The 114,696-nt window shown below is 39.1% G+C and overlaps 1 protein-coding gene and 4 long non-coding RNA genes across 5 annotated transcripts; 2 read left to right on the top strand and 3 right to left on the bottom strand.

The window, feature by feature from the left end:
• Positions 1-41,071: 41,071 nt before the first annotated feature.
• On the bottom strand, positions 41,072-56,127 carry LOC121188485. Its single transcript, XR_005894706.1, has 4 exons — positions 54,406-56,127; positions 50,926-50,963; positions 50,535-50,640; positions 41,072-41,221 (listed from the first exon to the last, which is right to left on the bottom strand). It is a non-coding gene; the product is annotated as an uncharacterized LOC121188485 (long non-coding RNA).
• An 11-nt stretch (positions 56,128-56,138) lies between these two features.
• LOC121188486 lies at positions 56,139-85,858 on the bottom strand. The gene is made up of 3 exons (XR_005894707.1): positions 85,648-85,858; positions 84,145-84,237; positions 56,139-56,894 (listed from the first exon to the last, which is right to left on the bottom strand). It is a non-coding gene; the product is annotated as an uncharacterized LOC121188486 (long non-coding RNA).
• A 2,048-nt stretch (positions 85,859-87,906) lies between these two features.
• Positions 87,907-90,951, bottom strand: LOC121188488. The gene is made up of 2 exons (XR_005894709.1): positions 90,869-90,951; positions 87,907-88,707 (listed from the first exon to the last, which is right to left on the bottom strand). It is a non-coding gene; the product is annotated as an uncharacterized LOC121188488 (long non-coding RNA).
• Positions 90,952-98,067: 7,116 nt separating this feature from the next.
• On the top strand, positions 98,068-102,059 carry LOC121188487. The gene is made up of 3 exons (XR_005894708.1): positions 98,068-98,301; positions 100,799-100,926; positions 101,637-102,059. It is a non-coding gene; the product is annotated as an uncharacterized LOC121188487 (long non-coding RNA).
• Positions 102,060-103,956: 1,897 nt separating this feature from the next.
• Positions 103,957-108,146, top strand: egr1 (early growth response 1). The gene is made up of 2 exons (XM_041048277.1): positions 103,957-104,679; positions 105,547-108,146. Exons 1-2 carry the CDS (start codon positions 104,469-104,471, stop codon positions 106,872-106,874), a joined length of 1,539 nt encoding a protein of 512 aa, XP_040904211.1. The 5' UTR covers positions 103,957-104,468; the 3' UTR covers positions 106,875-108,146.
• The last annotated feature ends 6,550 nt before the right edge of the window (positions 108,147-114,696 follow it).

The following is a 114,696-nucleotide window of genomic DNA, read 5'->3' as shown; positions in this document are numbered from 1 at the left end:
TTTTGAGGTCAAAAATTTTTTTGACTTTTTTTGTCCGAAAAAAACGCCATACTATACTATGACGTTTTTTATGACATTTTGAGGTCAAAAAAAATTTTGACTTTTTTTGTCCAATTTTGACGCCATACCATACTATGACTTTTTTATGACATTTTGAGGTCAAAAAATTTTTTGACTTTTTTTGTCCAATTTTGACGCCTTACTATACTATGACGTTTTTTATGACATTTTGAGGTCAAAAAAATTTTTGACTTTTTTTGTCCGATTTTGACGCCTTACTATACTATGACGTTTTTTATGACATTTTGAGGTCAAAAATTTTTTTGACTTTTTTGTCCGAAAAAAAACGCCATACTATACTATGACGTTTTTTATGACATTTTGAGGTAAAAAAAAATGTTGACTTTTTTTGGCCGAAAAAAACGCCACACTATACTATGACGTTTTTTATGACATTTTGAGGTCAAAAAAAATTTTGACTTTTTTTGTCCGATTTTGACGCCTTACTATACTATGACGTTTTTTATGACATTTTGAGGTCAAAAAAAATTTTGACTTTTTTTGTCCGAAAAAAACGCCATACTATGCTATGACGTTTTTTATGACATTTTGAGGTCAAAAAATTTTTTGACTTTTTTTGTCCAATTTTGACGCCTTACTATACTATGACGTTTTTTATGACATTTTGAGGTCAAAAAAAATGTTGACTTTTTTTGTCCGAAAAAAACGCCATACTATACTATGACGTTTTTATGACTTTTTGAGGTCAAAAAAATTTTTGACTTTTTTTGTCCGAAAAAAACGCCATACTATACTATGACGTTTTTTATGACATTTTGAGGTCAAAAAAATTTTTGACTTTTTTTGTCCGAAAAAAACGCCATACTATACTATGACGTTTTTTATGACATTTTGAGGTCAAAAAAATTTTTGACTTTTTTTGTCCGATTTTGATGCCTTACTATACTATGACGTTTTTTATGACATTTTGAGGTCAAAAAAAATTTTGACTTTTTTTGTCCAAAAAAACCGCCATACTATACTATGACGTTTTTTATGACATTTTGAGGTCAAAAAAATTTTTGACTTTTTTGTCCGAAAAAAACGCCATACTATACTATGACGTTTTTTATGACATTTTGAGGTCAAAAAAAATGTTGACTTTTTTTGGCCGAAAAAAACGCCATACTATACTATGACGTTTTTTATGACATTTTGAGGTCAAAAAAATTTTTGGCTTTTTTTGTCCGAAAAAAACGCCATACTATACTATGACGTTTTTTATGACATTTTGAGGTCAAAAAAAATGTTGACTTTTTTTGGCCGAAAAAAACGCCATACTATACTATGAAGTTTTTTATGACATTTTGAGGTCAAAAAATTTTTTGACTTTTTTTGTCCGAAAAAAACGCCATACTATACTATGACGTTTTTTATGACATTTTGAGGTCAAAAAAATTTTTGACTTTTTTTGTCCGAAAAAAACGCCATACTATACTATGACGTTTTTTATGACATTTTGAGGTCAAAAAAATGTTTGACTTTTTTTGTCCGAAAAAAACGCCATACTATACTATGACGTTTTTTATGACATTTTGAGGTCAAAAAAATGTTTGACTTTTTTTGTCCGATTTTGACGCCATACTATACTATGACTTTTTTATGACATTTTGAGTTCAAAAAAATTTTTGACTTTTTTTTTCCAATTTTGACGCCTTACTATACTATGACGTTTTTTATGACATTTTGAGGTCAAAAAAAATTTTGACTTTTTTTGGCCGAAAAAAACGCCATACTATACTATGACGTTTTTATGATTTTTTGAGGTCAAAAAATTTTTTGACTTTTTTTGTCCGAAAAAAACGCCATACTATACTATGACGTTTTTTATGACATTTTGAGGTCAAAAAAAATTTTGACTTTTTTTGTCCAATTTTGACGCCATACTATACTATGACTTTTTTATGACATTTTGAGGTCAAAAAAATTTTTGACTTTTTTTGTCCGAAAAAAACGCCATACTATACTATGACGTTTTTTATGACATTTTGAGGTCAAAAAAATTTTTGACTTTTTTTGGCCGAAAAAAAACGCCATACTATACTATGACTTTTTTATGACATTTTGAGGTCAAAAAAAATTTTGACTTTTTTTGTCCAATTTTGACGCCTTACTATACTATGACGTTTTTTATGACATTTTGAGATCAAAAAAATTTTTGACTTTTTTGGCCGAAAAAAACGCCATACTATACTATGACGTTTTTTATGACATTTTGAGGTCAAAAAAAATGTTGACTTTTTTTGTCCGAAAAAAACGCCATACTATACTATGACGTTTTTTATGACATTTTGAGGTCAAAAAAAATTTTGACTTTTTTTGTCCGATTTTGACGCCATACTATACTATGACGTTTTTTATGACATTTTGAGGTCAAAAAATTTTTTGACTTTTTTTGGCCGAAAAAAACGCCATACTATACTATGACGTTTTTTATGACATTTTGAGGTCAAAAAAATTTTTGACTTTTTTTGTCCGAAAAAAACGCCATACTATACTATGACGTTTTTTATGACATTTTGAGGTCAAAAAAATTTTTGACTTTTTTTGGCCGAAAAAAAAACGCCATACTATACTATGACTTTTTTATGACATTTTGAGGTCAAAAAAAATTTTGACTTTTTTTGTCCAATTTTGACGCCTTACTATACTATGACGTTTTTTATGACATTTTGAGATCAAAAAAATTTTTGACTTTTTTGGCCGAAAAAAACGCCATACTATACTATGACGTTTTTTATGACATTTTGAGGTCAAAAAAATTTTTGACTTTTTTTGTCCGAAAAAAACGCCATACTATACTATGACGTTTTTTATGACATTTTGAGGTCAAAAAAATTTTTGACTTTTTTTGTCCGAAAAAAACGCCATACTATACTATGACGTTTTTTATGACATTTTGAGGTCAAAAAAATGTTTGACTTTTTTTGTCCGATTTTGACGCCATACTATACTATGACGTTTTTTATGACATTTTGAGGTCAAAAAATTTTTTGACTTTTTTTGTCCAATTTTGACGCCTTACTATACTATGACGTTTTTTATGACATTTTGAGGTCAAAAAAATTTTTGACTTTTTTTGTCCAATTTTGACGCCTTACTATACTATGACGTTTTTTATGACATTTTGAGGTCAAAAATTTTTTTGACTTTTTTTGTCCAATTTTGACGCCTTACTATACTATGACGTTTTTTATGACATTTTGAGGTCAAAAAAAATTTTGACTTTTTTTGTCCAATTTTGACGCCATACTATACTATGACGTTTTTTATGACATTTTGAGGTCAAAAAAAATTTTGACTTTTTTTGTCCGATTTTGACGCCATACTATACTATGACGTTTTTTATGACATTTTGAGGTAAAAAAAAATGTTGACTTTTTTTGGCCGAAAAAAACGCCATACTATACTATGACGTTTTTTATGACATTTTGAGGTCAAAAAAATTTTTGACTTTTTTTGTCCGAAAAAAACGCCATACTATACTATGACGTTTTTTATGACATTTTGAGGTCAAAAAAAACTTTTGACTTACTTTGTCCAATTTTGACGCCATACTATACTATGACGTTTTTTATGACATTTTGAGGTCAAAAAAAATTCTGACTTTTTTGGCCGAAAAAAACGCCATATGACGTTTTTTATGACATTTTGAGGTCAAAAAAAATTTTGACTTTTTTTGTCCAAAAAAAAACGCCATACTATACTATGACGTTTTTTATGACATTTTGAGGTCAAAAATTTTTTTGACTTTTTTTGGCCGAAAAAAACGCCATACTATACTATGACGTTTTTTATGACATTTTGAGGTCAAAAAAATTTTTGACTTTTTTTGTCCGAAAAAAACGCCATACTATACTATGACGTTTTTTATGACATTTTGAGGTCAAAAAAAATTGTGACTTTTTTTGGCCGAAAAAAACGCCATACTATACTATGACTTTTTTATGACATTTTGAGATCAAAAAAAATTTTGACTTTTTTTGTCCAATTTTGACGCCTTACTATACTATGACGTTTTTTATGACATTTTGAGATCAAAAAAATTTTTGACTTTTTTGGCCGAAAAAAACGCCATACTATACTATGACGTTTTTTATGACATTTTGATGTCAAAAAAAATGTTGACTTTTTTTGTCCGAAAAAAACGCCATACTATACTATGACGTTTTTTATGACATTTTGAGGTCAAAAAAAATTTTGACTTTTTTTGTCCGATTTTGACGCCATACTATACTATGATGTTTTTTATGACATTTTGAGGTCAAAAAATTTTTTGACTTTTTTTGTCCAATTTTGACGCCTTACTATACTATGACGTTTTTTATGACATTTTGAGGTCAAAAAAATTTTTGACTTTTTTTGTCCAATTTTGACGCCTTACTATACTATGACGTTTTTTATGACATTTTGAGGTCAAAAATTTTTTTGACTTTTTTTGTCCGAAAAAAACGCCATACTATACTATGACGTTTTTTATGACATTTTGAGGTAAAAAAAAATTGTGACTTTTTTTGTCCAATTTTGACGCCATACCATACTATGACTTTTTTATGACATTTTGAGGTCAAAAAATTTTTTGACTTTTTTTGTCCAATTTTGACGCCTTACTATACTATGACGTTTTTTATGACATTTTGAGGTCAAAAAAATTTTTGACTTTTTTTGTCCGATTTTGACGCCTTACTATACTATGACGTTTTTTATGACATTTTGAGGTCAAAAATTTTTTTGACTTTTTTGTCCGAAAAAAAACGCCATACTATACTATGACGTTTTTTATGACATTTTGAGGTAAAAAAAAATGTTGACTTTTTTTGGCCGAAAAAAACGCCACACTATACTATGACGTTTTTTATGACATTTTGAGGTCAAAAAAAATTTTGACTTTTTTTGTCCGATTTTGACGCCTTACTATACTATGACGTTTTTTATGACATTTTGAGGTCAAAAAAAATTTTGACTTTTTTTGTCCGAAAAAAACGCCATACTATGCTATGACGTTTTTTATGACATTTTGAGGTCAAAAAATTTTTTGACTTTTTTTGTCCAATTTTGACGCCTTACTATACTATGACGTTTTTTATGACATTTTGAGGTCAAAAAAAATGTTGACTTTTTTTGTCCGAAAAAAACGCCATACTATACTATGACGTTTTTATGACTTTTTGAGGTCAAAAAAATTTTTGACTTTTTTTGTCCGAAAAAAACGCCATACTATACTATGACGTTTTTTATGACATTTTGAGGTCAAAAAAATTTTTGACTTTTTTTGTCCGAAAAAAACGCCATACTATACTATGACGTTTTTTATGACATTTTGAGGTCAAAAAAATTTTTGACTTTTTTTGTCCGATTTTGATGCCTTACTATACTATGACGTTTTTTATGACATTTTGAGGTCAAAAAAAATTTTGACTTTTTTTGTCCAAAAAAACCGCCATACTATACTATGACGTTTTTTATGACATTTTGAGGTCAAAAAAATTTTTGACTTTTTTGTCCGAAAAAAACGCCATACTATACTATGACGTTTTTTATGACATTTTGAGGTCAAAAAAAATGTTGACTTTTTTTGGCCGAAAAAAACGCCATACTATACTATGACGTTTTTTATGACATTTTGAGGTCAAAAAAATTTTTGACTTTTTTTGTCCGAAAAAAACGCCATACTATACTATGACGTTTTTTATGACATTTTGAGGTCAAAAAAAATGTTGACTTTTTTTGGCCGAAAAAAACGCCATACTATACTATGAAGTTTTTTATGACATTTTGAGGTCAAAAAATTTTTTGACTTTTTTTGTCCGAAAAAAACGCCATACTATACTATGACGTTTTTTATGACATTTTGAGGTCAAAAAAAATGTTGACTTTTTTTGTCCAATTTTGACGCCTTACTATACTATGACGTTTTTTATGACATTTTGAGGTCAAAAAAATTTTTGACTTTTTTTGTCCAATTTTGACGCCTTACTATACTATGACGTTTTTTATGACATTTTGAGGTCAAAAAATTTTTTGACTTTTTTTGTCCAATTTTGACGCCTTACTATACTATGACGTTTTTTATGACATTTTGAGGTCAAAAAAAATTTTGACTTTTTTTGTCCAATTTTGACGCCATACTATACTATGACGTTTTTTATGACATTTTGAGGTCAAAAAAAATTTTGACTTTTTTTGTCCGATTTTGACGCCATACTATACTATGACGTTTTTTATGACATTTTGAGGTAAAAAAAAATGTTGACTTTTTTTGGCCGAAAAAAACGCCATACTATACTATGACGTTTTTTATGACATTTTGAGGTCAAAAAAATTTTTGACTTTTTTTGTCCGAAAAAAACGCCATACTATACTATGACGTTTTTTATGACATTTTGAGGTCAAAAAAAACTTTTGACTTACTTTGTCCAATTTTGACGCCATACTATACTATGACGTTTTTTATGACATTTTGAGGTCAAAAAAAATTCTGACTTTTTTGGCCGAAAAAAACGCCATATGACGTTTTTTATGACATTTTGAGGTCAAAAAAAATTTTGACTTTTTTTGTCCAAAAAAAAACGCCATACTATACTATGACGTTTTTTATGACATTTTGAGGTCAAAAATTTTTTTGACTTTTTTTGGCCGAAAAAAACGCCATACTATACTATGACGTTTTTTATGACATTTTGAGGTCAAAAAAATTTTTGACTTTTTTTGTCCGAAAAAAACGCCATACTATACTATGACGTTTTTTATGACATTTTGAGGTCAAAAAAAATTGTGACTTTTTTTGGCCGAAAAAAACGCCATACTATACTATGACTTTTTTATGACATTTTGAGATCAAAAAAAATTTTGACTTTTTTTGTCCAATTTTGACGCCTTACTATACTATGACGTTTTTTATGACATTTTGAGATCAAAAAAATTTTTGACTTTTTTGGCCGAAAAAAACGCCATACTATACTATGACGTTTTTTATGACATTTTGATGTCAAAAAAAATGTTGACTTTTTTTGTCCGAAAAAAACGCCATACTATACTATGACGTTTTTTATGACATTTTGAGGTCAAAAAAATTTTTGACTTTTTTTGTCCGATTTTGACGCCATACTATACTATGATGTTTTTTATGACATTTTGAGGTCAAAAAATTTTTTGACTTTTTTTGTCCAATTTTGACGCCTTACTATACTATGACTTTTTTTATGACATTTTGAGGTCAAAAAAATTTTTGACTTTTTTTGTCCAATTTTGACGCCTTACTATACTATGACGTTTTTTATGACATTTTGAGGTCAAAAATTTTTTTGACTTTTTTTGTCCGAAAAAAACGCCATACTATACTATGACGTTTTTTATGACATTTTGAGGTCAAAAAAAATTTTGACTTTTTTTGTCCAATTTTGACGCCATACCATACTATGACTTTTTTATGACATTTTGAGGTCAAAAAATTTTTTGACTTTTTTTGTCCAATTTTGACGCCTTACTATACTATGACGTTTTTTATGACATTTTGAGGTCAAAAAAATTTTTGACTTTTTTTGTCCGATTTTGACGCCTTACTATACTATGACGTTTTTTATGACATTTTGAGGTCAAAAATTTTTTTGACTTTTTTGTCCGAAAAAAAACGCCATACTATACTATGACGTTTTTTATGACATTTTGAGGTAAAAAAAAATGTTTACTTTTTTTGGTCGAAAAAAACGCCACACTATACTATGACGTTTTTTATGAAATTTTAGGTCAAAAAAAATTTTGACTTTTTTTGTCCGATTTTGACGCCTTACTATACTATGACGTTTTTTATGACATTTTGAGGTCAAAAAAAATTTTGACTTTTTTTGTCCGAAAAAAACGCCATACTATGCTATGACGTTTTTTATGACATTTTGAGGTCAAAAAATTTTTTGACTTTTTTTGTCCAATTTTGACGCCTTACTATACTATGACGTTTTTTATGACATTTTGAGGTCAAAAAAAATGTTGACTTTTTTTGTCCGAAAAAAACGCCATACTATACTATGACGTTTTTATGACTTTTTGAGGTCAAAAAAATTTTTGACTTTTTTTGTCCGAAAAAAACGCCATACTATACTATGACGTTTTTTATGACATTTTGAGGTCAAAAAAATTTTTGACTTTTTTTGTCCGAAAAAAACGCCATACTATACTATGACGTTTTTTATGACATTTTGAGGTCAAAAAAATTTTTGACTTTTTTTGTCCGATTTTGATGCCTTACTATACTATGACGTTTTTTATGACATTTTGAGGTCAAAAAAAATTTTGACTTTTTTTGTCCAAAAAAAACCGCCATACTATACTATGACGTTTTTTATGACATTTTGAGGTCAAAAAAATTTTTGACTTTTTTGTCCGAAAAAAACGCCATACTATACTATGACGTTTTTTATGACATTTTGAGGTCAAAAAAAATGTTGACTTTTTTTGGCCGAAAAAAACGCCATACTATACTATGACGTTTTTTATGACATTTTGAGGTCAAAAAAATTTTTGACTTTTTTTGTCCGAAAAAAACGCCATACTATACTATGACGTTTTTTATGACATTTTGAGGTCAAAAAAAATGTTGACTTTTTTTGGCCGAAAAAAACGCCATACTATACTATGAAGTTTTTTATGACATTTTGAGGTCAAAAAATTTTTTGACTTTTTTTGTCCGAAAAAAACGCCATACTATACTATGACGTTTTTTATGACATTTTGAGGTCAAAAAAATTTTTGACTTTTTTTGTCCGAAAAAAACGCCATACTATACTATGACGTTTTTTATGACATTTTGAGGTCAAAAAAATGTTTGACTTTTTTTGTCCGATTTTGACGCCATACTATACTATGACGTTTTTTATGACATTTTGAGGTCAAAAAATTTTTTGACTTTTTTTGTCCAATTTTGACGCCTTACTATACTATGACGTTTTTTATGACATTTTGAGGTCAAAAAAATTTTTGACTTTTTTTGTCCAATTTTGACGCCTTACTATACGATGACGTTTTTTATGACATTTTGAGGTCAAAAAATTTTTTGACTTTTTTTGTCCAATTTTGACGCCTTACTATACTATGACGTTTTTTATGACATTTTGAGGTCAAAAAAAATTTTGACTTTTTTTGTCCAATTTTGACGCCATACTATACTATGACTTTTTTATGACATTTTGAGGTCAAAAATTTTTTTGACTTTTTTTGTCCAATTTTGACGCCTTACTATACTATGACGTTTTTTATGACATTTTGAGGTCAAAAAAAATTTTGACTTTTTTTGTCCAAAAAAAACGCCATACTATACTATGACGTTTTTTATGACACTTTGAGGTCAAAAATTTTTTTGACTTTTTTTGTCCGAAAAAAACGCCATACTATACTATGACGTTTTTTATGACATTTTGAGGTCAAAAAAATTTTTGACTTTTTTTGTCCGAAAAAAACGCCATACTATACTATGACGTTTTTTATGACATTTTGAGGTCAAAAAAAATTTTGACTTTTTTTGGCCGAAAAAAACGCCATACTATACTATGACTTTTTTATGACATTTTGAGGTCAAAAAAATTTTGACTTTTTTTGTCCAATTTTGACGCCTTACTATACTATGACGTTTTTTATGACATTTTGAGATCAAAAAAATTTTTGACTTTTTTGGCCGAAAAAAACGCCATACTATACTATGACGTTTTTTATGACATTTTGAGGTCAAAAAAAATGTTGACTTTTTTTGGCCGAAAAAAACGCCATACTATACTATGACGTTTTTTATGACATTTTGAGGTCAAAAAAAATTTTGACTTTTTTTGTCCGAAAAAAACGCCATACTATACTATGACGTTTTTTATGACATTTTGAGGTCAAAAAATTTTTTGACTTTTTTTGTCCAATTTTGACGCCTTACTATACTATGACGTTTTTTATGACATTTTGAGGTCAAAAAAAATTTTGACTTTTTTTGGCCGAAAAAAACGCCATACTATACTATGACTTTTTTATGACTTTTTGAGGTCAAAAAAATTTTTGACTTTTTTTGTCCGAAAAAAACGCCATACTATACTATGACGTTTTTTATGACATTTTGAGGTCAAAAAAATTTTTGACTTTTTTTGTCCGAAAAAAACGCCATACTATACTATGACGTTTTTTATGACATTTTGAGGTCAAAAAAAATTTTGACTTTTTTTGGCCGATTTTGACGCCTTACTATACTATGACGTTTTTTATGACATTTTGAGGTCAAAAATTTTTTTGACTTTTTTTGGCCGAAAAAAACGCCATACTATACTATGACGTTTTTTATGACATTTTGAGGTCAAAAAAATTTTTGACTTTTTTTGTCCGATTTTGACGCCTTACTATACTATGACGTTTTTTATGACATTTTGAGGTCAAAAAAATTTTTTGACTTTTTTGGCCGAAAAAAACGCCATACTATACTATGACGTTTTTTATGACATTTTGAGGTCAAAAAAAATTTTGACTTTCTTTGTCCAATTTTGACGCCATACTATACTATGACGTTTTTTATGACATTTTGAGGTCAAAAAAAATTTTGACTTTTTTTGGCCAATTTTGACGCCTTTCTATACTATGACGTTTTTTATGACATTTTGAGGTCAAAAAAAATTTTGACTTTTTTTGGCCGAAAAAAACGCCACACTATACTATGACGTTTTTATGACTTTTTGAGGTCAAAAAATTTTTTGACTTTTTTTGTCCGAAAAAAACGCCATACTATACTATGACGTTTTTTATGACATTTTGAGGTCAAAAAAATTTTTGACTTTTTTTGTCCAATTTTGACGCCATACTATACTATGACGTTTTTTATGACATTTTGAGGTCAAAGAAATTTTTGACTTTTTTTGTCCGAAAAAAACGCCATACTATACTATGACGTTTTTTATGACATTTTGAGGTCAAAAAAATTTTTGACTTTTTTTGTCCGAAAAAAACGGCATACTATACTATGACGTTTTTTATGACATTTTGAGGTCAAAAAAATTTTTGACTTTTTTTGGCCAATTTTGACGCCTTTCTATACTATGACGTTTTTTATGACATTTTGAGGTCAAAAAAAAGTTTGACTTTTTTTGTCCAATTTTGACGCCTTACTATACTATGACTTTTTTATGACATTTTGAGGTCAAAAAAATTTTTTGACTTTTTTGGCCGAAAAAAACGCCATACTATACTATGACGTTTTTTATGACATTTTGAGGTCAAAAAAATGTTGACTTTTTTTGTCCAATTTTGACGCCTTACTATACTATGACGTTTTTTATGACATTTTGAGGTCAAAAAAAATTTTGACTTTTTTTGTCCGATTTTGACGCCATACTATACTATGACGTTTTTTATGACATTTTGAGGTCAAAAAAAATTTTGACTTTTTTTGTCCGAAAAAAACGCCATACTATACTATGACGTTTTTTATGACATTTTGAGGTCAAAAAATTTTTTGACTTTTTTTGTCCAATTTTGACGCCTTACTATACTATGACGTTTTTTATGACATTTTGAGGTCAAAAAATTTTTTGACTTTTTTGGCCGAAAAAACGCCATACTATACTATGACGTTTTTTATGACATTTTGAGGTCAAAAAAAATTTTTGACTTTCTTTGTCCGATTTTGACGCCTTACTATACTATGACGTTTTTTATGACATTTTGAGGTCAAAAAAATTTTTGACTTTCTTTGTCCGATTTTGACGCCATACTATAGTATGACGTTTTTTATGACATTTTGAGGTCAAAAAAAATTTTGACTTTTTTTGTCCGATTTTGAGGTCTTACTATACTATGACGTTTTTTATGACATTTTGAGGTCAAAAAAAATTGTGACTTTTTTTGGCCGAAAAAAACGCCATACTATACTATGACGTTTTTTATGACATTTTGAGGTCAAAAAAAATTGTGACTTTTTTTGGCCGAAAAAAACGCCATACTATACTATGACGTTTTTTATGACATTTTGAGGTCAAAAAAAATTTTGACTTTTTTTGTCCGAAAAAAACGCCATACTATACTATGACGTTTTTTATGACATTTTGAGGTCAAAAATTTTTTTGACTTTTTTTGTCCGAAAAAAACGCCATACTATACTATGACGTTTTTTATGACATTTTGAGGTCAAAAAAAATTTTGACTTTTTTTGTCCGATTTTGAGGCCTTACTATACTATGACGTTTTTTATGACATTTTGAGGTCAAAAAAATTTTTGACTTTTTTTGGCCAATTTTGACGCCTTTCTATACTATGACGTTTTTTATGACATTTTGAGGTCAAAAAAAAGTTTGACTTTTTTTGTCCAATTTTGACGCCTTACTATACTATGACGTTTTTTATGACATTTTGAGGTCAAAAAAATTTTTTGACTTTTTTGGCCGAAAAAAACGCCATACTATACTATGACGTTTTTTATGACATTTTGAGGTCAAAAAAATGTTGACTTTTTTTGTCCAATTTTGACGCCTTACTATACTATGACGTTTTTTATGACATTTTGAGGTCAAAAAAAATTTTGACTTTTTTTGTCCGATTTTGACGCCATACTATACTATGACGTTTTTTATGACATTTTGAGGTCAAAAAAATTTTTGACTTTTTTTGTCCGAAAAAAACGCCATACTATACTATGACGTTTTTTATGACATTTTGAGGTCAAAAAATTTTTTGACTTTTTTTGTCCAATTTTGACGCCTTACTATACTATGACGTTTTTTATGACATTTTGAGGTCAAAAAAATTTTTGACTTTTTTTGTCCGAAAAAAACGCCATACTATACTATGACGTTTTTTATGACATTTTGAGGTCAAAAAAAATTTTGACTTTTTTTGTCCAATTTTGACGCCTTACTATACTATGACGTTTTTTATGACATTTTGAGGTCAAAAATTTTTTTGACTTTTTTGGCCGAAAAAACGCCATACTATACTATGACGTTTTTTATGACATTTTGAGGTCAAAAAAAATTTTGACTTTCTTTGTCCGATTTTGACGCCTTACTATACTATGACGTTTTTTATGACATTTTGAGGTCAAAAAAATTTTTGACTTTCTTTGTCCGATTTTGACGCCATACTATAGTATGACGTTTTTTATGACATTTTGAGGTCAAAAAAAATTTTGACTTTTTTTGTCCGATTTTGAGGTCTTACTATACTATGACGTTTTTTATGACATTTTGAGGTCAAAAAAAATTGTGACTTTTTTTGGCCGAAAAAAACGCCATACTATACTATGACGTTTTTTATGACATTTTGAGGTCAAAAAAAATTGTGACTTTTTTTGTCCGAAAAAAACGCCATACTATACTATGACGTTTTTTATGACATTTTGAGGTCAAAAATTTTTTTGACTTTTTTTGTCCGAAAAAAACGGCATACTATACTATGACGTTTTTTATGACATTTTGAGGTCAAAAAAAATTTTGACTTTTTTTGGCCGATTTTGACGCCTTACTATACTATGACGTTTTTTATGACATTTTGAGGTCAAAAAAATTTTTGACTTTTTTTGTCCAAAAAAAACGCCATACTATACTATGACGTTTTTTATGACATTTTGAGGTCCAAAAAAATTTTGACTTTTTTTGGCCGAAAAAAACGCCATACTATACTATGACTTTTTTATGACATTTTGAGGTCAAAAAAAATTTTGACTTTTTTTGTCCAATTTTGACGCCTTACTATACTATGACGTTTTTTATGACATTTTGAGGTCAAAAAAATTTTTGACTTTTTTGGCCGAAAAAAACGCCATACTATACTATGACGTTTTTTATGACATTTTGAGGTCAAAAAAATGTTGACTTTTTTTGTCCAATTTTGACGCCTTACTATACTATGACGTTTTTTATGACATTTTGAGGTCAAAAAAAATTTTGACTTTTTTTGTCCGATTTTGACGCCATACTATACTATGACGTTTTTTATGACATTTTGAGGTCAAAAAAAATTTTGACTTTTTTTGTCCAATTTTGACGCCTTACTATACTATGACGTTTTTTATGACATTTTGAGGTCAAAAAATTTTTTGACTTTTTTTGTCCGAAAAAAACACCATACTATACTATGACGTTTTTATGACTTTTTGAGGTCAAAAAAATTTTTGACTTTTTTTGTCCGAAAAAAACGCCATACTATACTATGACGTTTTTTATGACATTTTGAGGTCAAAAAAAATTTTGACTTTTTTTGTCCAATTTTGACGCCTTACTATACTATGACGTTTTTTATGACATTTTGAGGTCAAAAAATTTTTTGACTTTTTTTGGCCAATTTTGACGACTTTCTATACTATGACGTTTTTTATGACATTTTGAGGTCAAAAAAAAGTTTGACTTTTTTTGTCCAATTTTGACGCCTTACTATACTATGACGTTTTTTATGACATTTTGAGGTCAAAAAAATTTTTTGACTTTTTTGGCCGAAAAAAACGCCATACTATACTATGACGTTTTTTATGACATTTTGAGGTCAAAAAAATGTTGACTTTTTTTGTCCAATTTTGACGCCTTACTATACTATGACGTTTTTTATGACATTTTGAGGTCAAAAAAAATTTTGACTTTTTTTGTCCGATTTTGACGCCATACTATACTATGACGTTTTTTATGACATTTTGAGGTCAAAAAAAATTTTGACTTTTTTTGTCCGAAAAAAACGCCATACTATACTATGACGTTTTTTATGACATTTTGAGGTCAAAAAATTTTTTGACTTTTTTTGTCCAATTTTGACGCCTTACTATACTATGACGTTTTTTATGACATTTTGAGGTCAAAAAAATTTTTGACTTTTTTTGCCCAAAAAAACACCATACTATACTATGACGTTTTTATGACTTTTTGAGGTGAAAAAAATTTTTGACTTTTTTTGTCCGAAAAAAACGCCATACTATACTATGACGTTTTTTATGACATTTTGAGGTCAAAAAAAATTTTGACTTTTTTTGTCCAATTTTGACGCCTTACTATACTATGACGTTTTTTATGACATTTTGAGGTCAAAAAATTTTTTGACTTTTTTGGCCGAAAAAACGCCATACTATACTATGACGTTTTTTATGACATTTTGAGGTCAAAAAAAATTTTGACTTTCTTTGTCCGATTTTGACGCCTTACTATACTATGACGTTTTTTATGACATTTTGAGGTCAAAAAAATTTTTGACTTTCTTTGTCCGATTTTGACGCCATACTATAGTATGACGTTTTTTATGACATTTTGAGGTCAAAAAAAATTTTGACTTTTTTTGTCCGATTTTGACGCCATACTATACTATGACGTTTTTTATGACATTTTGAGGTCAAAAAAAATTTTGACTTTTTTTGTCCGAAAAAAACGCCATACTATACTATGACGTTTTTTATGACATTTTGAGGTCAAAAAATTTTTTGACTTTTTTTGTCCAATTTTGACGCCTTACTATACTATTACGTTTTTTATGACATTTTGAGGTCAAAAAATTTTTTGACTTTTTTGGCCGAAAAAACGCCATACTATACTATGACGTTTTTTATGACATTTTGAGGTCAAAAAAAATTTTTGACTTTCTTTGTCCGATTTTGACGCCTTACTATACTATGACGTTTTTTATGACATTTTGAGGTCAAAAAAATTTTTGACTTTCTTTGTCCGATTTTGACGCCATACTATAGTATGACGTTTTTTATGACATTTTGAGGTCAAAAAAAATTTTGACTTTTTTTGTCCGATTTTGAGGTCTTACTATACTATGACGTTTTTTATGACATTTTGAGGTCAAAAAAAATTGTGACTTTTTTTGGCCGAAAAAAACGCCATACTATACTATGACGTTTTTTATGACATTTTGAGGTCAAAAAAAATTGTGACTTTTTTTGGCCGAAAAAAACGCCATACTATACTATGACGTTTTTTATGACATTTTGAGGTCAAAAAAAATTTTGACTTTTTTTGTCCGAAAAAAACGCCATACTATACTATGACGTTTTTTATGACATTTTGAGGTCAAAAATTTTTTTGACTTTTTTTGTCCGAAAAAAACGCCATACTATACTATGACGTTTTTTATGACATTTTGAGGTCAAAAAAAATTTTGACTTTTTTTGTCCGATTTTGAGGCCTTACTATACTATGACGTTTTTTATGACATTTTGAGGTCAAAAAAATTTTTGACTTTTTTTGGCCAATTTTGACGCCTTTCTATACTATGACGTTTTTTATGACATTTTGAGGTCAAAAAAAAGTTTGACTTTTTTTGTCCAATTTTGACGCCATACTATACTATGACTTTTTTATGACATTTTGAGGTCAAAAAAATTTTTGACTTTTTTTTTCCAATTTTGACGCCTTACTATACTATGACGTTTTTTATGACATTTTGAGGTCAAAAAAAATTTTGACTTTTTTTGGCCGAAAAAAACGCCATACTATACTATGACGTTTTTATGATTTTTTGAGGTCAAAAAATTTTTTGACTTTTTTTGTCCGAAAAAAACGCCATACTATACTATGACGTTTTTTATGACATTTTGAGGTCAAAAAAAATTTTGACTTTTTTTGTCCAATTTTGACGCCATACTATACTATGACTTTTTTATGACATTTTGAGGTCAAAAAAATTTTTGACTTTTTTTGTCCGAAAAAAACGCCATACTATACTATGACGTTTTTTATGACATTTTGAGGTCAAAAAAATTTTTGACTTTTTTTGGCCGAAAAAAAACGCCATACTATACTATGACTTTTTTATGACATTTTGAGGTCAAAAAAAATTTTGACTTTTTTTGTCCGATTTTGACGCCATACTATACTATGACGTTTTTTATGACATTTTGAGGTCAAAAAATTTTTTGACTTTTTTTGGCCGAAAAAAACGCCATACTATACTATGACGTTTTTTATGACATTTTGAGGTCAAAAAAATTTTTGACTTTTTTTGTCCGAAAAAAACGCCATACTATACTATGACGTTTTTTATGACATTTTGAGGTCAAAAAAATTTTTGACTTTTTTTGTCCGAAAAAAACGCCATACTATACTATGACGTTTTTTATGACATTTTGAGGTCAAAAAAATGTTTGACTTTTTTTGTCCGATTTTGACGCCATACTATACTATGACGTTTTTTATGACATTTTGAGGTCAAAAAATTTTTTGACTTTTTTTGTCCAATTTTGACGCCTTACTATACTATGACGTTTTTTATGACATTTTGAGGTCAAAAAAATTTTTGACTTTTTTTGTCCAATTTTGACGCCTTACTATACTATGACGTTTTTTATGACATTTTGAGGTCAAAAAATTTTTTGACTTTTTTTGTCCAATTTTGACGCCTTACTATACTATGACGTTTTTTATGACATTTTGAGGTCAAAAAAAATTTTGACTTTTTTTGTCCAATTTTGACGCCATACTATACTATGACGTTTTTTATGACATTTTGAGGTCAAAAAAAATTTTGACTTTTTTTGTCCGATTTTGACGCCATACTATACTATGACGTTTTTTATGACATTTTGAGGTAAAAAAAAATGTTGACTTTTTTTGGCCGAAAAAAACGCCATACTATACTATGACGTTTTTTATGACATTTTGAGGTAAAAAAAAAATGTTGACTTTTTTTGGCCGAAAAAAACGCCATACTATACTATGACGTTTTTTATGACATTTTGAGGTCAAAAAAAATTTTGACTTTTTTTGTCCAAAAAAAACGCCATACTATACTATGACGTTTTTTATGACATTTTGAGGTCAAAAAAATTTTGACTTTTTTTGTCCAATTTTGACGCCTTACTATACTATGACGTTTTTTATGACATTTGAGGTCAAAAAAATGTTGACTTTTTTTGTCCAATTTTGACGCCTTACTATACTATGACGTTTTTTATGACATTTTGAGGTCAAAAAAAATTTTGACTTTTTTTGGCCGAAAAAAACGCCATACTATACTATGACGTTTTTTATGACATTTTGAGGTCAAAAAAAATTTTGACTTTCTTTGTCCAATTTTGACGCCATACTATACTATGACGTTTTTTATGACATTTTGAGGTCAAAAAAATTTTTGACTTTTTTTGGCCAATTTTGACGCCTTACTATACTATGACGTTTTTTATGACATTTTGAGGTAAAAAAAAATGTTGACTTTTTTTGTCCGAAAAAAAACGCCATACTATACTATGACGTTTTTTATGACATTTTGAGGTCAAAAAAATTTTTGACTTTTTTTGTCCGATTTTGAGGCCTTACTATACTATGACGTTTTTTATGACATTTTGAGGTCAAAAAAATTTTTGACTTTTTTTGTCCAAAAAAAACGCCATACTATACTATGACGTTTTTTATGACATTTTGAGGTCCAAAAAAATTTTGACTTTTTTTGGCCGAAAAAAACGCCATACTATACTATGACTTTTTTATGACATTTTGAGGTCAAAAAAAATTTTGACTTTTTTTGTCCAATTTTGACGCCTTACTATACTATGACGTTTTTTATGACATTTTGAGGTCAAAAAAATTTTTGACTTTTTTGGCCGAAAAAAACGCCATACTATACTATGACGTTTTTTATGACATTTTGAGGTCAAAAAAATGTTGACTTTTTTTGTCCAATTTTGACGCCTTACTATACTATGACGTTTTTTATGACATTTTGAGGTCAAAAAAAATTTTGACTTTTTTTGTCCGATTTTGACGCCATACTATACTATGACGTTTTTTATGACATTTTGAGGTCAAAAAAAATTTTGACTTTTTTTGTCCGAAAAAAACGCCATACTATACTATGACGTTTTTTATGACATTTTGAGGTCAAAAAATTTTTTGACTTTTTTTGTCCAATTTTGACGCCTTACTATACTATGACGTTTTTTATGACATTTTGAGGTCAAAAAATTTTTTGACTTTTTTTGTCCGAAAAAAACACCATACTATACTATGACGTTTTTATGACTTTTTGAGGTCAAAAAAATTTTTGACTTTTTTTGTCCGAAAAAAACGCCATACTATACTATGACGTTTTTTATGACATTTTGAGGTCAAAAAAAATTTTGACTTTTTTTGTCCAATTTTGACGCCTTACTATACTATGACGTTTTTTATGACATTTTGAGGTCAAAAAAAATTTTGACTTTCTTTGTCCGATTTTGACGCCTTACTATACTATGACGTTTTTTATGACATTTTGAGGTCAAAAAATTTTTTGACTTTCTTTGTCCGATTTTGACGCCATACTATAGTATGACGTTTTTTATGACATTTTGAGGTCAAAAAAAATTTTGACTTTTTTTGTCCGATTTTGAGGTCTTACTATACTATGACGTTTTTTATGACATTTTGAGGTCAAAAAAATGTTGACTTTTTTTGTCCAATTTTGACGCCTTACTATACTATGACGTTTTTTATGAAATTTTGAGGTCAAAAAAATTTTTGACTTTTTTTGTCCGAAAAAAAAACGCCATACTATACTATGACGTTTTTTATGACATTTTGTGGTCAAAAAAATTTTTGACTTTTTTTGGCCGAAAAAAACGCCATACTATACTATGACGTTTTTTATGAAATTTTGAGGTCAAAAAAATTTTTGACTTTTTTTGTCCGAAAAAAAAAACGCCATACTATACTATGACGTTTTTTATGACATTTTGAGGTCAAAAAAATTTTTGACTTTTTTTGGCCGAAAAAAACGCCATACTATACTATGACTTTTTTATGACATTTTGAGGTCAAAAAAAATTTTGACTTTTTTTGTCCAATTTTAACGCCTTACTATACTATGACGTTTTTTATGACATTTTGAGGTCAAAAAAAATTTTGACTTTTTTTGTCCAATTTTGACGCCATACTATACTATGACTTTTTTATGACATTTTGAGGTCAAAAATTTTTTTGACTTTTTTTGTCCAATTTTGACGCCTTACTATACTATGACGTTTTTTATGACATTTTGAGGTCAAAAAAAATTTTGACTTTTTTTGTCCAAAAAAAACGCCATACTATACTATGACGTTTTTTATGACACTTTGAGGTCAAAAATTTTTTTGACTTTTTTTGTCCGAAAAAAACGCCATACTATACTATGACGTTTTTTATGACATTTTGAGGTCAAAATTTTTTTTGACTTTTTTTGTCCGAAAAAAACGCCATACTATACTATGACGTTTTTTATGACATTTTGAGGTCAAAATTTTTTTTGACTTTTTTTGTCCGAAAAAAACGCCATACTATACTATGACGTTTTTTATGACATTTTGAGGTCAAAAAAAATTTTGACTTTTTTTGTCCGATTTTGAGGCCTTACTATACTATGACGTTTTTTATGACATTTTGAGGTCAAAAAAATTTTTGACTTTTTTTGTCCGAAAAAAAACGCCATACTATACTATGACGTTTTTTATGACATTTTGAGGTCAAAAAAAAGTTTGACTTTTTTGGCCGAAAAAAACGCCATACTATACTATGACGTTTTTTATGACATTTTGAGGTCAAAAAAAATTGTGACTTTTTTTGGCCGAAAAAAACGCCATACTATACTATGACGTTTTTTATGACATTTTGAGGTCAAAAAATTTTTTGACTTTTTTTGTCTGAAAAAAACGCCATACTATACTATGACGTTTTTTATGACATTTTGAGGTCAAAAAAAATTTTGACTTTTTTTGTCCGATTTTGAGGCCTTACTATACTATGACGTTTTTTATGACATTTTGAGGTCAAAAAAATTTTTGACATTTTTTGGCCGAAAAAAACGCCATACTATACTATGACGTTTTTTATGACATTTTGAGGTCAAAAAAAAGTTTGACTTTTTTGGCCGAAAAAAAACGCCATACTATACTATGACGTTTTTTATGACATTTTGAGGTCAAAAAAAATTTTGACTTTCTTTGTCCAATTTTGACGCCATACTATACTATGACGTTTTTTATGACATTTTGAGGTCAAAAAAAATTTTGACTTTTTTGGCCGAAAAAAAACGCCATACTATACTATGACGTTTTATATGACATTTTGAGGTCAAAAATTTTTTTGACTTTTTTGCCGAAAAAAACGCCATACTATACTATGACGTTTTTTATGATATTTTGAGGTCAAAAAAAATTTTGACTTTTTTTGTCCGAAAAAAACGCCATACTATACTATGACGTTTTTTATGACATTTTTGGGTCAAAAATTTTTTTGACTTTTTTTGGCCGAAAAAAACGCCATACTATACTATGACGTTTTTTATGACATTTTGAGGTCAAAAAAATTTTTGACTTTCTTTGTCCGAAAAAAACGCCATACTATACTATGATGTTTTTTATGACATTTTGAGGTCAAAAATTTTTTTGACTTTTTTTGTCCAATTTTGACGCCTTACTATACTATGACGTTTTTTATGACATTTTGAGGTCAAAAAAAATTTAGACTTTTTTTGGCCGAAAAAAAACGCCATACTATACTATGATGTTTTTTATGACATTTTGAGGTCAAAAAATTTTTTGACTTTTTTTGTCCGAAAAAAACGCCATACTATACTATGACGTTTTTTATGACATTTTGAGGTCAAAAAATTTTTTGACTTTTTTTGTCCAATTTTAACGCCTTACTATACTATGACGTTTTTTATGACATTTTGAGGTCAAAAAATTTTTTGACTTTTTTTGTCCGATTTTGACGCCTTACTATACTATGACGTTTTTTATGACATTTTGAGGTCAAAAAATTTTTTGACTTTTTTTGTCCGAAAAAAACGCCATACTATACTATGACGTTTTTTATGACATTTTGAGGTCAAAAAAATGTTGACTTTTTTTGTCCAATTTTGACGCCTTACTATACTATGACGTTTTTTATGACATTTTGAGGTCAAAAAAAATTTTGACTTTTTTTGTCCGATTTTGACGCCATACTATACTATGACGTTTTTTATGACATTTTGAGGTCAAAAAAAATTTTGACTTTTTTTGTCCAATTTTGACGCCTTACTATACTATGACGTTTTTTATGACATTTTGAGGTCAAAAAATTTTTTGACTTTTTTTGTCCGAAAAAAACACCATACTATACTATGACGTTTTTATGACTTTTTGAGGTCAAAAAATTTTTTGACTTTTTTTGTCCGAAAAAAACGCCATACTATACTATGACGTTTTTTATGACATTTTGAGGTCAAAAAAAATTTTGACTTTTTTTGTCCAATTTTGACGCCTTACTATACTATGACGTTTTTTATGACATTTTGAGGTCAAAAAATTTTTTGACTTTTTTTGGCCAATTTTGACGACTTTCTATACTATGACGTTTTTTATGACATTTTGAGGTCAAAAAAAAGTTTGACTTTTTTTGTCCAATTTTGACGCCTTACTATACTATGACGTTTTTTATGACATTTTGAGGTCAAAAAAATTTTTTGACTTTTTTGGCCGAAAAAAACGCCATACTATACTATGACGTTTTTTATGACATTTTGAGGTCAAAAAAATGTTGACTTTTTTTGTCCAATTTTGACGCCTTACTATACTATGACGTTTTTTATGACATTTTGAGGTCAAAAAAAATTTTGACTTTTTTTGTCCGATTTTGACGCCATACTATACTATGACGTTTTTTATGACATTTTGAGGTCAAAAAAAATTTTGACTTTTTTTGTCCGAAAAAAACGCCATACTATACTATGACGTTTTTTATGACATTTTGAGGTCAAAAAATTTTTTGACTTTTTTTGTCCAATTTTGACGCCTTACTATACTATGACGTTTTTTATGACATTTTGAGGTCAAAAAAATTTTTGACTTTTTTTGCCCAAAAAAACACCATACTATACTATGACGTTTTTATGACTTTTTGAGGTGAAAAAAATTTTTGACTTTTTTTGTCCGAAAAAAACGCCATACTATACTATGACGTTTTTTATGACATTTTGAGGTCAAAAAAAATTTTGACTTTTTTTGTCCAATTTTGACGCCTTACTATACTATGACGTTTTTTATGACATTTTGAGGTCAAAAAATTTTTTGACTTTTTTGGCCGAAAAAACGCCATACTATACTATGACGTTTTTTATGACATTTTGAGGTCAAAAAAAATTTTGACTTTCTTTGTCCGATTTTGACGCCTTACTATACTATGACGTTTTTTATGACATTTTGAGGTCAAAAAAATTTTTGACTTTCTTTGTCCGATTTTGACGCCATACTATAGTATGACGTTTTTTATGACATTTTGAGGTCAAAAAAAATTTTGACTTTTTTTGTCCGATTTTGAGGTCTTACTATACTATGACGTTTTTTATGACATTTTGAGGTCAAAAAAAATTGTGACTTTTTTTGGCCGAAAAAAACGCCATACTATACTATGACGTTTTTTATGACATTTTGAGGTAAAAAAAAATTGTGACTTTTTTTGTCCGAAAAAAACGCCATACTATACTATGACGTTTTTTATGACATTTTGAGGTCAAAAAAATTTTTGACTTTTTTTGTCCAAAAAAAACGCCATACTATACTATGACGTTTTTTATGACATTTTGAGGTCCAAAAAATTTTTGACTTTTTTTGTCCGAAAAAAACGCCATACTATACTATGACGTTTTTTATGACATTTTGAGGTCAAAAAAATTTTTGACTTTTTTTGGCCAATTTTGACGCCTTTCTATACTATGACGTTTTTTATGACATTTTGAGGTCAAAAAAAAGTTTGACTTTTTTTGTCCAATTTTGACGCCTTACTATACTATGACTTTTTTATGACATTTTGAGGTCAAAAAATTTTTTTGACTTTTTTGGCCGAAAAAAACGCCATACTATACTATGACGTTTTTTATGACATTTTGAGGTCAAAAAAATGTTGACTTTTTTTGTCCAATTTTGACGCCTTACTATACTATGACGTTTTTTATGACATTTTGAGGTCAAAAAAAATTTTGACTTTTTTTGTCCGATTTTGACGCCATACTATACTATGACGTTTTTTATGACATTTTGAGGTCAAAAAAAATTTTGACTTTTTTTGTCCGAAAAAAACGCCATACTATACTATGACGTTTTTTATGACATTTTGAGGTCAAAAATTTTTTTGACTTTTTTTGTCCGAAAAAAACGCCATACTATACTATGACGTTTTTTATGACATTTTGAGGTCAAAAAAAATTTTGACTTTTTTTGTCCGATTTTGAGGCCTTACTATACTATGACGTTTTTTATGACATTTTGAGGTCAAAAAAATTTTTGACTTTTTTTGGCCAATTTTGACGCCTTTCTATACTATGACGTTTTTTATGACTTTTTGAGGTCAAAAAAAAGTTTGACTTTTTTTGTCCAATTTTGACGCCATACTATACTATGACTTTTTTATGACATTTTGAGGTCAAAAAAATTTTTGACTTTTTTTTTCCAATTTTGACGCCTTACTATACTATGACGTTTTTTATGACATTTTGAGGTCAAAAAAAATTTTGACTTTTTTTGGCCGAAAAAAACGCCATACTATACTATGACGTTTTTATGATTTTTTGAGGTCAAAAAATTTTTTGACTTTTTTTGTCCGAAAAAAACGCCATACTATACTATGACGTTTTTTATGACATTTTGAGGTCAAAAAAAATTTTGACTTTTTTTGTCCAATTTTGACGCCATACTATACTATGACTTTTTTATGACATTTTGAGGTCAAAAAAATTTTGACTTTCTTTGTCCGATTTTGACGCCTTACTATACTATGACGTTTTTTATGACATTTTGAGGTCAAAAAAATTTTTGACTTTTTTTGTCCAAAAAAAACGCCATACTATACTATGACGTTTTTTATGACATTTTGAGGTCCAAAAAAATTTTGACTTTTTTTGGCCGAAAAAAACGCCATACTATACTATGACTTTTTTATGACATTTTGAGGTCAAAAAAAATTTTGACTTTTTTTGTCCAATTTTGACGCCTTACTATACTATGACGTTTTTTATGACATTTTGAGGTCAAAAAAATTTTTGACTTTTTTGGCCGAAAAAAACGCCATACTATACTATGACGTTTTTTATGACATTTTGAGGTCAAAAAAATGTTGACTTTTTTTGTCCAATTTTGACGCCTTACTATACTATGACGTTTTTTATGACATTTTGAGGTCAAAAAAATTTTGACTTTCTTTGTCCGATTTTGACGCCTTACTATACTATGACGTTTTTTATGACATTTTGAGGTCAAAAAAATTTTTGACTTTTTTTGTCCAAAAAAAACGCCATACTATACTATGACGTTTTTTATGACATTTTGAGGTCCAAAAAAATTTTGACTTTTTTTGGCCGAAAAAAACGCCATACTATACTATGACTTTTTTATGACATTTTGAGGTCAAAAAAAATTTTGACTTTTTTTGTCCAATTTTGACGCCTTACTATACTATGACGTTTTTTATGACATTTTGAGGTCAAAAAAATTTTTGACTTTTTTGGCCGAAAAAAACGCCATACTATACTATGACGTTTTTTATGACATTTTGAGGTCAAAAAAATGTTGACTTTTTTTGTCCAATTTTGACGCCTTACTATACTATGACGTTTTTTATGACATTTTGAGGTCAAAAAAAATTTTGACTTTTTTTGTCCGATTTTGACGCCATACTATACTATGACGTTTTTTATGACATTTTGAGGTCAAAAAAAATTTTGACTTTTTTTGTCCGAAAAAAACGCCATACTATACTATGACGTTTTTTATGACATTTTGAGGTCAAAAAATTTTTTGACTTTTTTTGTCCAATTTTGACGCCTTACTATACTATGACGTTTTTTATGACATTTTGAGGTCAAAAAATTTTTTGACTTTTTTTGTCCGAAAAAAACACCATACTATACTATGACGTTTTTATGACTTTTTGAGGTCAAAAAAATTTTTGACTTTTTTTGTCCGAAAAAAACGCCATACTATACTATGACGTTTTTTATGACATTTTGAGGTCAAAAAAAATTTTGACTTTTTTTGTCCAATTTTGACGCCTTACTATACTATGACGTTTTTTATGACATTTTGAGGTCAAAAAAAATTTTGACTTTCTTTGTCCGATTTTGACGCCTTACTATACTATGACGTTTTTTATGACATTTTGAGGTCAAAAAAATTTTTGACTTTCTTTGTCCGATTTTGACGCCATACTATAGTATGACGTTTTTTATGACATTTTGAGGTCAAAAAAATTTTTGACTTTTTTTGTCCGATTTTGAGGTCTTACTATACTATGACGTTTTTTATGACATTTTGAGGTCAAAAAAATGTTGACTTTTTTTGTCCAATTTTGACGCCTTACTATACTATGACGTTTTTTATGAAATTTTGAGGTCAAAAAAATTTTTGACTTTTTTTGTCCGAAAAAAAAACGCCATACTATACTATGACGTTTTTTATGACATTTTGTGGTCAAAAAAATTTTTGACTTTTTTTGGCCGAAAAAAACGCCATACTATACTATGACGTTTTTTATGAAATTTTGAGGTCAAAAAAATTTTTGACTTTTTTTGTCCGAAAAAAAAAACGCCATACTATACTATGACGTTTTTTATGACATTTTGAGGTCAAAAAAATTTTTGACTTTTTTTGGCCGAAAAAAACGCCATACTATACTATGACTTTTTTATGACATTTTGAGGTCAAAAAAAATTTTGACTTTTTTTGTCCAATTTTAACGCCTTACTATACTATGACGTTTTTTATGACATTTTGAGGTCAAAAAAAATTTTGACTTTTTTTGTCCAATTTTGACGCCATACTATACTATGACTTTTTTATGACATTTTGAGGTCAAAAATTTTTTTGACTTTTTTTGTCCAATTTTGACGCCTTACTATACTATGACGTTTTTTATGACATTTTGAGGTCAAAAAAAATTTTGACTTTTTTTGTCCAAAAAAAACGCCATACTATACTATGACGTTTTTTATGACACTTTGAGGTCAAAAATTTTTTTGACTTTTTTTGTCCGAAAAAAAACGCCATACTATACTATGACGTTTTTTATGACATTTTGAGGTCAAAAAAAATTTTGACTTTTTTTGTCCGAAAAAAACGCCATACTATACTATGACGTTTTTTATGACATTTTGAGGTCAAAATTTTTTTTGACTTTTTTTGTCCGAAAAAAACGCCATACTATACTATGACGTTTTTTATGACATTTTGAGGTCAAAAAAAATTTTGACTTTTTTTGTCCGATTTTGAGGCCTTACTATACTATGACGTTTTTTATGACATTTTGAGGTCAAAAAAATTTTTGACTTTTTTTGTCCGAAAAAAACGCCATACTATACTATGACGTTTTTTATGACATTTTGAGGTCAAAAAAAAGTTTGACTTTTTTGGCCGAAAAAAAACGCCATACTATACTATGACGTTTTTTATGACATTTTGAGGTCAAAAAAAATTGTGACTTTTTTTGGCTGAAAAAAACGCCATACTATACTATGACGTTTTTTATGACATTTTGAGGTCAAAAATTTTTTTGACTTTTTTTGTCTGAAAAAAACGCCATACTATACTATGACGTTTTTTATGACATTTTGAGGTCAAAAAAAATTTTGACTTTTTTTGTCCGATTTTGAGGCCTTACTATACTATGACGTTTTTTATGACATTTTGAGGTCAAAAAAATTTTTGACATTTTTTGGCCGAAAAAAACGCCATACTATACTATGACGTTTTTTATGACATTTTGAGGTCAAAAAAAAGTTTGACTTTTTTGGCCGAAAAAAACGCCATACTATACTATGACGTTTTTTATGACATTTTGAGGTCAAAAAAAATTTTGACTTTTTTTGTCCAATTTTGACGCCTTACTATACTATGACGTTTTTTATGACATTTTGAGGTCAAAAAAAATTTTGACTTTCTTTGTCCAATTTTGACGCCATACTATACTATGACGTTTTTTATGACATTTTGAGGTCAAAAAAAATTTTGACTTTTTTGGCCGAAAAAAACGCCATACTATACTATGATGTTTTTTATGACATTTTGAGGTCAAAAAAATTTTTGACTTTTTCTGGCCGATTTTGACGCCTTAATATACTATGACGTTTTTTATGACATTTTGAGGTCAAAAAAAATTTTGACTTTTTTTGGCCGAAAAAAACGCCATACTATACTATGACGTTTTTTTATGACATTTTGAGGTAAAAAAAAATGTTGACTTTTTTTGGCCGAAAAAAACGCCATACTATACTATGACTTTTTTTATGACATTTTGAGGTCAAAAAAAATGTTGACTTTTTTTGGCCGAAAAAAACGCCATACTATACTATGACGTTTTTTATGACATTTTGAGGTCAAAAAATTTTTTGACTTTTTTTGTCCAATTTTGACGCCTTACTATACTATGACGTTTTTTATGACATTTTGAGGTCAAAAAAAATTTTGACTTTTTTTGTTCAAAAAAAACGCCATACTATACTATGACGTTTTTTATGACATTTTGAGGTCAAAAATTTTTTTGACTTTTTTTGGCCGAAAAAAACGCCATACTATACTATGACGTTTTTTATGACATTTTGAGGTCAAAAAAAATTGTGACTTTTTTTGGCCGAAAAAAACGCCATACTATACTATGACGTTTTTTATGACATTTTGAGGTCAAAAAAAATTTTGACTTTTTTTGTCCGAAAAAAAACGCCATACTATACTATGACGTTTTTTATGACATTTTGAGGTCAAAATTTTTTTTGACTTTTTTTGTCCGAAAAAAACGCCATACTATACTATGACGTTTTTTATGACATTTTGAGGTCAAAAAAAATTTTGACTTTTTTTGTCCGAAAAAAACGCCATACTATACTATGACGTTTTTTATGACATTTTGAGGTCAAAATTTTTTTTGACTTTTTTTGTCCGAAAAAAACGCCATACTATACTATGACGTTTTTTATGACATTTTGAGGTCAAAAAAAATTTTGACTTTTTTTGTCCGATTTTGAGGCCTTACTATACTATGACGTTTTTTATGACATTTTGAGGTCAAAAAAATTTTTGACTTTTTTTGTCCGAAAAAAACGCCATACTATACTATGAAGTTTTTTATGACATTTTGAGGTCAAAAAAAAGTTTGACTTTTTTGGCCGAAAAAAACGCCATACTATACTATGACGTTTTTTATGACATTTTGAGGTCAAAAAAAATTGTGACTTTTTTTGGCCGAAAAAAACGCCATACTATACTATGACGTTTTTTATGACATTTTGAGGTCAAAAAATTTTTTGACTTTTTTTGTCTGAAAAAAACGCCATACTATACTATGACGTTTTTTATGACATTTTGAGGTCAAAAAAAATTTTGACTTTTTTTGTCCGATTTTGAGGCCTTACTATACTATGACGTTTTTTATGACATTTTGAGGTCAAACATTTTTTTGAATTTTTTTGGCCGATTTTGACGCCTTACTATACTATGACGTTTTTTATGACATTTTGAGGTCAAAAATTTTTTTGACTTTTTTTGGCCGAAAAAAACGCCATACTATACTATGACGTTTTTTATGACATTTTGAGGTCAAAAAAAATTTTGACTTTTTTTGGCCGAAAAAAACGCCATACTATACTATGACGTTTTTTATGACATTTTGAGGTGAAAAAAATTTTTGACTCTTTTTCGCCGATTTTGACGCCTTACTATACTATGACGTTTTTTATGACATTTTGAGGTCAAAAAAATTTTGACTTTTTTTGTCCAAAAAAAAACGCCATACTATACTATGACGTTTTTTATGACATTTTGAGGTAAAAAAAAATTGTGACTTTTTTTGGCCGAAAAAAACGGCATACTATACTATGACGTTTTTTATGACATTTAGAGGTGAAAAAAAATTTTGACTTTTTTTGTCCAAAAAAAAAAACGCCATACTATACTATGACGTTTTTTATGACATTTTGAGGTCAAAAATTTTTTTGACTTTTTTTGGCCGAAAAAAAACGCCATACTATACTATGACGTTTTTTATGACATTTTGAGGTCAAAAAAATTTTTGACTTTTTTTGTCCGAAAAAAAAGCCATACTATACTATGACGTTTTTTATGACATTTTGAGGTCAAAAAAAATTTTGACTTTTTTGGCCGAAAAAAACGCCATACTATACTATGACGTTTTATATGACATTTTGAGGTCAAAAATTTTTTTGACTTTTTTGCCGAAAAAAACGCCATACTATACTATGACGTTTTTTATGATATTTTGAGGTCAAAAAAAATTTTGACTTTTTTTGTCCGAAAAAAACGCCATACTATACTATGACGTTTTTTATGACATTTTTGGGTCAAAAATTTTTTTGACTTTTTTTGGCCGAAAAAAACGCCATACTATACTATGACGTTTTTTATGACATTTTGAGGTCAAAAAAATTTTTGACTTTCTTTGTCCGAAAAAAACGCCATACTATACTATGATGTTTTTTATGACATTTTGAGGTCAAAAATTTTTTTGACTTTTTTTGTCCAATTTTGACGCCTTACTATACTATGACGTTTTTTATGACATTTTGAGGTCAAAAAAAATTTAGACTTTTTTTGGCCGAAAAAAAAACGCCATACTATACTATGATGTTTTTTATGACATTTTGAGGTCAAAAAATTTTTTGACTTTTTTTGTCCGAAAAAAACGCCATACTATACTATGACGTTTTTTATGACATTTTGAGGTCAAAAAATTTTTTGACTTTTTTTGTCCAATTTTAACGCCTTACTATACTATGACGTTTTTTATGACATTTTGAGGTCAAAAAATTTTTTGACTTTTTTTGTCCGATTTTGACGCCTTACTATACTATGACGTTTTTTATGACATTTTGAGGTCAAAAAATTTTTTGACTTTTTTTGTCCGAAAAAAACGCCATACTATACTATGACGTTTTTTATGACATTTTGAGGTCAAAAAAATTTTTGACTTTTTCTGGCCGATTTTGACGCCTTAATATACTATGACGTTTTTTATGACATTTTGAGGTCAAAAAAAATTGTGACTTTTTTTGTCCGAAAAAAACGCCATACTATACTATGACGTTTTTTATGACATTTTGAGGTCAAAAAAAATTTTGACTTTTTTTGGCCGAAAAAAACGCCATACTATACTATGACGTTTTTTATGACATTTTGAGGTCAAAAATTTTTTTGACTTTTTTTTGTCCGATTTTGACGCCTTACTATACTATGACGTTTTTTATGACATTTTGAAGTCAAAAAAATTTTTGACTTTTTTTGTCCGAAAAAAACGCCATACTATACTATGACGTTTTTTATGACATTTTGAGGTCAAAAAAATTTTTGACTTTTTTGGCCGAAAAAAAACGCCATACTATACTATGACGTTTTTTATGACATTTTGAGGTAAAAAAAAATTGTGACTTTTTTTGGCCGAAAAAAACGCCATACTATACTATGACGTTTTTTATGACATTTTGAGGTCAAAAAAAATTTTGACTTTTTTTGGCCGATTTTGACGCCTTACTATACTATGACGTTTTTTATGACATTTTGAGGTCAAAAAAAATTGTGACTTTTTTTGTCCGAAAAAAACGCCATACTATACTATGACGTTTTTTATGACATTTTGAGGTCAAAAAAAATTTTGACTTTTTTTGGCCGAAAAAAAACGCCATACTATACTATGACGTTTTTCATGACATTTTGAGGTCAAAAAAAATTTTGACTTTTTTTGTCCGATTTTGACGCCTTACTATACTATGACGTTTTTTATGACATTTTGAGGTCAAGAAAAATTTTGACTTTTTTTTTCCGATTTTGATGCCTTACTATACTATGATGTTTTTTATGACATTTTGAGGTCAAAAAAAATTGTGACTTTTTTTGGCCGAAAAAAAACGCCATACTATACTATGACGTTTTTTATGACATTTTGAGGTCAAAAAAATTTTTGACTTTTTTTGGCCGAAAAAAACGCCTTACTATACTATGACGTTTTTTATGACATTTTGAGGTCAAGAAAAATTTTGACTTTTTTTTTCCGATTTTAATGCCTTACTATACTATGACGTTTTTTATGACATTTTGAGGTCAAAAATTTTTTTGACTTTTTTTGGCCGAAAAAAAAACGGCATACTATACTATGACGTTTTTTATGACATTTTGAGGTCAAAAAAATTTTTGACTTTTTTTGTCCGATTTTGACGCCTTACTATACTATGACGTTTTTTATGACATTTTGAGGTCAAAAAAAATTTTGACTTTTTTTGGCCGAAAAAAACGCCTTACTATAGTATGACATTTTTTATGACATTTTGAGGTCAAAAAAAAAACTTTGACTTTTTTTGTCAAAAAAAACGGCATACTATACTATGACGTTTTTTATGACATTTTGAGGTCAAAAAAATTTTTGACTTTTTTTGTCCGAAAAAAACGCCATACTATACTATGACGTTTTTTATGACATTTTGAGGTCAAAAAAAATTTTGACTTTTTTTGGCCGAAAAAAACGCCATACTATACTATGACGTTTTTTATGACATTTTGAGGTCAAAAATTTTTTTGACTTTTTTTGTCCGATTTTGACGCCTTACTATACTATGACGTTTTTTATGACATTTTGAAGTCAAAAAAATTTTTGACTTTTTTTGTCCGAAAAAAACGCCATACTATACTATGACGTTTTTTATGACATTTTGAGGTCAAAAAAATTTTTGACTTTTTTGGCCGAAAAAAAACGCCATACTATACTATGACGTTTTTTATGACATTTTGAGGTAAAAAAAAATTGTGACTTTTTTTGGCCAAAAAAAACGCCATACTATACTATGACGTTTTTTATGACATTTTGAGGTCAAAAAAAATTTTGACTTTTTTTGGCCGATTTTGACGCCTTACTATACTATGACGTTTTTTATGACATTTTGAGGTCAAAAAAAATTGTGACTTTTTTTGTCCGAAAAAAACGCCATACTATACTATGACGTTTTTTATGACATTTTGAGGTCAAAAAAAATTTTGACTTTTTTTGGCCGAAAAAAACGCCATACTATACTATGACGTTTTTCATGACATTTTGAGGTCAAAAAAAATTTTGACTTTTTTTGTCCGATTTTGACGCCTTACTATACTATGACGTTTTTTATGACATTTTGAGGTCAAGAAAAATTTTGACTTTTTTTTTCCGATTTTGATGCCTTACTATACTATGATGTTTTTTATGACATTTTGAGGTCAAAAAAAATTGTGACTTTTTTTGGCCGAAAAAAAACGCCATACTATACTATGACGTTTTTTATGACATTTTGAGGTCAAAAAAATTTTTGACTTTTTTTGGCCGAAAAAAACGCCTTACTATACTATGACGTTTTTTATGACATTTTGAGGTCAAGAAAAATTTTGACTTTTTTTTCCGATTTTAATGCCTTACTATACTATGACGTTTTTTATGACATTTTGAGGTCAAAAATTTTTTTGACTTTTTTTGGCCGAAAAAAAAAACGGCATACTATACTATCACGTTTTTTATGACATTTTGAGGTCAAAAAAATTTTTGACTTTTTTTGTCCGATTTTGACGCCTTACTATACTATGACGTTTTTTATGACATTTTGAGGTCAAAAAAAATTTTGACTTTTTTTGGCCGAAAAAAAACGCCTTACTATAGTATGACATTTTTTATGACATTTTGAGGTAAAAAAAAAAACTTTGACTTTTTTTGTCAAAAAAAACGCCATACTATACTATGACGTTTTTTATGACATTTTGAAGTTTTTTCAAACCTTCTAATTTTTAAAAAATTAAAAATTTCCAATAGAATCATAGCAATTAAAACCATAATTTTATATTATAATTTGATGATGCAATTTCAAATATAGACTATACCAGTGCTATGTTTATCATACAGAACAGATGTAATACAAGCACTAAACACTTGGTGGAGCTGTCTGCCCAACAAAGAAACAGCGGAGAGGATGGCGAGTTATAGTCTGAGTGTAGTGACACAAAATCCAGAGATGTCTTTCAGCTGAAGGTGGCAGCCATACTCCGTGGAGCACAGTGGATTTAAAACTATACCTGTTTTGATAGAAAAAGAAATAATTAGAGGTTTGCAGGAAATTGACATATTACTTGCACTAAGTAACCATTCATTAGTGAGTCCACATTTATTTGTACTTACAACCTTTTTCAGAGTTGGTTTGATGACACTTTATCTTCCTCCCAGGTATCACAAGTGAGGTGATTGCTTTTAACCCAAACATGGCCCCATAAACTGGCCTTTCAGAGGCTCCTTGACCACATCTCTTCTGAGGTGTAAGGAAGTTACTGTTCCTACTACACTCTACCTTTGAAAAATATATTTTTTGACAGCTTATGTAACATGTCAGCTAAACAGGGGAGACATTTCTGTGTGTGTGTATGTGTACACCTTGTGTTTCAGGACGTACAATATCAGTGTTTTAGAGGGCTGAAGGTGTTGGCAGGGGCAGGGAGTTGGGTCAGAGTGTCAGGACCTATCTGTCAAATCTTTGTGAGTGTGAGCTGGTCTCTGTGGTGTTACACATGCATGTGTATGTGTCTGTGTGTGTAATTATATGTGCACAAATGTGCTGTATTATGTGTATGCAGGTGTGTGTGTGGCTGCTTGGCAATGTAGCAAGGGTCAGTATGTCAGATTCTACAGAGGGGTTGCCCTTAGAAACGAGCACACAGGTTGCTGGTGCGGACCTCCACAGGTGAGAAATGTCACTAATAAGCTACCTGATAGGTCAAATAGTAGATAATTACAAGGCAATAATGACCATGTGATGTTGTGACATTCTTTATTTTCTAGTATCAGGACACATCATGGTGAATTATTGCTTGTTTATGTTCTCTGCTGCCTCTGAGAAGAGATCTGCACTTTATAGTCAAGTTTTTAATGCTAATGTGTGTGCGTGGTGACTGATTTGTAGTTTTTCTTTTCAACTGTCATTCCTAGACAGCAGAGTTTGTTGTTGAAGTGTGTCTCCAACAATATGGCCGACACACAGAGCCAACCACCCTCTCTGAACTAAACACTGTTCCTACTTCCTTTGCCTTTGGAGAGCTTTTGTTTGCTTTCTCCCTGTTTCTTATTTCTGCTCTTGTTATTTCCTCTCATCTCTTTTATCTATTTCTATCTTCTTTGACTCTGTTTTTCCAGCACAGTGATAGAAAGGATAGCAGGTATCCATAGCAACATGTTTGCGCATGTGTTGTGAGAGAGAGAGAGAGAGAGAGAGTGTGTGTGTGTGTGTGTGTGTGTGTGTGTAGCCTCTTGTCCGAGACACAATGTGGTAATTACCGGAGCTTACCGCGGCACTAATTAACCGTCGCCGTGGTAATTGGAAGGGTCAAGTGAGCAGGACAATTGGCTCACCTTCCTGCATCATCCACCACCCTCTCCTCTACCATCCTTCGTTCCTTTTCTCCTCCACTGACAACTTTGCTCCTCCACCTTCACCCCTGAATCTCACCCTCCTTCCCTCCTGTCCCCGACTCCCTCCTCTCTTTTGCCCTGTCAATTTTTCATTCCTTCCTCCCCTCACACTCACTTTATTAAAAAAAATAATTTCTCTCATCTCTCTGTGACTTTTTTTGGTGGTGTTGTTTTGGATGGGAGCATTATCACAAGATCCTTGGCTGCCATCCCTTAGAAGCCCCCCTTTACTCCCTCACCCGCTCCACCCGATTGGGCAGACTGACAGCTGGCTGCAAACCAGAGGTGGAGCTTTTGACCTTCACAGCCTCCAGGAGTCCACAGCAGCATCTGATTAACTTACCTGGAAATGTTCACAGACAGCGAGAAGGTTTAGATGGCAGTGATAAACAGGTGTGTTTGTACTCTCTTTGTAAGCAAAGCCTGTGCTTTATTTTTACTGTCAGATCTAAACACATATATATTATGGTTTTACAAGATCATTTAAAAAACTGGATTGTTCACATTTATAAATTTTTTACTGACTGTCAAGCTTTGTGGAGCTTTACTCTCTCACTGTCATATCTGAGTGTCTTTCTCACTCTCTGGCTTACTCTCAGCGTGGAGCATTTAGCAGCTAAACAGCTAATATTCAACTTAGGTTTGCCCAGTGGTCAAAAACTTGCTTGCTATGCCCCCAAGTAACCAAAAAAATAAAAATTAATGGTAGGTTAAGAAATGTCTTACTTAACGACAGACTTTAGTGATAGGTAAATGGGTTGCTAGGAAACATAAGCAGTTGACCAAGAAGTGCTTGTTATCATCAAAACCTGTAAAATAACTGCTGAAAATAACAATATACATAACTTAACTGCTAATATAGGTATTAATTTGTTTTATGTACATGGAGAAATATGTGTTCCAGAGTTGTATTCATGCAGTTTCAACTAATTAGCAAACCTAGTTGTGCTAATCTAACCGATGCTATTTAAAGTCAGCCTGAGACTATTAGCATGACATTTTTAATTTAAAGAGAAGGCCTCTTGTGTTGCTTTTGCGAAATGTAATTTAAAATCTTCACAGGCTACCTCACTATTAAACAGCATTTTGATCAAGCGTCAGATTAGATATGTTGAACATATTTCATGTTAGCTCTTTTAATCTTTTAATCGGTCTATGCTGGTCATATTTTAGCAAGCTAACACTAGCTCTGTCACTTAGTTACACAACAGGAACACCTGGCAGCCAGTTGATGTAAAAAAGTGGTCACAAAAAATTAGTTTAGGTGGTGCAACCTATTTTATGAAAGTTAGTCGTGTAAATTTCCACTTAATAAACAGTTACATTACAAATGGTCATAAATTTGAATTTATGACGATTTATGAAGATCAGCACTTTGTAAATTTGAGATGATGTGATTCGAAGACACTTCAGGTGACTTCGGGACAAATTTAATCAAGTGTCCACAGATAGTAGGCCTGGAATGACTCCCTCACCTTTGGCATGACATCTGCCACCGACGGCCTGGGATTTAATCCCGTCAGAGCTTTCGGTCCCCTGTCTGTCCTCCTCGACTTGCATTTCTTCCCATTTTCCTCATGTTTAAAAAGTAAAAAACACAAATGAGGATATTCTCATTTGAAAGACAATAATTTCACCGTAAAGAGAAAAAGGGAATATCAACAAGTTATGTTCCCAGTAAGAGCTTTTTGTGTTTTGACATTCATTGTATGTATATTCAAAAACTACTGTATATATATTCCACACTGAGTGCCCATGTCTGCCCTCCTTTCTGGCAAAGAGCTGGAGGTTGCCAAAGTGTCTTCTACTTTCTAACCCTAACCCTCTATTTCTATCCTATCCCCTCAATCACTCTTTAGGGTTTCAAATTCTCCCCATCTTTCTTGTTCACCAGGCTCATGAAAAGAAATCCATCTGCCCTTTCGGCGAAAGAATAAAAAATAGTCCTGCAGCTTAAATCAGACAGAAGAATGGATAGAGGGGCTTTTAAAAATAGAAAAAAGGTGGATAGTGGAAACTAAAGTGTTCACTGGACAGAGTACTGAGGTGATGGAGCATTGAAATGTTTGGTGATAGAAAAAGAGTGAGCCGTTGACTTTACATATGGATTGAGAGTGCAAAGGAAGGAAGGCAAGCAGGAGTGATGGAGGGGAGGACTGAAAGTCAAAAGTGTGGTGAAAGAAAGGTCAGGAGAGAGTGTTAGATGCAGATAGAGTAGAGGACAGAGTGAAAAAGGAGCTGGAGAGGAAAATAAAAAACAGATTGATGAGGAAGAGGATGGACGGGGTGAGCGATGAGAGAGCTGGAAGAGGGGAGATAAGGTGAGACGTGGGTTTGACATCATTACCGTCAGCAGGGCTTGTGTTTACCGCTCGGCTCCTGTTTACTGAGGAGCTCATACTGAGAGGACACCTGGTGAGCTGTCAACACACAGACACACACACACGCGCGCACACATGCACACACACCACTCAAACACAGAGCAGCCGTCACAGTTGCGCTCTCCATGGTGCTGAACCCAACATGAAGGAGTCCAAAACGGAGCAGAACGGGGCAGGTCTCCTCCTTTGCTCTCCATATGGAGAGGCTCCCATCAGAGAGGGAGAACCAAAGGGGAGGGAGCCGTGGAGGGAGGGAGGACCTATTTATAACCACACTCCTCATTGTTTATTAATGAACGGGTGTTTAGTCAGACCTGGGGTGCTGTTTAATGTATGATGACAACGTTGCTCTCTGGGGACCTTTACCATACTCCTCGCCCTGCGTTTTACATAACTGACACAGATTTAAGAAGAGGGGGGTTTGGGTTGGGCAGGTTGGCCATTGGTGGCTAGGGGACTGTGTGTGTGGGTGTGTGTGTGTGTGCATGCGTGTGTGTGTGTGTGTGTGTGTGTGTGTGTGCAGACTAGAGGATATCCTCTCCCTTGCTGCTGAGTGGTGTACACATGGGGAGGTATAACAAGGGGCCACGCTGAAGATCCTATTTCTTCTATGCTGGGAGCAATCTAGAAATACAGCTGAGGAGCAGCTCTCTTCCTTTGATATAATATGATTCCACACATTTAACAACAAAACCAAGTACTGTGTACAGTTTTGGCACATGCCAGTGTATCTTCTGGCACATTTCAAATAGACACTGCAAGAATCTTCAGGTGTTTCCATTTTGCTCGGAAACTTGTTTTGAACAAGCTTGTTCAGCTAGTTCAAAATTCAGCTGCCTGGATCATGACTGGAACTAGTTCACAGATCTTTGCATTCCCACACTTGGCTCATCAATGCCTTTAGAATAGATAATTTGAACTTTTAAGACTAGAATAGGCCTTATGCCTAATTATATCATGATGCAATTAATATGCAGTGTTCTCACTTGCCACTACAGTTTTGCAAATGCTTTGGTTATTCAAAGGTGGAGCTTTGATGATCAAGCCTTTGTGGCCAGTACTCCTGAAATGACCTGCATGCAGATATTTGAGCAGCAAAAACATTTTCTTCTTTTCAGTCTTTTAAAAACCCCACTTCTTTGCCACAAACTCAAGTGAGGACCCAAAAGTAGAAACCCCAAGATTAACAGGTAGGTGAACTAATGTCTTTTATTTTAAACTCAGAATCACTGGTATAAGTCCAGGACCAAAACTAAAACAACTAAAAATCATCCCAGATGGAGAAAAACTCTGAAACACAACTCTTGTCCCAAAAACTAAAAAGTCTTTACTTGAAGTAAACAAGGAGACAGAGGTAATCCAAAAGGGGAACCGAAGACAAAGCCAGGAGGGGGGAACACAGGCAGGAACACGGGCAAGACTACTAACAAACACAAACTCCAGATACAGGAAGAGAGATGCAGGCTCGGGAACAGATCCTGACAGGGACACCTTTGAACATTTAGGAACATTAATTACATTTGACATTTTGCAATTAGAAAAGTGAAAAGGTTTTCCAGTAGATTATACTAATATGAAATACAGGCACAGGGCTTTGTTATGTATTGTACCCAAAACAATATTTACATGAAAGATGAAAGGTTCTCCAAGGTGTTAATACAACTAATAAAAATGAAAGTACAAGATTTGTGCTCAGTGGTCACTTTATTGGAGATACATGTATAATCTACTGCCAGTAAATACAATAGCCCTGCTGTATATTCTAACTTGTGAAATTTAAAATGTTCCTGTTTTGGATGTCCTTGTCAGAGCTGTAAATTCAGACCTGTTGATAACTGAGGTGAAGGTGTTCTACTGGACTATATTATATTGAACCGCATCTAATATTCTGCCTCACTTATGAGTGTAAATGGAAAGAGCAAATCAGAAATCATCACTAACTCACATAATAAAATGGCCACTGAGTGTATTTTGCATTACACAAAGAGTTCAACCAAAAAATACATTCAGTCACAAATATATAAACACCACCATTTGGTAGTTCAGTGCAGTTATCCTCAACTAATTTGAAAAGGTAAAACCAAATAAGAAAACACAAACAAACTTAGAAATTTTCTTAGAAATTATTCAAGCTAAAAAAGTGAACATAAGTCATAATTCCAAGGGCAGTGTTTTTAGCCTCATCAGGAAAGAGGCCCAAGCAAGCCCTGCTAGTTGGCACAAATGCTTAAATTTTACAGTTACAATGGTTTGGAAAGCAAAATATGAAATAACAAAATGTGAAATAACAGTAGTGATGACCTAATGGATGTATGACGCAATCATCTGGATAACATTGGAAATTAACAAACATCATCACAAAACAACATCTTGACATGCAGGATACACAGACAGGAATTCTTTTGAGGGCATCAAATAGTCCTTGATGGCATTACATTTGTCCACTGTAAACATACGTCACAGCTTCCAGACTGACTTTTGCTGAATTGTCACTTAATAACAGTTCATAGCTCAAGTTGAGTGTGTAGATCAATCCAAAAAGCATGACACATCCAAAGGAAACACTTACCAGCTTGCATAGCAATTCCAGACCCTCAATCACCACTCCAACATCCTCTGACTTTTCCTCATCATCAGCACCATCTTTTCGGATCATGAAAAGCCCCATGGTGGTCTGCATGATCTCTCTTTCAGCTTCCTCACTGTTGATGTTCTAATAGTGAAAACCAATTTGACAATTTTGAAATAAATTGATAAAACATTGCAAGTTCAAAACTGAAAGGTCACAGTAAAATGCAATTACCGATCAAGTACTCCTTGATGAGAGTATTCCTGTCCTCATTGAGACAAACAAACAGACTTCAAGGTGCACAATCCCTCTTGACCACAATGTCTTCACTCTGCAAAAGAATGTATATTAAAACAATCAAATTTTCAAGACCAAACCAAACATAGAAAGATGAAAGACAAAAGGTTAAGGTCAGGTGAAGAAGGGCTAAGTATAGTTGAAGACACCAAAAAATGAGAAAGGGGTCCTACATCAGTCATCCATGAAGGAAAGAAAGGATGGAGGGAAAAGAAGAAAAAATTAAGGAATCAGACAGAGGGTGGATGGAGGAAAACAAAAGACAAATAAGGAAAAAATGAAACAGTAGAAGGTAGATGTGAAAAGGATATTTTACATGGAAAAAAACATATTTGGCTAAACAATGCACAATTTAATGCACTTGCCTTAGCTGTTGGAGCCATGAGGAATCTGATCTTCCTTCCAGCAGCTCCTCCTCTACTGCTGAAGACCTTCATCAAATTAGCTGTGTATTTGTCAAGTTCCGCCAAGAACTTGGCTTGAAGTGGCATCGTTGTTATACGCATGAATTCTGCTTTTATCTATAAAAGAGACAGTGATGGAAAAGAAGTATAAATGGGAGAAGTTATAACTTTCGTGCTTAAAAAAGCAGGAGCTGAATAAGGACAGACAATTTGGACTATAAAAGGAGACTTGGCACTTGGACACAATCTTTTAGATGCCCTTGGGCAGATGAATCATATCGCAATCTTCATGAATGATGAGTGGTCTGTACTCAACATTCTAATGTGAATCATCATTTGCTTTATATATTTCAGGACTATGTCAAGCTGTAAACAACACAGAATCTTAAAAGTACCCGCCCCAGCTTATGTCAAGCTCATTGTCAATCTACAGGGAGCAGTTGTGCAAGCAAGACTGGAGTGATTTTCAATGTAAAACAAGGAGCTACTGAATCATACTTAGAAACCAAAATTAGTACAAAATAAAAACTCAAAACAGGAAACTAGTAAACTAAGTTCAAGAAACCAAAAGTCCAAAGAAGTAGTTTAACAGAAGTCCAAAAGAGTTCACACAGCCCCCTTAAGGGCTGACCACAACACTACTGGAATCCTTGCTCCCAGCACATTTAAAAAATGCATCATGGTGACAACTGTTGCAAGGGCACTGTGTTGCACGCCTCCTGCATGGCCTTGTGGCAACACAGTAACATGGAGGGTTGATGGGACATGGAGGGGGGGGGGGGGGGGGGGGGGGGGGGGGGACTGACCAACTTCTCTGCTGCTGATTGCTCCCCGTGACATTCTCTTAACCCCCCCTGGGGGGCAGTACTGCCCCTTTTGAGAAATGTTATTAAAAGTTAATAACAAGTTGATGAACTATATAAGTAACTAACCAACTATCAAACTGTTTTGTAAAGTACTTTGTAACTTTCTTTTGAAAAGGGTTAAATAAAGCTAATATTCCTGATATTAAAGATTATGACTGCAAAATGAGGCTGTTATGTTAGAGGAGTAAATTATGCTCTACCTACCACAGAAGTATTTTCCTATGGCTCTTGTTTTTTATGCATGTTCCATGGCTCCACTCCCTCACATACTGACATACCCAGACAAAAACAGACATACAGTGCACAGAGGCACACCAACGCTCTAGACGTACTTGTAGTAGTCTGAACACACAAACAGAGAATGAGAAAATCCTGCTGAGGCGTGCATGAGTGACACAAGCACGTCCTGACAGTAGCCTAGAAGACCTCTGTGGGTGTGGAGCAGAGGAGTGAAAACAAACCAATTTGTTCCCCCATGCCAGGCAAATAAGCATACATGCGCGCACACACACACACACGCACACATGCACACACACACACACACACACAAACGCAGGCACACAGGAGGGGTGAGTCACGAGAACTTGGGGCATCCGCTGAGCTTTAATGTGCTGAACAGACAGGAATGAGAGAAAGGAGAAGAGAGAGGGAAGAAGGGCTGGATGTGGCAGAGAAAAACAGTGAAGGTTAAGCAAAGGAGGGAAATGAGGGAATGATGATAGTCAGGTGACTACGGAGGGGTACAAAGAGAGATATACTTTAGCTTGATTGTGGCATAAATACATAATAATGTAACATAAAGCAGAATTTAATTAACATTCAAATAATCTGCACTTTAATAAGGCTGTTATTACTATGGGGACATTTAATTTGCATAGAAAACACACACACACACACGCACGCACACGCACACACACACTAAGCTTGATTTACAGTGCACCACAAACTAAGAAAGTACTGCAGCATTCATCAATAATGAAGAAGAGAGAATTTCGAAGACAACATTACAAATGAATCATACTGGTCCAGAGAACAGAGCAGACAAATGGTAGCATTAACACCTGCGTGTATGTGTGTGTGTGTATGTGTGTGTGCATTCATACAAAGCGGAAAAAATGACAAAACCATATAACAAATGGATATCAAAAACCAAGAAAATAGCAAGGCCAACCTCACCTTCAGAACAGCTTCAGCACTTCAAAGAGATGGAGAAGCACACAGAACAACAAGTTGAGTTCATTTTATGTTTTAAGTTATTTTTCAAGCTGGCACGTGGAGTGCTGGAGCTCGGGAAGAAGATTCAAAGTCGGAAACACAGCTCTACACTAAAATTTAGACAAGGTGTCAGTTAAATGTCAGTATCCCTGAGTCAGTTATCTTTACAAAATTTGCTTTGTTTAACCTGAAAAGACAATATCCCCTCATGTTATCAACTGAGGACAGACTGGACGCTACAGTGACGCATCATCGCCTCTTGAGGTACAAAGTGATATTACAAGATGGGATGGCCGGGCTAGCTGGTTAACAGATACCTCTTCAACACAGTACACACACATCTTTGACATAAGGTCGAATATGTCATTTCTTCATATTTGAAATATAATGCAATTTCCAAACAATTTACTTTGATTTAAACTTGATCATTATGTTACTCATACAAACATGGCACTAAACATATTTTTTTTCTTCCCAGATTTAGATTTTATTTCATTCATCACCTGTGAAATTCATGAAGTAAAAAAAAAACAAACAAACCTTCAAAGTGGCTAAGATCGATATTTTCCTAACAAGGTAACAAATGACAATGTGACAACATGAAAGGAGTTGCCTGTGATGATGAACCTACCTACCTCTGTGTTGTGATTAAAGGCCCTGTGAAGCTCCAGACATGCAGCTTTTGTTGACACTGTATCACAGAGGTGTTAATTAAATTCTGTTGTAACTTTTAACGGTTGTAGTGATGATCTTTCAGTCTTCCTTTGTAGATAAGATTCAAGTTATGACCACTGATATTTAACTTTTTTTTTCTTTTCTTACTCATCAAATAATTTTCATGGTTTTTGTTGCTGATACACTTGCAGTTTGAACAACAATTTTTTTGGCCTATTTGTATTTCTGTTAGTTGCCCATGTCATTTGTTAATTCTGTATCTTTAGTTTGATAAAGACAATTTAATGGCTGAATACAATGAATCATTTATGACTAACTTGCAGGTGTACCGGCTCTTTTATCTTGCGGTTTTAACATACTGTACATCTTGTATAGTGCATGTGTGTGTGTGCGTGTGTATGGTTCTGTGTTTGCACGGTATGTCCTTTGTTTGCTCACATTCATTGACGTGTGTGTGATCGCTCCAAGTATTCAAGTCTGCATTATTTAAGGCAGAGTATTTCATTATTTGTCTTTATGTAACAGCTGCCCAGAGCAGCTGACATGCATCCCTCATGTGTGTGTATTTTTGTGTGTGTGTGTAGGTGTGTGCTGTACAGTAACGATCCTTCGAGTCCATGTTTACATAAGAGTCGCAGGCGTTTCACTGTTCCATGGCATCGGGAAAGCCCTTTTCCACCCACATCCGCTGCTGCAGTCTGTTAGTGAGAGCCGAGTCCACACACACACACACACACACACACACACACACACACACACACACACACACACACACACACACACACACACACACACACACACACACACACACACACACACACACACACACACACACACACACACACAGAGTACAACTGCCGCTTTGAATAATGAAACAAGACCCTCTTGATATGGCTTCATAAATATTACATCAATAATCTGACATTAATGGGTTTTCCTTCCATGTAATCCTGCCTTCTTATTTGTTCGAAGCAGCCACACAAACAACAGAAACTCCTGAAAAGTCAGAACCTTGCACTTCATGTTGTAAGGCCTATAGACAACAATGTAACACACTATTTACGTAATGTATTTGTTTATAGGACAAATGTGTAGTTCATACATTTAAAACACATTGTATTTGGAGCATTAGGGGCAGTGGATAAGACATGTTCTATGTTTTACCCAGTCCCTGTCACCTATAGGTGTTGTTGGTTGCTCTGCTATCTCACTGTGATCACAGGCCTCACAGCTGTTACAGCATGGGGGAAGCCCTTTGTACATCTGTGCATACTTCTGTGTGTGTGTGTGTGTGTGTGTGTGTGTGTTTGCTTTTGTAATGAGGCTGCTGGTTTCTGGGGAAAGCCCAAGGGCTAACCTCCACCCACTCACTTTTTCTGGATACCTCTTTGTGCATCACAGTGTCTCCCTCCCTCTCTCTCTATCTGTGTGTGTGTGTGTGTGTGTGTGTGTGTGTGTGTGTGTACGAGCGTGCTTTCAGGAGTTCTTTTTCACCATCAGCGTCTGGATTTCTCACTCACTCCCAAACTCTCTCTTTTTCTTGTTCTCTTTCTTCCTCATTCTCTTCCTCTGCCCTTTCTCAAAGTCTATATCAGTTTTTATGTTTTCACTGTCTTGCTTCCTCTCACAACTGCTCTCTGTTCTCCAACCCAGGGGCACAAACCAGGCTCTAGTTCTGTCATCTTCCTGTGGATCTTAAGTATTATGGGAGAAAGCTGGTGTGCATGTGTATGCGTGTGATCACGTCTTTCTATTGTTGTGTTGACAAACTGTGGTTTAGAACCATCATTGTGTGGATGTTTAAGTGTTGTCAGGACATTTTGCCTGGTCCTCACAACTTCAAACGGCTGTTCAAGGAATGAGACGTGGTTTTAGGGTTCAGGCTAAAATTAGATTTGGTTAGGGTTGTTGTAAGAGTTAGGGTTGGGTATATAGTTGTGATGGTTAAGGTTAGGGTAAGGGGCTAGGGAATGTATTATGTCAAAGCTTGTCCTCACAACTATGTAAGGCAAGGTGTGTGTGAACATGGAACTTCTAGTGTCTTCTAGCATCACTGAAACCATATGAGAGATTCTCATAAATAAACCACTTCCCTGTAATTCTACTGTGTGTAAACTATTAATAATAATAATAATAATAATAATACATCAAATTTGTATAGCGCTTTTCCGGGTGCTCAAAGACGCTGGACAATGGAAAAAAGCAGTAAACAACAAATGAAAATGTTAAAACCTCACTCAGGCCTTAGCTACTTAAATTTGTAAACCGTGAGTGTTTAAGCCCAAGTGAAGGTTTTTACCCTCTCAGTAAAATCATAATCCATTTGCTTCCTGTCCTTTTTTAATTAATTCAAGCTCATTTGAAACAGAGAGTGTATGAAATACTTTGCTGGTAGGGACTGTGAGGACATTGACACACAGCCACGGCCATTCTCAATACACATTTGAACAGTTTTAACTGTGTAGTTGCTTTTGGTTTGATATGTCAGGCAGTTTTTCATATTCCAAACTTGTTTGATTTGTTTTCCTACCTACAATTAATTATTTATTTATGTATCTATTATTACTGCCAACTGACATTGCCATCTTTAAAGCTAGTATTTGGTCCAGACTGAAGAATCTCAACGACTATTCATTGGATTGCCATAAAATTTTCTGCAGACATTTGTGATCCCCACAAGAAAAACAAAACAAAACACTGACTTTGGTGATCCCCTGACTTCTAGCACTACCATGAAGTTGACCATTTTGGTTTTGAATGAAATATCCCATTGGCATCTGGATGGTTTGTTATCACATTTGCTTCAGGCATTAGTTTTAAAATACTGATTTGGGGATAAGGCTCTTTAGATGTGCCATTTCATTTCTGAGGATTTAGGCCATAGAGGCCTTGTGCTCTTGAGAAAAACTGAACCTACTCTTTGTTTTTTCTTGTATTGCAGTGTATGGTCAGGTGCAAACAAATTTTCTCACTAATCCATATCTAGATTATGATCTCCTGTAAACTTGTTTTCACTGTGTTAACCAGCCTGTGAGTCTGTTCCGCTGTGGAGCTGAAACTAACAGATCTGCATCGTCATCCTACCTGCATCTGCAATCACAAAAACATGAAACAAGAACCAGCATGTCAACGTGACACCCACTCTGGAAAATGCCAGAGGAAACCCCATGGAGGTGCAGTACACCTCCATGTCATATGACAGCGTTCACACCATTTGTTTCTGAATTTATTCCCACCATTATTGACTAATCAGCCGTCTGCCTGTGTGTGGAGTGATACAGAGTGTGATGTGTGTGTGTGGGTGAGGTAATAAGTAGAGGCTGTAAGTAGCAGTGTGGTGGGAGGAAAGGCACTGGCTGTTATTGGATGTAGAGTGGGAGGCAGGCAGGCAGAAGCAGGGCTCCCCTGGTTACTGTTGCTCTGTGGGTGGCGACCAGCAGCCAGGCTCTCCTCTCTCCTCATGACACTGTCACTGGGCTGAGGGGGCGATGGACGGGACTACCTCTCTCCCAATCTCTGTCTCTTCAGCTCATACTCCACGCCCCCTTCCTGTGCCTGTTGTCCTTTCCTCTCTTTTTTTTCCCTTCTCTCCCACCTACACAATCTTTCACTTTCTTCCGACATCTGTCCCCGCATCTTGCGGTCCCTTCACTCTGTTTCTTTTATGGGTTTTCCTCAGTCTCTCTCCCACGCCAGCCCCCCATCCTCTGGTCTTGAATGGAGGTTTCCAAACACCACAGTGGTCTGAGGAAAGACCTTTTCTCCAAACGCCCCAGCCTCTCCACCCACCTGCCTGAACCCCCTGCTCTCCTTTACCTGTCGCTTTCTTCTCTATTCACTTTCTACTTCCTGCCAGCTTTTTTTTTTCATATCGAACCCACCACACACAAACAGCCACTCTTCACATGTACTTTGGTATAAACTGTAATATCACTGTCTTCTTTTATCACTGATTCTCATTTTTATCTCTCTTTGCTTTGCTTCCTTTAGCCATCATTTTGTGCGTCATTGATTTATGCCTGTTTTCTGAGTTTTGTGTTGCTATCTTTGTTGCTGAATCCGAGTGTGTGTGTGTGCATGTGTGTGTGTGGTCAGCTGTTCTTAGTGCTACGCAGCTGATGTCAGATTGGATAGTCTCAAAGCAATAAGGCAGTAATCTCTTAAAGGCCCAGAGGCTTTTAAGTCCACACGTCCTCTCATCCTGCTTCACCTCCCTCCCTCTTTCTCACCTTTAGAAAGAAAGACCATATTACTACTAAATGGATCTTTTGCTGCGGCAATGCCCTCCTAGCTCTCAGACACACACACCGATACATACATGCATTCTTACACACTCACAGGCAGTGCAGGTGCACACACTCTCGCGCCTCTGGAAGTTACTCTGCACCCACTATCTTTATGAAGCTGAGATTTATCCCACCATAGGTAATCATAACTTGCTATACCTGGGACTCATACAAATACACCTTGGCCCCTTTTCTCTTATGATGTGTATACAATGATCTAATATGGAGGCTACAGGCCAGGGCTTGATAGTCCTGAAACTAGTGGGAATCAGTCTCTTGACTATGTCACATTTTTGCGGTAGACATGAGCCGCGCAGAACGAACAGTGCAACTGAAGCATATTTTCCTCATGTTTCTGCGTGTTTACTCTAAGGGACTGCTTCAGAGCACAGAAGCATTAAAACCATGTCTTCACAGCACCGTGCACAGAAATAGAAGCACGCTATGTCGTTTGATACAAAATGTGCGCTTAGGGTGAGCATGAAAGCAGAGCGGGCAGACAGACAGGAGAGAGAGCTGCCCCCGAGCTAACACTTATATAACAATACGTCTAGGATATATAGCACACAGAGGATCCATACTGTTGTTGGTCAACAGTAGAGTCATATAATACAGGCCTGTAGGAGCCTGATGTGCTGATGTGCATATGCATCCCACAATATTTTCCACTGCCTTAAAGTTTTCAAGAAACTTCTGCTGATAGCACTTCTACAAAAGTTTATATTTGGTGCTCAAGTGCCAGAACTGCACCAGCTAGGAACAGGCCTGAGTTGCATGCTTAGACTTTCTTTGGATCCTGAGCTGTCTCTATAGCAACCACTGTAGGCAGTTGCTGTGGTAATCACTCGCTGTTCCTGCCCCTGGCATCCTTAAGTGTTTGAAGTTGTCCCAGAGGTGCTCCGCTGAAAGGGTTAACTCCACCGCTCCCCTGATAGGCGTGTTCGTCGGCACGCTTATTTGTCTCTTTGATGTTTCCCAGTGAAGGGGTTATCTGGCATCCGGCTCTATCTGGAGGTGTTTGGAGTGAAGAAGCAGCGGGCCGCAGTCTGACATTGATGCTAAAGCCAAAAGAATAGGTCAATGTGTCTGCTGGTTTGTAGATGCACTACACAAACGAGATGCCCGGCACCTCAGCGCAGCGTGGCGCCCTGGGGTGCAGGGGTGTCACAAGCCGTTACCCAAAGAGAAGCAACGAGCGCTGACACCAGTCAGAATGGCAGATGTCCACACGACTAGGCAGGGTGGCACATGAGGTCACGGGACAGGCCAGGACTGGCTTGTAGAGGCTGTCCCCCCTGGACATGGCAGGAAGCAGACAGAGGCGTTTCTAACATAGGCAGCAGGCTGTACCCACCATGTCTCGACCTCTCATAAACTCAGAGCCACATTAAAGGCTGACAAGATTGATTATGAGCTGATACGGGCGGTGACCTGATGGAGCCATGTGGACACACACTTCACGTTTTTTTTTTATACTTCTGACTTCGTGAGAACCTGCTAAGTGAGATCATCCTTCACTTATTCAAGACAGCATTTAGGTTTGGTGTGAAGGAAAGAATAGGATGGTTTTGGTTGGGTTACCGCTGCTGTCAGTGTGCCGTCAGTGACAGGGTCTTCATAAGGACAGACTTACGAAGGAATGTGTAGGTTTGTATGTGAGTGACAGAGAAAGAGAGAGTGTGTGTAAGAGTCTGTTCAATTCTGCTGAGGCCCGTCAAGTCTGACGGCACAAGCAAATTGTCTTCATCGAATAAGTTGGACAGTATAGATATTGAACACACCCGCTGTCAATCCCAGCTGCAGACCAGCGCTCTCTAGTGGCCACAGCTGTTACCCAGGGAAGTCATCTTCAGAAGTCACTGCACTGTTTCCTCTATGTGCAGCTAATGTTTAAGATCATTGTAAAGATTATTGTCAGTATCAGTGCACTCATTCACTGGGAGCAGCACTTATATAATAATTTGTTATTGTCTTATATGTATTTTGAATAAATCAATAGATTGATTATGGTCTGAGCACCGGTTTACAGATTCATTACCGTCTGTGGCTGACTGCACTCCCATCAGTCTGGAATCAGCTGATTAGTCTTGTGTGGATTTTTCTTAACTTTTTTTTATTCACTTTTGGTTGCAAAAACAGGTAAATACCAGTAAAGGTGGAAGGGCCAGGATGCAAAAGATACAGTTTTGCACATCAGGTCTTTTGTGTGCCTGTAACACTGGTGAATGATCAGGGTGACAGTTGTTTGCAGGAGATACTCATATGCCTATGAGAACAGCTTTGCATTTAATTAGGCACAAAAACCCTGCACCAAATGGAAGCCCGCGGTTGTTGGTGGCCCAAGAGTGTGAGAGAGAGGTGAATCCCAGGAGTTTTAGATACACTTACGTAAGCTCTGATCTGATGTGCTGGCAGACCCTCTCTGCCTGCTCCTCCACACTCCTCATCTCCTCTCCTTTCCTCTCTTCTCCTCCCAGAGATTACCTCGATTACTCTGGCAAGACATCAGAAGGAAATCAGAAAACAGGGAGAAAGAAAGCAAAGAATTACTGTTGCATGAGTGAAATTGTGGCTTTATCATAGCTCGCGGGCAACTGCCATCTTATAGAGTGGAATATACTTTGGTCAAATTAAAGATTCTGTTCATCGTTCTTTTTTTCTGGAACACAGCAGATGGATGTGAATGCTAAGGATTGACAGGACTGACAGCTATATGTGTGCAAATGGCAGTTTAGTCGTGCAGTTCATGAATAAAGTATCCGTTTAAGATCAAACGTACCGCAAACTTCAGTTCAGCTGACAGTCTCTTCAAAGGCCCTGTAGATGAAGCAGACATTATTGTAAAGCTACATTATAACAGATGACAACATTTCTCATTCCATATTGTTTTACGTCCTTAATTGTAAATATATAAGTGAACCATCCCCCCTTTTTCGCCCCGCTGTGTTCCTGCGTTTGCACATACCAGCATATCATCCGGAGTGATTGGCTCACAAAACATGTCTAATCTGCTAATACTGAATGAAGAAAGCCCATCATCTCGCCAAGACTTAAGACAAGACTTCCTCCCCCCCACACACACCCCCACCCCCCGCTTTTGTTTTCATCTCTGATGGAAATAGCAACACATGGGCCACTGTGCTTGTCTTTAAGATGGCACATAGCTAATCCTGTGTGAAGCTGGAGGGATCTCTTCAGCTACTCTTGTCAGCGTTGATTTGTCAACAACAATCTTTTCATTTCCTCTGTAAGCTGACACCATCATGTCTGCGCGATAATGTGATAGAGGCGAAGCTGGATTGAATCTGAGTGGGGCGCGTTCAAAAACCAGACTGCTACTCTGCCATCGTACAAGTGGAGCCTTTGGTTTCTGGACTGTGGCTTTAGAAATAAAAGCTTGACAGTTTAACAAACAAGTCAACCAACAAAAAATTGTTGACTTAACTGTGGTGTTTTTGAGGACACCGGAGGAAAAAAGCATGTACATACTGCAGAGCAGCCATTTAATCATGCAATTGTTTGAAATAAGGGGACAAGTATTGAAGGTAATTAAAGATTCCAACCATGGCCGCCTGGCTGGTGAATATGGAGCTATGAGCAAAAGAAGCAAACAACAATTAAAAAACCTCAATAGGAACACCCAGCTTAAAGGGAGCAATCATGTCCGAGATGTTGGGCCTAAATGAGGATGTTGTTTTCTCTTTTCTGTTCTGTCAATCTCCGCCAGAAAGTGATTTCCTCCTGAAGAGTGGCGGCCAGGGCTAAAAGCATGTTTTAATAAGCGCACTGACACATCCATCTTTGTTTCTGAGAGATAAGTCACAACGAGCGCAGAGCAAAGCATCCGGGGCTAGCTGGAAGGATGCCCATTGCTGCGTATCAGTCGAATGTGCTTAGGCACACAAAAACACACACTTACGTTCAAGCACACATGCACACACATACATACAGAAGAGCTGTCACCCTAACTTAAATCCTATTTATCACCAAACCAATGGGATTTTTCCTTGGAGCCGAAGGTGGTTGGCATGTTCACTTTATGCCTACTCGGAGATTAGTGAATTCAGCCCTGCTCTGTTCCCACTGTGTCTCCTTTTAAGTCTTCCCTCTTATACTCCCCCTTCCTCTTCTTCTTCACATCATTGCGCTGCATTAAATGTGCTTTTATTTGTTTGTTTATTTATTTATTTGTTGTTTTTCATCTGGGGGAAAAAGGAGTGAAGTCTCAGATACCTGGGACTTATAGCTAGCTGGGGCTGGCAGCTGTGCGTGTGATTGAGGAGCGTGACAGAAATGTCCTCATTAGGTCTTCACAAATGCTGTGAAGAGAGGCATGCTGCACGGGGGGGAGAGAGAGAGAGGAGAAGAGGGGAGGGGAGGGGAGAGAAGAGGAGGGGAGAGGAGAGGTGAGGAGGGGAGAGGAGAGGTAGAAGGCAAGGAGAGAGGAGAGAAAAGTTTGTGAGCTTTTGACATTCGACACCTTTTATCTGTGCAGCGTCTCAGGGTTTAAAGTTATGCGTGCTCTAAAAGATATTCATGCACTAGTACATACGCAGAGGCATACACTCACTCACACACACACACACACACACACACACACACACACACACACACACACACACACACACACAGGTTTGAGCAGCTATCCTTGTTAGGACATTACATTGACTTACATTTGTTGTGAACAGCCTAACCCTGACCCTAACCTTAACCACAACCAATCCGTGCCTAACCCAAACCTTAAAGGTGCCATATGTACATTTTGTTATGTCTACACAGCCAAGATTATCATCCACAGCTGTTTACATTACCAGTCTAGAGCAAAGTTCAAGATCAAACTTCATTCCTGTACTCGCCAAGAACTCCCTCCAGCGGTGGAAATAAAAGCAAATCTTACCTCTTGTTTTGCTTCTATTTCTATCATTTGACTAAAGTAAGCATGCTAATCAGCCACCCCTGGCTTTTCCTGTCTCGTAATAACACTTTGCAATAGTGAGTCACTGTAGCATCCAGTCTGCCCTCAGTCCGACATGACAGGATGAAGACGTAACGCTGCCCAGAGGACGTGTTCTAACTTCTTGGCTTGTAAACGCAACAATGGATGAAGCTCTTGGCAAGCGACTGTTATCACCACCACCACTTCTGGCTCCTGGCAAGAAACCATGTTTGGCAGCGGAGAAAACTTACATGTAACACCTTTAACTTAACCTTAATTCACACATTACCCCTAACCTTAACAGAACCTCAGAAAGTTTGCCACACGACGGCCAGGCTTTGGTCCCCATGGGGACTACTGGTCCTGACAAGGTTGGTGTTTATTCCAAAAAAGGTCCTAAAGAGGTAATAAAATGTGTATATATACACACACACACACACACTGGCACACACTCACATACACACACAAAGAGTCACAAAGTGCATTGGAGTAACTCTGTGTCATTATTATATACTATTAATTAAAGAGAAATAATAGAAGCCAGATGAACTTCTGTTCAGCCTAATTATCATGTCTTTGATACTAAATTGTGCAGAAAAAAGTGTGAGAGAGAGAGAGAGAGAGAGAGAGAGAGAGAGAGAGAGAGAGAGAGAGAGCAAGTGAGCAATAGAGGAAAAAAGAGAGAGAAAGGAGTATATGGGGAGGTTCAGATTGGGACTTGGGACTTGGGACTTGGGGAGTGGAACTCGGTGAGAGGAGGATCTTACGCTGCATCCCAATATGGCACCCATAACCCTTCCTTGAAATCAAAGCTCAATTTCATAATTACAGAATGAAATGTGACACACATACACAGAGAGAGAGAGCAAGGGGGGGAGAGAGATATAAAGACAAAGACGGACTATAGGGAGGAAAAAGGGTGTAAGGAAATTAAGGGATGGAAGAACGGGGTAACAGTAGGGGGTAAAGGGGTAGAGGGAACTTTTGCTCAAGGGAAAAACGGCAACAACAAACAAACAACAATCATCTGTTTTATCTTGCTGCCTTTCCTCCACATCTCGTCCTCTGCGTGCATCTAGTGATCTCTGAACTCCCTGCTTCCACGCCAACTCCCCTGTTGCCTTGTTTACATGTTGTTGCTGCTGCTATGTTCGCAGTACGTTGATCATTAACATCATTATATGTCTCTGATACTGCATGTCGAGTCACAAATCAACTTTCCTGCCATCCTTTCTGCTGGTCTAATGAACAGAGTAACTTTGCAACCTCTTTTTGTTGAAATGTCTCTTCGCTCATTGTCATTAAAGTGCTGTAAAAACACACCTGTTTGTTGTCAACGTCGCGGATGTGACAAACCGCTCTCACCGTGTGATGCTGCCGGCAGCTCTGCCGTCTGGATGAGAGATGAGATTCACTGGAACGGCAGTGAGAGGCAGACAACGGCAATGCTGGACGCTACAGGAGTGACAACAGAGTGATCAGCAGTGGCTTTCAGGAAAGGTATTCAGCAATAAATGCAATGTGAATAAGTCAAACAGGGGGAAGACAGGGGAGAGATGGAGATGTGGAGAGAGAGGGAGGAAAAGTCGAAGAGACAGGGGAGAGGCAGAGAGGAAGAGGGAAGGAGAAAGTGGTGGCACAGTTGAGGTTGACACTAATGAGGAGCCTTTGTGATGGGACCTGACAGAGGAGAAGAAAGCAGAATCCCCCGACACCGATGCTCCACAACACTCCTCCGCTTAATTGGGAGAGCCAGAGCCCACAACGAGGGTGTGTGTCAAAAAGAGTGTGTATCTGTTTTAGGAGGAGTAAGTGAATGTAAGACAAAGTAGACTTATATATATATACTCACTTAATCAAGCCTACATATTGTATGTCAGTACATAAATGTATGTAATGGCGCTAATGTAGGTATTCACAGCTCACTCCGTGTTCTTGGTAGATTTTCACACTTTTTGGTCCAGAATTTCACGCTTTTAGTTGATGTTGGCAAGATACGCAGCTTAGAGCATTACATGCACGCTGATGGCTTTGAGGTTCGCACATCGGATATCTGCCATCTTCTCACATTCTTTACAAGTGTCAGAAATCCAATGGAATGAGCCCACCCTTCCGTCTTGCAGAACCCACAAATGTACAGGCATACTGTACTCGTGCATTCACTTCAGCGACAGCACTTACACGCTTGCGTGAACTGGGGATTGCACTCGATGTTACAGTGCGGCACTCGTGCACATGCATGCACTTAAAAACACGCACTTGTGTGCGGACACAAGTGGGGACACTTGCTCGCTGCCTGCGGTGCAGTTTCCATCTTTGACTCTGAATCAATCATTTTTAATTTATCAGAGGGGATTTGTGTCATGAAGGCTGATGCCAACTCCAATAAGAGGAAAAAAACAACACAACAGCAGTGAAAAAGCCAGAGCAAATCCCTGCTCTGATGCGATTATAACACACAACCAAATCAGGGCTGACTTGAATAGACACAGAACACAAAATCATATTAAGGGAAATTCGATGTGCATGGCATTACGCTGCTCTCAATCTCCCCTCTTTTCTCTTTCTGCTCTTCTCTGCCTCATTCTCTCTTTGACTTTCTTACTCCATTTCTTCCTGTCCTTCTTTCTATCTGTCATCATCACCACCGCCTCCCAATTTCTTCAATGCTAGTGACCTGAAAAATTTGCTGCCAATGACTTATACAGTCTCTTCCTCTTCCCTGAGCTGATCCTCTGTTTTCTGCCGCCGGTTAGTGATTCTGCCATCCACCCTCTCCCCGGGGACAAACTCTGTTAGCTCCTCCTGTCACAGGTAGCACCCAGGCTTAACAGCAACAGATTGAAGCTGGATACCATATAATTTTCAACAATACTGCAGATATACAGCAACAGATGAAAGGCAATCTCTTAAACACTGTTGAAATGTGGCCATAGAAAAAGCGCAACAGCTCTTGTACAATAATGTTTTATTTCAATCACAAAATAGCCATGCTACAAGCAGGTATCTTGTGAAAAAAAAAAAACACAGCTTTGCGATCAGCAACAGAGGTGAGTAGGGAGAGAAACTGTGAGGTATAGAGAAGGGAGGGCAGGCAAAATACAGTATAGAGAGTGAGCGAGCGAGAAGAAGCTGAAGAGATAGATAGAGTAGGGTTGTTATGTCAGAGGCAGTCGAGCTGCTCTCATCTTGCCATTATCTCAAGCACCCTCACATTACCATAATAATGGCTTTTAACCAAATGTAGCACTCTCCAAAGCAGCACAGGCAGAATCTGTTTTAACCAAATGTAAAACACTCATCGGCTGGCAGAATCAGAGGGGCTTAACGTTAACATCACCGTAGACTGACGAGTGCTGTGTGGAAGGCATGTGTGGGTTTGAGTGGGAGTTTCAGGCTGGATATAGTCTACTGATGTAGTCTTGATTATACACATAATGTACAAAGATCATTTTATGTGTCACATACGCACCTTTCAAATATACATCCCTGTTTGACTGCGTGTGTGCATGTGCGTACGCATCAGCGTTTGCCTAACCATGTGTCTGTTCCTGACCGCGCTACATGTGCTGTACGTGTATATACATGTGTCGGAGTATAAGTGCGTGTGAGTGCGTGATTGTGTGAGTCAGTGTCGAGCTCCAGGTCTGGCCAGGTACTCTGCGTGTGTTTCCCCCGTCCAGATGGCCTCTCGGCAGGCCTGGGCCGGGGCGCAGGGTGTCCTCCTGCCCTCCCACCCAGTCACCGCAGAAGGTCGACTCGACCGCGCCGCCCGCCTGCCCTGCGATGCCGCCTTCCAGACCAGCAGCTCCCTGCCAGAGGAAGAAAAAGAGCCAGAAAATTGAAAGCCAGTTTGTGCCATCTATGTCATTAGACAGGTCATATACAGTTATAATGATCTTCTGTTAAACGGACCAGAGGAATACACATGAAATTCACATTTTTTAACACCCTCTTTCTCTCTCTCTCTCACATGCTCATATTTCTGTCTTCCCTCTTATGTTGCTCTGTCTTCTTCCCCATTGTCCCTCTTTCATTTGAAGTGTCTCTTTGTATAAAGAATAATGTTACAGTTATAGTGCAAGTGCATGTGTGCAGTGTGCGGTGCCAGGAGGGTGTGGAGACCCACAGATGGTCGGGGTGGTTCCCACTCTGTGAGATCTGGGTCAGAGCCCGCTCTCAGATTAGTGGGCCTCACTCGTGAAGCACCACCCACAGGTTTGTGGGCAGACCTGGATCTGACACAGAGGTTTTGTTTTGTTACAGAGCGACACTCATCAGCGATATCATATTGTTTCCGCCAGCTCTTGAAAATAGGGATGTCACCTTTGTGTGCACCTGACTGTTGTATTATTACATATTGTTAGGGCTTTAAAATTGACTGTGAGTACTCCTGCATAGGAGATTTAGCTGTATGCCTAAAATGTTAATGTAAGTGAAATTTAAATTATTGTACAGTACAGTGTTAAAACCCTTTTGCATGTAGTCCCTATCTCATTCTGGGGGTCCGTCCAGGCCTGCAGAGCTCAAAAACAAGGCAGTCCCTTGATAATTCCTTTCAATGTCTCCTTTGGCAGAAAAACTACAACGCAACAGCAAAACAAAGGCAATTTTCGAGCTGCTATGATGAAAACAACAAACAACAAATCTGTGGATGCACATAAACGCCAAGAGGTTCCTGAACTATAAACACAATGTAGATAATAGCTGTAAGAACTGAATAAAAAGTTTCAATAAATGGTATGCGCTAATTCACAACTTAAGTGTGTGCACATGGTCAGTTTGGAGCAGAGGTGTAGCTGGTGGGTGGCCCTCTGAATATCATAGTATTTAGTGTCTTACTGATCAGCAAGATGAATGCTTTTGTTGCTACAGTTGCTTGACTCTGTTCAGGAACTTAAGGTTGTGCATTCAAGTGGTATTGGTCTAGCACAGCTGTGGCTCAGCGGACAGAGGGGGTTGTCCACTTGTCGTTTCGATCCCCAGCTCCTTTTGTCAATACGTCGAAAGGTCCTCGAGCAAGATACTCAACCCTACTTTGCTCCCGTCAGCAGGCCACCACCTTGCATGTTTGCTCACTCTGTTTGTGGTGCTATTGGCGTGTGTGTGTATATGGGTAAATGTAAAGCACTTTGGATAAGTAGATAGATTTACCATCTTTCATTTGACTGCAGCCTTGGCTCAGCTGTGGTGCTGGACTGGACCTGTCAGATCATATTTCATGTCTTCCCGGTACCTGAAGCGACGCAACCACACCAGCGCAGTGGCAGGGTTCGGTTTCAACTGAATCCCTGCTAACAGCACAATAAATCACAGGAAATATACAAAAAAGGGGTAAAAAGGGAATTATGTGAGATTTCTTTTTTTAAAAAAAAACGGACTGAGTGTGCAACCAAAGCCCCACTAACCCACCTAAATGCTCTTTTGGGTAAGAGGCTATAGAGCTGGCTAGTCAGTAATCCAACGCACATAAGTGGGCATGACAGAATGTACAGAGTGGAAATGGTGTCACAGTGTGTGCAGCAGCATCCAAGTGGTTTAAGCCACAGCATGCCATCGCAGATTCTGTCAGCCTTCGTTCTTTACAATGATGCTCATGCTCTTCACACGCGCACACGCACACGCACACACACACACACACACACACACACACACACACACACACACACACACACACACACACACACACACACACACACACACACACACATATACACACACACACACACACACGAGTTCATGCACACACATGGATACACATCAGCCTGGCGTCGTCAGACCAATTCATGAGCTCGCTGATTGGTCTGGTTTCCAGGCTAGATATACATTGGTACATGCATTGCCATGTGCACAGACCCACACACGCTTACAAACACACATTCCAAACCAGCCTAATGAATTAATTACAATCACATCCAGTGTGTTTGTGTGTATGGGGTGCTAATAGGAAGTGACAGGGGCTGCGGCGATGTACTCATCACTCCAGGCTTCCTGTCTTTCCCCACTGCCTCTCCTGACACCCCCACCCACCCAATTCAGCCCACCCCTCCACCCCCCAATCACCCAGTTCAGCTTGACATTTCTATCTTTGTAGTGTGGTCACCTGTCATTCTTTGAGCTGCCTGTTAGCTCATCACTTGTACTGACATAACTGCATGTGCGTGAACACACACAAATCCATGTAGGCAGCACACATACACATCCTCTGCATGTCTGCTCTCACCTAGTAATTACACATACATACAATGAGCAAGGACAACAAAGACGCAACACAGCTTTAACAACCATGACATATGTGTGTGTGTGTGTGTGTTATGTATTCATCACGTTGTGGAAAGAAAAATCTGTTCACTTTGTCACATGTCTATCTAGTCTCCACAAGATTGGCCGTTTAGGGGTTTTAGCTGGTTTTAAGGTTGAGGTTAGAATGATGAGTAAGTTAAGGTTATGGTGGACCTCTGTAGAACATAGTCTATGCAATGTCCCCGCAAGTATAGTAGGACAGTGTGCATGAAGTTTGTGTGCATGAAGGTGCTTGGTTCAGGGACTCCAACATACAGCTGAAGAAAATGATTAAAGCCTCCAAGGCAAATATGTGGCATCTCACCTCATTCATTATGTAATGGGAGTAACAGCCCTCCTCCCTCTCCTCTCCTCTTTCTCCTCTCCTCGCCTCCCTCTCTCCACCCCGTCCTCCCCTCAGCCTTCACCTTCTGTTCACCACCTGTACGGGAACAGATTCTCTCCTCTCTCTGCATGACACTTCAATCTGTTCTACAGCAGATAGAAGGATCAAGTGTTGATATTTTTATTTTTGTTTTTTATGTCTTATTACCCCCCCGTCTTGTCTCCAGCACGTGGCAGTCGGTGACTGACGTGCCTGGACGCCGCCTCAGGTCAAATTCAAAAGGTTAAAGGTCTGACATTTGAACATAGAGCCAGCAGGGTTGATGTTCACATACACGTGATGTCGTCCATCCACACACATGCAGGCAGCGGGCATTTCTGCATGTTGTGTGTGCAAGCATCCGTGTATGTATGTACGTCTGTGACCTTAAGAAAATGGCTCACCCTATTTCACATGTGAGGTTGACAAGCTTTGCAGCTTTAATCTACTGTCAATTTTTATATTCATTATTAGCTTTGTCAACAGTTTTGTATAAAGCCTGATGATCTAAAATAACAAGGAGAAGATGTGAATGACAAGATGATTGCAAGAAGAAAGTGTGAGGGAGGGATGGATGATACACATGGATACAGGAAGACAGAAGGAACAGCAGGTGAAAGGAGAAATCATTTACATAGTCGCTTTCAAACACACATGCAGGTTATGGAGAGGTGGCAACAGAGGGCTGATGGTTCCTGCTCAATGCTAAAGATACAACTGATGACACTTCCATTAATCCTGTCAGTCCTCTCCCTCCATCTCTCTCAATCCCCCTTCTTTTTCTCAGTCCTTTTATAGATGAAAGACTTCCACTTTTTCTGTCAATGGCCTGCAGTCATCTGAATTAAACATTGATTTTATCGGAAGTTTAGTCACTGCGTCCGTGACGATTCGCTGCCTCTTCAAAAACCATGTGCGAATGTCTCATCGCAGAGGAACGCAGAGCCGAGGAGAGAAGGATGAAGGAGATGAGAGACGGAGCAGAGAGAGTTAGAACAGAGGAGACGAGGAGCAGGGCGGGGGGGCGGGTGGTTGGGAGATTTCAAGAGGACGACATTAAAACGAGAGAAAGGAGACAGACGGGGACAGGGGGAGCCGTGGAGGGAGACAAGGAGAACACAGGGGGGATGAGAAGAAAGAACAAGGGATTCGGCGAGCAGCAATTAAGAGAGGAAGGAGGGAGAGGAAGAAAGACTCAGTGGTGGATGAGGCAGGGCTCACACAGAATAGAAAGGGGAAAGAGTTTTTTGAAGTGCGATGTTCAAATCTCTCTTTTGTTCCCATCATTGTCCAACACCTGCCACAACTCATCTCTGCAAAACTCCCTCTCTTTTCCTCCCATTCCCATCCTCCCTCACTCCCACCATCAACAAAGAGACATCACTGCTAATCAGCTGGGCTACTACCACACAGGCCCACGTTCTCCTTCTTCTGAAATATTAAGAAGTTCCAGCATCCTCGTCCAGGCAGTTGCTGCTGCTCACACCGAAAGGATCAAAAATAAAAATAAAAACAATTATAGCTTTGACGTGCCCATAGAGCCTCCTCTCTCTCACATCCATAACCTCTGGTAACAAGGTGGGGGGGGGGTGAGGTTTTGTTGACATCCGGTTCTCGAGCACGCCAGCCAAACCAAGATAAACAGAACAGGTTGACCTCTAGCTGTGAACGCTCAAGCTTTGCCGTCACCTAACCCCCGGCCAAAACTTCTTCTTCTGTATATTTCTTTCCCCTCTTCCTCCAACAGCGGTTTGTTGTTGGGCACCCTGAGGAGACGAGGGAGATGAAAGGGAGCTGGTCTCAGGGGAGCACCAGTGTTGAACGGGGAGGCCCTGTGCTCTCTCGGCACTCATCCCCGCAGCGGCATGCCATCTCTGGGATGAAGCATCTCCAGAGTGGGAAGGCAGGATTTGGGTCCTCCGGTTCATGTTCACCCCTCTGCATAAGTGCATTGTACACACAACGTTTACACACAGACAGATGCACACACCTTGGAGGATGTGGTCCCGAGTGAACATTACAGATAAAACTCAGATTCAGTCTCTGCAGTATTCATGTTGGTAGGGTGTGGTAGACTCCAGGGAAAGTAAAAAGCGAATTCAACATAGATAACAGCAAAAGTGCGTTAAGGAAGCAGAATAAAACTAATGGGCGAGTTTTCATAGAATTCATGAATATCTCTCTCCTCTCCTCTCCTCTCCTCTCCTCTCCTCTCCTCTCCGTTCCTCTTTTAAGGTCTTCTGGCAGCTCACGGCGGAGTTCCCTCACACCCATGGCCCCGGGGTGGCACAGCTTTGGCTCCCAGAGTGCACTACTGCACTAGGAATACCTTCCCATGTGGGTCAATCTGTCTCTCTCTCTCTCTCTCTCTCTCTCTCTCTCTCTTTCTATCTCTCTCCCAGTGTCTCTCTCCCCCTCGCTCACTCTCTTTTTGCTGCAGTAGGTATGAATAATTAAACCTGCGTTTCCTCTCCTCTCATGTCATGTCTCTGTCTGCCACCCCTCCTCCTGCCCTCTCCACTGTGTCTCTCACTCAGGCTGAAGTGTTATAACAGAAGTGAGTCATTTAGAAGAGGGAAAAGGCTGCGGATCAAGGAGAGTTGAGTTCAGTTTGGAACTTGGCATGTTACATAAGCTGTCACTGTGTGTTATTGACTGAGAGAGAGAGAGAGAAGGGGGGAAGGATGGAGGAGAGGGATAGAAAATGAAAGAGAGAGAGGGAAGGAGGAAAGGTGAGACTGCGATAATGGTGAAAGAGCGAGAGAGAAAGAAGGAGAGCGAAGGATCATAAGAGAGTTACTGGCGTGCGGAGTGGTGTAGCAACAGAGGTGATAAAGTTGCATTTTTGGTGCTGTGAGCTGCTTTTCATGGGCAAAACACATGTCACAATTTGTAAAAAGCCCTTCAGAACCTGAAGTATCTATTGTTGCAAGGGTGACAAATGTATAGCCCTTGCATGTGGAGATGAAAAGTTTCCTCTATTATGTTTCACTATCTTTTTCTTTTTTTTTTTAACTGGGAAAGTGACTCACTGAAACAAATCTGTCTTTGAAGGGAGTGTCCTGGTCAAGATAGCAGCAGAATATGGAACACAGAAGTTACAAAACACAACAGAGACTTATACAAGTGAAATCTGAAACTGTTCAGTGCCAACTCATGCTGAAGTGATTATATGTAAACGCAGAATATGTGAAGAATTTATGTTTAGGATTTATACTCTGACCTCTGAACTAGCTTTTGGCTTTGCTTCATAAAATTGATAAATAAAATCATAAAATAGATATGGTATCCTACAAAAAAAAGAGTTGAAAGATTTGTTTAGGGAACAGCATTATATGCTAAAACTGTGGTTGTAACTTTGCTGTACTCTAAAAAAAAAAAAAAAAAAATCGAATGATTTTATAAATGAAAGCTTCTTGCACAGTGTTACAAACCTACAAACCTGCCCATACCTTCACGCATCTGGTGCTTAAAAGGGCACATTTAAAATGTGGATGTTTGGTTGTTACATGGAAAAAAAATATAAAAATATCATAAAATATCCGGACGAGTAAAAGGCAGTGAAGAAGAGTGCGTGTAATATTACTGTAAAGAATCTGTGTCTAAGGGGAACTGACAGCTGACTGATAGCGATAAGCTGATAGTTACAAAGTGACTTGGCAAATACAGAAACAAATTGAAGCTGGAATTAAAACCAAGAATGGACTTGAGCACTGCAGCCCTGTACAAATCAAGGGGAACTGTTTTTGAAGTGGGCAAATAGATGGGAGTTATATGTCTAAACTAAACATGGTCCATTTAAAGGGACCAGCAAACACGACGGTTCTTATATCTTACGTGGATGAGACACTGTACAGAGCATAAACACTGGTTTCCCTGTTCAAATCCAGAAACCACTGTATCACTTTTAGTCTCTACCTGTAAAAAAACTTATTTCATCAGCCCACAGATCACATCAAAAGAATCACATAACCATGTCCCTGCACACCATTTTCACCAGGAAGTACCCGTTTACCCTTCTCTAACCCGTGCACACATCTACCTCTCCCTCTCTTCAATCTTCCTTCTTCCCTCCATCTCACTGGCAACTCCTTCCCTCTTTCCGTCTCTCTTCCCTCAGGTGCCGTATTACCATAATGGCTTCTTGTGACGGTGATGTACTAAGCAGCAGTATGGAAATGCAACATGCCACAGCGCACATTATCAGAGCTGAATGCATTAGGTGTCGTTTGTGTGAGTATACAGCTGTGCGGTCATTATGTGTTAAACTGAGGAGGGAGGGAGAGTGATGGTAAACTGTATTCCATTTACAGTGTAGTTAAGGTATTCTGCAGCCTGCGTGCAAAGAGGAGCGAGGATTAACAGGGAGATGAAAACAGGGAATGAAAATGGCCTCTTGTTATTCTTTTTTGAACTCATACGGTATTCACTGCTGAACAATTGTGGCATGTTTAGCCACTGAACTGAGGCAGGTCTGCGTGTGATGGCACGACCTTCATGTAAATCTGCTCATAATCATGACAGATGTAGATGGTTGCAGAAAGAAAATAGATGGCATGATATGATTGTGTGCTCTCTCCCTAAACTGTCTCCACTTAGAATTTTTACCCAGGCTCTACAGATAGCAGTGTCTGTTGGTCTGTCACCGCTTTGGTCCAGACTGAAATATCTCAACAACTATTGGATGAATTGTGATGAAATTTTGTCCACACATTCATGGCGCCCAATCCTGACAACGGTCTCACACTAGTCCGCTGATCGACAGCAAAGACAGTCAGCAAGAAGACTGATAGCAAGTTCGTAAATCAAAAACCAAAGTTCAGTGTATTCACTGCTAGTTTTAATGTATATGTACACACCCTAAAACTTAGTCAGGACAAAAAGGCTTTAAAACTGTATCTGGATATGAAAAACTTTGTATCTCTTACACGAGCCAAACCCTTGAGCACCAAAACTTTTTTACTCTCCACTCCTTTCTTTAATCTCTGCTTTTTGAAAATCTGCATTATTTTTCTATATTTTTGTTGTAAATTCTGCTTTATCAATAAAGTTAAAATAAGTAAACATAAATGTAAAATAAGGTAGCATTTAAAATACTTAAAAAAAAAAAAAAAGTTGCCAGGAAGGAAATACATCCAATGCATTTGTTAGAGTTCAAGAATGCACACGGCATGTTTTGGATAGTAGCTCTGAATGCATAACTTTCGTGTGTTTACAAGAATAATCCACAGGGCACTGTTAATAAAAAAAAAAAGGGATAGTTTCTCATCCTGCACCATCATTGTTTCAAAAATTTTTATGATCAAATATCTGCACAGCTAATGACATCCCCATCAGCTTCAGACATAATTTGTCAATTTGCACTAAATAGAAAACGTTAACATGTTAAAATGCAACAAACATCGGAGATGCTAAACATTTTTAGCATTGTCATCATTATCGTTAGCAACCATATACAGTACGGCCTCACAGAGCTGCCAGCATGGCTGAAGACTCTGCCTTTTTACTAAATGCATGAGCGTGACATGCATGAGCTGTGTGCATTACCAGTGGCACACTAACCCCAACTCATTTCCATTAGCTGATTGTTGTTCATTTCCCCTCTCCTCTGGTTGTGAGTTCACTGGAAAGGATTCAGACAGATTTAATGGTAAATCCTCCACTTTGTCCCGAATAAGGACACCAGGCTAATCACTGAGGTTTCAGCAATAATCAGTTTTTATTTTCCATCGCTGAAACATTTTACCTCTTTTGTGTTGCTTTCTGTATTGATGACTTTCCGCTTCCTCTTTCTAAGAACACTGACCTCGTCTCTCTCTTATTTCCTCCCGTGCGTGTTTGTATATGTGTGTTGCAGCAGGTGTGAGTGTGTGGTCTGAGGTTCGCCTCTTCCCTGCAGTGAGACCCTGGGATGAGTCACTGTGTTGCCGTGGGGACACTGCCATCCTCATAAATATAGCAAACCCTAAAGTGCAGAAAAATGTTCCTGTTTGAAACTGGGCAAAAAAAAACTGAAGGGAAAAATATGTATGTATATGAATATTTCAGTTTTTATATAAGCTCTGGGAGACTCTGACAGCCTGTTGTGGAAACATTGTAAGCCAATTAAAAATAAGGTTTATTTTAATGTACACTTTTGATAAGTGTAGATGCACAGGATGAATTTGTGCAGGTAAGAAAAGTTTTTTTTTAAGAAAAAGACAGAGCTCAAAGTTCATACGAGTCACGGAGATGGTGTGCTTTTTTGTTAAATAAAAGTAAAGAGGGTGGGGGGAAAAAAGGAGAGTGTATCCGTGGGCATTGCTTCAGGGCATCACACTCTGAGTGCCAGACAGGGAGAGATAGAGAGAAAGACAGAGGAGTAGAGGAGCATCCTGTCACCTATCAATCTCTCCTCTTCAGGTTTTATTTATTTTACTGTTTTTTTCATTCTCCTGTTTACACAAATTGTTTTTCCTTCAACCTCTCTGCTTTTCAAATTATGCACTTCTCACTGTGAATGCGTGCTATTGTTGTGGAAACTCGAGAGACGGGACAACGAGGGCCCCGAAACTGCAAATCTCTTGTTTTTGTATTCAGCCTGTCAAAGTTATCGCTGTCAGTTTTCATTTACTGTACAATAACAGTAGAGTTTATGCCTGTATTAGTGCAAGTGAAATGTGTGTTTACAACTGTATGCTCTCTCTTTCAAGTGTCTCTGTGCCTCTGCCACCATTTTTCCCTGCGCTTGAAATTATTTGTTGTATCCCGACAGAACAGATGATGGAAATCAGTTTTTGCAGCACTAACTCTCTGTGATTCACGCTAACCACAGCCTCAGAAACGCTTGCACAATCGCATTTCCGCCAAACTGGGTGAGAAAGTCAAGAATTCATTTATAGTCTCTACCCACTCAATCCTTTTCACAGTCCCCAGGGACTCTGAAAAGATCACCAGTCAGTCAGTCACAGGGCCATCACAGAAAGACAAACACTCTCTCACACTCATATTCACGTTCAGACAACATTTCTCATAGTGTGGGAGGGAAGCAGAGCATTACGAGGAAGCCCATACAAACACCACACAGCTGAGCAGCCATGACGCCTTTACGAGTGAATATAATTTTTTATTAAATCAGTTAATAACTATATGCCTGGTTTTCAGATCAGAACAGACCAGAAAAGCATCCTGCTCTCTGCTGTTATTTTCTTGCTGTTACCAGCAGGATATTTTTCATCCGGTGACACTTTAATAAAGCTTTTGATTTGCTGGCTGCATTGTGCTGCCCAGCACCTGCCTGACATCAGAGAAGGACTTGTTAAATGCATCAGCCTCATGGCACTGTTAAGACTTCAAGTTGTAGTTGCAGTTCATGGTCTGCACCTTAAAACCCAAGGCCACCAGGGCGCCTCAGTGTTAAAGGACTGGTTCAGCATTTTGGGAATTATACGTATTGGCTTTCTCTAAAATCATTATGACTTCTATTATTTATTTTTATAGAAGCAAAACAAAACAACAGGTGACTTAACATGGACAGATGTGACAGAACACACATACAGCGGGGAAAAGAATCGCATTTCAGAAACTCAAACAGAGGATAGGGCATAAGTGCAAGATGGATGTTGACATGGCGCATAAATTTGTGCGTGCGGGGTTGAAACAGATTTCCTTTCACTGAAATGAAAGCATGTATAATGTGACAAAAAAATTGATAAATAAAATTTGAAAAAGGAAAGAAAACAAAAAAGACAAAAGTGGATAAAGTGTTATAATAATAATAATAATAATACAGTTTAGAAATTTACTTCCTGGACTCTTCTTGTCACTGTGAGGCTGCCAGGCAACCAATGGAGATGCTGCCCAGCCAAGAAATAATCTGGCACACACTCTACCCCTTGAAAAATCACAACGTGATGTGTCAGTTTTACACTTCTTTGTATGGATTAAATAAGATATGAAATCTTAATTAGTCCATTACAGGTGCTGGTAAACAGATTTTGTTACCTTTGGACAGAGCCAGGCTAGCTGTTTCCCCCTGTTTCCAGTCTTTGTGCTAAGCTAAGCTAACAGTAGTTTCATATTTACCACACAGATATGAGAGTGGTATCAACAGCTAAATAAATAAATATAAAATGTGGAAAAAAAGAAAACTAAACAGATGTATTAGGTTGTTAATCAAAGGGATAGCTCTGGATCGATGCCTGCAGCATGTCTAAAATCCTGGCTAGAGCCTGTGTTTGTCATCCAGTGACACATGACTGTTGAATTGTTAGCTGCATTACAGTCCCGTGTCGCCCAACATCTGTCTGGCATCACAACGGGTCTTTTTAAAGGCATCTTACAAACATAAGTCAAAAATCAGGCCAATGACACTGGCAAGACTTAAGGTTTTAGTAGTAGTGCCGCAATAAATTAAAACATTTTGTGATACTGAGTTTCTTCTAAACTGGCAAGAGGAAAGAGGGACGTTATTTGCATTATTATTTGAACAATACTCTTTGTCAGGGCTATATTTTTACAAAACCATCATAAAGTTCACCCCTTTTTCCCTGGTTATTGAGGAGCTGCTGGTGTCTGCCTTCTCCAGCTTGTTGGACTGAGTGGGACAGATGGAGGAATCCCTTTCTCACTGCCCACTCCTGCTTCAGCTTTCATCCCCTGGGGGGACTCACATCTCCCTCAACACAGAGGTGTTTTCAAATTAAATACTATCTAATGAACTGGAAAACTTGCCCCCACCCCCCCATCCCGCTCTGTTCGTGTGTGTGTGTGTGTGTGTGTTGTGTGGCGTACATACTGGGGTGATGCTGGAAAGCAGGGACGGGAAAATGAAAGGAAAACTGTGTGAGATTAAAAGAGAGAGGTATTTGCATTGCAATCTAGTGATTGCACAGCCTGTGTGTGGCATCATGAAGCGTGTGTTCGTTAATTGTATATCTCTGCAGTTCTAATTGCTTTAATTCCCTGTAATTAATCAGTAATTGCAGTGAGGAGCCACGCACAGCTTCGCTCTGAAGGCAAAAGAACTTTTCAATATGGAGTACATAAATATAGATGAGAGAAAGGAACCGACGGAGATGGTGTGGAAACAGAGACGAAAGGAAAGAAAGAAAGAAAGAAAGAAAGAAAGAACGCAAAAAAGAAAGACAGAGAACCTACTATATTTAGTCTTCTTTTAAAGGCATGAGCATTGAAATATATGTCCGAGTCTCATTTCTCATTAATGTATTCTGGTGCAAATGAAAATGAGAGATTACGGGTAAAAGTGGAGCAGTCCCTACAGACTCACAGCAGTGCTGCAAATAAATCCCCACAACTCAGAGGAAAACTGCAGAGACACTTGACGGTTTGTCCACAAAGTAGCGACACTGTTGAGGCAACATTTTACTGCACCTCCTGTCTGAGATCTCAGGGGTTCATGTGTTCGTGTCTTTTTCTATTTTACTTGTTCAAAGGTCTCTGCATCTTTTTGTGTGTACAGATGGCAAGGGTGTGGCAGAGAGATTCCTGTCCCATCAGCCCACGAGAGAACAGGACTGAGAAGAGAATCCCTCCCATTCAATATACTGTTGCAAGGTAATCCCCTCCTCTGTCTCTCTCTCGCTGTGTCCCTCTCTTTTTCTTGCTCTCTCTACCTCCTCCAAGCCCTCACGTCCTACCTCACCCTGCCCCCTCATTAATTCCCAGTTAAGACAGCAGCCCACCCACCCACACACCTCCTTATTGCACATATTGCACATAAATGCTTTTTCTGGTAAGACTTTTAATTTACAGAGGTTTGAGCTGAGGCTAGCAGACTCACTGAACTGTGTTAATGTGTGTGTGCGTGTATGTATGTGTTTGTGTGTGTGTGTGTGTGTGTGCACGTGGGGGAGTATGCGTATGTTGTATAATGATCACTTCTCTGTTCCTTTCCCCAACCCTGGATGAAAGCAAACCTTTGTCATTGTCGATCGTTTTTTAAATGAGAATCGGTGGCTGGTCTTCGGTGACCTGCTGCGCCCCTCCGTCCTCCTCTGGCTTCTATCTGCCCCCTTACACCCCACCCCACCCACACCCACCTCATAAATGGCCCCGGCTTCCTCATAACAAGCTGGATTCTCATAGATCTCCATCAATTTGTGTCACACCAGGGATTCCCTGAACAAAGATGCCTTTGCCACATCACCCACAACATCTATGCATTATTAAGGCTAGAAAAACAGGCTGCAAAGTGATGGCCACAGTCCTAGTTACAGAGCTAAAAGATACAAAGCAGAGCGAGAAACAGGAAGATGAAGCAGACAGAAAGACAGAGGGAGAAAGAGAGAGACTAACGATAAAAGACTAACATTTTAAATGCCAAATGTGGCCATGCATTCCTCAGTATGTTAGTGATGTGACTGTTAAGCAGAAAGCTTCCTCCGCGGCTCTCTATACTGTGTTCGTTCATTAAAGAGATTTCCCAAGATGCAGCTCATCCACGAACAGCTCACATCAGCGTGTGCATGGCGAGGCTTGCGTTGATCTCTAAATGGTAGCACAATACTATTAAAATGCGGCATGTCAAAAGGCCCTATGCCGGATAAAGGACATTTAAGCTGCCGCATGCTCAGCTCCTTAGAGTCCTCAGAGCATGCTGCTCTGCACAGTTCACACTTACACCAGGTGCTATACATATTAACTGATCCATCGCGCGTCCAGACAGGACAATTAAAATAAAATAACATGACATGTAACCTGAAAATTCCCTTAGGCCAACAATTCACCTTTAAACTTAATTTATGATGTCACGATCTTTGACAAATCACACATGATTTATGAGCAGGAATCTCTCTCTGTGGCACAATTACAAACTGGACAATCAGGCTCTAATTTGGGATTTAATTAAAGGAGGTCAGTGTGAAGAAGCTCCACTGACAAAAAAATGAAGGATACGTTAACTCAGAGAATGCTTCACTGAGTATTTAGCCACTAATGAGTTTCATTTAACTGCGGCACTGAAAGGTCATGAACCTCAACGTGGGTCCACTTGACCATAAAATCACTGTACAGGCTCATTGTCAACCACTGTGGACATCCCGGATTAATAACAAAGCCACAGAGAGGAGTAGGCAACATTACACCATGAGATAAAAAAAAACATGTGACTCACAGTGAATGACAGTGAAGTTCCCCTAGTCTTAATGAAACCCAAACCGCTGTTTCCATAAACCTTAACTCAGTACCTATTTTAACTCAAATCATCGACTTTCCCTAAATCTAACCAAATGTCAAAAACAGAATTGTCACAGCATAAAGAGAGATTTACAGATTTATGGTTCAACAGTGATTTGAAATGGTTTTGGAGGCCACTGACAAATTACGCTTTCCTGCCAATAAGTGCATCGGATCAGTAAACACCTCTATGTGTTGTTCCAGGGGACCAGGACAAACAACATATTTTGTTTTTTAATTTGGAGGAGTTGTTAATGGGTTGTTATCATGATCATACACCCTGTTGGCTATTACCCTTGCTCCCCCTCCCTCCCCCACTGGTCTGGCCCTGCCGGCGCACACGCAAACACACAACTTCCCGAGATCACAGTGCACCTTTACCTTCTCAACAGTCGCAGTAATAAGATCAAACTTGCTCGGTGAAACCCAACCTTTGTTTTATCCGATGGAGGCATGAAATGAGATTCTATTAATACCCACAGCCCAATTGGGCTGGCTGGCTGACTCCCAACGGAGGCAGCACTGAAAAGGTTAGGTGCGGCAATTACGCAGGTGGAGTTGCAGAGGAGATGGGGGTGAGGAGGAGATGATTCTGCCTTGATCACTGGCTCTGAACAAGGTGTTATCAGCTGCAGCAGAGAGAGGGGGAGAGAGAGAGGGAAGATGGGATGGCTGCCAGAACGGCGTTAATGACTCGCCTTGTTTTTTGAAGCGAGGAGTTGCCTTTTCAAAGGCAAGGCAATTAGAGGGGGACTTGTTCTGTTGTGCTTGGGCTACTGCAGTGACTTAGTAAGGCTGTCACCTACTGGCCAATCAATGCCGGACAGGAGCGACTGGTGAAATACTAACACACACACAGTGACATGACGTAAGGGCTGTGCTACACAACTGCAACTATCCATAATCTATGCTACCTTTTCTTTAAACACGCATTCCCGCCTTCTCATCTCCTAACAAAGACGACACACGCACGTTAGTGTTTGAGTGAGCGAGCGCAGGGTGACATGCATGCAGTATAGTTATTATACATCTGAGTGCTTTACATGGCAGCCGCACACTGTACGTAAAGCTCAGGTGACACAGATAATTGGAACCCTTCAAATCTCATTATGCTGCCTTGCTCAAAAGAAAAGAGAAAACATGGAGAAATTTGCCCCCATTCTCGTTCCCCAACCTCTCTTTTTGTCTCTTTGGATTATCCGGTAGCGCAGCAACACACCCACCATTAGTTTGCTGCTGCTGCTGACCCCAGTCATTCATTTAATTGGCTGTTAATTGCTATTCTCTCTACAAGACACAATGTATATGTGGAGCTATATTTAGGCTCGCCCCTCGATGGCTCTTCATGCTAAATTACAACTTTCAGCCAGGCGCTGAAGGGCCCCATTGTGGCCTGTCGTTCTCCCCCTCTGTGACTGACTGACAGGCTAGGGAAGGGGGGAGACATCCCTCCCTCCTTCTATCCCTCCCTCCTTCTCTTCTTCGCTCCTTCCCTCTTTCTATTAGTTGCTGTACTGTAGAGTCTGACACCTGGATCAGGCTGCTTGTCACTCCCTCTGTCCTCATCTGTTTGACACAACAGCAGCAACTATTCATCTGTTGCCAGGGACGTCTGAGGACGTCACCCAGTCTACATCAGTTTCTCATCAACTTCTGTCTGCTGTGCTATTTGCCGAGGGAAAGACGATGTTTTCATTTGGCAGATTTTACAACGTGGCCTGTGAAAAGGCTAATTCCTCTGCATCCGTGTCACTCGTTCTCTTTTATTTCCGTAGAACATCTCCATGAACGATTTTCACAGAACATCAAAGTTAAATTCCTAAAACTAATTTACTTTTTGCATTTCTTCACCCTCCCTGCATGTCCATATTAGCAAAACAGAGCAGACCAGCTGCATCTGACTCATGTAGGACTGCAACCCACACACACACAAACACACACACAAACACACACAGACAGGAATGTTTGTGACACAGATGTGAGTTTGATGGATGACATGGGCCAACTGCTGTCGTCATCCGGTGGAAATCCCGGATTACTCAGTCCCCCACCCCTCTCCCCCCACCCCGACTCATCTCATTTGTCCCTCTCTCCCCTCTGTCCATATCTCCTCTGTCTCCCTTTCTTTCTGTGTCTTTTTCTCACCAGCAGGACAAGCAGAACCACCGTTTGTCCAGGTTAGGCAAAGACGGGAGGTTAGAATGAGGGAACCTGTAGAGAGGAGGAGGAGGAGGGGGCAGGGTCCTGATTTATGGCTCTGACTTTTCATTTGTAATACCCTGATTATCTCTGGGGAGCTGGGTGGGAGGGCAGTGGAGTAAAGGGGTGGAGGCCTGACGCTGGTGAGAGGCCTGAGCAGCTTAATAATGTGTACATGGCCACAGCAGCGGTGGGACATAAGGCAACAAAAATGTAGCCCTCTTAAAATGAGACGGGGAGACACCAGAGCAGTGCAAACCTCTTGTTTCAGCAGATTCAGTTGTGCGAGTCTTTGATTTCACCTGCTAGCCACTTTTGTTCCCTGTCATGTTTTTGCCATTATTAAGCATCTCGGCACCTTTTTTTTCTTTCTTTCTTTTTTTTTTTTTTTTTGATAGAGATTGTAGGTGATAAAGACTTCAAATGAATATGCACTTGATTTGAATTTCTCCCTTTTGCTTTGCAGGATGTGAATCCAGTGAGACAGACAGTGATGAGATAATTAGTGCAAAGTCTCTCCTAATGACAACTGCTAACATTAGTTACAAGTCCCACAGACGCAGGTGTGTCATCGCGCAAACAGAGATTTATGCAGTTTGCAAAGTGAGATAATCTTCTCACTAGTTTCTTTAACTAAATAATCCAACCATCAGGACAAACTGTATTATTGAAGTGATAATGCTACTTTTGCGTGAAATGTGACAGATGATGTCTCTTTCACACATAAAATGATTTTCAGTGGTTGTGATCCCTCTCTGTTACAATCATTTGCTCATTCTCTCTCTTTCATGCTGACACCAACACACACGCGCGTGCACGCAGCTGCCTGAACACACAAAGGTAAGCTCGGCCCTGGAAATAACACCCTCATCATTGCCGCAATCGTCCTAATAATCATCATCATAAGATACACTGTTGTTATCGTAATCAGATCTGCGGCAGTACACAGCTTTAACAAAAATGCAGCATGACCCCTGCTTATAATGATTTGTACGGTTGTGCATGCACGTTAGCCCGGGAGTGAAATATCCAGTTTTCACACGGTGCTATTATCCCAGCACATAATACCTTGCTGATTATCCATTCAACGAAGGCGTAGCTATCGTAACTGTTATGATAATAGCACGCGTGGCTGTGATAATCCACACACCGGTGCTCTCTCCCTCTCTCTCTCTCTCAGATGCTAATGATGATAGTGGGTGGTCATACACACAAACAGCATTAGCCGGTGGGAAGCTTCTCCTGGTTCAGTGGTGAGCCAACTGATCGGCACACTGCCGTCAAAATCCATTTGACCCCAGCCAGGGCTGAGGGGCGCCGGACACGGAAGCGAGAGGGCTGAGGTTGAGAGCTCACATGGCTCGTCGGCTCCTTCTTAGCCCTGCAGATCATATCACAAGTGCTGATTAGCTCATTTAGCTGGATTGATCAAGAAGACACCTGTTTACCCTACGGCTTGCTAATATGTTGCCATGACAACAGCCAAGGACCCAATGTCTCCAACTCTGTCTGTCCTATCTCTCATTTTCTCCTTCCTCAATCTCTACTCTTACGACTCTGCTGGTGAGGCTCTCACTCTGGCTCTTCTTCTCACAACACACACACACACACACAGATGTCTCTCCGCTCAGTCCCTCCATCTGAAGTTGCTGAGGTAAGACGATCAGGTTTTCCACTCAGTGGAGCGAGAGCGCTCTCACCTCTTCCCCACGGTCCACCCAGCAGCACCTGTGTGTGTGTATATGTCTGTGTCTGCGTGTGTGTGTTTGTGTGTGTGTCTGTGTCTCTGTGCGACATTTTGGGTCCAAAGTGGAGGAGGCTAAAGCGCACAGGTGCAGTTCACATGTCAATAAACCATCTGAGGATGTGGAAGGTATAAATCATCAGGTTTTTAAAGTTCTTGGCTGGTGGATCACCGGTCAGATTTTTCATCTAAACAGCTGCAAACAAAACTAGTGCTAAGCGGGGGTAATTAAATGCATGGTTTCAGGTGGGAAATATTCAATTTCAGTCTCAGCATGATACAAAAGTTTACAGAAGTGGACATGCTGGAGGAGGACCACTTAGCTGTCTTCCTTCTCATCAAAGTGTTTTGAATTTGTCTTCATCCTTTTTGCCTCCCTCCCCTCCCTCTCCTTTCTCCTCTTCACTCGGTTTCGCTCCTTTCTCACCCTCCTTCACTCTGCTTCTCTCTTTCACACCTTACATCCCATGGTGGTTGACATGTGTCTCAGTAATGTCTCTGACTCTGTCTCTCCCGTTCTGTCTCACAGCTCCATTTAGGTCAACTCTCTAACCTGAAACAATGTGGCGGTCCCTTTCCCCACACCCGTTTTTACATATCTTCCTGTCCTTCATTTCCTGTGCTGCTCCTGTCTTCTCTCCTTTGGTCCTACTTTTTTTTTTTGTTTTACACTAGTTGTCAGTCTGTAGTTGCACTTGGAGTATCTGTGTTTTGTTGATCTGTCACATTTCGTCTCCTCCTCTCCTCTCCCTCTCACTCCTCTCTCCTTGGCTGTTTGTTTCTCCCCTTGACTCTGGCAGACTCATTATCTTTATAGAACAGCAGTGTGCGTTCGTCAGCAGTGATTAGCAACGTTTCATTCTAACATGGTTAAGGAAAGACAGTTTGATATTTGACGAATGAAGATATGGCATTCTCTAATCTTCCGCAGCAAAACTGTGTCATGGCAGATAGAGGCTTCGGTTAAGTTTTCCATAACATTAAAGCTTGCATTGATCATAATCCAATTAATGAAAAAAAAAAGAGAGAGAGACGGACAAAGAGGACAGAGGGAAAAAAAAGAAAAAAAGAAATGCTTGCCTCATTAAATAGAAAGAAATCAACTGTAATCAAATTGCTGAGTTCTCAGAACTGATGAAGAGTACAAATTTAAAGATCTAATGAAAATTCTTGCAGTTAACATAATTAATTTACAGCCCTTTTGATAAGTGGTAATGACTTGGAGATTATTGGTTTAAATGAATAGTTTTGTTGTACAGCAGCCGGAGAAGAGAGGAGTTGATGAGGTGGGGTGGGAGACGGGGTGGGGGGAGGGGGACCGTACGGGGGGGAAACACTATTCTACTTTCAAAGTTCCCAAGGAGATGAAGCAATGTTTTTTAAAAACACAATAAGACAATTAGACTCCCCTATAAACTAATTACTGCTGCTTTAATTCCTTTTCAGATTAAACTGCAATTGTAATAAGACGACGTCTCAAAGGAGATGTTTGTAAGCAGGGAGGAAAGACACATTTGTAATTAAAGGTGGAATAATATTTTTCTCACCAAACAAATATTTGCACAGAAGATAAAAGTGCAGACATCCATTTTGAAGACACTTGTAGGTCTCTCTCTCTCTCTCTCTCTCTCTCTCTCTCTCTCTCTCTCTCTCTCTCTCTCTCTCCTTTCTCTCTTTCTGTGGCGGTGAATTAGAGGAGATGCTTCTTTGCATCGCCTCCAGAAACAGACTAGCAGCCTGCTAACAGGAGGTGAACCACTCAGACATCTTCTCTGACAAGATATTAAGACACAATCTGATGAGTTAGGATTGTTTTGCTCTGAGGCTAAAAAGTGGGACACTTAACTCACAAGAAAGGAACTTTTCTTTTATTCCTGCAATGTTATTATTGTGAGAAAGCGGTGGTAATGCTATTATTGCTCAGATCCACCGCAGGCTCTTTCCCATGCTGTCAGCTAATGTTGATGATGCCCTCCCCTCAGCCGTTGCTCCGCACACTAACAGCATCGCCTCTGATGGACTCAAAACAACTAGTTTCAGCACGACTGACTCTCTCTTATCATAATTTGATTATTTTAATGATCTTGTTACTAAACCTCAGACGCTGCACTTGCATACACCCGGCGGGCAGCCATGGCTGAACGCATTGTATGAATCTCACATGAGGCTCGGGAAATGTCCAAGGGTGACAGTATACAGTGGTGTGTTTACCCATGTGTGTGCGTGTATAAATGCGTGCATGCAAATGTGCTTGTGTGCTAGTGTGCTGTCACTTTTCGCAGACAAACACAACCCAGCAGCACCGGCCACAGCCACACCGCCTGACACAGACAACAAGAAGGTTATGGAAGACTGTTCGCATACAGCAGCCCATTGCATTATCAGTCAAACACCAGAGCCAGAGGGGGCTTGATTGTGGCGTTTCATCATCGCCTATTGAATTATCTGGATTAATTTAACGCATTTAGGCCCGTGTGTTTTCCCCAGCTCGCAACTCTCCCGTCTCTTCGTTAGCGATAATTACACTAAGTGGGTCATCTCCTTCTGAGCTCCCTTTCTTTTCTCTCTCTCTCTCTCTCCCTACATAGCATTAGCATTTTCAACTTCTTAAACAAAGTTTGGCAAAAATCTAATGATATAAATGTTGTGATTCACTCTGCGTTCTGTGGATGAAAGCCTTGAAAAGCAGGCGGTTGACTCAGAGAGTGGAGGAGTAGAGCGAGAGAATAGCAGGGTTGAACTAGAGGTTTTCAAACTCACCTTTAATTTTATTTTACTTTCTCACACATTTGAGCTCTGAGTCACACAAATGCAGAAAGTGTGTGCCCTGGCTGTTTTAACCCGTGTGGGCATTGCTGGTCAGTAGAACTAGCTACTAATGCTGAGTTATAACATAATATATCACAAGTCACACTGGAGCAAATTTAGAAAAGTAGACCAGATTATGTAACAAAAGAGAATATATTTATTCCAGTGGTAATAGAAAATGAGTACAACGTGTTTGTCAGCGTCTTCACAAGTTTATCCACTGACCAAAAAAAAAAATTTTTTTTAATGCTTTAACCGACTATGAAAGGAATCAAAAGGTTGCCAAGGTAACAGCAGCCTCACCTCAAGTCTAGCATGTGCTGGTGGCTTTAATGGTTATCTTGTCTACAGTTTCCGTCAGACTGATCTGATCTGGAAACAGCTCAATCCACTCTTTGTCAGCGAGCCAAGGCTAAGTTTGTGCACCTGACCGCACCCCAGAAAACACACAAAACAAGTGGGGAGACGACAAGAGAAGAAGACACACTGACAGCAAAACTGAGTCACAGTGCACACCCACTCCGTGACTCCTGTTACCCGATCTCGCCCACAAGGGAGGCAGCCTGAGCTATTGCTGAGAAACCTCACAGAGGAAATATGGCTGTTAAGTCATTAGGCAGCTCATTAGCACGTTGTTTAATTGGTGTCTAATTGATCATGGATGTTTTATAAAGCTGTGAACCTCAGGGGTGTGTGACAACACTGGCAGACTCTCAGGGGGGCCACAGAGTCGGCTAAAGTCTATGAATAGACTTGCAATGTCGATATTGTGCCTCACAGCTGTGTGAACCACTCAGCAAAACCTTAACTTGTCTTAGATTTCAGTTTCGGTTCAGTCAATAAAGTTGCAGTTTCTACACCAGAGTGATTCATAAAAGGCCAGTTTATTTCAATCTGATCAGAGGGTTTAGTCACCACGAGGCAGGAAGTTAAAGTGGGAAAATGTGACCAAAGAAATATCATGAGGTACAGCTAGAGGGAAGCGCAAAGGCAGAGGTGTCATCTATTTTTCCTTCCCTTTCTCCTTCCCTCTCTCAAAACACACACACAAACATACAATGCTTCAGCAGCAGGAAAAACTCCCCAGCGAACCAGCTCAGAATCTCAGGTGGTCTAATAGGCAAAGACGCTCCCTGACTCAGTGTTTTGACCTCTCTTTAGCAGCACCCACTTCCTCTTTATATTTCTTATCCTCTGCCAAATACAGACGATGAAAGGAGAAAACACAACATTGTACCACTTTCCTTTAATTCAGTTGAAAGTAACGTTCTCATGTACCAGATAAAAGAAACTCTCAATGTGCGATCCATATGCTGAAAGCCTCGACTGTACTCCGTCACAGGGTCGTAGCCTCACATACATAATCAATGGCCTCTGCATGAAAGTCTTTACAAGTTAATGGAAGGTATGAAGAAACGTATCACTGCTTCGCTTTCTCGACATGTGCCTTCTCCTATTTTTGTGCTTGTTTTTTCACTCGGAGCGCTCCGCTATCTCCCCCTGTCATTTTGTGACGAGAACTCACCTGTGAATAATTCATGAGGAGCAGCACATACGATTACACTGGTTAAAAAGTAATGAGGCGTTGCCATAATAAAAGGTTGTCTTGCATTGTTTTACCAAGTGTCTCTCACACAACGATGTCGTCGCTGGCCCGCGAGTTCACATGAAAGCACATCCTTGTCGCCCCTGACAGAGCGCAACGTTAAGAGAGAGAAAACAAGAAAACAAAACCACGGCCTGTGGAGCAGGTGGTTAGAAAACAGGCTCCACAGAAGCCCCCCTACCCCACCCCACCCCACCAGCACAGCGGCGTGATCTAGCCCAGGCTATGAGCTGTCACTGGGGGCTTTTCATGTCTGAGCTTGGGAAAGATCAGTAGACTCCCCGTCTGAGCTCGGAGCCCTTTGATAATCGATGGAGCTTACAGTGGTGCTTTGTAATGACAGCGACCATTCACGGCCCAATCAAACTGCACCGCTGTCCTCTCTTGTTTGTTCCCAGGATTGTGCAGGCTATTTCCTGTTTGACTTAAAATGAGGCCTTGTGTTTTATGAGCGCGTCAGTGTTGACAGCGAGGAGATACATCGGCATTACAAAGCTCCTCCTTTTTGGAGTTTGAGTACAATATCTGTTTTCAGCACAACACGGCATTGTTTTCTGTGTAGTTGGAACAGATGTACAAGGCTGACACAGTTTTTACATAACCTGTACTTACACTCGGTGACACACTTTTGACTGTGGGAGCACTGAATCAACTTCTTCATTGTGCAGAGTAGCATTAATGTGCCATTAGTCATTAGCAATCATCTGTCATCTGTCAGATAGTTGAAGATAAGTAGTAACGATTGACCTTAGAGTGACACCGTGCCCGAAATGCACGGCTCAATTAGTACATTTAATTAATTCAAAGTCAGTTTGAATTAATTAAGGCATCAAACACTGTCCCATTGCAGACCTGAAAGATGGTTGTAATCGCATTGTCGGGCATCAACAGCTGTTGTAAGTTCATATTTTCACTGTAAAAAACTTTAAAATGTCCTTATAAACTTCTCACACTACTTCTGCGCCACAGTCCACACTGTTTATCCACATACTCAGTATGCAATAAAATTTACTTTCACCAAATATGGCAAAATCCACAACTGAGTTATATTATTGTTGTCCCCCAACGCTCCAAAGCTCCATCATAAGTGCCTTATTTAGTCATTTTATGCAGAAAAATTAGGTATTCCAATGGGCTACAGAGCAATGGATTGTGCTGCAGGAGTGGTTTGAGAAGTTTCTATGTTTGTATTCATCCCACATTTCCACAGAGAAAATGGGAAACCATCACAATCCAGTGTAAAGCAACTGAATTCAAGTTGAACCAACAATGAGGAAAAACTAAACTACAAACTTTTTGACCATCATTGTTCAAGCCTACAGTGAGAGAGTGAGTGTTTGATAATAAATTTTGGGTGGAGTATCACTTTAATAACCTAAGAACCCTCGAGTTAATGAGACTGACTAATTGGCTTCCCACCAGATGAGCTGCGCAGTTAATGGGAATGAAAAACATGATGATTTTCAAGGATTTCCACGAAAAAAGTGTCAAAAATGGGCCCCATCGTAATCTCAGGTATTCCCCACCTCCAATCTATTTCTGTCCCACAAATACATTATTCAGTGGTTGTGAATCTAATTAAGTATTGAACATGCACAGATGGTGCTCTTGACCTCCTGTGAGTGCAGTGCGTTGTATGTATACGCTGCAACAGCTGACACACGTGTCCCTGTTTGCATGTGAACATACAGTACTTGGGTCTGTACAAGTTACTGTAAAGACTCAAAGAATGCCATTCAATCAGGATGGCAAGGACGTACTATTATATTAATGTTTTTCCCATATGTGTATGTGTGAATGTACATTTCTGTGTGTGTGTGTGTGTGTACGTATAGTGCGTAGGTGTGTGTGTGTTTCATGGCATGCAATTATAGTATGATTCGTACAGTGATAGATGAAGAGAACCTGTTCATTTGCTGTCCCCCTCAGTTAGATAGACCTAGTTAATAAGCCATCATGCCAGCGACATTGTGACATTTCCACTGCCTGCTCTGAGTGCATCACACACATGAATTGTGACTCTGTGTGTGTGTGTGTGCCTTCCCCACTGCTCTTTACAATACCCACTGCACAGGACACGCAGTACAATGACACAAATAACATGTGGGGAGAGGGAGGCCAGACTAATGGATGAAAGAGTAGAGAGCAGATTGATTGAACAGGAGAGATATAAAGAGCTCATGTAGTGGAGGCACACAGTGTTCACAGCAAGCTCAAGCTCCTCAAGGTTGTTTTGATATTTCCGAGTCACTTCCTTAAATCGTGTTGCATCCGTATAGTAACGCTATATGGATTTACACATTTGTGTGTGTGTGTGTGTGTTTATGTACAATACAAAGTTTGTGGGTTTCCCTTGTGTTTTCCAGTATATTCTTTGTCAAGTATTGTGCCCCCCTCTGTGTCCACGCATCTCTTCTTGTCTCTCTCTCGTTCTCCCCTTCATCCCTCAGTCATAGGTGGGTGTCACCGGCTGTGACTGAACTGGGTAAGACTGGAGACAGGCACAACTGGGAAAATTGGGAGCACAGACAACTGCATGAAAAGTGTCCTTGGTTAGATCCTTAAAGCCATTCTCTGTTTTTTTTTTTTGATACTTTAAAATGTTCGGGCTCGCTCACATTACACGCACTTGAAGATAAAATTTTCTGCCTGCCTGCAGCTCCCCTTCTTTTACTGCCATCCATCACTCTCTCCGTCTCCCTCCCTGTCAGCCTCTGCTCTTCTCATTTAATGTTGTGGGCTGGCCAGATCAATAGTCTAAGACAAACATGCACGGACATAAACACATACACACATGCACACCAACATCATGGCTGGGAAAGAACAAACACACATTAAAGGAAAATATCTGGGCCCTTCAACTATAATCACAGGGGTTTTTACTGCAGGGATGAAATTGTTTCTCACTGTTGTTTGATACAATTACAACACCTGATTGCTGAAGATGAACAAAAATAGACAAATAAAAGGGATAAAAGTGACTGGAATCGAGGTTGAAAGGCAAAAAGAAAAAAAAAAGGCAGCCTGATAGGTGAACTAAAAACCATCAGTTCAGCCAACCAGCTGCACAGACTGGCTACATTCACAGAGACGGCATCAGCCAGAGAGCGCAGGGCCCGATTACGATCCTGTGAATGTGCATGAGCATAGTGGAGCTGAGGTGAAATGACTTCTGTCACGTCTGTGGGACCACTAGTGGCTGACGGCCTCATAACACACAGCCGTAAGCATCCCGCATGCAAACGGCGCTCATAGGCTTGCGTAAAAAACCTGATTATGACTTTTTAGCTTTTCAGATTTTCGCTGGCCCTCACTCGGCAGCGGATGCGCCCAGTCACAGTTACTCAATCCCGGCCTCTGGACGATTAGGCACCATCTCACTCCAAGCATGACCAATTCTTCTGCTCCCCTCTCACACACTCGTCGCTCCCCAGCGAGGTCAGGGGACAGACAAACCGAGGACTTCATTCCTTACGCTTCTGTCGTTTAAATCAGGTCGGATGAGTGTCATCCTCCCCTCCCCTTTAAGAGCATGGTAATCTGATTCTTTCTACTCATGCCTCTATCTGCTCTCCTTTCCTCTGCCTCTAACTCTCTTGGTTTTTCCCTCCCAACTCTGTCTCTCTGTCTTCATCACGGTTGTGTTATGATTGAATTATACCCTCTGGAGTGGCTCTGTGAACCTCTGTGCGGCTGCTGTGCTGTCACCAACAGACCTACATCTCCCCTCCATGCTGCCCAGGCCACTCTCTCTGCCCTCGTACTATATGTTCATTGGCCATGTCCACCCCAGCGCTTTCCTGTCACCTTGGATCACAAGAGAAGGATGAAGGGAGGGACAAAAGAAGGAAAACAAACACTGACCTGATGGCAGCTTCTTTGCCTGCAACATTTATGTGTGTGTATCTAAATCCATGAGATCTGACCATTCTGACTGACAAGCATGGAGAAGTGGTCTGGCTGTCGTTATCAGTAAAGTAAAAAACGTACGCTTTCTTTCTCTGTCTCTTCCCTTCGATTGCTCTAAATTCCACCTAGCTTGACACTGACTCACATTTAAACAGTGCATCATGCAATAGTTGCTACATGTGCTCAAAACCATATACACTTTAATAAATCCATGTAATGCCGTTCACTCAGTTAGATGGTAGCGAATAGTATGTAGTAAATTATAATAGTAAATATAATCTATGTTGCCCTACAAGTTGCTTGCATCTTTACATGTATTTATTCTGGAATTCATACAAAGCACTGACACAGAGATTCATATGCACAAATGCACCGATACACATATGCAGCGGTAAATTCAGGCGTAGATAGTGTGTGGGGGGCAGGGAGACGCAGGCTATCCAAACAGGCTGGTTAGAAGCATGTTGTCTTAATTAGGCCTGACAGCCTCCTCAAAGAACATGAATAAAAAGCGTGGAGCCCCAGACCTGGACTCATGCATAATGGTTCAATGCAAGGAGTGTCGGGGAAAGAAAGAGTGTGGCTTGCATTTCAGACACATGTAATTAATGCACAGAACAGGGCGTTGAGGGTGCAGAGGGTGTGTGTAAAAATGTGCACAAAGAAAAAACACTAATAACTGAGAGCCAGCATGTTTTGCAATGTATTGCACTGAGTATGTTCCTACATGAGAAGGAGAAAAAAAATCCATTCTCTATTTTCTGTATTGATTCCTACAGTTTAAAAGACACACTCTAAAAGCAACACAATATTTGTTCCATTGTGTTCAACTCTTTTCAGTGCTTTCAGAAAAGTTACTTTTTTTCTCTCTTGAATCGCAGGCGCCACAGAGTCGTGGCCTTTGATTTTCATCACACTTTATCAGGTTGACCAGAGGGTCCTTGTGTGACTTACCTTTACTACACTGGCTTCCTCTCCCTCTCTCTCTCTCACCACCTTGGCTCTCAGAATAGTCGTATGCTCGTTTCCAAGGCAACCAGCCAGGACCTGTGTCCAGAGAGGGTTGACAGACATTGAATGGAAGAACATGAAACAGCGGCTGCTCTCACAAAACACTTGCACCGCTGTACATTAAGCAACATTACCTATTAGATTGTGTGATATAAAGAGACAGTTAGCAAAAGTGATATTCAGATGCAAAACTTTTTTTTTTTTTAAATTCAGGATTTTTATTGCCTGAAAAAAAATGGCCAGTATAATATTTTCCCTTGCCAGATGGATGAAGCAAACTAGATTTTTTTGGGATAAGCTGCAGCCCCCCTGGAGAAAGAAGAGACTTAATTTTCCTTTCCACTGGGTCAGTACACCAAGTATGCCCCATTAATGTAAAGAGAGAAATTAGAGGCTTACAAGAAGTGAAAAAGAAAAGCAAAACTCAGTGGGCCAGCACTAAGAGAGAACATTGCTATCAGTTGTCTAATTAATCTGCTAGCTCGGTGATGTCCAGGGAGCGGAGGGAGGGATGAGGAGCTGCAGCGACAACAAGAGATAAGAGGAACAATAGAAATCTCAGTCTCACACTTTGTCACTGGGGTGTTGGATAATCCTGTTATTTTGAGCAACAGAAAGGGACAATTAATAAGTGGTGCACTCAGTGTAAAACGCTTCAAGGGTCAGAGATTTTTGAATTGTCCATTCGCACAGGGGTGACAACACACTTGTGGCTTAAATAAAAACTGCCCCTCACTACTGCTGGGCTAGATGTGGGCCATTAAACATAGATGTGAGTATGAGGTCAAGGATCATTTTTTTGGGCTGCCCCTAAAAACAGTGCTGTTACTCTCCAATAGGGGGTGCTGTCTCCTGTCTTCTCCTGAGGGCGAACAGTATGAAGGGGGCCTCTCTATCATAGTGAACCTGACAACTCAAGCCAAGTGTCCCTCCCAAATTTATCACAGTATGCCTCCTGACACCAATCCCCCTGAAGTCAACATGAGTCATCCCTAAATTTCTGCTTCTCTTCCTCTTCTCCTCTAACTTTAAATTGGACATTATATTTGGAGAATAATGGTGTAAATGAGCTGCTATGGTGTCAGTGCAGGTGCAGGGTTTGGTATTCGTCTAATGAGCACACCTCTTTTTAGTTTTCCTAAAATGGCTGCAGACAAAAAAAAGGCAAAGTTCAGTGTTGATTTGCTGTGGTTGTGCTCAACTATTTAGACGTATAAAACAAACATAAAGCCAAAGCTCAGACTGGAATGTTCCACTCAAGCAGAAAGTACAAAATCAAGGAAAGCGTCAGAAACATGTAAATTTAAAGAAGGAGACTGTTGTGATAGTCGAGATTTGGTGCAGTGTTGCCACCTCAGTTAAAAAGTGAAGTCAAACCTGTTGCGGTTTAGCATGTGATTAATGAGAGAGCGAGGGAAAGGGAGAGAAAGAGAAAAAGGACGCTACCTGAAGCTCATTTGCTCTGCTGTTGTTGAACGACGGCTGATAGCTGATATCCAATCAGATTCAATTTGCAGGGGATGTTTTCATTACGCCTGGAACATCAGTCAATACGTCTGGCCTGGCTCCGGCTCAGGGAGATAAGACTTTTGGGGCAGACCCAGGTTCAGCTTTCACTCCTCCATATCCAGAACTTTTTAACCTACAGACAACACACAGAACTGACCAGGAGTCAGTGCAAACACTTGCTGGTTGAACAGTCTTAAGCAGGGATCCTGTTACAGATCTTGAACCTCTAAAGGAAATGGAATTATTTTCTGAATTATATTTTACAATAATAATTTAAAAAAAAAATCTTTTTCAACTAAGCCCTCGTTTCATGGTCTCACCAATTTGATTGCCAAGTTAAATTTATTTTTACTAGAACAAACGATACAGTGGAGCTACCATGGAGAGAGCTGGGTAAAATAATAGAAAATTCTTCTCTAATATTTCTTGCAAGTTTATTCCCTGTGAAAATTTTTCTTGAAGCACAAGAGTATGAAATGATCAAGGACAGACAGACCAAGCCTTTTTTTGACAGAATGGTCCCTGGTTTTCTTCTTTTCATCCAAATTAAAAAGCAAAAAGTACGATGCAGAATGATGCTGCACCTCTACCTGTCCATCAATAAATAAAAACCAAATACAAAAGATCAAAATAGTGAGAAAGGAACTGGTGTAAAAAGACACTGTGTTCTCAAATTCAGGTCTTGTACAGTAGATTAGGAAGTCAGAGTCCTTCAGTTTCCTTAGAATAACCCTGCGTTTTCCTGTGATGAAGTCTTAAAGATCTGAAGAGCATCAAGAGACATATCTAAGAGAAGTGCCTTCAGTTTTTATTCATGTTCCTTCCCTTTTCTTTTTCAAATGATCTGCAGCTTCAGAGAGAGGAAAGTGAGGGAGAGAGACAGAGAGAGAGAGAGAGCAGGAGGGAGAGGGAGAAAGAGAAGTGTTTTCCAATAGAAATGAGGCGAGTCGAAGTAGACTCTTCAGTCGGGCAGAGGCTGTCACTGCTCAGTTCAAAACATTCTGCCATGCAAAACAGCCAGAGTCCCCAAAACCTTTTACATGACTTCACTTTGAACATCACTGAAACTCATTCACAAGCAGGTCAGGCTCTTTCAAACTAAAAGACATTTTAAAATCAGTCCAAAAAAAAAAAAAAAAAGAGTTGAGGGTTTCTGGTGGCAAATCTATACAATTACTTTTATTTGTTGGTCCATTTTGTTTTTCTTTGTCAATGAAGAGCATTGTCCTGTTATTGGCAAGCACCTAGGAGTGAATTCGTCATAACCACAAGCATGCACTGCAAACACACACACACACACACACACAGTTCTCATATTCTGGAGGACAGCTGCAGGGGTGTGGAAGCCTTGGGAAAATGGATCATGGAATCAGGCCAATCAACTTCCTCTCTAACCAGCACCTGTTTGTCCGTATCTGCTGCTGACAATTTCACAACACAAAGTGATTATGAAAATATACACAAATTAATACACATATAAGTAAACACTATAGATTACTGTCATAAACATGCCTTTCTTCACTTTTTTTTTTGTTGTTGTTGTTGTTGAAGTCATGCAGTACAGTAAGCATGTATGATTTTCTGCTTGCATGTTTGTCACTGAGGTTTTATTCAACAGAGATTATGCAAATTTGAATCTATTACACATCCTGCCCTAATTCACTAAACCCTGTTATAATTAAGACACACATCCACCATGGAGAAAACACACACACAAACATAGACACAGACACACACACATCACAGTAATAAAGTGTTACCTTGAAATATTCCCTCGACCAAAAAGAGAGATGAAGAGATGCTGAGATGATGACAGTTAATACGCCTTGATGTTTTTGTCAGTCAGACAACAGGAAGGCTGTGTGTGTGTGTGTGTGTGTGCGTGCACGCATGTGTGTGCATGTGTGTCAGTGTGTGCCATGAGAGAGAGGATGTGCACGTGTGTACATGCGTGTACCAGCCGAGGGGTGGGGGCAGGGGGGGTAGACGATCTTCTCTGAAGCGGCCCAGGCAGGCATCAGCACTCAATCATCCCAGATCTGCCAGACGACACCAGCAGAGAAAACACATTACCCGTGTCGTGTCGCCTCGTCTTCTTCTGTTGTCTTCTCTTTATTATATTTAGGGCTGCCTTGCCTCAGGGTCAGGTGACAATCTGCATTCTCTTTCTACAAGTTTTCTCAAAACTGTCTGGAGTTTTTTTTTTTTTTTTTTTTTTGTATTTTTATTTTTCAATGTTTTTTTCTACCTCTCTGTTAAAGGGGAGCTGTTGATGGTTTTTAATCCCTACATGAGTCCCTTTGCAGATGACTCTGCTGGCATGGTGTCAGAAAGAAACTAACAGAGAGCAGCGCTACGCATTAGACAAAAGATGAATACCCTCAGAAGGGAGGGAGGGAATAGAGAGAAGAGGCAAAGAGCCCATTTGAAGTGCCTGTCTAAGTTTTAGTAAAAAATGAGTTCTTTATAACAGCATATAAATATATAAATGAAACACTTAAAGACATTATCAGGCACTTTCATTCCCCCTGCCTTTTTTGTGCTGGTTGAGGTGGGAAACAGAAGGGAAGTAAACACATCTGCATATCTGAGTCATTGGTTCCAAGAGAGCTGTTATGGGCTGTCTCTGCAAATCTTTTCTCTGTTTCTTACAGCCCACCAGCAACAAAATCACATCTCTAGACCGCTGATGCTGGGTCAGATATTTCAACAGTCTTTTAACTGATGTGGTTAGATTCGAGGGTGGCAAATCTGATTTCAAACCTTCGGATTTCAAATGGCTGTGCACCCTATTGGTTTGTCTTTTTCTCGGCTTTGAACACATGTGCCCACGGTCTACAGCAGAGGAAGGTGGCATATGTGTCGCTGCCGTTTAGTGTCCATTTGATGGTAAGTTGGCACAGTTGGTGTAACGGTGTGGGCCAAGACCGGTCAGGCCCTCTGTCTCCACGGTAGCCATCACCTGGACAACCAAGCGTGCCAGCCCTGTGGCCACATCTGAGGGATCAGAAAAATGGCATCAACTGGCAGCAAGTACGAGGCCGGGGACATTTTCTCTCTCCACCTGCTTCACAGCAGGCTTACATATACAGTACAAACCATGCACAAGAAGAGGCTAACCTAGTAATGCTTTAGGTTATGTCACGCAATGTACAGCATAAACCTGTTGGTAAGTACTCTATGGTAATTTTGAAATAGATCACAGCTAATTAACCCTGTAAAGTGCGACAGAAAACCCTATCTTCACCCAAACGTTGGGCTTTGTTTCTAAGTCATGGTCACGCTGTACCCCATGATATTTAAGTTCCTCCCAAATACCAGATTGTTGCTCAGGTAGAACCCCCATACTCCCTAAGTCCACATCTTGTTCGCTATACATGTATGTTTACATACGTACTATAAAGGTATGCTGTTGTAAAGAAATAACACAGTAAATAGGAAATAGGTAATAATTTCATTGTGCATTTGGGGTCATAACATACAGAGAGGTTTAATTTAACTGCTCTAAAAATATATATGCAGTTAAACGCAAAAATGCACAAAAAGCACCTTCTGATTGATTAGTTTCACCACTGAATAACAGGATGTCAGAGAAGGTCATGGATAAAAGAACTACTTTGTCCTCCTTTATGTGTGTGAGGCCTGGATTTCTTCTAACCTTGAGATCCTTACCCTTATCTGTTGTTCACTTTGTGTGAGTGTGTGTTTATACCTTCTGGTCAGTGAGAAGACTCTTTCACTATGGCTGTCACCCCCAGGAGCAGGCTCATACAACAGGAATAATAAGCAACTATTCTGCTCTGTCGCAGCGGACCAAACAGGTTTTACAAAGAAGGAGGACTCCGGGGGGTCAGGGCTGAGCGCTGGCTCCCTCTCCCCCTGTCTCCTATAAGCCACAGAGACAGACACACACACACACGCGCACACACACGCACATGCACGCACACACACACACGCACACACACATTCACAAACACTTCTTTATGACTTCCACTTTCCTTTGTATGTCCCCAGTGTGTAGGGGTCACCATAGTAACCTTATCTTCTGCAGCAAATGGCTGGGATGCTGTGATGGGGTCTTGACCATAGTTTATTGATCCACAAGATTTGGTGCTTGTTTCAAAGAAAAATCTTGGTCTGTGTTGTGGAGACTTGCGATCAATACGAAGAAATCCCTGGAAACAAACTTGATGACTTCATACTCTTGAGATATTCACAGTTTATGGGCTGTGATTCTGGCCAGTTGTTTGTGCCTGTAGATCATTCAGAGTGTATTTGGTTATGCCTTTGTGTACTGGGTGTGTATGCATATGTATGTGTGTGTATGCGTGTGTCTGTGTTCCATATGGGTACTTCCTGTGGTTATGTCTATGCAGCAGAGATGATTCATGACTTTCAGTACTGTTTCAGAAAGAGAAAATTCACACTATAAATTTGTCTTTCCAACTCTCTGTGTCACACTCATATATATATATATACACACACACACACACACACAAACACACACACAAACACACACGCACACACATACACTCTGGCTCTCTTATGTTACAGTGTTCCGACTCCCACACAAATAGACAAAAATGAGTGCATCTTCATTTATCCTTTTTGGGGTAACTGACACAAATGAACCAAAAATATCTTTCACATATGCTCATTTTGCATTTACTCTGACTGGCAGCTCATGATCGTGCTTATAAATATCGTAATCACATAACAATAGGCAACATTTACTCAGAGGTGTCTTATATAGTCATTCATACAAATAAGCAGTTTACATAACAGATTACTTTCAGAAATCGGACTCTTAATTCGACATTCTGCTTTGCTTTATCAGTAAACGCTGCAGCAGATTTGTGTCTATAGTACAAAGGATAAAGTCCTTTTTTTGTGGTCCTAGGAAGGCTGTGTGTTCTGCTGTGCACGCAGTGCTTAGCAGAGGTCACTGCAAACAATAGCCCACGGGAAGTGAGAGCAGCTACAAAGGCAAGAAAAGCTTGAGAACATAAAAGGAAAAAAAGGGATCTACATGAGTGTGTATTGTTGAAACTGACTTAAGATGTAGAACATTTTTCACAGCAAAGCATAGAAATAATTCCACAGTTACTCAAAGCAGCAGCAGTGATAATAGCAGCAGTACATTGAGTCTGTTGCTCACCTTATCATTGCTGCCATGTTATCATAAAGGGGAAAGTCCGCGCACAGGAAACTTTACAGTTCACTTACAGTATCCACTTATAGTTCAGTCAACAATTTTCCTTTTTCAAATGAAGCCACAACTTCCTCATTGCTGATTTTCCACGCCTCTCTGTTGCTCTCTTTCTCTTTTTTTTTCCGAGTGTTGCGTCACTGGGCTGTGGTTCTCACTACTCACAGTGCAGGAAGTGTATTGTGGCAAAACAGGTCCCTGTCACTGTTTCCACTCTTCAGTGAGGACCACAGAGCTAAATTTAACACCAATAACAAGATCACAGGTGCCCAAAATACTCACTTCCACATACATAGAAGTTTAATTTAACTACTCTGAGCTATTTATACTTAACCATGTTAATATACTTATGTCTGGGATGAGGTTAAGTTTACTGTGTGACGCAGTCTGCCACAAAGGAAACAGCCCAAGCCAATTAGTGAGCCTTGGGGTTAGAGAGGAGCTAGTCAAGTCAGGACAGTTAGCTGCCAAGACTTAGCTCCCCATGATGATCACATGAATGAAGTCTTGTCAGAAAAGAGCCTGACTGGCACCGGCATGTGTGTCAATCACACACCTGACTGAGAGCGACTTTTGACGCAGATGCGGCCGTCATTGGTCAGTTTATTGGATTAACCCTTTACTCCAGCTCAAAAAACATGGCCAAGACAGATGAACACATGACTACTGACATCTGTTTGTATCACAGAAAAGTCTTTTTTAGAAACGTACTGAGCTCAGGTCAGTCGTCTACAACAACAGGAACTGAAATTTCAGGAACTGAAATGTCTGCCGCCTCAAAACATTAGATTTGGCGTAACATGTTGTAGTAAAAATAGAACACGATGGCTATTCTAATTATTTGTATGGTTCATTTACCACAGAGAAAAAGGAACTTGGAAAAAAGATGTTTGCTGTTTGTACGTACGAGAGAAATACGGGCAGAGAATGGAAAATGCAAAAATGAAAGAGGAAGAATACAAAAAGAAATATGTGAAAGGTACAAAAACTATCCAACAAGCTACAGGGAGAAAAATAAAATGTGAAAGAGACCACAGATCAATCACACTGAAGGGAGACACGACTGAAGCAGTGAAACATTGTTGAATGTCTTCAGATCATGTCCGGGAATCTATCTGTAAAGGACCGGCAGTATCAATATCAGCCCCTTTATCTGGAGCAGCTCCTCTCTCCACTCTTTGTGTCGAGGGTATTGTGAGGCCTCAGCTGAACCCACCTCTGTGTATTGTCAGCATACGCTCAGTATCAGTGCAGTTGAGAAGGGAGGACAGTGGACTTGGACTGTAGCCAGAGCCAGAGTGGGTTTTACTCTGGTTAAAGTTATGCGCTGCTCACTGCGACTGGCTCCTGTAGCTCAGTCTGGCTAGGAGCAGAAGCCAGTAGTGGGACATTTACCCTGGGCACTGCCGAGTCACGTTAGCCAAAGTCTGGTCTGTCTCCATGTGGGTGTAAGTTCAGCCACACAAACACGTGTACTGTACACCCACAACAAACACGCTGATTGGTACAACTGTGAGAGTCTGATTTTCCCCAAAGTTCAGCCTGACAAACCTGAATGAAGTTCTGTGAATTTAAATAATGTATGGCTAAACAACACGTGTTTGTAATAGTTAAGCTTCATTCATTCAGAAAGTCTCCCTGAGATCTCTTCTGTGTGTGAGACCTGAGAGCTAAATATATAAACATATAACTTCACAACAAGACAATTTCAGTCACACAAAGCAGTCATCACACACACACACACACACACACTCACACTCACACTCACACACACACACACACACACACACACACACACTCACACACACACACACACACACACAGTCTATTTAAAACAATCACAAAGATTACTGAAACTTTAAAGGTCCTCACAGAACTGAGTGTCTCTAACTTCAGTGGGCCCAGCAGCATGTCACTGAGGTTTAAGTGGTTAAAGGAAAGATGAACACATATTCAGAGGTAGCATAGCTTCAGTCTCTTACTTTCAATTTCATTCTCTCCCTCCTGTTTCTCTGTTATTTCCTCCCTCCTACTCCTTCCCTCTCAATTATTCCCTGCCCCGTCTCTCCATCCCTAACTCATACCATCTCTCTGAGCCTTTGCCACTGTGGGTCTATAGATAGGCTGATGTAAGGTAGATGTGGTGGGGCTTTGGAGAAAGCGGATTAGCTCTTATTGTCACTAGCAGAAAATGAGCCAAAGGGCCTGCTATAAATAGGCAGATTTACTCCACCCCACTACTCAAAGCTCGGCAGGAGATCAGGCTCGGGAGCGCAACTTTAAGGCCAGGGTCAGTGTGTTACTATGGCGACACGGCCACGGCAATGTGAGTGTGTGTCAGGGGGTGAGGGTGTACGTGAATGTGTGAGTGTGTGTGTGTGTGTCACCCCCTCCCTGTTCTCTGGGTCCTGCGTCTCTCCAGCAGCAACAGCAACAGCAGTCACTCTCCCAGCCCCTGCGGAGAGAGAGCATGTTGGGTAACAGCAGTCTGGAGTTCCCCTGGACTCGCTCCAGACCTCCTCTCCCTTCCCTCCTGCCTCTCTCCCACAGTCCTCCCCTCCTTCTCCCCTCTCACCCACCCGCTTCCCCTTCTCCCTGCTGGCTCTTTCGCTTAGGATTGATATGGGTTTGTGTGTGCGTGGGTGTGTGTGTGCGTGCGTGCGTGTGCACACATGTGTGTGGACATGCTTGGCTATTCCCAACAGCCTCTACAGTACAACTGCTGGTTTATTTGTGCTGTTCACAGCGGGTCATCTCCCTTTGACGTTTTTGGTGTTTTCAACGCCACCCTTCCTCTAAATACTGCTCATGGACCATCTTTCCATTAAGCCCTGTGGATTCCAGCTCCCAGTTAAACCATTATGGAGAACTGATCTAGAGTCAGAGTCTGCTGTTTCTACATATCAACACATCTACTCTGACTCATTTTCTCTAGTTCCTCATTCTGAATATGAGAAATGAGTACAGCTTTCAAAACAATTTGTGCCTATTTGTGGCCCTGGACAAGCCCAGTCAGAGTACTGTAATCATCGACACCATCATCATCATCATCATAGCAGCAAATGCTGGTTAATGTATGATGAAACACTTCAGCTCAGAGTTTCTCTGTCCTGGGAGAATTGTTAAGGTGGGCAGACACTTTCTAAAATCCCTTCAAAGAGATTTACAGTAACTTACATGATTCAGGTACTAAGAAGGAAGTTACATATTTCTTGTTTGAGATGATTCAGAAAGTTCAAGTGTGAGTATTTAACATGGGCATTTATAGTCAGATCGAAATTTAGTTCTTTTTTTGCTGATATCTTAACTTAAAAACGCTGAGCAGAAGCATGAATCCACTAACCCCCACATCCCAAATACAGAGGAGACAGAGATGGAATGGCGACAGATATTGAGGAAAAAGTAGGTGTACAAACATGAAGGATGTCAACAAGGCAGCACAGTATCTTATAGGGCCTGTTTTAGCACGTTTACCTGCACCCACTCCATTCAGTGTTTAGCCTCCGTGCCAGAGGAACAAGCTGCCACATGCTTTTGCCACAAAAGCACACAACTGTAACTCACCCTGCTTTGCACCCAGCGCTGACAAAGCACAGCGTCACAGTTTCCGAAACCTCTCCTTCCACTTTTGCATCACCTTGCACGCAAAAAAACAGAAATGTCAGTATATTTGTGTGAACTGGCAAGTCATACACACACCGGATATACATACACAAGTAGATTAGGTTTGTAGGTTACATACTGTACGGTGTATTAAAGGACAGAAAATATGGTTTCACAAACAAACATTTCCTCCCTGATTTATTTCTCAACCTTTCAACAACTGTAGTGTTGAGATGAAGTGATGAATATTTCTTATTATTGTCCATATTCCTAATAAAATGAAAACAGAATGATATTAACACAAGTAAAATACAACTGAATAAACTGTTACTTATTTAAACTTTATGCAAAGTTACCCAAGAATAAGAAGCAAAAAGAAGAACTAACTGAGCAAATGTCACAGGCTTGTCTAGCAACTGCTGACGTCAGCAAGTCTAGCTCAAGAAAATTTAATTATTATTATAAAGTTTCTAAAAAACCTTTATGTGTCATGATTCAAGACAGTCATCTGAGGGTAAAGCAGGAGATCAAGTCTACGTGTTTGCGGCCCATCTGAATGAGTAGATAAGTGACTTAAATTAGATCAGTTTATTTGTCTGGCTGGCCTTAAACAAGACCACAGAGTCTGGGATGTCTGAGCCACTGAATGAAAACGAAACACAGACAGCTTCCTCTTTCCACCCATCAGCCGCGCTTTTTTTTTTCCCCCTCCTTTCACTCTATCGTTTTCTCCAACTTAGTCTGGTGATATCACGGAGCAACGGATGTGATGTCACTTCCTGTTTGGTTTTCAGTCTCTGCTGCAAGCAATAGAAAGGAGCAGCTTGCTGACAGCTGTGAGTGGAGCTGGAAACATGCAAATAAACAGGGTCAAAGGTTAGCGCTCGCTAATTGTAAGCGTTTGCAAGCTCTCACAGCTGCTTTTTAAAGCCACATAGGAGTCTCTGAACATTTTCCCTTTGTTGTTTGGTATGTGGCTCACATTAACTTGTTGTTGTTGGTGAGTGAGTCTTCAAATCAACTTCTCCAACAGTACAGGTGCATGAATCACTTTGGGTGAAATCTTTGTATAACACAGCAAGCAAGGCCACATAGCTGGAGGACAATCCTGCTTCATATTTACTCTGTATACTGTATATATCCTGTATTATCTCAAAAAGAGCAGCAGTAAGAAAACTCTAACTCCTTTTCCTCATCATCTGTCGCTAGTTGAGAGTCTCCTGGTGACAGACAGGCAGGCGCTGTGACACCCAGCCCTGGTAATAGAAGGCAATTATAAGCCCTGGCGAGAGCTGTGGCAATGGGGAAAACTTTTATACAGCCCCCCTCCTGGGGCGCTGACATGCAGACACACTGAAATTAATTGCTACAAAACATCAGACGAGCTTGACGCACACATGCGCACAGTCAAACTCCTGGAAAGGAGAAGAATGAAACAATACACATCATGCGACGTTGCATTGATGCGCGTGAGGAGGAAGAAGAAGAAAGAAAAGGCAGCAAAGAGAAGCAGCGAAAAAACAAGTAGATCCCTTCCAACAAATCATGTTTTCATCTAAATAAAGAAGCCAAAGACAATAGACTCGGGTACCTTGGAGACCAGGAGGACTATTTCTCCATGGCAACCAGTATGGTGTGTGACAATGCCGCAGTGCGAGGGTTTGAACTGCTAAAGCTGTCTGGGAATGCAGAGATAGATGAGGGGGGGGAGAGAGAGAGAGAGAGAGAGAGAGAGAGAGAGAGAGAGAGAGAGAGAGAGAGAGAGAGAGAGACTCAGAGTGAGACCCATGGAGGGCTGTCTGTGTGCTCATAATGAGAACACACACTGTCACAATCCCACTGTGAGAAAAATGGAAGTTCATGACTTTCCAACTCACGTTATTTTCTTTCTTTGACTCTTTAAGTCAATACAGAGTGAAAATCCTGTTCCTAACTAAATTATGACACTAAGCCTGTTTATGTTTCCAACAGTGCATATCCAAATATTCTCATACGTAAACATTTCTCTGGTGTTGCTATGGAGTTGTTCCCCTGTTTGGCTGTTAGAAAAAGCAGCACCATGGGGCCTTCGTAGGAGATTTATTTTAATTGTGTGGTGTATTGTGGCCAAGAGAATGTCAGGCTATATGCTGGGTGTGTGCTGTCAGCACACTTGTGGATACATGTACTCGCGTCGGCCCTTGGCCACGATCATGTGTGTGTAAGTGGGTGTTTGTGTTCAATACGCCACGTGCGTGGTGTGTTTGTATAGCAAGACAAACACAAATAATGGAACACGTTGGTGTGTGCCTGTGTAGCAACTTGTGAGTGTGTTTGTGTTCTGGTTTAAAGTTGGGCTATAATAGGTCATAAAAAAGCTTCACTTCCTGTTTGATCACTCTTCCTTATACATGTGTTATAATCGTGGATTTAATAGAGATTAGTTTTCCATAAGCTTGACTTTGGCATCTGAAAAGAAGAAAAGAGTGATTTATTTATTTATTTATGAGTTCAGACTAAGGCTACTGGATTTCTTTTACAAACTGTACACTACTGCAAGTCTCAACAGCAGCCTCACCCATTTCTCCATGTCAGCATCACCCAACAACCATCAACATGCAATCTCCTTTGTGTGTCTTTATTTTTATTTGCAGTGCGCTTTATAGAAATTCATTACACTGTCTGCCGCCAGCGTAGGCAGAAGAATATTCCCCGGGCTCAGCTGAACTCTCACCCTCCTTTAATGTAAACACTGCTCACTGGTCACGTTTCTCCCATTAAGGTAAATGCCTGCATTATGTATGAATCTCGTCTCCTTAATCCAGTTGCACCATTAACCTACACACCCAGTCGTTTCCAAGTCCTCCCATGAAGAGAGAGAAAGAGAGACAACTCTGACCCTGTTCATTTGTAACAGATAATCTAAATTTAAAGCATTACAGCAAATTAAATTACTTACAATTACTTATCGCTTAAGATGCTTTATCGTCTGCCTGCTGCGGATTTCGAGTTTACAAAATCTGCTGGTGAATCTTCAGTCCAAGTGACCCAAAGTGACATTTGGCCCTCGAGCCTCAACTCCTGAAAAACCCATTGTCCCATAAGCCAAATGCTTCTGACAGTTATTCATTTATTCATTCCTCCTTCCTTCCATGCCTTGTTTTTTTTTTTCCTTGGAAGCATACAACTGGTTGTTGCAGTTAGTGTTGTTTGTCATCTTGTCTCTCTGCCTCGTCAGCCGTCATGCCTGTTGACGTACGGCACTCAGAGTTAAATGATTATCGTATGATTGTAAAGGATTGCGGGGCCTTCTGATGGAGACCTGTCTCCTCAGCCCTGTAGGCTATCCCACATTGGCAGTCTCCAGCTGGGGTAGAGGGGAGGGTTGGAGGGCGGGGAGGGTAGGGGGAGAGGAGGGAGAGGGGCTTACCTGATTCAACCTGTCGTACCTGCCCTCAGGCCCCACCTGTCAACAACCCAGCGACAGTCGCTTTCTCTTTCACTCTCTGTCTCAGTCGCTTTCTAGCTCTACTTTTCCATCCCCTCCTCTGCCTCTGTATCTCTCCTCACCCATTTATCTCGCTGCCTCTCACCCTCTCTACTCCTTCACTTTACTTCTGTTCCAACACTACAAAACAAATAACTCTCACCTGAGCTGATGTGCCTCTCACTGACTGTCATTTTCACTTCGCGTCAAGTTAATGGGAACAGCTTTGGCCATTGGACCCAAGGAGATTATTTGTCTTGGCAACTTCTGATCTGACTCAAAACTCAAATAAACTCTGGAGAACAACTTAAAGGTTTGTGTATGTGTGTGTGCGTGTGTATGCCTTGCTTGTTTGTATAACACCAGGTTTAGACAGGTCATCCTTTGAGAGACAGGGTGATTTCAGGGTAAGTTTACCAAATTTTCAGTAGCTCAGGCTTTGTGTTTATAGCTCTTGGTTCAGAGAGGCAAAGATAAAAACCAAACTATCTCCCCTTTCTCGCCATTCTCTCAATAAACGTCAAGGGCCAAGGAGTGAGCAAGGGTGATGGCGTGACTGTCTGATGCAATAATAAACCCACGCTGCGTAAAGCTGCTCTTCCACATAAACAGATGTGGACTGGCAGAGCTCCACCTGACTGTGGACTAAAGCAAAGTTTAAATTCCTGACAAAAATCTGAAGACTGTCATAGAATAAAAACAGGTCTGTGAGTCTGGATGTTTTCTGTCTGCCCCGAGTATGCAAGCACATGAGTCACACCCAAACGTGTTCGCTAAAGACAACAAACCAGTTGCTGCTCAGTCTGGACGCTGAGGCCACATCTTTCTGCCTCCGTCACCCCTTGTCTCTTCCTGTCTCGCTCTCTGTCCATATGAAGACGTCAGCAGTGTAGAGAGCAGTTGGTTTTAGTCAGCTCAGTCAATCAGCCAGTGAGGAGCTTTGTCCCAGTGCAATAAGGCGCAACATCCAGGCAGCTTTGAAGTAAAACTTAAAAAGAATCTGGCCTGGTCTGTGCCTGATTTTCTTCTCCACAAACTGACTGACAGCCGATGAGGCTCTTTAACCGTTAAACACGTTAAACTCAGGAAGGAAGAAAAAGGAGAGCTCATCAGAGGATGTTTGAGGTAGATGCTAGAGGTAGGAAAAGTCCCTATCTTCAGGCTTTATCTCAGGTACAGTTGTACAAAGACTTTGAGAAGAGCCGAACCTTATCTCTCATCAGTCAATAACAGCACAACGTGTGCCTTTACTTATCTAGGCGGATAAAATTTAACTGCATTTTAAAATAGAATATTATATTTTGAGGAGCGGCCTCGTTGGTCATTGATCTTTCATTTGATCTGCTAAGCTAATGTACTAGATTCTCAAGCACCAGCCAGTACACTGAGCACTGGAGCTACACACACAGCTGACCTATTAAACAACAGTTCTGTCAACATGCCGTGGTCTCGCACCCCACAGATAATGCTACACACTGCTCAGACAAACACAGAAAAGTGGTTTGTGACAACCTTTAAATGTTACCCGGTCCTGTAGTGTGCTGCATGGTGTGGGGAAGCCCCATTTTTCATAGCGCTACTGGTGACTCATCAAGAGCTAAAAGGTCGGGGGTCAGATCTTTTGTCACAAGCATCAAACAAACAGGCCGGGGCCTCAGTGAGTCACACATCCTTGGGGGACACAGTAGGGTCGGTTTGGGGTGGGCTTTGTGATGTGTTCGGTAATTGTCTCTCTGTCACCTACCACCTTCAGGAGACAACAACAGGCAGATAAGCAGATAGAGAGGCTATTCGATGCCAGGGTCTTGTTTCTGTGTGATACGCTAACACCAATCCTTCTCCACAGCCTGGGGCGGGGGGGAGTTGGGGGGGGTGGGGCAATACGACAGGGAGGGACGCCTGCAGTGACTGTGAAGTGTGAACAGATTGTTTTTCAAACATCACCAGAGCCTGAAGCTTTAGTAGGTCAGCTCCCACAGTAAAAGAAAACCTGTGATCATACCCACAGCATAATCATACACCTCTAACACAAGGCCAGCGTTCCACAGCGGCATTCCTGGACTCCTCTGAACAGAGTAAATAATGTCTGACTGCTTCGGAGGAGCAACAGGTGCTGCGCTGTAATCTTCTGCACTGCGTTGTAATGGGTTTTGTTAGAGTTCAATAAGCGAGCCAAGGTTTATGATGACTGGAGCGCTGAGTCGAGGTGTCAGGTATTTAAACAGACATACAGTACTGGATGTCTTCATCGACGGCAGTTTCCAGAATCCCCTCTGATTCATTTCATGCATGCCAATTAGTCCAGAGATTTTCCATGACCCCTTTACACTGCCAGTTTCCGATAGATTTTATCCCTCTCACGCCAGTTCGTCTTTTCCCAGGCGCATCTCACTCTGCGCGTAAAAGGTCAGTCCGCACACTTCTGCTAGCGTCACCATAAAAGCTGGGAGAAAAATGGCATTTATCAAATACCCTCCTATCATGTTCTCTGCTCCTCTCCCCATCACTCCATGACTATGGGCTAATATTCAGCCTGTCACTCTGCCCGAGACGATCAGGCCTCCGCTCTCCTCCAATTTAATTAACAACTCTCCTTGTGTGTTATACAGGCCCCAACACGTCCAGGGCACATTTCATTTTTTATCATCTTAAAATCCTGAGCTCTCACCCCATCCCTCTTGGCAGAATAAAACTATGATAGCTGCATTCTGTGCTCCAAAATAACCAGGTCCTCTCTCTTTCTGTCTCTCTCTCTGTCATTACATTATCCCTCCCTCCCCGTCTCCACTGCCACATTATGTAACATCCAGGCTTTGGGTAACTGTCATCGTCCACCTTCTATTCCTGGTCCGCCCATCATGGGAGCACACCAGGCTGAACACACCTGTATGCTAATGGGGAGGGATTGCATCACTGGCTGGTGTGGGCACCCAAGGAGGTGAGGAGGTGTGACAGAGGAGCAGGAGTGTTTGTCTGTCTGTCTGTCCTGCCTCCCTGACTGACTGCCTAGCATTGGCTGCTGACAAATGCCAGCACAAAGCTTGGTATTTGCTCCCACGTACAGTATGTGGGTGTGAGGATTCTCTCTCGGTCTCTCTACTTTCTATTTTTCTATCGCCCTCGCCCTTTCTTCCTACCTTCTCCATCTCTTTTTCTCAACCTGCCTCCATCTCCTCGCTATCTATACATCTCTTCACTCCATCTCTCTCCCCTTTCCCTTTATTTTTATGTTCCAACTCCTCTCCTTGCCACCTCCTCTCTATTTCTTCTTTATTTTTTTTATTTTTTTGGCTTCCCTATCTACTTCCTTGACTTTTCTCCATAGCAGATTGGAGCCTGATTAAATATTAACCAGTCCTCGTGCAGGGTGTGTGTGAATGTGTGTGTGTGTGTGTGTGTGAACAGGGGCGTGGTGGCTGCGTAGGTAATGGGAGAGCCTTTCTTTCTCTCTGGCTGGCAGCGCGTTGGAGTTTCATCAGGCGAGGACTCCTCTGGCTGGTTTGTGTGGGCAGCAACGGGGAACACACTGAGGAGAATGAACTGACTGACCCAAACACGCACGCACAAACATGCAACAGTGTACACGCATCGTAAGCATCTACATCCACACACACCCACAGACTAATTCTCCTTCCTCTGCCCTTACAGCATCTGGCTTCCACCCCCTCCATGCATCAGAGTGAAGGGAGGCCCAAACAGCCACTGTGAACTGTTTATCATCTTTATTACTTTATTACTTTTCTGAGAGTTTTCCCTAACCTGATTTTATTACATTGTCATCAGATGATGAGTTCTCTCATCTGCTCTCCCTGCTCTTTCTTCTTTGCTTTGCCACAAATTTATCGACCACGGTAACTGATGCATGACAGCAGCGGTAGTTGCAGACAGGAGTTTGGATTTGGTATCGTCACCTCACCACACAGTTACAGCCACTTTGTGTTAACTCACCATCATCACGGGCCTGCCTTCTGGTCTGCTTTCTTCTTAGCAACAGGCCCATAGAGGAGTGACATCTCTGTTGCTGAAAAACAAAATGTAAATTCAAGTTTTAAAAGCGTGTTTGTGCAGTTGGGAGCTAAAATACAACACCGCTGTGCAGTGCCACATACCTTCAAAAGTGATTAGACTGGATCATTTATATGTATCTGACTGTATGAATAAACAACATTACACATTCTCCAGCTGCGCCCTCTACTTCAGGCTTATTTGGATTTTGTGAAGGAGCCTCTGCTCCAGATCATCCATAATATATGACAGAGTTTTGCTATCAGTCTAATAAGGGGTAAACACAGAGATTTGCCAGAGGCTGAATGGGAAATGGGAGAGAATTCAACCCAGTAAGGACCAAAAACCTACTGTGTGTACCTGATTTATGTCTCATAATTTGTTTTGTTGGCACATGAGTATCTATCTATCTATCTATCTATCTATCTAATGCATGTTGTTGTATTATTATTATTACATCATTGTGGCACCAGAACCTGTAGATGAGGGGCAGCTTAAACATGGTCTGAGAGCTCTGGTATGCAATCAGTATACCTTGAGTCTAAATCTAATGATACTGTCTCACCTGCTCTGCCCTTTCCAACGCACCAGCAGCATCTCTCCTTCCTCTCTCTCTCTCTCTCTCTCTCTCTCTCTCTCTCTCTCTCTCTCTCTCTCTCTCTCTCTCTCTCGGGCCACCTCAAAGTGTCCTGCCCACGATGTTTCCCAATGAGGTTGCTCGCATATAGATCCAGTCAGCACCAAGGGAAACACATTGATTTCCCGTCAGCGTCCAATGAGGAGTGCTGGCGCGCCAGCCGAAGCTGGAGCAGCCGGGGAAAACATCGGTATCCCGCAGGCGTCCTGGCAGCTGTGCGCAGCGTTGTTAATGCGGCCCATTAGGCCGCTGAGTGGCAGAGAGATTCCCCGAATATTGAGCCGGGGACACCCCTCAATTAGACGGATCGCCCCGCACCTCGTCAGCATCCGCGGCTATCTGTTCTCATTAATCAATGACACAGCCCAGAGAGATGGAAAGTTAATTTAGAGGAAGTTTGCTACCAGCCAGCAGAGTTTGCAGATGCAGCCTTATATTTTTAAGCTCGTAGCTTTAGAAATACCCTCGCTTATATCAAATGTCACAATCAATTTAACGTATCAGATGTTTACTCCTAATCAATAAGCCTATAGCCCCCTAGAAATACATGATAATGCAATTTCCAGCCATAAATGGAAAAAAAAGAAAGTGTAAAATCGTTTTTTATGCCAAGTTAAATATTATTTTCGCTTGTTTGGCTGTATTGTAGGTACAAATATTTGTTGCATACGTGGTTAAAACGTGTTTTTTTTTCTAGTTGAGCGCACAGGGCAGACAGTCTTACACGTTTAAACACCGCGGAAATAAATATAACGCGGTTCGTCTGTTGCACAAAGTCTTACACTCAGAGCCTAAACAGTGCAGCTGAAGCTTGTGCGTTAAAACAGAGAAGCAGGATTCTGCTGCGAACATTAGTTATTGTGAGCGCTGGACATGATTTGCACTCCAGCCTCTCATTCACTGCCAAGCGGCGATCAGCGCTGCCTCAGGAAGTTCCAAATAAGGACAGGGAAATGGAAACCCACCGGAATAGGTCCTTATGTAGTCACGACCTTATAAGGCACGGCGGAGCTTTCCGGCAGCCGCGCAGCCTGCACAGATGGGAAATCCAAATCAAATCTATGGTGCGACGGGGAGAGAGCAAGAATTATGCTGCTGTCTCGCGGAGCTGTTCTGCTATGAAGATACATTGATTCTGGATAGAGGAAGAGTGGCGTTGTCTTCGCAATTTACTGCGAGAGCTTAATATAAAGTCTCTCCTCTCCGCTTTCTCCCCCCAGGCCAGCGTTGTGTGTCCTCCACTGCAGTGCCTAAATATGGGCTTCCTCCGCCCAATATGGACATCTACGTCACGGCAAGAGGGTATAAAAGGAGCGGGGAAACCTCTCAGCTCAGAGAGCCCTGAGAGCCCACAAGAGCTACTGTTAGAGCAGAGATAGATAGAGAAACACATAGAACTCCCTAACTGAGAAATATCACACCAAAAGTAAAAAGTCAATTCAAAACAACATCCATCCAAGAAGGTCAAAACCTGATTGGATAAATTGTTTAATGCAGAAGGGAAAAAAATCAAGATTAATCTGTTGATTAATTTTGATGAATCTTAGGGAATGAGTATAAACGACACTTTTGATTTTTTCTGAAAAACCAAGTGGATCTTTACTCATCTCTGAGAGAAAAAGGAAAACAACAGGACAACTGGAGAACGAGAGCCGAGGAGTGAGAACGAACACAGCATCTTCCTCGGCATCAGCAGAAGTGTGCTGCGCTCCCTGAGCTGGGCTAAGTGATTCCCTCCACCTGCGAGGCACCGCTCTGCCAGCGTGCACCCAGCCTCCCTGCACTCTTCACCAGCTACCAGCGCAGCCTTAGCCCTGCAGCTCCAGCACCAGCAGAGGATGGCTGCAGCCAAGACCGAGATGATCCTCCCAGCCCTGCAGATCTCAGAGCCTCTGAGCTTCCCTCACTCCCCCATGGATAACTACCCAAAGTTGGAGGAAGTGATGATGCTCAGCTCTGCAGGGACCCCCTTCCTCACCGCCTCCGCACCCGAAGGTGCAGGCTTTGGCTCCGGGGAGCCAGGAGAGCAGTACGACCACCTTGCTGGAGGTAAGAGATGGAAATTTGCCTCTTTTGCTTGTGGTTGTCTGCTGCATGTTAATATAGATTAGACCATATCTTCTGAGCTACACTAAACAAGGAAATGATTTATGAGAAATGAACAGCTGTGTAAATTTAATTATTATTTATGTTTTGCAGTGTATTGATTAATTTCACGTTATTGACTGATCATAAAGCTACAGCTGACATATTAAGATTTTTTTCTTACGAGTGTCTGTTAATTAGCTTTGTCATGACATGTGGAGGGAAATTTTATACTCAAACATTGAGTTAGTTTGAGTTGTGGCTGATCAGACACAAATACATTAATGCAATACAATGCTACAATTAAACAAAAATGGGAAATTAAAAAAAAACATCTGACTTAATTTGTTTATTGATAGCTCTATATCCCTGTCGACTCTCTGAGGACTTAAACACTGCTCAGTCACCACATGCCTCTAGACACTCCTACAGCTCAATTCAAATTGCATTCCTAAAACCAGCTGAACTGCAGTTTCGGTAATCAATTGCCTCAGGCACTGTGATGGGCTTCAAGAATGCACGCGCGTGTGTATGTGTGCAAGACAGGAAGACAGAAAGAATGAAAGAAAGATCGAGAGAGTGTGAGCAGAGGAAAATGCGAGTTTAGAGAGCTTGCACAGCTACTCTCATTGAGGTTTGGAAGAGACAGTTTTGGAGTTCAGGGGGAACGAGCTTAGTTGGGAAGGTGTTTCTCTGCGTGGGCACCTGACTGATCTGTCAGAGAAGAGAGGGGTGACACACTGTCCACCGCTCTGGCAGGATTCCCCCTCTCCCTCCTTCTGGATATTGACAGTTTGATTAATGTCTCTCCTTTCTCTGTGCTCCCTGCAGATACGTTACCTGATATCCCCTTCAACTGTGAGAAGCCAGTGGCGGAGCAGACCTACCCCACCCAGAGGCTGCCCCCCATCTCTTACACAGGCCGTTTCACCCTGGAGCCTGCCACAACCTGCAGCAACAGCCTCTGGGCAGAGCCCATCTTGGGTCTGTTCACTGGTCTTATGAGCAATGTTGCCCCCAGCTCCAGCTCTTCCTCTGTTGCCTCACAGACCGCCTCATCCTCCTCTTCATCCGTTCCGTCCTCCTCCACTTCCTCCTCTTCTACCTCTTCCTCATCTCAGAGTTCTAGCCTCAGTTCCTCCATTCACCACAGCGAGCCCAACCCCATCTACTCAGCCGCCCCGACCTACTCCAGCCCCAACTCTGACATCTTCCCAGACCAGGGCCAGGCTTTTCCCAGCTCGGCCGGAGCAGTGCAGTACCCCCCTCCTGCCTACCCCAACGGCAAGACCTGCAGCACTAGCTTCCCCGTGCCCATGATTCCTGACTACCTCTTCCCTCAGCAGCAGGGAGAGATCAGCCTGGTGCCCCCTGACCAAAAGCCCTTCCAGAGTCAGTCAAGCCAGCCCTCCCTCACTCCGCTGTCTACCATCAAGGCCTTTGCCACCCAGACTGGTTCCCAGGACTTAAAGAGTGTCTACCAGTCCCAGCTGATTAAGCCCAGCCGTATGCGCAAGTACCCCACCCGGCCAAGCAAGACACCCCCACACGAGAGGCCCTACGCCTGCCCTGTGGAGACCTGCGATCGTCGCTTCTCACGCTCTGATGAGCTGACACGTCACATCCGCATCCACACGGGCCAGAAACCTTTCCAGTGCCGCATCTGCATGCGCAACTTCAGCCGCAGCGACCACCTGACAACACACATTCGCACTCACACTGGTGAGAAGCCCTTCGCCTGCGAGATCTGCGGACGCAAGTTTGCCCGCAGTGACGAGAGGAAGAGGCACACAAAGATCCACCTACGGCAGAAGGACAAGAAAGCAGAGAAGGCAGGAGCGGTGGTGGTGACAACAGCACCAGTATCAGCCGCTTCACCTGCCTCCAGCTACCCCTCTCCCATCACCTCCTACCCTTCTCCAGTGTCTTCTTACCCTTCTCCAGTCACCTCCTGCTACTCCTCTCCGGTCCACACTTCCTATCCATCTCCTTCCGTGGCCACCACCTACCCATCTGTGTCCATGTCCAGCACCTTTCAGTCCCAGGTCGCCTCCTCCTTCCCCTCCTCAGTCGCCTCCAACATCTACAGCTCCCCTGTCCCCACCCCGCTATCAGACATGCAGACCACTCTCTCCCCAAGGACAATCGAGATCTGCTAAGAAAGAGCGAAGAGAAAAACTTTTTTGAGTCTCTCCGCACCTCTCCTTCCTTAAGGTTCTTTGAGGGGAAAGAAATCAGCATCAAAAGACTTTGTTTTCTCCTCCAAAAAGCACTTTTCTGTCTGCTCCCTGTGCAGTGTTAGGTGAATCTTGAGATTTACCTGAAAGAGAGTAAAAGACACATGTCAAGGACTGGGCAAAGACAGCAGAAGATGAAAAGGGATTTTTTTTTCTGTCTCTGTAAAACAAATGCAGCACTTCAAATGCATAAGGGACTCAACAGATAGAGAGCAGAAACCGGCACTGACGGGTCTCTACTGTTAGCTACACAGAAACCAAGAGACAGATTGCCAGCAGTTGTGGTGCTAAGGCACATTCGCCCTTGCAGGCACTCATACAGTACAAAAGACATTGAATAATATACATAAGCTACCATATATGTATATTGTACATGTGCCATGTTTCGTTTTTATCATTCTTTGGTACCATTGATGTGAAAAATTATTTGCATATTTGCATTGTATTATTTGAAGTGAGCAGGGCCATATTTTCTACATACTTTCTCTATTATGTAGTGATGATGCTGTGATATGTTTTGACATTGTTTGAAAAAAAGCACTTAAGTATTCAAGCATGAGTAAGAGTGATGTTAGTTTCTGTTTGTAAATATCATCCACTGGTACTATCTCTTTCTCTCTTTCTCACATGTGACATATCGCTCGGTTATATGGAAAAAAAGAGAAAAGAAAAAAACATTTAAAAAAAAAAAAAATCTAAACAAGACAAACGCTCCCGTTATTTGGTGCCTTTTGTGAAGCCTTGCTGATGTTGTGACTAGGCTGCGCGCGAGAGAGGATGCACTGCATCTCGCCTTAAGGGTTGAGGGAATATTTTTGTTACAGAATGTAAGTCGTACTCAGAGGGAGAAAAAGGGACGAGCTATGAGGGCACCGCTTCATTTCATTAGAATGTAAGCAAAAAAGGAGAAAAATTATAAAGTATATTTTTGTAAAACTTAAATGTAAATATCCACATCTTCAAGAGCTGGAATGTTGAAGTTACCTACTGAGTAGGCATGGGATTCTTTTGTATGTTATATACATGCAGTTCATTATTTTGTGGTTATCTTTATTTTGTATTTGTGTTTGTTAAAACAAGTGACTGTTTCTGGCTTCTAAACACATTGAATGCGCTTAACTGCCAATGGGATATTTGGTGTACAAGATATCCTCCCAGAAATGAAATATAAATAAAAATATGAATATATATGTATATTTGTTTTCATACTTTTATTGTTCGACTTCTGTGTTGTCAAATAGTTCCACTGGTACTTCGCACCATTTCACACAGAGGCATCATTACACTACATCCCGCCCTTCATTTCGTCATCTATATTCCATCATCTTTTACATTAATTGTATGCAGATTATTAGTGGATTTAAATCACGACCTCACATCACAGGGAGCCACCCTTTAATTTGAGGAAAATGCGCAGAGTGTAATCTTACGAAAACCCTCCATTTCAATCACTGTTCTCAAACTGAACCCTGTATCAATGATAACACTAACGCATGACTCCCATGCCTATAAACACCGAAGATGAGGAATTCTTATCTAGACTGAACATGCTCTTGAAGATATTAAGCTTATCTAAATTTCCATTTCATTTCAGACTTTATGATACACACTGGCCCTTACTGTTGAGTACACAGGCTTCCAGCAATTAGATTTTTAGGCAAAATGGTAAAAATCTATTTTTTCCTCCTCTGTATGCTGTTAGAGAAATGATTTCTGGAGAGGGATATTTTAAACCGATTGTGCTTAGACATGCACAGGGTTATTTTCACAGGGTGCAGGTGAAATCCATCACACGATAATTACCTTCTTTTCCACAAATGCGGTCGGCGAGATGCTGTCACCTCGTAGTGAATGAGCTGTAACACACAATTGGGCAATATCCGTGTAGGTTAGGCTGAATTGTTGCATGGGTGCTGTTGAACAGACTGGCCCTGAAGGTTTAACCACTGTTTCTTTTGGTTTTTCAAGCAGAATATAATAACAGCTTCGTCGCACCATCATTATTCATCTGCTACTGTTCCCAAGGCAAGGAATTCTTGCTACATGTTTGAGTATGAAAATAAAACAGCTTGGTTTTTTAGCCTATGTAGACAAGAACCCTCCTAAGTTTTTCTCTCAAAGCTTTGGAGTAATTTTGTGTTGTGAAATGCACTAACCAAAATACTCTAAAATGCAAACACAGCTAAAATAGAAAGCCAGAAAAACAAGTCGAGGAGAGTGATAGAGGGAAAGGGAAAATAATTAAGATAATTGGTCTCCTGATCCCAAATTGACTTTCTAAATTGGGTCTGATGAGTTGTGTGTGTTTGTATCGGTGTGTGTGTTTGTGCACACATGTATGCAGACATCTGTGTGTACGGCATACACAGTGACTGTCTATAGACTGACTAATGTAGCTGTTTCCTGCTGTGCGTCTGCGTGCTGCTATGGTGATGTGTAAGTGTGTAATTGTGTGAAATGTGCTATGTTAGCAGCCGTCGTTCTGCTCTGTTTTTCTCTGGTTAAAGCTCAGTGTCCCTATGAAACAGATCTACCTGGACACCACCCTCGCATCTGCTGACACAATGTGCCTGTGTGTGTGTGTGTGTCAGCTTGAGTATGTCCAAAAACTCCCAGATGATACAGCAAAAAAAAGGCAGCAGAAAATAACAATGGAAACTAACAATGGTCCATTTACATTTCATGAAATCTACTACTACTACTGCTGAAAGTTATTAAATAACTGAAATACACACACGTAAGAGGATGTACTACGGTGAATCACACAAACACAAATCAGCACTGTGGTCGATCTCTACGCTGAGTTAAATCATCACCTCCAGTCAGAAGAACATCCAGCTTTTTTGTCAAATCTCAAACCTCCTTGTGTGGCTTAAAATCCTGAAATCTGTCATTTCCTGTCATTGTTTACAGCATTATTTTCGTCCCTGGCTGCAAATCAAGAGCCATTCAATAGCTTTTGCATCAGAACTTTCTCATACAACCATGTTTTTAGGAAAGTCCTTTTGCTCAATGCAAAAACCGCAGACTGTGCTTCTCTCAGCCCTTTCTCATGTTAAGAGACAGTATTTCAGCCAGTGTTGGTTACACAAGGGATGCTGTGGCTCAAATTTGCCACAGTCCATAACCAAAATGCTAGGAAGACAGACGGCCAACATCCCTCAAAGTACCAGGGAATTGTGTTCCCCATCACATCCGCTGATTCAAGGCTCAGCCACGCATATCAAAGCACTGGGCCTGTTCTGTTTAGGGAGGTGTGAGAGGAGCGTGATAGGAGTTGGGAGTGTAGTTGCGCTGTGGCTTCACTGTGTTGCAAACCCACAAAGGAGCCACCTCACGCCCCCAGCGGGCTTCCACTTCAAGAGCCCTGCCTTTGTTCAAAAATGTATTTGTTCTCTTATTCTTTTTGGGAACTGTGTTAAACAAAAAAGGGCAAATGGCGAAAAGAACCGTTCTTTCTCCCTCAGCCCTCCAATCCCATCCCACTACCACATCTCTCCCTCTCTGTCTCTCTACCTCTCTCTCCCACTCTGGTAGTGCATATTTTGCAGGAGATGCTAATGATCTCCCCCCTCTGTATTCTGATGCAAGGTCTGTCTACACTTTTCCCTTTCATCCACATACAAATGTGCTCTTATTGCCTCTTCGCCCTCGGGCCTTTTAAGATGCCTTTTTGAAATATGCCGTTTGATAAGCACATCATTGGCCAAGTCCCCGCAGTGATTAGAGCTCTCTTTAATGTGAGCAAGTTAGGGATTGAATGAGGGGCTCCGGGGCCGGCAGCTATCCGTTCTCCTCTGCCCTCACCCCTTGACATCTCCCAGGCCGCCTGGGAGAGCCCAGTGTCAGGGTGGGACGACCCAGAGCTCAGCGTAGCACGTAGACACCGCTGGCCATCCTCCAACTCCACATGGAGATTAGGCACGGGAGGAAAGACACAGGAGAATCGCCTTCATAGAGACAGGGTACTGTATGCTGGAAGGCTAGATTCCTGTACTTTATTACAGGAATGTGACAGGAGGACTGCTCTCTAATGTCTTTTAAATATGCTCCATTGATCTCATGTTCAGAGCCTCCCTCTGCCTCTCTGGGATGTTTTTTTTTATCTTGCCAATAGGGAGTGCCGAGACAGTCGTCAGGTGCGTTCTCGTGTTCTGCCTCTTGCACTCAACACCTGTTGAGCCTTTTGGGATAAGTAGGTTATATTTAAACTGCTTGATTTCCTTCCTCCTCACAGGTACATTTCAGGTAGATTGCAACATTTACACAGACCCAGTACTCAGGAAACGTGCTTGGCATATTTCAGGTTGAAAGTCAGTCAGAAACTGTAAGTACAACAAACCTGAACTAAACATAGCAGGTCCATCTATGTTTTTCCTGTTTAAATGAAATACAGCTCCACTGAGCCTGAAACAACGGCTTTGCACATAAAGACACACAAGCACATAATAGATAATCAAGATGTCACAAATTTGTTCTCCTTTTCTAGGTTAAGATGTGTGAATATTTTGCATGTGTGTTACCTGTTCAAAACACACGAGATGTAAGAGCAGCACAGCTCACAAGCATCTTTGAAATTATTTGTGGCACACAAAAGAGATTTTTGACGTATCACTTCCACAATAATCTACAGGTGTCCTGGCAACTTTAGCTCTACTTAATAAGCCATGCTTGTTTGAAGTACATGGCTTTGAACAGACAACAAAACAGTGCATGCTTAAGTACCTCCAGATATGACACCTCTTCAACTCAGCATCAAGTACACTACAGCTTTACAAAAGGCACCTGGGTGGCTCTGAAATGCAAACAGGCCCTCATAAGTCTTTATGTGTCAAGGCTAGTAAGTGGGCTCGAGTTGTTTTCTGTTCTGTCTGTGAGTCTGACTATCATATGCAATCCCTGAGCAGGGTCTCTGTGGCTGGGTAAATAAATGCAGTCATGGCTCTCAGAGACTTGTCTGTTTTTATCAGAGGGATACATGCACTGCACCAGATGGCTTCCTCCTGCACATTACAGGCTTCTGACGGCACTGTACAAGACCTCAAATCCTCAATAAACAAATAATAATAATAATAATGGAAGTCGTTAGATCAGAGACTAGTCTGAATTATTGTTCTAGATCACCGTAATTTATCACATTTGAGTAGTGGTAGATTCGTCAAACACTGTACTGCCCTAATTTTTGAGCTAAACTATCATTGACAGCTTTTCCAGCTTTTTTATTTCCTCAGGAATTTGCCCGTTTCTGTCATCCATTTTATTCCACATGAAGCAGTAGGGATGCATTTCAGGGTCACTAGTTTCAAGTTCAAGAGTTCAAAACAACCACCCACTTGTCACAACAGGCCAGATTAGAGGTGAGAGCTACAGTCCTGCTAGTGGGCGTTGGTATATGAGTGTGTGTGTGTGTATCTGTAGGCTCAAGCCAAATCTGCTAAATGTAGAGTAACTTTTATTTACATGTTCCTGGCCATTGAGGCATTTGCATATTTTCATAAGAAGCATTACTACAACCACCACCGAAGGAGATTAAAATAATAAAGTTCACATAAAACCATCTACTTCCTGTGATCAGATCAGGGCATCCTGTGTCTTACTGTGAGACATCAAAAGCTGAGAGAGAGGCAGAGAAGTAATAGAACACCCATGTCTTCTCCCCCCCACCCTCCAGATGTGCCCTGCAGTGACTTCACCACCTGTCATTCAAAAGGCGGAGGCCAGGTGCCTGATCCGACACCACAGCCACCTGTTCTGAGAAGCAGCGTACTCACAAACACACACGCAATCCTGTTCGTGTGCTGCTTTTCCGCAGTACACCAGCACTGACCACAACTTAATCTCGTCCACTGTATTTCATCCATGCACTCCCAAAAATAATCCATAGCCTACTTATTAGGTAATACCTGTGGAACGAGTCAATAAATAATGAAATCTGCCACAGAAATGAAGCTTCAGTCACATGTGAAAATAAAAAAAAAAAATCAAAAAGACAATATCACTGGTTCAGGGCCAAAGACAATAGAATCAGGACTAACAGAAGCAGAAAGAGACATCCTTTGTCTTTGTGTTTTATAGTTTTGACTTCCACTGACAATGGTACAGTGTTCTGCCGCTGCCGTGCTTTCATAACGCAGCACCAGGTATCACAAAAGCAGCACTTGTCATCCGGCTGCTGCTAAGCCTCATTTAAAGGCTGCAGTATAATCACATACAAAAATAAATAAAAAATTCCTGTTCGGACAGAATGTGGAATTAGGTAAACAGATGTATGTGTGTGCGTGTGTGTGCGAGCATATATATATATGTATGTGTGTGCCAGTCTATGCCACATGTGCCTATATGCTGCAGCCGTAAGGTGTTATCAGCCTCAAGGGTGACAGTGCGATCGCGAGGGAGTGGGAGAAGTGAGAATTGGGGAGGAGGAGGATAAGGTGAATGTGTATCATCATCTGGCCAGGTTTCTCTTCCCACCCCCTCACTACAGCTGTCCTCCACATTTGATGAAAGCCTTGCGCTGCTATATTTGTCCCACAGTGATGAGGTGGAACTAATGGCAACTTTCACACCAGCTGATGTCATCAGTGTGCTGCGCCTGGGGAGCAGGAGGGTGGAAGAGGCAGGGGATACCTGCTGGGAGCTTCTGCTGTCCACCAGCACATGCACATGTATGAATGGTTACCGCAAATGTGACGATACAGCCAGTCGCTGATTAGCTTAGCTTAGCACAAAGACTGGAAACAGAGGGAAATAGCTAGCCTGGGTCGGAAGCTAACAAAATCCACTGCTTCATGTTTACTGTACAGATATGGTATCAATCTCATGATCAAATCTCAACAATAAAGCAAGTGAGCATGTTCATCTAAGTGAGGAACTTGTCTTTTAAACTAATTTCCTGCTGATTTATAAAGACATAAATCTAAACAATCAATCCTCTTCTTCGCTTCCTCTATCTGTCTGTCTCTCCTCGTCTCCCTTCCTAACAGCTAGTTAACAGTGAGCAGTGTGTGCTGTGGCGAGCTGAGCACAGCCACATCTCTGTCACATCCACACCGTTAGGTCCTCATTTAGGGCCTCTGACTGCATGCAGTGGCATGTCAGCATCTGTCAGCTCTGTCAAGTGTGTATGTAGGCTTTTACACTTCCTAATGTGAAACAGTTGACAGGTTATTATTGCCAAAGTGAAGTCATGAGCGTTGACCACAGCTCTAACCCAACTTTAACCCAGGAAAAATTTTTGGCTCATTGCTGAAATGCTTTGACAAGGTGAGATAAGCAAAGTTTTTATAGTAGACTCAAACATCCACCAGAGTGTAAGCTGTACATTACTGTATCCTGGCTATCCTGTTTCCATTAGGATACATCTGTGATCAGATCATGAACTCGGTACGCTTTCAACGCTTCAATCGTTTGGCTATAAATACCTCAGATGCCCCCTCAGTGAAATTACCCCTTCAGCGGCCCTATCTCCTCCTGCCCTCCATCATTTTCATCCTCTAATGTACATGAAGCCGCCAGTAATGGTGCTAGATTACAAAGAGTGCACGTAGCTTCAGTGTGCGTGTGTGTGCGTGTGTATGTGTGTGTGGTTTTTTTTACAGTTCGGAAATATCCCTGCAGTTAAGTATAATTCACGCACACAGGGCCACACATTTGACCCGTACACATGCATGCACACGCACTTCAGTCTGCTCTCTCTGCACCTCAGGGTGTGAGTGTATGCGTGTGCATTTAGCTCTGTACACTG

This window comes from Toxotes jaculatrix, chromosome 10, assembly GCF_017976425.1.
Source record: "Toxotes jaculatrix isolate fToxJac2 chromosome 10, fToxJac2.pri, whole genome shotgun sequence".
NCBI lineage: Eukaryota > Metazoa > Chordata > Actinopteri > Toxotidae > Toxotes > Toxotes jaculatrix.
Note: the sequence above shows the minus strand (reverse complement) of the source record. Positions and strands in the feature narration are given on the sequence as shown.

Excerpts from the sequence above, each read along its gene's own strand:
- egr1 (XM_041048277.1), top strand. The coding sequence starts at position 104,469 with ATGGCTGCAGCCAAGACCGAGATGATCCTCCCAGCCCTGCAGATCTCA. Across the intron at positions 104,680-105,546 it reads GTACGACCACCTTGCTGGAG|ATACGTTACCTGATATCCCC; the intron begins GTAAGAGATGGA and ends TGCTCCCTGCAG.